General features: G+C 45.1%; 2 protein-coding genes across 2 annotated transcripts; one reads left to right on the forward strand and one right to left on the reverse strand.

Moving 5' to 3' along the window:
- The first annotated feature begins 2,143 nt into the window (after positions 1 to 2,143).
- Positions 2,144 to 74,974, forward strand: CHSY1 (chondroitin sulfate synthase 1). Its single transcript, XM_041753134.1, has 3 exons — positions 2,144 to 2,535; positions 18,109 to 18,604; positions 72,038 to 74,974. The coding sequence occupies exons 1-3, from the start codon at positions 2,213 to 2,215 to the stop codon at positions 73,625 to 73,627; spliced, it is 2,409 nt and encodes an 802-aa protein (XP_041609068.1). The 5' UTR covers positions 2,144 to 2,212; the 3' UTR covers positions 73,628 to 74,974.
- On the reverse strand, positions 34,457 to 34,983 carry LOC121489785 (proteasome maturation protein-like). Its single transcript, XM_041753135.1, has one exon. The coding sequence runs from the start codon at positions 34,966 to 34,968 to the stop codon at positions 34,543 to 34,545; it is 426 nt and encodes a 141-aa protein (XP_041609069.1). The 5' UTR covers positions 34,969 to 34,983; the 3' UTR covers positions 34,457 to 34,542.
- Positions 74,975 to 138,237: the final 63,263 nt, after the last annotated feature.

A 138,237-nucleotide genomic window follows, 5' to 3' on the forward strand; every position in this document is an offset into this window, starting at 1 on the left:
TTTGGGGCATCTGGTGACTACTTGGCATTTGTGGCTTATGGTCTTACTGGAAACCCCTTTGGATGGTTTTCGAGCCTGTAATTCATGGTTATATGTTCTGTATTTTTCCCAAGACTACTGCTGGAGTCCTGTGTTCACTGTATAATGAGTATTTTATTTTTAGATGTGGATCACCTCTTAGGGAGGGAGTCTGTGGGGAAGGCGGGTAATGGACTATTTTCGACATAAATAATAAGTGCCAAAGAAAGTGGTTAATACCCAAAGAATAAAACAACAGTGACCACCATTCAATTGCAGAGAACGTGTCTGTATCTCCCACAACTTGTCGCTTTCCATCGTGTAATATTTCAAACATTTGGTCGTGTGAACAATGAAGAAAGATCCAAAGGATTATCTCAAACACGCTTACTCTCTAATTCTTGGGTTCATTTGATGAAATGAAGCAAACCTGTTAGGCCCAGGAAAACGCTTTGCTCTCCAGGAGTTTAATTAGAAAAATCCCAACATATTGGCGACTAAGTAACAAGACTAATATTCACTCTATACAAACATTTGTTGTATGGACACTTTGTTGGCTTTTGTCACCTTAGCTGAGTCTTTCTTTCGTTTTTTCCCCCGTTCCTTTCTTTCCTTTGTTTCTTCCTTTTTTCTTTCCTTCTGTTTTTTCTCCCTTCCTCCCCCCCCCCTTTTTTTTGAAGTCTCCTTCTTTTTTTGAAGAGGAAATGTATAGCATTTAAAATCCATCCCGGAGAATCCGTCATTCAAAACCTGTCTTTAGAACTCCACGGCACTTTTATGGATGAGCTATGTGGAAATATTGACAAGGATTCAGGTAGGCTGGGGTCCCAACCGACTATCTGCCCACAAAAAAATGTAAAGAAAAGTGGTGTTTACCATCCAGAGTATTAACATCACGTACCATTTCTGCAACATCCATGAAATGCTAGCACTGTTAGGAGCGTGGATGTTAAATATGGACTTTTTTTTTTTTTTTTTTTTTTAGCGCAGAGACCAGGGACAGGGAACCAGGTCCGCGAATTCACGGCTCACCCTGCCCGCAGGCACGTCCCAAACGGCTCCCGAGCCGTTGGCTCCCCACGCGCCCGCTCCTGCCCGCAGAGCGGCGGGAACAAAGGTACAGTGTGCGGCGGGGGACGCGGGGAGGCCGCGCGGCGGCCGGCCGGCTGGAGGCAGGGCGTGCGCTCCCGGGTTATCCCAGGACAGATTCAGCGGAGGCGGCGAGCGCTTCGCGCACGGCTCGGGGACCCCGAAGCCCCCTCTTCAGACGCAGGCCAGCGGTGCCCCGTGCAGGACGCGGCCGCCCGGCGCGCACGGTCCGGGAGGGGACGCCGTCGGAGCGCGGCCGGCCAGGGGCGTGGCCGCCGGGCGGATAACGGGCGGCGGGGCGCCGCGGTCCGGGACCCCGCCGGCGCCGAGCCCGGGCCCACGCCCCCTCCGCCCCGGCGGCCCAGCCGCAGACCGCGCGGGCGGGGCGGGGCGGGGCGGGGCGGGCGCCGCGAGCGCCGGGAGGGCTTTTTTTTTTTTTTTTTTGCCAAACTTTGGCCACGTGAACCGCCCCCCATTCACTTTTGCGCCAATCGGGCGGCGCGGACGGATCCCGAGAGGGGCCAGGCTCCGCTGCCGCCCGGGCCCCTTCATAACGCGCCGTGCGTGACGTGAGGGGCTCCTGTTGCAATGGCGAGCTGAGCCGGAGGATGTGCAGCTGCTGCGGCTGCGGCGCCGGCCACGAAGAGGACGGGGGCGGGCGCAGCGCGAGCCGAGCCGAGCCAGCCGGGAGACGCGGGCGGGGCGGGACGCGGGTGCGGGCTCCGTGGCCTCTACCGTCGCTGTCGCCGTCGCGCTGGCCCCGCGCCCCCGCGCGCGAGCGGGAAGAGCCGCCGCCGCCGCCGCCGCCGCCGCGTCGCGCTCGAGCCGCTGCCGGCGCGCGCCGGGCATGGTCCCGTCTTAAAGGCGCAGGCCGCGGCGGTGGGGGCGGGCGTGCGGAACAAAGCGGCGGCGCGGGGCCTACGGGCGGCTCGGGGGCCGCAATGGGCGCGGCGGGCCCGCGGCGGCCGCGGCGCTGCCCGGGCCGAGCCTCGCGGCGCTAGGGCGGGCTGGCCTCCGCGGGCGGGGGCGGCTGGCTGAGGGCGCGCGGAGCCTGCGGCGGCGGCGGCGGCGGCGGCGGCGGCCCGGCGGGCGGAGCGGCACGGGCATGGCCGCGCGCGGCCGGCGCGCCTGGCTCAGTGTGCTGCTCGGGCTCGTGCTGGGCTTCGTGCTGGCCTCGCGGCTCGTCCTGCCCCGCGCCTCCGAGCTGAAGCGAGCGGGCCCGCGGCGCCGCGCCAGCCCCGAGGGCTGCCGGCCGGGGCAGGCTGCGGCGGCTTCGCAGGCCGGCGGGGCGCGCGGCGATGCGCGCGGGGCGCAGCTCTGGCCGCACGGCCCGGCCTCGGATGGGGGCCCGCGCGACAAGAACTTTCTCTTCGTGGGAGTCATGACCGCCCAGAAATACCTGCAGACCCGCGCCGTGGCCGCCTACAGGTGAGTCCCTGCTGCCGGGGCGCAGACTCGCGTGTCCAGCATCCCAGCGGGCGGCCCCACCGGGACTCCTGTGGCTTGAGCCGTTGCCCGTTTTCCAGACCTGAAGCTCCCGGGGCTCCTGGGGGATCGGGGTGCCCTTGGGCTACGGATGTCGGACGCGGGAAGCAAAGGTCAGAGACGGATGGTGAATGCAGTGCCCAAGACCGTGGGCTTTGGGGTCGGGGGGGGCCAGCTTGGCCTCCGTGGGTGTGGTCCTCAGCCTGACTGCGTAGGGCACTTGAGCTTTCCACGTCCAAGCCCTCCTCTTTGTTAAATGGGTCTGACCCAACATCTATCTCCCTCGTAAGGTGGATGGGAAAATTCTTAGCTAAAATACCTGTGATAGTAGTGGCAGTGATGGTTATCGTTTGATCCTCTGAAATACGCACCTTTGCTGTTGCAGAGCCGAGTTAAGTTAATCTGGGCAGAGCCCTTCCGAGGCGTACTTGTAGAGTTCGCTGGTGGAGGCCCTCTTGTGCGTGAAAGAGGCCGCCCGCTGTTCGCTCGACCCCACCGGTCTGGGGAGTTGATGGAAAGAGAACCTCGGGGCAAGTATTTCCTGGCCCATGGTACATTCAGGGTTAACTAGCTCAGTTTAGGGATGTGTGTGTGTTATCCAGTATCTGGGTCCTAGTTGGCCATATGAGTCATAAAAGTGGTTGGAATCATGTTCAGGATTAACTGAGGGATTAAAGTAATCTTTAGAAGGGCGATGATTTTGGAATGGCAGATTTGTGTTGGAGTGAATTTGAGGTAGAAGTGTGGATTTGATAAAGGGATTTAATGGAGCCATATACACATGGAGTCCAGAAACACTTACCGTGTGGGTAAGATTTGAGATTCATCCAGCAACAGAGCAAACCAATGCAGGGAGGTCCTCTGATAAGGAACTTTTAAGAGCAGTCCGTGATGAGCAAGGCCAAGCTGGTTGCTGTTGGTTCTTAATTTATAACCAATACCTTTGAAACTTCGGCTTTTATGTTTAGTCCTGGTCTCAATGTTCAGGCATTAGATAGGAGGGAAAACAGGTATGAATCCTTGTTCCTCTAAGGGAAGAAGTACAGGATTGAGAAACAAGATGAAAGAGCCACAGAGAATGTGAGCACTTTCAGTTCATTGATCCCGCATCCACACGTTTCCATGAGGATCTTTTTTATTAAGTCCAGAGCCCAGGTTCTGCCAGGAAGGATCCTGAGGGCCTGAAAAGCTTAGAATGTAGCCACTTAGTATACATTTAGGCTGTAGTAGTGATTCAGGAATCCCCAGCTGAAGATTTTCTCCCAGATCTCTCATGAATTACCTGGAATTTTATGCAGATTGTGCTTTTTCCAAGAGAAATGGCCACATATGAAATTGAGGATGAGCTGTGTAAATTGTTTTCAGAATGGTTTTGACACTAAGTCCACATGACTGCCACTGGGTGACAAGCCCCGTGAAATCACAACTTTGGAGACAATTACCAAAATATTTTGTTCAGATACTAGATTGCCCACCAAACAGATATATTTTCATGGATTCAGAATCAGTCTATACTAACCAGTAGGGGTCCTGGGACACCAGCTGCAATCAGAAAATGTAATGCAAACCGGACCCACTCTTTTACGCGTGGAGATGATCTTTTTCCTAAGCTCATGCTTGACACTCTTACTTTTGGTCTCTTTTTCCAAATCTCCTGCCTCATCTGTCTTGGATGTAGGGTTTTTATCTCATTGTTTATTTTCTTTTAGACACTTCATGGAAGGTAGAAACGCAGTTTGCCCTCTGGCCTCAGTTCTTCTCTGTGACAACACTGCTTTTCTAATAAAGGGAAAACCCTTACGTGGAAACCGTGTATTCCATTCAGGGATTCTGTCAGCTTTCCTGGAGCTCTTTTCCTTTTATTTCTTTGACCTTTTTAAAAAAAATATTTATTTTGTGCTGGAGAGAGAGAACACACATCAGCGAGCATGGCGGGCAGGAGCAGGGGTAGGGCAGAGGAAGAAGCAGGGAGCCCGATATGGACTTGATCCCAGGACCCTGGGATCATGGTCCGAGCAGAAGGTAGATGCCTAACCGACTGAGCCACCCGGGTGCCTTTTATCTCCTTGATCTTAAGAAGTCCCATTGCTTGAAGTTGGGGATGAACTTCCATTTTCCATTAAGTGGACTTAGCTTGTTCCATGAGCCTCTGTTTAGGCCAGTTGCAGGAGATGATACAGGACGGTTTTAGTCTTGAGGAACTTTAGGGGAAGGCCTGAACTGGGATGGAGGTTACAGTGTGTAACTTATGATTATGGCCCTGCTGTGCTTTGCAGTCCCAGCTGAAACTCCACACTCAGCTCTTAAAATGGAAATTGCGTGCCGTTTGGCCTACGAGTCGACTTGAATCTTACAGTGCTAGGTAGAACTCTATCTAGTTGGGCACTGGGTGTGCTCAGTTTTACTTCTCCTCTAAAAGAGAAATTCATTCTTTACCTTAAGAAAAACTTTTTTGTTTTTTGTTTTTTTTTTTAGTTGTTGTTTAAATGAAATTACTATTTGGCTTATGGGCTTAAGGAGATGTTAGCATTCCCCCCCGCCTTTTTTTTAAATTGGAGTTGAATTTGCCAACATATAGTATAACACCCAGTGCTCATCCCGTCTGTTGCCCCCCTCAGTGCCCGTCACCCAGTCACCCCCACCCCCCACCCACCTCCCCTTCCACTACTCCTTGTTCATTTCCCAGAGTTAAGTGTCTCTCATGTTCTGTGACCCTCACTGATATTTCCCACTCATTTTCTCTCCTTTCCCTTATAATCACTTTCACTACTTCTTAAATTCCTCGTATGAGTGAAACCGTATGATGATTGTCCTCTGACTGACTGACTTTACTCGGCATAATATCCTCCAGTTCCATCCACATCGAAGCAAATGGTGGGTATTCGTCGTGTCTAATGGCTGAGTAATATTCCATTGTATACAAATACCACATCTTCTTTATTCATTCATCTGTCAATGGACACCGAGGCTCCTTCCACAGTTTGGAGATGCCAGCATTTTTAATTAAGATAGCAGTACGGTGTACTTTTATGCTAAGATACTGAAATGTCAGAATTTAAGTCTGGGGACCAGGAATTGTCTGAGATCTAGAAAGGAGCTAAAAAAAAGCCTTTGGGAAATGCAGTGACATATGCCTGTCTGCACTAAAGTTAGTGCACTTTAATGATGGAACAGCCCCATTACAGATTTTTACTTTCCAGCCTGCCAAATGCATGTAGTGGGGGGAGAGGGGCCACCAAGGAATGTTAGTGCAGCAACAGCTGATAGCGTGCAGGAAACAGATTTTAAGAAGCAGGCAAAATAAATCTCCCAAGTGTAGCTGATAAGAGACCGACCAGGGCTAACTTCTTCCATGGGCCCCAAGCGACACCATAGCTGTTAGGTTCATAGGAGTGATCTTGGTTCATAAAAATACTCAGTTAAGATTCATCCTTTTTTTCAGCCAGTACATACATGGCTCCTGTGGGTCCAGACTCTGAGTGTGGAGGACTCAGAGTGAAGATGCTTGTTCTCATGGCTCTTCTCTTCTAGTGAGAGGCAAGGCACTGAAAAGAGTTAATGATGGGTACTATGGAGAAAATAAAACAGGGTAAGGAAAGGGTGGGGTGGCATTCTAGAGAACTTGGTATTTAGGCTGCAATGGGTTGGTGAGGAATTGGTTGGGTGAATATTCTTGATGAGCAAGGGAGCAGAGGGAAGAGCTGGTAAGTTACAAGCAGAAACCAACTTGGAAGGGAATAAAAGAAGGCCAGTAAAAGAAACTGGACGAGGCCTGATAACGTCTGGTCTTGTGGAATTTTGTTCTAGGTGAATTAGAAAGCCTTTGGAGGGTTTAGACTGGAAAGGGAGGTGATGGCATTATGTCCTAAAAGTTGATTCTGCCAATCGTGTGGAGAATGGATGGTAGGGAAGCAAGATTTTAGGAGGTGGTCTGGGCAGCGAGGACTGGTGTGGTAGCAGTGGTCATGGAGAGAAGTGGAGAGTTCTGGGGTAGGTGCTGCAGCTGAGGTATGCAGGTGAGTGGTAAGGCAAAGGAAAGTCAATAGTGCCTTCTAGGATCTTGCCTGAAAAGACAAGTGTGAGTGGTTGTATTTATTGAGATATGGAGAAGGATGTGAGTCAACAGGTCTGGTTTTGTACAGGGAAAGTTTGAAGGTGGCGTTTAGACACACAGGTGGCTGTATCATTTAGCTTCATAAATGTAATGAACGTACAAAGAAATTGAGAAAAGATTTACATCTGAGGTGGTTACAGTGCTGGAGCTCTGATGCTGTCTTAAACTAAATTGCCTGAGGGTTCTGGGTACCTGGGGTTCTACAAATATATAAAGAAATTTGTTTTGACTCCTCTACAGAGTATTTGTATTCTTGGTAATTTCACTTCAAAATGGTCCCTTGATTCCTCCAAAGGGATTTATTATGCCAGTTAGTAACAGGTCATCAGAACCCCTGTGTTCCTTGTGTCTTTTATTACTAGCTACAGTTTGTATTATTTCCTTATTTTTTTTCTTTGTTTTTAGTTTTATATATAGAAATTCCTGTAGTTCAGTCTTTTCTGATTTTAGGGTTGCCCCTGCCCCCTTATCCCAAGCTCAGAAAGTTACTGCCCTGGAGAGATTTTGAAAAGCAACTTTTAAAAAATTTTTAATCTAATTCTAGAAGGGGTAGAAATCATCTCAATCTCATCCCCCCCCCCCAATAGTACATTGTCTTAGCACCATCTGTTGAATAAGCTCCCATTTCCCTACCAATATGAAATGCCATCTTCATAATACTCAAAATTCCTGGGTATGTTTTTGGACTTCTTATTCTGTTCCACTGATCTTTTTCTCTGTTCTTGTGCCAGTACCACCCATTGAAATTATTGGAAGTTGAATAATTTTTTAATATCCGGTAGACAAATTCCTCTGTGTTCCTCTTCTGTTTCAAACATTTCTTGGCTACACTTACCTGTTCATGCTGGGAGCATTTTGATACCGTTTGGATTTTCTTTTTAATTAATAGTTTGACAAAAACAAAAAACAAAACAAAACAAAAAACCATACATACTTGGCTTTTTAATCCTTTCTTATGCCCAGGATGCTCAGCTAATCCAACACTTTCTTTTTGTCTTGTTTCTTACCTCCCCTGGGCTGAAGATGGGGAACCGTTTTTGTTCTTTCTTTACTTTCTCAGAAGAAAGAGCTGGATGGTTTCCCTTCTTTGCCCCAGGAGTGATAAAGGGCACCATTAAAGATTAGCATCAGTCTGTAGGGAACTGTGGGAAGAAAGTTTCAGAAACACTAGCTGTAGATAGAGGAATCTTGTTGCAAGATGTTGTTGTAGCAGCTAATGGCCTCTTCCGAAAGCTTTCAGTGAAGGCACACTGCTCTTTTACCAGCCTTAATGAGCAAATCTCAGGGTTCCTTTCCTTATTCTTGAACTCAGTAAACCATACTTATCTTGAAACTGTTTAGAGCAGTACTTTCTTTCTCAATAGAATTCAGTTTGGCAAAAACTTACTGACTGCCTTCTATAATCTGGATAATTGACCTGTAAATTAACTTTTTGGAGCACAACCCGTTTCATGTTCTGAATTCCCTGTATAAGATGACTGGTGGAGTATGCCGTCCTCAATATGAGTTTAGTTTTCTGTGTCATGGTTCCGGATATTGATGCCCTCAAATAGTTAGAATATTCCAAGGATAGCTGTGGTTTTTGTTTTTCATCACATGGCTAGTTTCACTTCCCTTGTCTATTCATTAGGCTGCTCTCTATTGAAAACGGATTAATCTATCCTTGCAGGATTCGTCATCTAGGGAGGAAAAGAAATGGTAATACTGGTGATGAGGGCTCACAGGGTGCCTAGACTAACTGCTCTGGGACACAGGAAAAGGAGGCCTGCACTCATTTATGAAGAGGATCGGGAAAGGCCTCACCCACACCCCTGTCCCCTTTCCCTCACTTAGTCTCAAAGGATGAATAGGAATTTTGAGGCAGAGACAACACATTCGTAGAAACATGGGAAGTAGTGAAGGAACAATGGGATTGTGCATTTTGAGTCTGAGATCTGAAATCTAGCATTTCCTCTGGAGTTTTTCAGAGGGATTTAAAGATGTGCTCAAAGATGTAGGTACAAAGTGGAAATTCCAAGTAGGTTATCTTTCATGTCCTGCTTTAGGAACTGTGGACCATAATTGATTTCACTGATTCGTCCATACTGCAGTCTGCTTCTCTAGACACAAAAAAATGATGCAACTGAAATACGTTTACTGAAATGAAGAGAGATTCACAATATATTTAAATTAAGTAAAATTGTATGCCTGGTATGAGGTCACTTTTGTTTAAAGTGAACAAAATAATCTCATTTGTTTGTGTAGCATAGAAAAGAAAGTGTGAAAGAATATACACACGCTGAATGATTTTTCATATTCTTGGCCCTTTTCTATACTTTTGAATTATTTTGCAGCGAACAATTGTTTTCTAATAAAGCTACAGAGCTACAGTTTAAAAAAAAAAAGGAGGAGAGGACAGCGCTTGGAAGGAAATGGGAGTGCAGTTTTGAGCACTTAGGTTCTTGCAACACTGCTGGGCACGGATGGCATCCTGGGGCTTCTGTTTCAGTAAGTAACAGTTAATCCTGTCCTGATAAAGTATTTGGTTACTGTAAATGTATTTTCCTCAGTTACTGTAACTTCACAATTCCAGGTAGTACTTGGGAGAATTAGGTGACAGCATTTTTAATGTGAAGACCCTAGCTTCCACATGCTAATGTAAATATTCAGTGTCTCCATCTGTTGCACCCTGGGATGGAATTAGGGGGAACAAGAAACTTGGTTACGATTTAAAAGTAGCAAAGCTGTTCATCTGCTCACCTTACTTCAGTGCCCTTTCTGAAACATGTATAGCTATGGTTTTGGCTCTCTAACTGATGACCTTGGTTTGTGGATGATTACAAAGAAGAAAGTGTTCGGGTGCCTGGGTGGCTCAGTCAGTTAAGCATCTGCCTTCGGCTCAAGTCATTGATCCCAGGTCCTGAGACCTACCCCTCCACCTCCCTGTGAAGCCTGCTTCTCTTTCTCTCTTTGCCCTTTCCCCTGCTCATGATCTCTCTCTCTCTCTCTCTCTCTCTCTCCCTCTCCTTTCTCTCTCTCTCTCTCTCAGGTAAATAAAATCTTAAAACAAAACAAAAGGTGTATTCTGCTCTGATTTGATAGCCACCCTGGGCTTGCAAAACCTGAGGATTATTGAAAACAGTTAATTAGTGCCATTAAAACAATTGCTTTGTAAGTTGAGCCCAGGTGTGAAGGCTGCTTTTTTGTTGGGATTTTCTTCTGTGTATTTCCCAGCCTATTGCTGGAAAATAATCAGGCAGGATTTACAGAAACCGAAGGACCCAAAGGGAATGAGGGTTTCAGAAGCTACCTTTTCAATAGTCTTCTGACCTTCAATTAAATCCGGCTTTGACTCTGAAGAGGTGTCCTCAACAGGCAGGTTTCTGCCAGGCGAGACAGTGGAAGTGGCTGAAGTGGGTTGGGTGTAAGGCTACTCTCCTTTTCTGGGATCTATTTTCTCAGCTTTTTTAGTGGAGGAAGGACTGCAAAGGAAATGTGGGTGATAACCTAGAAATAAGTGTGCGGGATGGAGAAGCCAGTTAGCTGGCCAGCAGAAGCTTTAGAAGTCAGACCTCGTTTGCATTCTGACTTCTGCGTTTATTAGCTTTATGACCTTGGGAAATTATTTACCTGGCCGGTGCCTCAGTCTCCTCATCTGTAAAATGTGGGTAACTATACTTCACGCACTGCATAGGACTGTCACAGGCTGAGTTTCTAATGCCCTCAGCCTAGTACTCCACACCGGGTGACTGCTTTATTGAAGGGTGGCTGTGGAGAGCTGCTAAGCGGGTCTGTACCAGGAAGTACCTTGACACAGGAAGACTGACTTTGCAAAAGGGGTCGGCCAGAATAGGCTCAGGGTGGTTTTATTGTTTGCATTAAACAACACTTTTTTGTTGCTGTTTGTGTGTGTGTGTGTGCATGTGTTTTGTTTTGCCTAAAATTAAATTTGAAAACAAATTTTGTTTATGTACAATTAAGAATTAGTTGAATGTTTACACTTTTAGGTGTACAGCAGCAAAATAGAAACCATATGAGGTAGCTCTCCAAGATCTGAAGCTTCGGAAATGTATCACGAGACCAGAAATTGCCTTCTGTTTTTAACAGTCCAAATTTTAATTCTTAGGTTTCAAAAAGGGCGTTTTTGTGGTCTGTACTGATGAGTATTTCCATTGTTTGCTGTGAACCTGGGCTCAAAGGGCAAGTTGCTATTAGCCCTTAATACCTTGGAACTGCCTCCTGGGCTAGTGCCCAGGCCATTGTTGAGGTGGGAAGCTGTAATCCATCCACCAACAGCTTTATTCAGGAGAAAAAAAGTCTTAATGCTTGCTTTCACCTTAAGTCTACTTTTTAGGATTAATGGTAAGGAATATAATTTGATTTCTCTTGAAAAAATTTTCCCCCATGATTTGTGATTTCTGTTCTATTCCCCCCACCTACTTCCAGAAAGAATTGAGATTGCTCACATCATAAGGTTACCCAGTAAGACAGTTAAAGATTTTAGAAGAAGAAACTGGTATCCGGAAACCACGTAAGAGGAAGGGTAACCAGCTAAGTACACTTGTTCCTCATACCCACACAGGACAGAGATAATGGATTGAATAATGCTTATAGCATCCTGACAAAGGGCATTCCTTCAGCTCCAGGAGAGGCCTTGAGTCATCATCACTTGAGAGCCTTGGAAGACCTCGGAGTTTTCCCAAGGCCTGATGAAGTTCCAGTGCATGGCTGCTCTGACTGGGAGCAAAGAATTGTCCTCTGTACTTTTTTGGGAGGATGAGCTAAGATTGCTGCTCCATCAGACTCCTGTAAGGAAACTCACTGTATTTGCCCTGCTTTCCGTCCCATGGGCCCCAGGGGCAGAAATTTCTGTCAGGTCTTAGTATCTAGAATCCTCCTTTCACTCCACCCCGAGCAGTGGGAAACACAGCCCTGCAGCATCTCGTGGCTGCCTGCTGATCGGGTCTCACTGCTAGCAGACAGACAGACAGACCACGTGATGGCGGCTGGTCTCACCATGTGGCTCCCTTGGTCAGGGTGGCGTCTTTGCAGAGATCTCTGGTTGGTTCCGTGTTTCCTGTGAGCACAGAGCTGAGCAGGCAGCTCCTACCAGGATTTCACCTGCCCTGGTACAGGTACCACTGTCCTGCCTTGCTCTGACTTTCTTACTTTTGTTTTACTTTGGCCTAATTTTCTTGCTCACATTTTCATTCTATATGCCTTTTGGTTACGTTATCTTAAATATTTTCTATTATAGGGAAGAATACAAATATATATATATGTATACACACACACACACACACACACACACACATTCTTATTACCTGTCAGTTCTACAAGGGGGAAAAATGATAGTCTCCCTTCCTTCCATGACTCCAAATTCTGAGGATATTGGATCCTATGAGTCCTTTCAGACTTCTCACTATAACTGTCTGACTATATATTTAACTGTGATTTGGGGGGAAAATCACAAAAGATCTCTCTCTCTTACTTATAAAAATCACTGTATTAAAAATTAGAAAATGTAAAAGAAAGTACTCAATCTTACTCTATTTTTCTTTAGTTTTTGTCCATTGGATAGAATAAAAATTATCACAGAAGTAGAATTTTCTGATGTCAAATCTTTTCATTTCTTTGGATCCTTTTTAGCTTAAAGTTTTTACTAGATTAAGAAAAAAAATTTTTTTTTCCATTCTAAATATACCTATCTGTTGCAGAAAATTCAGAAAATGTAGAAAATATGAAGAAAATTAAATGTTTTCTGGTCCTCCATCCAAAAATAATCATAGTAAACACTTCGGGTTAAAGTTGTACGATATTTTTGTATGTGTACTTTTGTTCCTTTAATAGTACACATCACAAGGATGTACTCTTGCCTGCTTATTAAATTTGTCCATGTATTATGAATGTGTCCTTCAGACAGGAGTCATGCTATAGATGCAATTTTGTACAGAAGTGTATTTTACATAGTTTTTCTGAAAACAATAACCAAACAGAAAGGGAGACTATGAGAAGTCCTGAGTCAGCAAAGGCATTCCTTAGCGAAGCTAATACTGTCCAGCTGCATCACTTAACTGTGATTTAACTTGGTGTAGGGATAGCATTTAGAGGCCAGGAGGAAAAGATGATAGCTTGCTTGGCTCTCTCCAATTTCAGTTGTCTTATCTGTGCTTTAGCAAGAGTTGGTTATCAGTGCATTGAAAATTGAGCTTGCTGGCAAGGGCCTCTGCAAATGTTCTGTGGTTTCAATTAAGGGAGAACTCTTTGCTCCCGGTAACAAATGTGTCGATGGCAAAGTTGACATTTGCTTATGAAAATAAGGAGCTTGACCTGTTTCTGTCACGGAAAGAAGGCCGGTCTTGCTTCTTCTGCAGTGTCTCCTTTACTTCTTTCCCATTATTAAGGCACTCCCCCAAGTCCCCCAGGATGGTGAATCATGATTTCTGTTCCAGAATACTCTAACTTTCCAGAGCTCCTGAAGCCAAAGGTACCGTAAATGAAAAGATCATAATTTCTTAAGATTGGAGGATTTGCAGAAACTTCATTTTGAGAGATTTCCCTCAAACTACCAGTCATTTAGAACAGAAGAGGCCAGCTTGAGGTTTTTCCCTGGGTTACCTAAAAAGGAAAAGATAATAATTGGGTGGAGTTACCATAAAACTGCAGAGAGGCTTTTAAGGATGATTTGAGGTTAGATTGTCTGTTTTTAAAATTAATTGGTTTCTCTTCTTAGACAAATTACATGATTTCAAGTCACAGTTAAGGCATTAATCGCTTCAGTGATGGTTGTTCTGTTAGCACTTCCTTTGAGTGTCTGCTGGGGCATTTCGGAACCCAGACGAAAATGCATTTTGATGCTCAGGCTGAGATGAAGGATTCCAGTGTTTAGAAGTGAAAACAGTTTTAAAAGTTAAGGTCTTACTAGACTTCCACCCTAACATTGTCTAAGATTGACAGTAAATCGGAATTCTTGCAGATAGCTTGAGTGTCAGGTTTTTAGCCAGAAATGTGAGAAGTGACGTTTTCTGTAATGCCTCCACAGTGATGTGTGATCCTGTGACCGATTGCTTCAGGTTCAGCCCACACTTTCTCTTTCACTGTCTTATTTGCACATTCCTGTCTTCCCTAATAAGTTACACTGACATAATGTTTACTGCGTGCTGGGCTGATGTCTGAGCACAGTAGATTTTGAATCCAACTGACCCTCCCAGCAACCCTGTAAGGCAGGTAGCATGATTGTCCCCAGCTGACAGACAAGGAGCGGGAGGCACACAGAGGCTTACCCCGAGTGAAGCCAGGGCTCTTACCCCAAAAGCCTGATTCCAGAACCCATGCTCTTACCATCGTACTGTGCCGTCTCTTGAATAGGTGGTTCCTTTGAAGGCAGACATTGGCTTACCCACCTCACATCTCAGGGAATGTCATGGTGTTTTAGGATCTTAACAGCTTCTGGGGGTTGGCTACTTCCATACTTTTTTGAACTTAGTCTTTTGTATTAATCACATTTTAGTTCAGAAGCAATTGGGTAGAAGCTAAAGTTTAGTTGATTTTATTCACTATCCATGTGTAATCAGTTATGAGATAATACAGACTATTTAGCTTTAAATTACATTTCAGAAGTACTGTGAATGGTAGTATATTTTAACTCCATCAGGCCTGTGAATTTTACCTCTTAGTAATTGTTTTCTGGTTGTGGTTTGATTAAATCAGGTTCTTTCTGCATGTAGGAATGGTAGGAAATGGTAGTGTGTCTTATGGAAAGTGATAAACTCACTTGGAAATGTCTCAGAAATGATTTCTGCAGATTTCTGTGCACGCGCACATACACACACACACACACACAACACTTTAAGTCACTTTTTTCATTTAAGTGAGCAGGATGTGTTGACTTCACTTATGTGCCAACTACTGAAATTATTTACTTTTTCAAATAATTGTTGTGACCACCAAACAAAAATTTCTACTGAAGGAAGGAATCGGGCTCCTTGACCTGAATGGGGGTCCTCTTAGTATGTCTTCAACACCTTTGTTGTCACCAACTTCCTGGGGGTGGGAGGTTGTCTCCCCTCTAGATTAGCATGCTAGAAGGGGGTCTTTAGGTTATATTATATATTCTGTGTAGGTTGTAGTTCATTCTCATCTTTAAAAAGACTTGTCTCAATGCAAAGGGTGGTTTCTCTTTAATTGTCCTGTTCCTGCCACATTTACTTTCCAACCTTTTCTTCAGGAGCTTATGCTTTCTGAAAATGAAGTATATAGTACCTGGTACAGCATCTGGAGTCCCATCAGGTTCCATATATACCGAATTCTTGGTTAAAAAGTTTTGTACATGGGGATCCCTGGGTGGCGCAGCGGTTTGGCGCCTGCCTTTGGCCCAGGGCGCGATCCTGGAGACCCGGGATCGAATCCCACATCGGGCTCCCGGTGCATGGAGCCTGCTTCTCCCGCCGCCTGTGTCTCTGCCTCTCTCTCTCTCTCTGACTATCATAAATAAATAAAAATTAAAAAAAAAAATTTAAAAAAAAAAGTTTTGTACATGGCATAAGACTCCATAGGCCCATTTAAAATCCATAGGCATTAAGGGGAAAACATTACTGCTGCTGTCTTCCATCATTTGAAGATGCACATTTTTACCCCCACATTTTAACATCTCAAATCAGGATACATTTTACAGTTGCTGGCATCATGTGGTTATGATTGGCACTGTTTTTTTCTATCTTATTGGTACAAAAAACAATGGTGTATCTTACAGTTAACATTCTAGTTTTGATGAAAAATGATGTATATTTAGTCCTTGGTTTTTCAAGAAGAAGCATGTTTGACAAAAAGTTCACTGAATTCTTCCTCTGCTTAATTAGAGGTTTTTTTTTTTTCTTTTTAAGATTTTTATGTATTTATTAGAGAGAGAACATGGAATGGAGGGGCAGAGAGAAAGAGGGAGAAGCAGACTCCCTGGCTGAGTAGGCAGGGGATGGATCCCAGGACCCTGAGATCATGACCTGTGCCCAAGGCAGACAGGCACATGCTTAACCAACAGAGCCACCCAGGTGCCCCATTGAATGAGAAAAGTTTGAAGTCATTTTGTATTCCTAATATTTGGGCTAGGAAGAGAATTAAAAGCCAATAATTGCTTTTTAAGTGCTTTATTGTAGATTGTTTATGGAATTAGAAAATAATGCCTTGCAGTAGAAATTTAGTTTTGCAGATGTAAAGGTTCTGGAGATGGAGGAAGGTGTTGATGTTGAAGAACAATGTGAATGTGCTTAATTGCACTGAACATTATGCTTAAAAACATGGTTAAGGATCGGATCCCTGGGTGGTGCAGCGGTTCGGCGCCTGCCTTTGGCCCAGGGCGCGATCCTGGAGACCCGGGATCGAATCCCACATCGGGCTCCCGGTGCATGGAGCCTGCTTCTCCCTCTGCCTGTGTCTCTGCCTCTCTCTCTCTCTCTGTGTGTGACTATCATAAACAAATAAAAATTTTAAAAAAATGGTTAAAATGATAAATTTCTTTTTTAAAAAAATTTTTTTATTATTATTTATTTATGATAGTCACAGAGAGAGAGAGAGAGGCAGAGACACAGGCAGAGGGAGAAGCAGGCTCCATGCACCGGGAGCCCGATGTGGGATTCGATCCCGGGTCTCCAGGATCGCGCCCTGGGCCAAAGGCAGGCGCCGAACCGCTGCACCACCCAGGGATCCCTAAAATGATAAATTTCAAGTTAAATTTTCTTTTCCAAAAAAGTAATATATTGTGTTTATAAAAATTTTCTCAATTTAGAGACACTTAGAATAAAGAGATCAAGTTCTCTTTATCCCCTCCCCCGCCCTTCTCATTTCCCTACTTCTGTACCCCTTCACCAGAGGTTTGGTGTGTATCTTTTTCTCTTCCTGAGACTTTACATTTAAGATGTGTGTGGTTTTCATTCACACTTCAAGGTCACTTTTCACCACAATATATTTGTGACAGATAAGTAAAACCAAAATATATTGGGGGAGAATAGCACCTGGGAAGCGTTCTTTTTTATAATATTAGGGCTGAATTGACTGCTTCATTTTATATTCTGTGATCAATTTATCCTAGAAGTCATCTGTGTAAATGCGTTTTTTAGATGAACTACTATGAGTATGAAGAAAACATAAGAAAAGATAACCCAATGGCCTTCAATCAGGTGTTCAGCAGCAGGATTGCTTACTGTTTCTTTCTCATTCATCACCAGTTTCTCCTCCAGCAGTGGGAGGAGCAGCACCCCCTGAAGACACTTGTCACCTGGGCTGTCAAAGCAGTTCTCACCTGTGGCCTCATCCCTCTCCTCCACGGCCCCCTGGAGGGCTGCAGAAAGCACGCCTCTCATCTACTTCTACCCCATTCCTTCCATAGCTTGTATAGTGCGAAGGGTGTCTGCTCCCCTCATGCAGCCTGACAGTCACCTCTGTCTCGGCGAAGCATTCTCTGCGCTGTGTGTCTAGTTTGCGTTCTTTCTGTATGCTCTTTAAGTCAGTCTGGGTGCCTTTCTTTCAGAGTGCGTGTTTTAGTTCTACCATTATGTACACTTGTGTGTGACATGTGACTGCTTTGATAAACCTCTGTCTCTCCCAATGACAGCTCCATGAATCGGTGTCTATGTTTTGCATGCATCCCCCTGGCCTTGCACATACTTGGCACTTGATGTGAGGTCAGAGAAACTTCATTGAAGAATTTGATTTTTTAAAAAATAATTTTATTTTTTATTTGAATTCAGTTAGTTAACATATAGTGTATTACTAGTTTTCGAGGTAGAGTGCAGTGATTCATCAGTTGTGTATCACACTCAATGCTCATGACATCAAGTGTCCTCCTTAATGCCCATCCCAGTTACCTGCCCTCCAGCAACCCTGTTTGTTTCCTAGAGTTAAGAGCTCTTACGGTTTGTGTCTCTCTCTAATTTTGTCTTGTTTTATTATGCTGAGTGAAATCAGTCAATCAGAAAGACAATTATATGATTTTACTCATATGTGGAATTTAAGAAACAAAGCAGGATCATAGGGAAGGGAGGCCAAAATAAAAGAATTTGATTTTTTAATTGTCTTATTGAGTGGAGGAGTTTGTGGGTAGGGACTTGATAGTATCAGAAAATTGACCTGGAGATTCAGACCTTGGTACCCTGCCAATTTGGTTTTCAGCCACAGCTGAAACTTAGTTATCCTGGAAAAATTTTAACACTTCATCATTCTTTTTTGTTGGGGTTCTTTTGAAAGTGAATTTGGGCTTTGCAGTACCTCCTAGCCTGGGCTGCCGTTAAAGGAAAGGAAGCAGGTCAAGTAGCTTTTTTTTATCATTCCTATTGAACATACAGTGATTTAACATGAGTAGATACATGAATTTCTGGAAATGAGAAGCTTGAAATAAACTGTTCTCTCACTGGTACTTATTTTAATTCCAGAACATGGTCCAAGACAATTCCTGGGAAAGTCGAATTCTTCTCTAGTGAGGGTTCAGACACATCGATACCAATTCCAATAGTGCCACTACGGGGCGTGGACGACTCCTACCCACCCCAGAAGAAGTCTTTCATGATGCTCAAGTACATGCATGACCACTACTTGGACAAGTATGAATGGTTTATGAGAGCAGACGATGACGTGTATATCAAAGGAGACCGTCTGGAGAATTTTCTGAGGAGTTTGAATAGCAGTGAGCCCCTCTTTCTTGGGCAGACAGGACTGGGCACTACGGAAGAAATGGGGAAACTGGCCCTGGAACCTGGTGAGAACTTCTGCATGGGGGGACCCGGTGTGATCATGAGCCGGGAGGTTCTCCGGAGAATGGTACCACACATTGGAAAGTGTCTCCGAGAAATGTACACTACTCATGAGGACGTGGAGGTGGGAAGATGTGTCCGGAGGTTTGCGGGGGTGCAGTGTGTCTGGTCTTATGAGGTAAGAACAGAAAAAAAAAAATTTGTTAATTTCATCATTAGTTGCTAACCAATCATAGGAAACCACTGATAATATAAGCCTTCTTTAAGGCTTGAAGTTGGTAATGAAGTTATTGCACATTTTTACCTTAGTTTTTATAATTTGAATTCCTTTAGCACCTTTTATCCTTCATTTTTAGGACATACCTTCTGTACTTGTGTCCTGAAAGCTTAGTTAGTAATGGTATTTGGAGCCCAAAGAAACGCTATAGTTCACTGTAGGTAACAGTGATATTTTCATAATTATCCAGAAAATTCATCTAATCTGACTTTTGCTGATTCTGCAGATGTGATTGCAAGTGTGTCAACATTCCCTGTCCCTCTTCTCCCAAAGGCCTGACTTTTCTTATCTGGTCATGTTGACCCACACAGTTTTAAAACTTGACATGTTTAGAATTCATAAAATGAGTAATGATATTTTTTAAAAAGCCAATAGCATTTGACTTTGCATTTATTTTAAATCTTGACTTTTTAGACAGTTATTTGTAATTGGTAAGTTGCAATATGGTTGTTCTTTATTGAATAGTTGGTAGGCAATCTGAGTTATCTTGACAGATGAGTGCAGTTTTTGGTAGGAAGTTGACTTGTAGATGCTTTCTCTTTAAATGTTCTCCAGAACATGAGTTAGCTTTTGACTTTTCTCTGTTTTTATTGGCAGATGTGCCTGCAGTTACAGGATCTGATACTAGTCAGAGTAGAAAACATTATTTAGGTTGTGTTGTGTTTAGATCGATAAACTACTGATAGCTATAAGGAACAGAGGGAATTTCTAGACCTTTGCCCGAGAAAAAGAAACATACTTTCTGATGTAAACTATTAGCTTTTGTTGGGATTTAATTTTCTAAAGGGCCTGAGTGAAGAAAGAGTATTCTTGCCAGTACTTGCCCTCACCACACCCCCCAGACTTGCTTTTAAAGGTTTCCTAATAACTGTTTTTTTCGTTGGAACTCTTAGGGAACTGAATATTTTCAAGAATACAGGAAGTAGTTTTCATGTTCCTTTCTAATTATAAAAGATACATTTTTAAATCCCAAATATAATTTGAGTGAAACCTCTGATTTCTGTGGGTCTCTTCCCCCTCCACACCCCCACCCCTGCCCCTGCAGGGAGGATTGGTCACTGGATTGGGGGAGGGGGCATCGGGAGGATCTCTGTCGTCATGGATTGCAGGGAGGAAAGCTCTTTGGGGATGTCATGCGGTTTCAAGCAGAATACAAAAGGCAGTGTTTCTGCATTTTCCCCATTTTTAATTTAGCAGTTACAACCTTAGTATGTTTCATTATGGTTAAAACATGTAGTGCCTTGTGTATTTTGGAATGTTTTATGCTACCTCTGATCTCTGAAGCTAGCCCTCCTGCTGGAATTGTAGCAGATAGGCCAACCTTCTGAGAGAATTTTTAAAATACGTGCCTCGGTGTTGTATCTTAAATACTGCTAGATAGATAGCAATAGAGACAATTTCTTGTTTATCAAGAACTCTGACCTAGCAGTAGTGCCAAGATGTTGTTAGAAAGTATTGTCCTGGGGCTGCAGGGGTTGGGAGATAGTTTTAGGGCTGTTTTCCCCCTGTTATTTTGTAATAGCCGAAATTCTCTAAGGCTTGAAGTTGGGATGCTGGAAATCATCCTTTCTGGACACCAGGAGCCATTTCTTTGACCAGAGGCACCTGGTAAATTACCTTATTAAATAAGTAAAGGGATCTGGTGGATGAGGAAGCTCCCTGAGTGGTTCCCTGTCCCTGCCTAGGCTCTCCCAAGAAGTGTGGGCAGTGTGGGGGTGGTCAGCTTTGGGTGGTGTCCCCACTGCTTCTCATGTGTGTAAATGCCTCACGGTGACAGCTTTTCCTAGGTACTGCCCTTTTGCGAGCTCCCTTTGTGAGAGATTATTTTCTCCCCAAAGTGGCTTGTCTTTTCACTTTAAATGTGGTATTCACATGCAAATTGTGAATTTTAAGTGTGGTTTAAAATTTCTTTCTTTTCCTCTCTGGTTTGTGCTTGTGAATTTATTTATTTATTTATTTATTTATTTTTAATTTTTTTTTTTAATTTTTATTTATTTATGATAGTCACAGAGAGAGAGAGAGAGAGGCAGAGACACAGGCAGAGGAAGAAGCAGGCTCCACGCACCGGGAGCCCGATGTGGGATTCGATCCAGGGTCTTCCGGATCGCGCCCTGGGCCAAAGGCAGGCGCCAAACCGCTGCGCCACCCAGGGATCCCAAGTTTAAAGTGTAGTCTTAAATTTCTTTCTTTTCCTCTCTGGGTTGTGCTTTGTGTGTCTTGGATAAGAAATTCTCCCCTTTCTTGGGTGACAGGAATGATCTTCCAGATATTTTTCTGCATATTTAAAATTTTGTCTTTCATACACAGTTCTTCATCTTTCTCATTTTTAAGAATTACCTCTATGGGGACATGTGCCATTTTATTAGACCTTTGATTTCTTTTGCTTTTTTTGGTAGGGCTTTCAGTGCTCTTAACCTAAGTTGTTATTAGGATTTATCATTGTGTTCACCACTCAGGCAAGATGAATCCCTCCAGTGGATGAGAACTTCCTGTAAATCTAGTTTCCCCATTAAGGCTCACATTATGAGAAATGATTGAGGTGGAGTCTTATGTTAAAGACACTTATGTTAATAAGCTTTGGGTCTCAGAAGGTGCTTATTTAGCTCTTATAAATCTAGCTGGAAGGTGTAAATTTTTTTTTCAAGTTGAAATAATGCCTTGGGATTACACTTACATAATTAAAATGGCTCAAAAGAAACAACTGTCATAATCAAAATCCGGATTCATTTCTAAGCTTGACTTATTATTGGTGGCTATTTACTAATATATGGCTTTTAAAAAAGATTTTATTTATTTATTCATGAGAGACACACAGGGAGAGAGGCAGAGACAGGCAGAGGGAGAAGCAGACTCCATGCAAGGAGCCCGATGTGGGACTTGATCCCGGACCCCGGGATCACGCCCTGGGCCTAAAGGCTGGTACTCAACTGCTGAGCCACCCAGGCGTCCCAATATATGGCTTTTAAAAAAACTTTATTTGGAAATAATTTTAATTTCACAGAAAAAAAATTGCATAAAGGATCCATATACCCTACACTCAAATTAACTTGTTAACATTTTATACCATTATCTTTTTCCACTGTTCCTGAGTGTCTTCCCCCATCCCTGCGTACAGGGACATAGACCTGCCCCTCATTTAAGACTATCTTACCATTGTAGCCCTTTACTTTAACTAACATCAATGTGTTTTGACTAAGAATAGGGAAATTCTCTTATATAACCACAGTAGAGTTTAAATTCAACATGGAAACTTTAACCTACCATTTATATTCTGATTTTTCCCTGTTGACGCAGTCCAGTCCCATGTAACAGTGTTCCCTTCTCCCTTCTCCATCTCAGGACCCAGCCTAGAGATTGCATTTGGTTGTCATGCCTCCAAAGCCACCTGCAGGCTGGACCATTTGCACAAGCCTCTTTGTCTTTTGTTACCTTGGCATTTTGGCTTAGTGGCTTTAAATACTTCATTTTCATACTAAGAAGTTGTGGTTGCAATATAGAAGACTAAACTATAAGATGATTTTAGTAATGCTCCTCAATGCTTACTGAGTCCTCCCAGCCCAGATAAATACAGCCTTACAAGTAGGGTCTTCTAGGAAACCACTAGGCAAGAATATGGGCCTTGAGGCTGTTAATACTGTTGGAAAGGTGGAGCATGCAAACCCGGCTCCCCCTTTTCACAGGAGTTTTGCCTTATAAGTCAAAGGCACACAAGATTTTTTTGAGAAACATTATTGAAAAGTTTGAAACAATTTATTTAGGCAAACAAATGAAATACTATACCACTCTTTTAATAAGGGAACATAAAGACAGTTGACCTAATCTTTTCATTTTATTTTTGACTTTTTACTGAAGTATATTATACCTATGGAAAAGTGCACAGATTAATCAGTCAGTGTAGAGCTCGGTGGATTTTCACAAACAGAACACAGCTGGGTGACCAGCAACCAGATCTTGCTTTTCTTATTTTAACTGAACATTTGACTAGTAATGAAGGCATTTCGAGTAGAAAATTATCATTACCAATGAAAGCAAGAAAGGGTTTCTTTCTTTTTTTTAAAGATTTTATTTATTTATTCATAGAGACACAGAAAGAGAGAGAGAGAGAGAGAGAGGCAGAGACGCAGGCAGAGGGAGAAGTGGGCTCCATGCAGGGAACCTGACATGGGACTCGATCCTGGGTCTCCAGGATGACATCCCGGACTGCAGGCAGCACTAAACAGCTGCACCACTGGGGCTGCCCTTGTGATAGTAATCTTAAAGATAAAACCGTACAGGGAAGGGGTAAGATCAGTGATGTTCTTTGTGAGGAAGGTATATCATCAATGGAATTTGGGAATTTAAAGCAAAATATGAAAAAAGAGAAGATTTTTCCTTGTTCGTCTGACTGGCTTATAAAGGAATGTGGAACATTTTTCTGTGAGAAGCCTGGGAATTTTTTTCTTTAATAATGGAAGACATAATGTTTCTTAATGCTGGTTGTCATAGAGCTGACTTGTGTCTAGGGGTTTCTTCCTCATGCCTTTGAGTTGTTAACCTTACCTGGCCGAGGACCTGGCAGGCCCCTAATTGGCCAGAATAAGGTGCTCCAAACACTGATCACTAACGCTGTTTCTCCAAGGTAGAGCCCTGCGTGGTTTTATATGGAGCTTTTTGTTCTGCTTTGATGGCTCAGTCTCCAAGCTCCTAACAGATCATAAGGGCAATGATCATCCACAAAAGGGCACTACTATATAAAGACTGTATCAACAGTGAGTGGGAAGGACACAAAGAAGTGAAAAATAAGATAAAATGAGACTGTGAACAGACAGAAGTCTAAGACCCACCACTGTGTTATTGATTTTTAATTTCATTCCATATGGTTGGAGAACGTATTTTGTTTTATTTCAGTTCTTTTAAATTTGTTGAGACTTTTTTTTATGACCTAACATATGGTTGGTTACGCTGGAGAGTGTTGTTTATGCACTTGAGAGGAACATTTGTTCTGCTGTGGAGTGTTCTGTGGATCCCTTAGGTCTAGTTGATTGTATGTTGACCATGGTCTTTTTCCATGTTTGTCTGTCTAGTTGTTCTACCCATTATTGAAAGTGGGACATTGAAGTCTCTGATATTGTTGGGTTGTCAGTTTCTCCCTTTATTTGTGTTGGTTATTGCTTCATGTATTTTTGGGCTCTGTTAGATGCATTTATGCTTATAACTGTTATATCTGCACTCATGGATGGATGAACCCTTTTATCATAAATTTCCTTCTTTGTCTTTAGTGACAATTTTTGTCTTGAAATCTATTTTGTCTGATAGTATAACCATTCCAGGACTCTTGTGGTTACTGTCTCATGGTGTATCTTTTTCATACATTTGCTTTCAGCCTGTTTTTTCTTTTTCTTAAGAGTTTATTTCACTGAGAGAGGGGTGTGTGCCCTGAGGGAGGGGTGGAGGGAGAGGGAGAGGGAGAAAGAAAATCCCAGGCAGAATCCACACTGAGCGAGGAGCCCAACATGGGGCTCTACCTCACAACCCTGAGATCATGACCTGAGCTGAAATCAAGAGTCAGATGCTTAACCTACTGAGCCACTCAGACACCCCTGTTTGTGTCTTTGAATCTAAAATGTCTCTTATAGATAGCATGTAGTTGGATCAGTTTTTAATTGGGATGTTTAATCCATTTACATTTAATGTCATTACTGATATTGTGTCTGTCATTTTGCTGTTTGTTTCCTAGATCATGTCTCTTTTGTTTCTTTGTTCTTGCAGTGCTACCTTCTTTTGTGTTACATAGGTTTTTTTTATACGTTTTTACTCTCTTGTCACTTTTATTTTTTTTTTGAGTTATTTTTGAAGAAGCTACCCTGAGTGTTACAGTTAACACCTTAACTGATAACAACATAGGTTGCATTAATACCAACTTAATAATTAGAGCATACAAAAATCTTTGCTTTGATAAAAGCTCCATTTTCTTCTTATTCCTTCCTATTATTGTCACACAAATTATATCCTTATACAGGATAGGCCCATCAACACAGATTTATAATTATTGCTTTGCATAGTCTTTTAAATCAGATTAGAGAAAAAGTGTTACAAACAGTATATTTATATTGCCCCCCCCTCTTTTTAAGATTTTATTCATTTATTCATGACAGACAGAGAGAGAGAGAGAGAGAGGCAGAGACACAGGCAGAGGGAGAAGCAGGCTCCATGCAGGGAGCCTGACGTGGGACTCGATGCCGTGGGACTCAATGCCGGGTCTCCAGGATCATACCCTGGGCTGAAGGCGATGCCAAACTGCTGGGCCATCAGGGCTGCCCTCCTTTTATGGAGTAAATGGGTAACCTATGCAGTTACCCATATTCCCTTTATTCATGTATATTTGAGTTAATGTCTAGTGTCCTTTCCCTTCAGGCTGAAAGGCCTCCTTTTCTATTTCTCATAGGATATATTTGCTAGCAACAGATTCTCTCAGCTTTTGTGTATCTGTGAATGCCTGAATTTCTCCTTCACTTTTGAAAGATGGTTTTGTTGGTAGAGAATTCTTGGTTGACAGTCTTTTTCTTTGAGCACTTTGATTGGAGGCTTTCTGGCATCCATGGTTTCTGGTGAGAAATCCGTTGTTAATCTTTCCATGGATCCCTTATAGGCAATGAGTCTCTTTTCTTGCTGCTTTTGAGGCTCTGGCTTTCAGTAGTTGGATGATGACATGTCTAGGTGTGGCTCTCTGAGTTTATTGTACTTGGAGTTCGTTGAGCTTCTTGGGTGTGTGGATTGTTTTTCATCAAACCTGGTAAGTTTTCAGCTGTTATTTCTTCAAATATTTTTGTTCTTTTTCTTGTTCTCCTTCTTTGCCTTGTGCATATGCTTAGGTTTTCTCTATTTTTCTTTATTCCTTTTCCTTTCTATTCCTCAGACTGGGTAATCTCAGTTGACCTGTCTTCAGGTTTACTGATCTTTTTTTCTATCTGTTCAAATTTGTTGTGATTTTTTTTGTTGTTGTTGTTCCAGTTATCATGACTTTCAACTCCAGAATTTTCACATAGCTCTTTTTTTTTAAAAAATAATTTCTATCTCCTTATTGGCTGCTACTACTACCCCCCCACCCCCCGCATTATCTGATAATTTCTTCTTGGAAATGGGATACTTAAAATAATATATCAACTCTGGTAGTCAGATTCTGTCCCCTCCCCAGGGTTTGATGATGTTGCTGTTGTTTGTTTAGTGACTTTTTGTAAAGTCTGTATTTTTTGTTTGTGTATAGCTACTAAAATCTGCTTGGTTTGCTTAGGGGTCAGCTAATGATTGGAAAAGATTTCCTTTGATGCTTGGAACTGTGAAGTCTCCCAGTCTTGGCTTAGGGGCTCTGTGTACTCAATGTTTGCCTTCAACACTTACCATGTAGTTTTCAGCTCTTCCTTAGCCTCACTTCCTGCTTGTACAGAGCCTCAAGGTCAACCAGAGATGAAAGCTTAGGGCCTTCTCTGGTCTTCCCTGGACATGAGCACATTTCCATGCATGTTCATGGCCTTATAGGTTCCCACAAATACATTAAAACTTTTCAAAACCCCTTATGGACAAATCATACTTCAACTTTTCTTTTTAAGCTTTTTGGTTAGCCTGTGTGTTTGCCCATGCTGTTAGCCACCTCCTCAGGCAACATGATATTCAACAATTGCCTGTGATTGTTGTTGACAAATATTTTCTTCCTTCCCTGCCAAGAGGCTTTTTGTAATAGGAGGGCTCTGAGTCAGGTCAAATAAATACAGCCTTACAAGTAGGGTCTTCTAGGAAACCACTAGGCAGGTCAGATAATGACAGTTCTCTGGGAATGGGGCTTTGAAGGAGCTCCAGTCCTGCTCCGTCCCCTTCCAGTGGCTGCTAGGCTGCTGGTTTTCACCATGATTGTGGACTGTTGGTTTTCAAGGTTACCACATTGCTGGGGAAAGGGAGTAGGAATTGGCAAGTTAAAATGACACAAAATTCACTATTGCTACTAAAATTTCACTGTTTTTCTTGTAAAAATATTTCCTGGGCTATTCTAGGCCTTTGGCTAATATCCAGAGTCCTGAAAAGGTTGCCGGAAGCTGTTTTGTTCATGTTCTCTTTGCTTTTATGAAGGAGAGAATTTTTGGACATCTTTATCATTTTCCTTGATGTCAGCTAAGACTGTCAATAATGGAAACTTAGCTTCACAGCTTAAAATTTTGCCTTTTCTAGTGATATAGATCACTCTGAATATCCTCTTATCTTCTGCTTAAGGAGTCAGGGAGTTGTGCTCTAAAAATTAGAAAAACTTTCAACCAATCGGTCAACAATATTCATAAAAAAAGTTATTTTTCAAATAACTTCAGGACATCTGCTATGATCAGGACAGTTTTCTAGTTGGGGACACAGCAATGTAGAAAGTAGAGGCCCTGCTCTCTCCTATTCTATTGGGGCTGGGCTGGGGTGCAGAGAGATGGATAGTAAAGAGTAACACATGAGATGTTTAAGATGTGGCAAGGGGACAAATGTTGGAATGGGGTGAGAAAAAGGGAGACATAAAATGAGGCCAAATGGCACAAATGTCAAGGGAAGCAGGGGAATGAGTATTGAGGACATGCTCTAGGACGCACTACGCCTGGGCTTGAATCTCTATAGTTCATTCTCCACTCTTTACCAGCTTTGTGATCCTCCTGGGCAGCAAGTTGCCCAACTTCTCTGGGCCTTTATCTCCTTAAAAAATGGCATAAGAAATTGGCTACCTTGTAGGATTGTTTCAAGGATAAATTGAGATGCTGCATATTATACCTGGCTAGTGCTTGGCACAGAGCTAGGGCTTATGAAATATTTCAAGTATCTGAATGAAAAGCTAAGCCATGTAGAACTCATTCCCTAAGGACTTTGCATAGGTTTTGACCTGTATAAACAAGTACTTGAATATGACTTGTAGGAACACTGGTGTTGGACTCCTTGGTTTTTGCTTTTAAATATTAGAGAAAACTATTCTGACAGAACAAATCAAAGTTGACCTAAAATGGAGAAGTTAGTTGGTTTGGACCTGTAATTATTTTACTGGCACAACAGAACCTTCTATAAGTACATAAACATCTCTGAAATGGTTTCACCACTTTGGTATATTGGAATCTTGTGCTTGTGAGGGAGGCAGTATGGATCTAAAAGCAAAGGGCTTTTGTCTTCACCATGTTCAAGTTTGGTTTGAATGTGTTAAAGATAGTTCTAGGCCTTCTTATTAATCACTTTTCTTATTATAAGGTCACTACTAGACATACTTAACTTAGGTTGAGTTTACAGGAAAGGGCTCCTTAGCCACATAATCAGGAGGTGGAATCAGTATATCATTTTCTTTATCTTAAGCTATTAGCTGAATAGTATTTTCTTTGTAGTTGAAAAGATTGAGATCACACATGTCATCAACTCATTTCCTGTAATAAACTGACAGCCTACCTTTTCGATTACATTAGTATTCAAAGTGCTGTATGAGCCATTTTGAGGTAATAAGAGTAAAATGGGCTCTAAGGACTTACTATTAATATGTGAAAATGGGCAGATGTATATGAAGAATACCTCACTACCTAATAATAGTAAACTAACAATAAACCAGGGAAAAATTGTGTGAGCAACACAGGAAAGTGTGTAGGGCTGTGGAACCACTAGAATGGAGTGGGATAGATTGAGAGGACAGTGCGGAGTCACTCTAAAAGTGACTAGATTTTTGGACTGTTCTGCACAGTAAGGATGGTATCTTTTCACATTTGTAAGAGGTCTAGGGATGGCAATAGCAAAGCTTTGTAAAGTTTGTAATTCCAATATTTAATGGTCTTTGTTGAACTGAACTGTTAAGATTATCTGTGAAGGAACAGAGGCAAGAATGGACCTGATGGTAACGTAATGTTTGGGTCAGAAGAGACAGTCAGAGGTAAAGCTTTGTAAGGCAGAAGAAGACATGTTGTACATCAGTTTTCCAAACTCTGTGACATGGGGACCTTTTTCAGTGGGAATATTTGTGTGTGTGTGTGTGTGTGTGTGTGTTTGTACATCAAGTATTAGCATTGTCCATAGGTCTTACACTAGATTGCCTTCTCAAAGAGAACCTGTTTATGAGAGAATCACTTGAGGTGTTTGTTTTAGAGCGAATTTCCAAGCCCAAACCCAGAACCAGACTCTTGGCAGGTGGAGTCCAATGATCTGCAGTTTCTAGGCTTCTCTGATAGTTCTTCTTGCTTATGTGGTAAGAACCATCGATGCCATGAATACTTGGCAACATTTCTTATGATCCAGTGATATTTTGGAACTATGTAGAGACCAAAGTTATGTTTTGGTTAATTGGCATTTCATTTGATTCCTGTTCTATGCAAAGCATTGTCCTGGTAGTAGAGAAGACAAAAGGGAGTTTGGTCTTTCCAGTAAGAGACTTAACAGTTCAGTTGTCAGGGAAGCGAACTTGGCATACAGTGTCTGCTCATCATATATGTTTGACAGACTAATGCTTTATAATCTTTTTTCCTTTCTTCTCTCCCCTAAGCCATGTTAATTGCAGTGAGTTGTGTAGCCGGATGAAAGTCAGTGAGGATGAGTGCTGGTCAGCAATAAATCTTGAGTAATGACAAGGAAAGAAGTCCTATTTGATGTGATGATGAAAAGAAAGAACTTTTGGCCAGAGATTAAACTGACAAACAGTTTAAAGCTAAAACCAAATGATATTTTTAAAGATCTATTTGTCTCTGCAATTGATGATTTTACAAATGTCTGTTTTTGTGGTCTGGTTATAAATCTGAGCCTTAGCTTGCCTTTTTTTTCTTTTCCTTGCTTCAGCTTTTGTTGCCATGAATCATAACTTGAGATTTGTTTAATCAAAAAAATTTCAGTTAAAAAAAACAAAAGGAAAGAGGGAGTTATAAAGTCTTTATTAATTACTATGGTAATTCACGGATTTTTTTGAATAATTTTCTCTCCTGGTGATGGAGCTTAATTTCCCTCCCCTTAACTGTGGGCTACCATCATTTTTTGAATGGGGTAGGGAATAGGAAAAATAGTTATTTCACAGTGGAAAACTTGGCAGACACCCCCTTAACATTAGAAGTATTAAGCCGATATTTATATCATGTACTCAGATGTGATGGGATTAGATGGCTTTTCACCTGTGCCTTAGTCCTCCCAAAGCTGTAACTCCAGTGTGGTCCTGAGAAAACATACCCAAGTTGAAGGACATACAAAATACCTGACCATTGTCCTTCTAAGTTGCAAGATCATAACAAGTGAGGAAAGCCTAAGGGACTTTCACAGATGGGCAGAGACTGAGGAGACATGACAGGCAAATGCATTAGGGTCCTGGATGGGAAGAGAAGAGATATTAGTGGAAAAACCGATGAAATTTGAATAAAGCCTATGGTTTCATTAATAGTGTTATGTGAACGTCAAGTTTTTAGTTTTATTATGTGTAGTGTCGAGTGGAGTTACATAAGTTGTCCGACATTAGAGGAAGCGGGGTCAGGAGATGGGATCTCTTTCTATTGTCTTTACAGCTCTGCTATAAACCTGAAATTATTTCAAAATAAAAGGTAGTTAAACCCCAGAGATGATCAAATTGGACACACAGAAGTGGAGTGTATGGTGCTGACCGCTCAGTGCCCTGGGGAACTGGGGTGAAGCCACAGAAGACTGGATCTTCTGTGAGTTTAAGTGGATATTGTGCAGGATGTGATTTTTAGCTTATTGACTTCTAGGAAATTGAAGACAGAGAGGTCTTTGTTTGGGAGGGCTGCAGATTTCTAGCCCTCATAAAGAGCTTATCATTTGAGCAGGCTTATAATGCACCGTGTTATTACTGTAAGAAATTTGTAATGGTACCATTACAGCAAAACTTTTCCCTGGCTAAAAAGAATCTTTCAGCATTCACTTAGCAATTTAATGCTAGTGCTCTAACGTCATCATGGTTAACCCTATAATGTTTTTTCCTGGGTTTTCTCTCAGTAAGCCCTTGTGAGGATAAAGAAATTGGTCCAAAGTTATTTTCTTTCCTGTCTGGCACTTATTTTCAAGGATTTTTCTATTGAAAAATACTGTAGGTACTACTTTTCCTTTTGTATACGTTAATACCTGTGCATTCCCCTTCAACAGGAATATTCAATTTTAAGAAAGAAGATTTGTTTTTATTTATAATTATGTGGTTTACTTAAGGCAGAAAAAGGAGTTCATTTTTTTTTTTTTAAACCAACCTGAGGAATGCCTGTTGGCTTTTTATATTGTTATGAGTTGATTCTGCAATAATTTGGAATTCTAGTTATTTCATTAGGAGAAGATGGGTATGGAAATTGAAATATCCCAGATGATATAAATACACTTATATTTTTTAAATTTTTTTTTTAATTTTTATTTATTTATGATAGTCACAGAGAGATAGAGAGAGAGGCAGAGACACAGGCAGAGGGAGAAGCAGGCTCCATGCACCGGGAGCCCGACGTGGGATTCGATCCCGGGTCTCCAGGATCGCGCCCCGGGCCAAAGGCAGGCGCCAAACCGCTGCGCCACCCAGGGATCCCACACTTATATTTTTTAAATGGTTAGCTCCTTAAATAAGTTATCCTGTATGCCTGCTCTCTGACAGGCCCTGCTCTGGACACTGTGGCTGCAGCAGTGAGCAGAGCAACGCTTGCTCTCATGATGCATTTACTTCTTTATGGAGACATCAGAGGAGACAAATATATACTGGCAGATGGTGCTAAACTCTGAAGAAATACAGCATGGTGAGGAGATAGAGTGATAGAGGGGTCAGGGAATGCCAGCCCACCTGAGAAAGTGAACCTTGTTTATATCCAGAGAGGACCATCTCTAGGAGAGGGAATGGGGCATGCAAAGGCCTGGAGGCAGGAAGTGTATACATGATTAGGACAGCAAGGAATGTGGGTGGCTGGGGCACATGAGTAGAAGGGGCCAGATCCTATAAAGCCTGTCCCTGATAAAGACTCTATGTCCCTGTGGACTCTATGCTAAGTGAGCTGGGCAGGCCACTGGGGGCTTGGGACAGAGGAGTATAGGGAGCTGTTTCAAAGCGACTCTGGTTGGTCTGTGGAGAAGAAACTGCTGGGAAGCAAGAAGGGGAACAGGGAGATTGGAGAGCAAGCACTTCTGGTAACTCAGAGGGAAAGGTAGCTTAGTGCAGGCGGCAGCAGTGGGAGTGGTGAGAAGTGGGTAGCTTGTTGATGAATTTTGAAGGTAGAACTGATAGGACTTGCTGAGGTATGAGATGTGGGAGAGAGAAAAGTTGCCTGAGCAGTTGGAAGAAGAGGAAGATGAGGAAGTTCAGGCTATAGATACACGAGTGTGAGTCATCAGCATTTCCAGTGTTTAAAGTCAGAGAACCAGTGACATCACCGAAGGAGTTAGTAGAGATAAAGTCTATGGCTGAGCCCAGGGGCTTCCAGTGGCTAGAAATCAGAGATGAGAAGGATCCAGCAAAGGAGACTGAGCTGGGGGAAGACCTCATCTTTGATTTGCATTTGCTCAGTGTGAACTTGAAGGATCTGAACACTCACCGTTCGGACTTTTAAATCTACTGATGACTGATGCACAGGATTACTTCTTAAAACTGATAAACCTCGGGAGGCAGCTGACGACTGGTGGACCAAGATGGCTGATGGTCAACCACCATCACCTTCTGGGCAGAAGCTAGAATATTGTTTGCTTGGTGTAAGAAGTGATGGGGCTTGTGTCCCTGTGATACAGAGATCTTATTTATCATGGAATTTGATATTCAGGTACATTTGTTTTTGCTTATTTTAAAAAAGATAAGCCACTCCATAGAGTTGCATGCACCATTATGAAGTTGCTTCACATCTTTAATTAATTGATACAGAAATGTACCAAGGGCGTAGACTGTTATCATCTTTGGGCCTATAAAACTCCTAATGGACGAAGAGCTTGCTGATCACCAAGTGATCTACTTCACTTTGTAATGGTTGCAGTAAGTAGATCAATAAGGTTTCCAAGTGGGCATTTGCCATGGAAGGGAGAAATCACTATTAATTCCTGGAGAAAGTTATAATCGAGTATTGATTCAGTTAAGCCTTTATAGTAAATTTGTTTTTGATAGGATGAGTTTTAAAGGACATCCTACACTTTTGCTATGGTGAGAAAAAGTGTTTAAACTGTGCTCTCCCAAGCCTTGCTACCCTATTCTCTGAAATGGGGTTTTTGAACACATCCTGGATGTACAGATGGTAAAGTGCCCAATTCAGAATTTGAATCCAGGCATTCTAGCTGCAGAGCCTACAGTCTAACCCCAATGAAGTGGCATATCATACTGTGCTGCACTCTACCTTTTTATTTTAACTGTTGTCAGTCGTCATTTGAAAAGAACCAGTAAAGTTCAGTTGTTGACAATTTTAGACAAAGGGAAAATTTTCATGCTTCATACATTTCTTTGGTGGGATATTTTCAGTATACTTATGTGTTTAAGGTGATATTCAGCTGGTAGCAGTTGGATCTCATAGTACTCTGTAAGTTTTGTTAGACGCTTATCAAGCTAGTGTAAATGTCTAGCTGAAAAAGTGGCTTAAAATGGGTTTAAGGTGGTGGACCTCAACCCAAGAACCAACAAGAAGTGTGTGATCAAATTCCTAAGTTTTTAATGCAAAAGAGAGCAGCAGAACAAATATTCCCGGATCAGTTTCTCAAGAAATCTTTAAGCTAGTCTTAAAATTTCTCAAAAGTCAATTGAAAGATGCTGGCTAGTCACCATCTTCTAAAAAAAGAGTCCTCTGAATTCTTGAATCTTGATGAAGGTATTTATTTACTGTATGATTGAATTTTAGGTAGTTTAGAAGATGATAATATTCTACACTCAGAGTTGATTTTCTGTGGTAGTCTATGGTCAACCCTGTAGGAAGAAAAAAACTTGCCAGATCCTTGTTCAGAAGTCTTCATTCTCTGCTATAATTTTATAGGAGAAATCCATTGATGTCATCTTGACTTATAGTATGTGTAATAAGTTGTTGTAATGACCACCCAAAGATATTAAGTCCTAATCCCTTAAATTGGTTAACATCATCTTATTTGGAAAAGAGGTCTTTGCGATGTATTTAAAAATTTTAAGATGAGGAGATGACCCTGCATTATCTATTTGGGTCCTGAATGCCATGGCAAGAGTCCTTATGAGAGAGAAGCAAAGAGAAATAATACCAACACCAAGGAGAAGACAGGCAGAGACTAGAGCGATGTGGCCGTAAGCCCAGAATGCCAGCAGCCAGCCATCAGAAGCCAGAAGACAGGAGAGCAGAATCTTCTCTGGAGGGACCACTGGCCTGTTGGATTTCAGACTTCTGAGAGAGTAAATCCCTGTTGTTCTAAACCACCCAGTTCGTGGTAGTTTGTTACACCTGCCTCAGGAGATGAATAGGGTCTGTTACCCAGAAATGCAGCCCCTCAAGAGAACAGGGCACAGGCTCCACAGTCCCATCATGTGGCTGTGGCCTGAGAAAAACCACTCTCTTTTCTCTAACGTGGGAATGTTTCTTATGGTCACGATGTGGTAAGCACCTCACAGATGGTAAGCATTAGCTAATGGCTATTGTTAGTGCCCGCTTGGTCTGAAGCAGTGATTCTCAAAGAGTGGTGCACAGACCAGCAGCTTGAGCATCACCTGGTTCCACAGTCCCACCCATGTACCATATGAGGAATCAGGTCCTCTGTGCGTGTAAACGTTACCATGTGTCAGAGTCATCTGAGGGGCTTTTTATTTTTTTATTTTTATTTTTTCTCATGTGTCAGTACTTTTAATGTTGTATACATCAAATTATAGAAAAAGGATGACTATAAACAACATGCAGACCCTCTATTTTCATGAACAGCACAACAGATTACAGTAAACCGAGTTTATATTCCACCATCAAGTGTGGTTCTCCCATTAGTTCACTTTGTGACAGGTCATTAAGAATATCTTCAAATCCAATAGTCTCATCATTACCCCTTAAAATATCCAATGAAAGGTTTGAGCTTGGAAGAAATGGAAGACGCTGAACCTGCTGCACTGCCTTGAATTCCATTTGTAATTTTAGTGGAGCAAACAGACCCTGGATGTTTCTTAGTGTAGAAAAATTCATTTTATATTGGTTGAACTGGAAATTTTTTTCTGATAATTCAGGAGGATGACTGGGCAAAAGTTCATTTTTCACACAAGGCAGACCTTTTTGAAGAAGATCATGCTGTTCAAAAGGTCCACTTGCTGAAAGTTTAGTAACTGGAATACTGTCCTTCAGCTGAGATCCAAGTCCTCTGGCATTCATCTTCACTTGCTCTGTGAACAGCCGCTTGGCCCTCCTGAGGGGCTTTTTAAAACAGACTGCTGAACCCCATCCCTGGACCTGAAAATTGACATTTATAACAAGTTGCCAGGTGCTTCTGATGCTGCTGGTCTGGGGACCACACTTTAAGGATCACTGGTCTAAGGTTTGGTGGTTTACAGAACAGTGAGTAGAAACAGATTTTGATTTGCTTGTGTTTTTTTTTTTTTTTTAAATAAACTTTTGGCTTTACAAGAGTTTTGGATTTACAGAAAAATTACGAAGATAAAGGCCATATTCTACTCAGATGTTCTTAGTTTTTACCTACTGTCTTTTTTTTTTTTTTTTTTTTTTAAATCATGTCTCCTTAGGCCCCTCTGGTCTGTGACAGTTTCTTTAGCTTTCCTTGTTTTTGATGGCCTTGATCGTTTTGAGAAATCCTGGTTAGGTATTTTGTAAAATGTCCCTCTTCAGGATTTTTCTGATGTTTTTCTCATGCTTAGACTGGGGTTATGGGATTTGAGAGGAAGACCACAGAAGTGAAGTGCTGTTCTCTGCACATCATGTCATAATACTGTCAGCATGATTTAGCACCACTGATATTGGGACACCTGGTTGAGGGAGTGTTAGGTGTCTCCTCTGTGAAAACTCTTTGCTCTCCTTTCCAGAATATGCTTTTTGGAAGGTAGGCACAGTCCACACTTAAGGAGTGAGGAGTTATGCTCCCACAGCCTGACGTCATATTGTCTATGTATATTATATGGAATTCCGGAGAGGAGGTTTGTCTGTTCTCTCCCATTCATTTACTCAATTGTTAATTTATATCAGTATGGACTCGTAGGTATTTATTTTATATTTCAGTTTGTATGCTACTTTATTTGGTTGCTACAATTGTTCCAGCTCTGACCATTTGTTCAGTTCTGAATTTGTTCAGTTGGATTCCCCCCCCCCCCACCTCCTTCCCCTTCTCCTCCCCCTTCCCATCCTTTCTCTTGAGCACTTCCCTTACTTTTTGGCATTAGAAGATACTGCAGGCTTATCTTGTAAATTTTCTGCCAAAGTCCTAGAATCAGCTGTATTTTCAAGGAGCCCACACTCCTATTGGAAAAGGGCATTTGGAGACCAAGATCTGGGTGCTAGGTGTGCTGGTTGCTATTGGGGTGTCCATTGCTTCTAGGTCCACTCAGATGACATAGAGCAAGGAAATCTAGGTGTGTATGCTAGCTCATGTGTATACAAGATCTCTAACTATTTGCGTATAACCACCTATATCTATAGGAGACTAGACATGCATTGGTAATGATGTCTCCAGGTCAAATCATCAGCACATGGGTCATTCGAGCCTCTTCCTTTTGTTGGATTGTACCCTCCCACTTGAGCAGTGAGAAACCTGTTGCCATCCATCATCCCTTTAGTTAATTGTTCAGTTCCAGTGTCTGTGTGTAGCGGTTTCTGAATCTTGAACATGTGAGAAACTTTGTCAATTAGAGTACAGTGCTCTTGTACAGTTTCATTTGGCTTTAATCTTAATTTTTCTTCATTTCCATACTTGGGTCAGCAACCTTCTCCCCCATTCTCCTTGGTGTGATTGTTTCATATATTTGTAAAACTGTTTGTTTTGTTATTGGCTACATTCCATCCTGGAGTCCCCTGAACTCTTAGGTGACTTAAAAAAAATTGTATACATTAAGGTTCACTCTTTGTGCTATAAAATTCCATGGGTTTTGATAAATATCTATCATTACAGTATCACACACCATCATTTTAATGCATACTGTATGTAGTATAATGTATCTATCACTGTATCCGTACAATGTCATGTATCCATCATTTCAGTATCATACAGAATAGTTTCACTGCCCTAAAAAAATCCCTGTGTTCCACCTATTCAGTGCTCCTCCTGTACACCTTGCACCCTTTAAGTCCTTGGCAGCTGCTGATCTTTTTATTGTTTCTAGAGTTTTGCCTTTTCTAGAATGTCATGAAATTGAAATCAAACAGTATATAGTTTTTTCAGACTGGCTTCTTTAGTAAGGAACAGGCATTTAGGGTTTATCCTCATTTGTGGTTTGATAACTCATTTCTTTTCATTCCCAAATAATACTCCATTGTCTGGATGTCTATGGTGCATTCTTCTGTTGCAGGATGTTTTGATTGCTTTTAGTTTTTTTGTGATTATGAATAAAGCTGCTATAAAAACATTGGCATTCATGATTTTGTGTAGACATATGTTGTTAAGTCAGTTGGGTAAATATGTAGAAGGGTGATTGCTGGATGTATGGTAATAGTGTGTTTAGCTTTATAAGAAACCGCCAAGCTGTCTTCCAGGGTGGCAGTAGCATGTTGTCTTCCCACCAGCAGTGAATGAGAGTTTCTATTGCTCTTACGCTCTTGAGCACTTGGTGTTGTCCACATTCTGGATTTTGGCTGTTTTAATAGGTGTGTAGTGTATTTCTTTGTTGTTTGAAGGAGGAGGTTTTTCATATCCTATTTATGGTTTAGTCCAGGCTGATGTGCTTTTATTTGGTGCTGTTTTAACTGTTTATAATTTGGGCAGGTGGCTCTTTCAATTTTTGTATTTTAATATTAAGCTTGGACAGGTTTGTGCTTGACTATAATGAGGATGTGGAAAATTGTTGAATTGATCTCTGAGGTTAGGTTTGATTCTTTTTTTCCCCTCCCTTTTTTTTTTTTGGTTGTTCATGTGCCTTAGGCATCTAGAATATTAATGCAGAGCACTTTAACGGTAATGGCAGAAGTTTTCTGAACAAGTCTGAACAACTTACAGAAGATGATTACATTCAGTGTTTCATACTGAGGTAAATATTAACAAAAGCTGAGAGTGATTTTGAAGACAGGTACGTGAATGGTTCATTCACCGGTAGTTAATAAAATAAATGCCTTCCATGAGATGGTGATGTTGTATGGCAGGGGTATGAAGTTGAGTAAACTTGTACCCATCCTTGCCATTGTGGAATTTTTCTAAAGGGAGAGACAGGATATATAAACTTCTGTGATTTATTCAGTACTCAGCAAAATCAACACTCAGCAAAAAGTTGTGTGCTTGCTATGTGCCTGGCACTGAGGAGTCAGGGGTGAGCAATGGGGAAGCCCTGAGCTCTGAGCATACATTTATGCAAAGGCACTATATCATTCTTTACAACATGGGTTCTCCATCTTTCGAAGACAAAGTACAGAGAGCTGTTGGCATGTGGAGCAGGAATGCTTGACCTCAGCTGGTGAGCAGGACAGCCTCTGTGAGGGAGTGTTTAAAGGATGAGTTATGAATTCAGTAGGTTCAGGTGGGAAGGGGTGAGATGAGAAGGGTAAGGAGTAGATGGAGCCAAGTTGAGGGTAGTCAGATAGTAACACCTGGGAATATTTTAAAGTCAACTTGCTTTCGTTCTGATGATTTCCCACAGCAAAGGCTGTTATAGTGCTTCAAGCCCCAACTCCTTCCCCTTTATAGGTAGATAAAGTGCCAGTGGTAGAATTCAAAATACTTCTTGCAAAGACTGGATTTTTTTTTTATAGGACCTTTTTACCATCTAACAGAAGTAGTACAGACTAATGTAAGAGTAAAAAGCATTCCTCTTCTTTCAGCCAGGCAGAAGATCAAAGATGGATAAGACAAGAACCTTACTTTCAAGGAGCTTGTAGTCCTACAGGCTATACATGTACAGAGATCATGTATAATCACACATCTCAGAGAGAAATGGTACTAATAACAGAGCTAGGAATAGGGTGTTCTAGGAAACCAGAAACAGACTGCTTGGGGTAGAGGAGTGGGTGGCAGGGAGAAGTCCACATGGACAGGACTCTTCCCAGAGCCTTGTTGACTGACCCAAGAAGATGTTCCCAGTCTTACAAGGATGGGCATCCTGTCAAAGGGAACAGTAAGTATGAAGTCACAGGGATATGGTACAATCCAACCTGCCTGCGTGGAAACTACATGTGGCTTTAGTATGACTGGAGCAGTGAAAAATTAGACTGCAAAGATGGATGGACAAAAGTGGGTAGTTTTTACTTTAGGAGCTGAGGGCATCCACCATGCAGCCTGCTGTATGTGGACTTCCTTGATGTATTAACAAAATTTTTTTCACCTAATTTCTTTAACACATAAACCAACAGGCCTTTGTATGGAAAAACTGTGGAAGAACTGAGCCTTCTGTAACCTGCAATAAGATCATTACAATGAAGACATTAAAGATTCCCACTGTTTATTTGTACAAGGGAGGTATATATACCCAGCTTACATTGCCTGATCCATCCAAGTGAACTTGTAATAAAAATCATTCCTTGGTGTGGTAGAAGAAATAGGGACTGTATATTTTCTTCAAGATCTCAAGTTACAAAACTAGGTGGAAAAAAGTGGATGCAGAATGAAGTATATTTTAGTGGAGTTGAAAAGCTATGTCAGTCATGCTCTTATGGAAGTTGCTACTTCTGCTGAAAGAGGACCCTAAAATCTACGTCTTATCTCCCTGAAATGCATGGTCACAGAATTATTGTTTCACCTGAACTCAAAATTTGAAAAAGCCATGGAAAGGAAGCAGACTTATGATTTGTTTAGCAAAGGACAAGAATTCAGATTTGGTCAGAGCAAATAAATCAAGCGTTTGGCACCTGAGAGTGGAACTTCGCCATATTTCATTGATTCTCAGATGCCTTCCATCGTAGGACACACCACTGTTCTGTGGACCATTGGAAGGAAGATACTGCCACCTAATAACTGTGCCAGAGTGCTTTCTTACTAAGTCACACCGCAGCTTTTAAGAGGTGCCGAAATATGAGAAACTTGAGGTGGGGGAAGTTGTGGATTTCCTACTGCTTACCAACCTGTTGGATTGTGAGAGTGCTTGACTGTAGAATGAGAGTAGTCTCTGAATACCAAGTTTTGTTCCCATGTTCTCAGTTCTTGGTACAGTCCCTGGCATGTAGCAGGCGTCCGATAACTGAGTAAATACAAATGGAGGGAAGGATAGATGGATGGACAGATAGACGGATATACAAAAGTGAGGTAAGGGTTGAAGGTGGTGGTTAGCTAGGGAAGATGTGTGAGGGAAGGGTTCCAGACAGTTTGAATTCTTAGGAAAATTAATAAAGTGGCAAATTTGACAGAAACTAGTGTTACTTATGTTATGGTGTTAATAATCACAAGGATTTATTTAATACTTAAATGAGTGCTTGACCCCTATAACTTTACACGTACAAATTCATTTTGTCCTCATAATAATTCAAGGAGGTAGGTGCTGTTATCCCCATTTTACAGATAAGAAAACTGAGGTCCAAGGTCATAGAGCAGTGATTAGAAGCATGTAGTAAGAATGCTGGCATGAGAATACTCTAAATCTATTTACAGTTGGAGATTATTTTGATGTAAACAATTGTTTTGGAAGAATTTACTTATCTCTATATTTTAAAATTATGTGAGCGTCCATGCCCTTGCAGCTCCTTGAAGAGTTTACTCAGTAGCTTCTAAACATTGCATACTTTCCCCTCCATTGCCCTGACATTGTAGGCTTATATTGATAGTATACTCCAGAAAACCTTAAATTACTGGCTCCATGAGTTATAGTCTTCTCCTAGGATTTTCAGCTCTTTGTACATCATCTAATGTACCAAAGTGTATAAAAATTTATTAAAATTACAGAGGATGTACCCGATTGCAAGTCATTTTTTTTTTTTAAAGATGTTGGAGGGAGACACAGTTTGTGGGGTGAGGCTGATGCAGACCTGGGCACGGTCTGTGTCTCCTGGAAAAGGGAAGGTAAAAACTATAGTGCTTATATGATGTGCACAGGCCCTGGTAAGTTTGTGTTGGATGCATGTGGGGATGGGAGAAACAGGAGGTGCTCAGTGACCTGAAGTCGCCACTCTCCACTACACCTCTGCACTTGAGATGCAGTATTCGCTTGCCCCTCCCCTGCAGTCTTCTTAATTATTATATTATTATAACTTTGACCCCAGTTTCTCTTGACTGACAGGAACTATTTTTGATTTTAAAGATAACAGGACCTGAGATTCTAAGCAGTGCTTTTCCGACACCTATGTTGTAGGTATCTTGGTATCAACTGCCAGATTGTTACTTACATCAGGGTGTATTTTTCTGTCAAATGCACTGTTGTAGTGACAAGAGTATGGGCTGATATAAAGAGCCTGATGTTGAGATGTGCTAGAGCCTTTGGCCTGTTTTTCTTCTGAGTGGTTCTGCCGTGTGTGCTGTGCAAAATTACCGCTATAGTATGCCTGTAGCCACATGTTCAAAAGACCTGACCCATAAAAGGTACTGTCTAATCACAAACTATTTAATGAGTAATTATAGTCAAATCTTATACCAACTTTAAAAACAGAGCTTGTATTTGAGCTTTTTTTTCCCCCTCTCCTTTTTTTCCTTCCCATGCTTCTTACTAGAAGCCTTCAGAAAGTTTTACCAGGGCTAGTGGGTAGATGGAGGAAGAGAAATATTAGACTAGAAGTTAAAGGCAAGTACTTGGAGAAGCTTGATCAGTATTTTTAACAGCTCTAACCTGTTAGGAATCTTAAAGAGTTGAAATTACAAAGCTGAAGGCACTTTTTATATTTTCTATCTTGATCTTGCCATCTAAATTGTCTTTCAGTGCAAATTAATCACATACCATTAGATTCGTCTGTAACATAACCCTTTATCTGCCCACACCTTCCAATAAGCTGAAGTGTGCCACTGTGTACGTTCTAAACAAATCTGTCTGCATATTGGAGCCGTTTCTTATTTGTATATAGCTGATCCTGGAAATTTAGCCTAGAAAAGATTTCTTTTCACTCCTTTTCTCCTTCTTTGTTGACTTCATGCAAACATATTTCATTATTGTTGCATAGCAACTGACTTTGTGTTTATGATTTTTGTTTAGCAGGTTTTTTTTCCTATGGAACATTGAATTTGTATAACAATTTCCAGTCTTGAAGCATCCGTGATGAAGATTCTTAACTTAACCCTTTTTCCTTAAACAGAAAAAGCTACATGGCATTCCAGGTACATATCCCTTTGTCATTTTTCTAAAATCGTATGAATTGAAATTCTGTGAAAATGGATGGCATTTTCAATGCTCTGGGTGTTCTCTTTGATCACCTGCAATCTGAAATAGTTCCCCAGTCTTTCTTTCCTTGATTTTTAGACCTTGACACTTTGGGGGGATTACAGGCCTGTGGAGGGTTTAGCCATTTGGATTTGCTTATTGTTTCCCCATGATTAGATCCAAGTTGTGCATTTGGGGCAGGAATACTACCAAAGTGATGCTGTGTTCTTCTTTTATTCTAGCAATTTGTGATTTTGATTTGTTCTGTGTTTGGTGCTGTTTTAACACTGACCTCTCGATTGAGGTGGTATCTGCTGGCTTTCTTCACTGTAAAGTAACTTTCTTTTTCTAATTAAGAAGCGTCATTGTGGAGAGATGCTTTAAGGCTGTGTAAAGATCCTGTTCCTCATCAAACTCACTGCTGCTAGTTTTAGCAACCATTAGTGTCTCTTGGCTGAATGCAGTATTACTGTAATGATTGCCAAATGGTGCTGTTCTAATTCCATTCTTTCTTTTATTAGTTGAAAGTAAGGAAAAGCTTGTTTTTCCCATATATCTATTTGTGTGAGTGTATATTCTTGTGTTCCTATTTTACTCGATGGGTTATAATCCTTTTTTTTTTTTTTTTCTTTTTTCCTATTTTACCTCCCTTTTCACTCACCTTCCCTCTGGTAACCACCAATTTGATCTATTTAAGAATCTGATGTTTTATTTACCCCCTTTTTTTCTTTGTTTTCTTTTTCAAATGTCACATGAGTGAAATCATATGGTATTTGTCTTTCTCTGGCTAACTTATTTCTTTCAGTATAACTCTGGCTTCATCCATGTTGCAAATGACAAGTTCTCATTCTTTTTTATGGCTGAGTAATATTCCATTGGACATGTAAACCACATCTTTATCCATTCATCAAATCAGTGGACACTTGGGTTGCTTCCATATCTTGGCTATTGGGTTGTAATCTTTTACTCTTATTTTTCTATGTTTAAATCATCCCAAATTCAAGAATGGCAGACTTTTTCATGCTGGTTTCTGTGGCTTTCTGACCTGTCTCTGTCATTCTTGGGACGATTTCTTGCTCTCTGGCACAACAGAATATTTCAGACTCTTATATTTTTCTCTGCCATAGATCTGCAGTCTGCCATTTCTCTAAGGCACCCTGGTTCCTTTTAAGGAAAAATATCTAGAAGCCAAGATCTAGGCTCTAGGTGTGTTCACTGCCGTTGGAGTATCGCTGTTCCCAGCCCTGTTCAGTGAACTAGAGTGCCTGTGTGTGTGTCTATCTATATCAGTGAGTTCACACTGATACCCTAAATCTCATTTCAACACTAAAAAAATTATTCTTGTTATCTCCCTTTTCATATTTTCATCTCTTTTCTTTGACATTTGAGGCATCTAACTCTCATTATTCTCAGATATATTTACTCGTTGGATAAATTTCCATTGTATGTAATCAGTCTTCTGTTTCTGTGATACCAGCGTACAGACAGGTGCCTTACCTTCAGGCTCCAACACCCTGTGTTGGGTGACTGCTCCTGGCAAGCGCCCCCCCCCCCCCCCCCCCCCCCCCCCGCCTTTTGGGCCCTGTCTTACTTGATCTTTTTACTTTTACTTCAAGGAAAAGGTGGAAGGAGGGCAGGAGGCCTAATTCTATTTTGAAATAGGCTTGTATAATTGTACCTATAATTCTAGGTATCTGGCCATGTCACCTAGTAACATAGTCCCCTCTGTAAGAGGATTTCTACAACCAGTTGGTAAATTCAGCAAAACGGTATTCTTGTTTTGATATATGTTCTCTGAAGATCGATTTTCTTTGAGTGTTTCTTTGCACCACATGTTTGACTTGGTTTTTTTCCTAGTTGATTGGGTCTTGCCTTAACCATTTCTGCCTTCCTCTTAGAGGCTTCTATATGACGCAGTTAATTGATAAATGAGCATAGACAGGGAAGATGATAGAAGTACTTTAAGGTTTAAGAAAAGTATTTTGTTAACATTTGAAATGAAATATTGTATAAAGTACTAATGGGTATAGCTGTTGACAGCCAGCCAGCATCATGAGTTGTACTCTCAAAATTGGAATGAATAATTTTTAAAATACTGTTGTTAGTTGGCAGAATTGAGAAGCACTTGGTACTAATTCTTCCCATTCTGAAGTTTTATGTGGGTGTAACTCTTTCCTCCTCTTTTAGCCAACGATTTTTTGTTTCCAAAAAATGAGGTATAGAAGAAAAACCTTTTATTCCCATTTTAGGTAGTGAGTGGTTTCTTTTTCTTTTTGACTGTAAATGCTATGTTAATATAAAAAACATTTGTCAGGAGTGGGCTGTTTCTAAGAAATGGACTAGATAAGATTTGTTTCAAATAGTCAATTAAGATTTCACACACACACACCCCCCCCCACTCCCCAAATTTTGTCTCTTTGCTTTTGGTTTTGTTATGTCTGATCTTGTTGCTTTGGGCATAAGATTTTAATTTTCAAGCCAGGTTTCTCCAAAAGGGGATCTAGGTGTATGCTGATACGCTACAGAGGTAGTGAGTAGCCAGAGGATAAATGTGGCTTAAGTCCCCAGAACACTAATGGTACATCAAGTTTGGGAGATGGAGAGATGTTGTTACAGTGACACAGACATGGATATCATAGACTATAATGCAAACTTGTATGAATTTTTTTTAAAGATTTTATTTGTTTATTAGAGAAAGAGAGAGGCAGAGGGAGAAGCAGGCTCCATGCAGGGAGCCCGATGTGGGACTCGATCTGGAGTCTCCAGGATCAGGCCCTGGGCTGAAGGTGACACTAAACTGCTGAGCCACCGGGGCTGCCCTTGTATGAATTTTTAAGAGTAAAAATGAGAAATGTAATATTTATTGGAGGACTGCTTTAGGCTATGCTCCCGAACTGTGGGAATATTCATTCATTCTTCCTTGCTTTTAGGGTCCTTCTGTGTGCAAAGAAAAATGAAAAAACTGTTTCTTTTCTCATAGGTCGTATAGTATATTTTAATCCTTGATGCTTTTCTGTAGGCAGTTTATTGATGTGGTCTAACATCACTCTCTTTCCTAGCTCCCATAGTACACTAATTTATATAGGGCACCATATTCTTTCAGTGAACAGTGTGATAGCTATTGGTTTATTTTCTGAAGTGTTACTTGTATGCAGTTAGCCCACATAAATGCTTCTGTTCGAAACCATTTTCATAGGACACATCACAATTGTGACCACAGCACTTAATATCCCTCCATCATCAGGGCCCAGTGAATTAATAAACCAGCTGATGAAGAGCTGCTTACTCACTGTCCAGCATGTTGTGAGGTACCCTCCACCCCATTCCCATCCGCCACTCCGTCTCCAAGGCTTATTGGCTTCCTTTCATGGACCTTAAGACTTTTTAAAAACAAACACCCAGGAATTGGTGCTCTGCTGCTTTGAGATCTGTCAAGTGTTCCATGGTCTCGCTAATCTCATGCCCGGCACGTCAGCCTGACCATGCCCGTGTGGCCCTTAGTCTGTTTCCTGGATTGTACCTCTTTGCTCAGAGACTGCCTGTAGACGAGAAAGGAGGGCATGTTGGATTTGGGTTTGAAATTAAACTTCTTGTTTAGTCATGCAAACACTACGTAACATCCATTAAGAATCAGTGCCCTTGAATACTGTTATTTTAAGAGTGGAACATATTAGCTGTTGGCACTTGAAATAGAAAACAGAACTGTAAAAAAAAAAAAAAAAAAGAAAACAGAACTGTACCAGGGGCATGGGAGATAGTACAAATTATCATGGAACTATCTTCAAAATTAAACTTCTCCGCTTTGAGCAGAGTAAGTGTATGTGGATTTGTGTATCTCAGTATTAGAGTGGCGGATAACTAATAGTCTTCAGTAGAAATGCCAGATACTTAGCATTTTGTTATCACAGTTCCCTTTAAGTTTGAATATTTATCTTTCAGTGTGTAGCTAAAATAGTATTTGGTAGAGCTATATATAAATATATTTTTAGTTATCAGGAAGCTCTGTAGAATCCATGTAGATTGATGGCTACTTTATATTAAGGGGAAATATAAGAACCAATCTTTTTCTTGCTGCTGAGTATGCTGGTTCTAGTAGTACATACTGGGTTTTTCCCCCTCTGAATCATCAGTATGTATGGTGGCAATTTGGTGACTAGGAGGCACTGTAAATTATTAGTTATAATAAATTGATGTCATGCTCACTACACAGCAGGCAAAAAAGGATGAATTAGAGACAGAGATAGTAACAGGTTTTTGTCCGGGAAATCTCAAAGAATATAATGAAGTATTGCCATGTTGATTATTTAAAAAAAAAAAAAAGAAAGAAAAGACAAAGGGAAAAAAATCCAAAAGATTAAATATTGAAACCTTAGATTTAATAAAACAGATTATAGATCAAAAGCTTTTTGCTTTACACTGCTGAAAATTTCTTTGAACTGCTAAAGAAGGTTTGAGACATCTCTTAACCGTAGTGGATGATTTATTTGTGGGCGGATGGAGTATGTAGTATTGCAAAAAACCATCACTATCATTTTTGACCTCTCTTTTTGGTAATTATTTTAGATTTTGAAATAATTTTAGACTTAGAACAATTACAAGAATAGTACAAAGAGGGGGATCCCTGGGTCGCTGAGCGGTTTGGCGCCTGCCTTGGGCCCAGGGCGTGATCCTGGAGTTTCCAGATGGAGTCCCACATCGGGCTCCCTGCATGGAGCCTGCTTCTCCCTCTGCCTGTGTCTCTGCCTCTCTCTCTTTGTGTCTCTCATGAGTGAATAAATAAAATCTTAAAAAAAAATGTTTAAAAAAAATTAGCAAACCGGAGCTATAAGAAAGCATTCTTAAAAAAAAGAATAGTACAAAGAACTCCCATATGCCCTTCACCCAGATTCCCTGATGGTTAACATTTTCTACATCAGCCTTACCATTTTTCTCCATCTGTATATATTATTCTTTCTTGAACCATTTGAAAGTAATTTGTAGACATAATACTCTTTTTTTTGCCCATAAATACTTCATTGTGTATTTCTTAAGAAGGACATTTAATTATGTAAACACGGTGTAATCATCAAAACTGGGAAATTAACATCAACATAATATTGTTATATCACCAGTGTCCTAATAACATCTTTGATAGCAAAAACAAACTAAAACCAAACAAAAAAATACCATCCAGAGTGCAGTTCAGGGTCACGTGCAGCACTTACTCTTAAGTGTCTTTTAATTTTGACCTTGTCTTTGCCATTCATGACCTTGACATTGTCAAAAAGTACTGGCCAATTATCCTGCAGCGTCCCTCAGTTTGGGTTTATTTGCTGGGTCCCTGGCTAAGTGACATGTGTCCCCCTTGGCGCATCATGTCAGGAGGCACACCATGTCATTGTGGCTCCAGCTGGCAAAATTAACTGATCTCTTGCTAAGTCTCTGTTGTAAGACTACTGTTTTCCCCTTTTAATTCGTATTTTATAGGGAGATCTTTTGAGACCTATCCTATTTCTCCTCTAGCTGCCATCCACTAATTTTAGCATGCATTACCTGAATTGATTACTCTATTTTTCTAGTGATGATATTCTTTACTCCACCAGGTGGTAGTTTTTATGCCCAGCCTCTCTATAGTGGGGGTTTGGGGAATTGTTTACTTTCTCAGCAGTCATTTGAGTGACTAGAAATTTGGGAAGCCTTTGTATTGAGATTAAGTGGTGTCTCCCTTGTGCTCTGTTGTCCTATTCTCTTGGGTGTATATCCTCCACCTGTGGAATGGGTGGAGGTGGTGTGTGGCTTGGGAGGACTGTGCACAGGATCTGCCAAGTGCCCCCTGGGTGCCTGCCCTTCTGTATTCTGCACCCCGCCACTTCTCTCTTTCGGGGGCTTATGGCTCTATGGAACCCAGCACATTCCATTGTCAAGCTTGGTTTTAGGTGTACAGTCCTCAGTATCAGTAGAGTTGATCTGTAGTTGTTTCTTTGTTTCCTTTATCTGAAAATAGCTGTTACTGAATCCTGTTATCACATTTTTTATTTTCATATGGTAGGTGATACTATTAATGGTTTTCTTCTGGAAACAAGTGGCCTTTCTATGTAGTGCAAAAATAGAGTTGGGGGAAAAAAAAGAAAAAGGAATCTAGGTCTATGTAGAAGATAAACCCAGACCATGGCACTTCCCAACGAATTATAGCTCCTTTGTGCTGGTAGGGGAAAAAACCATCTAAGATGCAAAAACAACCTGTTGTCTCATCAATACTGTGTATTTTTTTTTCCTTATTTGATTTCTACTTAATAGCTTCCTTTTAAGTTTTGGTCCTCCTCTTACTATTTTTATCCTTAAGCCTTAAACCTCTCCAAAATTCCTAAGCAGGGGATCCCTGGGTGGCGCAGCGGTTTGGCGCCTGCCTTTGGCCCAGGGCGCGATCCTGAAGACCCGGGATCGAATCCCACATCAGGCTCCCAGTGCATGGAGCCTGCTTCTCCCTCTGCCTGTGTCTCTGCCTCTCTCTCTCTTTCTGTGACTATCATAAATAAATAAAAATTAAAAAAAAAATTAAAAAAAAATTAAAAAAAAATTCCTAAGCATGCAAAATACTATTTATGAATCAGCCTTTTTAAAGTAAAAAAAAAAAAAAAAAAAAAGCCAACACCGTAGATTGGTGTCACCTTGTTCCATCTATACCAATGAGTGCTGCCAGTGGTCACTGATGCCCTGGTCCTTCACTGCAGATTGAACCCCTAAGCCTCAGGCCTCACTGCCCCCTTTTAGATCTCTGCCTTCTTCCTCCCTGGCAGACTGGGTAGGAGGAGAACTTTTCAGAAGCAGTGTCTGAAGTTGCTAAAGCTCATGGAATGCAGCCTGACCCATTGTATTAGCTCAGATTGAAAGCTCCAGTGTAAGCAGGGGTCTGAGCATTGTCCTCCCCTGTGGTGATGGCCCTCTTTGGCTTGCTGCTAACTTGAGATCATGTCTAAGCCCTCCTATACACTGTCAGGCAGGCATAAAGACAGCCTCCTGCTCTCTTGGGCTCAGCTCAGGAAAGGTGGAAGGTGACAATCTTCCTTTCCTTCCTTTCCATCTGGTTAGCCTGTTCTCCTGAGAATATCTCCCTCAAATGAAAAGGGCAGTCCCTACCAGCTGGCCACCAGCACTGCCAGGGAACGCCTGTCTGCATTTCTTCCTTGCTGTTGGTACTCTTAACCTCTTGTAATCACTCCATCTCGTGACTCACAGCTGTAACCTTCAGCTGAGATTTGCTTCCTTTGACTCAGTGCCTTCCTGCCTGCCCTCCCCACTTGCCCTGTCATCTGCTGGAAAGGAGCCCCACTTCTCCACTCATTAATTAAATGGAACAGGCTGGCCCCAGAAGGACATTAAGAATTGAGGCTGGGATTGCTAGCCAACCTTGTACCCATTCTTAAGCATCTTTCTTAGGTAGTGCTTTCCAGTCTATCCATTTGTCCCCCACTTTGTTACATAGGATCTGAGAGGTGGTCCTTCCCGCCAGAGCGCCTCCATGTTGATGTTCATGGAAGAGGTGAGGGGAGGTGTAGGCAACTCTGCCTGAGGTCCATTTGTCCAAACACCAACCTCGTTATATTCTTTATATGGTGGGTTTTGCCAGGGATGTGCATCAGAATCCCAGATGGTGGAAAATTGGTGCTCTCTAAGAAGAATAAAGGAGATTGATCTCTCCTCATAGTCTCTCCCAAGACACACACACACACACATACACCCTCATGGGCACACCTGGGGTATTATGTGACAAAGTACACAGTCCCTTTGGGGCCCACAGACCTGGACTCAGGGAAGGCCTGAGTCCAGGAGGCTGACCATGCCTGCACATCGACATGTATGGAGAGTGAGAACCTGCTGGCTCAGCCATAGAGCTGCCATGGAATTGGGCCTGGTGGTGGTGGCTGGAATGTGAAGGGAACCCAGGGACCACACAGAGCAGTTCTTTCAGTGGATTGAAATATTCCCAGCAAGCCAGCAACATGACCAGGGTTCTGTATTTGAGAGCACCCCAGCAGGCTTGGAGGAAGGTAAGGCTGGAGGTGGGGAAGACAAGCAGATTTGTGCTGCAGCCAGGTGAGGAAGGAGGAGGACCTGAACGAACTAAGAGCCTGCCTGGTAGCTGTGGGAGGGTGGTTGCTTCGGAAAGATGCAGGGCTGCCTTGCCCAGAGTCTGGTCACTGACTAAGGGTGCCGGTGGGAGGCAGAGAGCAGCCAGTTGTCCTTATCCATGCCTATTTTTTGTACTGCAGAATCATCTTCAAATGATCCTTCAAGTTTTATCCATATTGTTAGTGTACCCTAGTTTGGAACCCTGAAAGGGACTTTCCTGTTTAGCTCCTTTATCTGACAGTTAAACTGAGACTTGCCTAAGGTCAGACAGCCTGTGACAGAGTGAGAGCAGGCTCTGGCTTCCCAGTGCCTTCCACATCATACTTACCAGGTACATTCCATATTATAGCACAGCAGACCCTAATAATCTTATTTATAGCCAGTCTTCCTTTTTTGTTCAAATGTCTTATTTTGTTTTACGTTGAAACTCATAAAAATCAAAAAAGAACTCGAAGTATGCTGGCTCATGAAATGACTCCACGTGGTGAAAATACTGTGTCTTACTCAATCTAGGTTGTCACCTGAGTTATAATGAATATTTGGAATTAAAAATATTTACTTCAGGGGCACCTGGGTGGCTCAGTGGATTAAACGTCTGCCTTTGGCTCAGATCATGATCTCAGGGTCCTGGGATCCAGCCCCATGTTGGGCTCCCTGCTCATTGGGGAGTCTGCTTTTCCCTCTCCCTCTGCCCCTCCCCCTGCTTGTGCTTGCTCACTCTTTCTCTCTCTCTCTCAAATAAATCTTTAAAAAAAAAAAAAAGTATTTATTTCATGCTATAGAGAACTGGACAGCTGTGCCTGGTGTGTAGTGAAGTGAATTGTGTGTATGAAGTCACTTTTTCTCGTCCCTTATTCACAGTGGTGCTTCTGAGAGCTGCTGTGATTCATTCATATATAGTTGCTGATGCAGCTAGAAAGCTGGTTAGAAACAGGGATAAAATGAATGTACCCTGCTGGTCCATGGTCTTGGAGGGTTCTATTTTGAGGAGTGCTGCGTCTGTTTTTAGTTTCTTGAAACTGCCTCTTATGCCCAAAACCGAAGTAGAACGATTGTATGCCACAAAGTATAAGTCATGTGGAATTCGATTCATTGTGTATTCTGCTTCTGGTGTTCATAGTTTCAGGTTTTTAATTTAGCTTGAATCAAATATGTTGGTTTTTGAACAACTTGCATAGAATTTTAACTTTGAAATTCCTTTTTTGGGGGAAGGAGTTCTGTTAGCACTGAAAAGGTAGGAAACTGGAAGTGTTGACTTCGATAGACATGATGTGGTGCATCAGGGAGACACAACCTGACACAGGTCAAGACTGGTGGTAGGTCTGGATGGAGTCAGGGAGCAGAAAGCAAGGACATATCAGCTGTACATGGGAAGGTGAACTTCGTGGGAAGAACACCACAGTGAGAAACGCGTTTTGTGTAGACAAGAGTCTGCACGTGCCTGGCCTTCATCCATTGGTGGAGGCACCTGTGATGGTGAATGTCCCCAGTTCAGGGGTCAGTGAGCTCTTTCTGTCAAGGGCCAGACAGGAAATATTTTAGGCTTTGGTAGGACATAGGGTCCCTGACTTAAGGAAAGCAGCCAGAGACAACAGCAAGCCATGGCGCACAGCTGTGTCCTGATAGAACTTTTAACAAATAGCAGGCCAAGTTCAGATTTTGGCCTGGGGACCCGACCTCCACTCTAGATGCAGATGTGGGTGTTTGGGTTCCTTACTCTGCTATTACTCTCTGTTTCCGTGTCAGTTTAGCTAGTTCCTCAAAGCTCTTTTTCACGTCTGTAAAATGGGGATAATATATTTGACCCTTGAACATTGTAGGGGTTGGGGGCGCCCTGACAGTCCATTGCATGCAGTCGAAAACCCACGTATAACTTTTAATTCCCCCAGAACTTACCTGTCAATACCCTACTCTTGGTCATAAACCTTACCAATAACAAATAGTTGATTAACACTTATTTTGTGTGTTCTGTGTGTTATTTACTGTATTTTTACAATAAAGGAAGCTAGAGGGCAGAAAACATTAAAATTCTCAGGAAGAGAAAATGCATTTACTTGGACTATTCAGTATTTATTGAAAAAAATCTGCGTGTAAGTGGCCCCTCACAGTTCGAAGCTGTGTTCGTGGGTCACTTGTACCTAGGGCCAGCATGAGTTACTTGAAATAATATGTAAAATACTACTCAGAGGGTAGTAGTATTAGTTGCCTTGTGTTTTTTGTGAGATGTCATCCTGTAAAGTTGCATCTAAATCATAGTTTGTTCATTGGCTCATGCATTGAATAGGGAGGCACATTTACATCTTGTATGACTCACTAAAGGGCTAACCATTATGTCAGACACCTGGGGGATGCAGCTGAGAGAGACATGAACTTCTTTTTTGGGTAACAGTGGGGGGTAGGTATTCCAGGATATAAGGGACTCTGTTCCTTACAGTTAGGCACCGACTTTTCCTGCTTCTCTGGTCGCCTGTGGCATCATCCTCAACTGCCTAGTTAGAGGGCTCCAATTTCCTCCGGTTTCTGGTTTCCAATGGCTGGTTTCCAATAGCTGACAGCCACAGGAGGAGGGGACAAGAGCCTGGGGAGATAGAGCCAGGAGGAGGAGGGCACTGGCTGAAAGGGGGAGCACATCGCTTCCATTCACATTGCGGAAGAGAACCTGGGTCATACCTAACTATGTGGGGCCAGCTGCTGGAGCCAGGCCATGCAGCCTGTCACCAGGTGGAAGGGAGCCTATATCCTGGCAGGCAGGTCACAGTCGGTTGCCACAAGATTGAAAGCAGCCTTTACATCCTGTCATGAACCTGTACATCCAGAGTTGCCTTTCCTCCCTCTTGTGGAGTTGTGGATTAAGTTTCTTTCACTCAGCTTGCAAGTGCAAAGTGTTACAGTATCACCGGTGGAAATCATGGCAGGCAGACCGAGGTCAGACATTGAAGAGATACAATTGTGCAGTACAGTTTAATTTTTTACCTTTTATGTTAAAAAGCTCCTAGTATGAGATCCAAATACAAAATAGGCTTTCTCTCCAGCATTTCCATTGGCAAGAATCACTGCCTGTCAGGAACTGGCCATCAGGTGTATTTCATTTGTAGTTCTGGTTTTATGTTTGTTGTGCTGTGTGATGCTCTTATAATTTAACTTTGTATAAATGCCATCATTTGGGGTGTCTTTAGATATTTTACCTAAGTTTTGCTCTCCTGGAAAAGTATTCTGGCTCTAATGGTTAAGGGTGTAAGGACCTGGGGGAATATTCTCAAAATACAGTATGAAACTAGCAAATCCATCTGAATGGGAAGGTTTCCTTTAGGGTGTCTCCTTTTAAATTTATGTTATGTCACTTTTAGCTTTGCCCCTACCATAGCATGGAGACTGGGAAAGTGTTTACGATTAAATTTGCATTTGGGGAATTGGAAATAAATGCCTTACTGGTAGCTATCAAAGTTGGACCTGATATTTAAAGAAGGAATATAATTAATGGGCTTGCAGTCAAATTTATCAATAAATAAGGAAAATCTTTAATTGGATTAACACAACCCTTTGTGGGAAGAAATAGAGCAAAGTTTGTGATTCTTCAGTTATTTGCTTAGTTACAAACTTTGTGAGTAAGGTAAAACAGAGAGTAAAATGATTAAAAGTAAACATGCACCGCTCCTTTGTATTCTAGGAATAGGCCTGTTGTTCATTGTGAATTGCTAGGCTTACACCCAGTGCAACATTTTAGCATGTTAGACTAATGCATTTGAAAAGAAACCAGAGCATTCACATTTAAATTATTTTTGACATCAGTTGGACCCTAAGATAGTAACAGTGGTTATAGCTGGGTATTAAGAATAGAATTCTTGTTTCATTTTACCTTGCAGAGTTTTCCTGGTTTTGACCAGTGAACATGGGCTGTGTAATAAACCTCACCCCTCTCCTTTTTTTTTTGCAATGGCACAGTATACTGTATACTGTCTGACACCTGCACTTAACGTCAATATGGGGACTCCAGAAATACCTGACTGAGAGGCTGGGAAAGAAAGAGGTTTTTATTTCTTGCAGTGCAGTTACATATTTATGAGGTTTGAGGAGGGATACATTGTTTAACTAGAGTATGCTTATGTCACATACACATCTACTTTGTATATTTATAGATAATTTGTTGACTAACTTGGGTCAAGATAATATGCAACTTGAAGTTGATTCTATGTGCAATTGTCTTGTTACCCACTCTGCCTTTTAAAAAAAAATTATACTTCTACCCTTTGGTCAACATATAATTTATTCCTTTAAGTTTTCTCACTTTTGTGAAATGTTTGCTTTTCTTGTAGCTTATAATTTTAGTGTCCTTTCTTCTTCGGTTAAAAAGTTCTGATTGACAAATAGTAGGATAGCTTTATTTTGTTTTATTTTTTAAATATTTTATTTATTTCAGAGAGAGAGAAAGTGGGAGAGAGTAGTGGGAGGGAGAGGGAGAGAATCTCCAGCAGACTCCCCACTGAGCACGGAGCCTTGACACAAGGCTCCATCTCATAATGACCTTGAGATCATGACCTGAGCTGAAATAAGAGTCTGACACTCAACCCACTGAGCAATGCAAGCGCCCCAGTGAAGCTTGATTTTAGTTAGCAGTTAATGTTGTTAACTATTTCAGAAAAATAAGATAGAAGTAGAATTATTAGTCAGATGAGATATAAGTATATACATACTACATAGCTTAAAGAGTACATTTGGTTTTGTTACCTTCTATAAATGTGCATTGGAACAAATATTTTTCACATATCCCCAGAGTAGGTTTATAAGTGATTCTCCCTCTTTTCAGTATTTTATAATGAATGCATACTGCTTTATAATAGTTTAAAAAAAAAGATGTAAAAATCGAAATCATAGGTGATTTAAGTATTTCTATAAAATGGCATTTTAAGAATCACATGTCTTATGGTGCCAACAAGAGATGCTGTATGTAAGACTACACTTCATCTGTGAAATCCCCCTTTATGTCCTTGTACTTGATCTTTATTCTAAGGTACATATTGTGGAATCTGATAGAAACTTTGGACAAAGAAGTAGATGATATCTTTTTGGCATCCTTTTCAGAAGTGTACTTTTGAAAATAGAATTTTGACTTTCAAAGCCCCCAGTGTTTATCCCTTTACCTCCACCCATCACAGTTCTCACTGCTTCTCCTTTTCCCAACCAAACACAGGTACACACAGGGACAGGGGTTGCAATTCTATTTAGAAATAGAGGCAAGATTTGAAAGTGGGGAGTGCAAGGACTTGGGGACTGGGCATGTGCTGTGGCTCTAGCAGGAGTAGAAAGTTCTGGGTGTGACTGATTAAATACTGTTGCCTTTGGTGTATAGAATTAAATCTCTCCTCTTTCTAGAATTGGATTATTAATTATTTAGTGGTGCAGGATATTAAATAGGAAGCAAGGACTCAGAGGTCAAGAATGACAGCTAGATGTGTTGGCCACAGAATTCAAAGCAAAGTTAACTTAGATATTATAATTTAAAATGCAGTAGTGAGGGGCATCTGGGTGGCTCAGTCTGTTAAGTGGCTGCCTTTGGCTCAAGTCATGATCCCGGAGTCCTGGGATTGAACCCCACATCGGGCTCCCTGCTTAGCTGGCAGTCTGCTGCTCCCTCTGCCCCTCATCCCTGCTCATTCTTTCTCTCAAATAAGTAAATAAGTAAATAAAAAAATAAATAAAATGCAGTACTGAGAATATATTGTTTTAAAATACTTTGAAGTGTTACCTGCCCTGCTTGACTGGTCTTAAGGTACGCCAGTAAATGGGATCCCTGGGTGGCGCAGCGGTTTAGCGCCTGCCTTTGGCCCAGGGCGCGATCCTGGAGACCCGGGATCGAATCCCACATCAGGCTCCCGGTGCATGGAGCCTGCTTCTCCCTCTGCCTGTGTTTCTGCCTCTCTCTCTCTCTCTGTCTCTCTCTCTGTGCAACTATCATAAATAAATAAATAAAAATTTAAAAAAATAAACAGTAAAAAAAAAAAGGTACCCCAGTAAAATGTGTCCATCCATATGAATGGGGCAAGAAAGAAGCAGAGGAGTAAAGCATTTGAATTAGTTGAGGTAGGGTTACCTTGCATGAACTTTTTCATCATGTTCCCTTTCAGCTTAGAGTGCTGGAGGCCCATGTGTAAATAAATGTCAATAGTAAAATCAGTTAGCCATTCTTATTTTTAGGAATGGTTTTATTTTCATTTTTCTAAGTTAAGGATCAGTTAACGACTGTTACTAGTAATGGCTTACTGCTGGAGACTCAGTAGCTACGTCCAGAGGGGTGGAGGGTTGTTGAGTGGTGAGGAGCTGCTTAGTCCATTTGAGGCACTTCCACTTTAAAAGACAAGCTGGGCTGGCATTTGGATCACTTTGTTCTGGTGCGTGGCCAGGGCAGGGCTGCAAGTGGCTGCCGGTAAGTAAGGGAGGAAGTGGGTGGAGAGAGAAATATGGAAATCTCTGCTGAATACGAGTGACACTGTCCCTGGAATGGTTCTTCCTTCCCTGGCACCCCCTCCCCAATTGTTGAGACTCAGTATCTCCATCCACTCACAGAGTGAAAATGTTCCTCTCTGCTTTCCTTTGTCAAGAGTAGGTTTCTTAGAAAGTGAAGGTTCTTGAAGGTTCACTTCATCTTGTTGTAGGAGATTGGCACTGTCACCAGATCTTCCTTAGCATCAGGAATGTTTGTGTTGTATGCCCATTAAGTAGGGGATTTTCCACTCTTGTTTACTGCTTCAGCTGACCAAAATCTGGTTCCATGGAGTTTACATACTTGTTCAGAAAGTTTGGGGTACCTTTTCAGCCTTACTGATGACACTGTTAAAATGCTTCCCCTTCTGCCCAACACACACTCTCTAACCTAACCCCAGGCTTATAATGAGCCCACCACTCACATGAATGAGCCTTGCCATGGGCTGGTATGTAAAAGCTGGCATAGAATGCATAGTTTGGGAGAGGACCTGCCATTATGGCCGGAACGTTCTAGGGTGGATGAATAGGTCGCATGGCTCAGCCATGGTTCCTGCTGTTTGCTCCCGGATGTGGCCCTTGCACAGAGTAAGTGAGTCATATTTGCTGAAGAAATGAATGTTCTAGAGGGAGTGTCCTGTATTCCCTAGTTTTGGATGCACCATGCCCTCAGAAGTGCTTCCCTCCCCCTCTGCTCTGATTTCCCCCTGCCAGATAGGGCCTCTCCTACCCATGCCTAGGAAATCGTCCCTGCCCCTTCCCCTGCCTCCCCCTCTCTCTGCCCTATAGGTTTCATCAGGGCTCTGGTCTCAGTGTCACAAGTTACCTGCCTGTCCTATCCCTGGCAGTGAGCTGCAGGAGAAGGGGGCCCACTGCCCCCCAACCTCTGTGGGTGCCCTGTGCCCAGAGTGGGGCCTGCAGGAGGGCAACTGTGCTTGCCAAGAACTAGCCCTCCAGGAGCTAGTGACAGTGGGGCACTGGGCATGTTGAGTCTCCTGGCTTGAATGTTGGGACAGTAATAGCACCACTACGTAGGCTTTAGTGAGTGAATGCATGTTAAGTGCTGGAGAACTTCCAAGAGATGTTGCTTGTCAATGCTATAAATCATAAACTGTTTAGCTTCTCTTAGGGATTGGGGATAATGAGGATTTAAAAACATTAAGTGCCTCTGAAGGGTTAAAGGATGAGTTTTCAGTACAAACATGTTGCCTAACATTTAACTAACAGCAAGGTTATGTTGACAGTTGTGTAAGTCGGGTAGGTTATTTTGGAAGTATAGGATGATTATCTGTCCAGTACACTAAAATTCTCTGTTATTAACATTTTATCCTTTGAGTAAATGTTTATTGAGGGATTCTGTTGCGTGCCAGGCTGTGCAGCATGCTGGAGCTGCAGAAATATAGGTGAGGTCTTCTTTAAGGACCCTTGGTCTAGTGGAGTAACTAGGGATAGTAAGTGAAATTTTTGAGAATTCTAGATGATTCTCTTTGAAGGATGCTTTTCCTGTTTCCTGTCTCTGAGGATAAAATCCATATTTTAATGGCCTGTTTTCTGAGATCTGTTGGGAGTTGGGGAAATGAGGGTGGAGGTTGACAGGGGGTGTGTCTTTCTGTGGCTGGTCTGCCTGCCAGACCCCTGATAGTTTGCCTTGGAGTCTGAGGGGCAGGGTTGGGTGGGGACGAAGGTTAGCTTTGCTTGGCAGGCAGTTGTGGTACAGTGTGCTCTCTTTTCTAAAGTGTTAGCTCTTCTGGGGAGTATGGTGCTTCTCTTTCATTGTAATGTTTAAATATTGTCTGGAGCCACTTACAGTGTTAAGTGATTAATCTTTTTGTCCTCACTCGTAGAATGGGAGAAATAATATTCATTCATTTATTCAGCAAGTACTTATTGGGCAATTACTGACGTTGGGCACCTAGAACAAAAGTAGGTTTTAGGGATCCCTGGGTGGCGCAGCGGTTTGGCGCCTGCCTTTGGCCCAGGGCGCGATCCTGGAGATCCGGGATCGAATCCCACATCGGGCTCCCGGTGCATGGAGCCTGCTTCTCCCTCTGCCTGTGTCTCTGCCTCTCTCTCTCTCTCTCTCTCTGTGACTATCATAAATAAATAAAAATTAAAAAAAAAAAGTAGGTTTTATCCTAAGGGATTTAAAATTGTGAGGATTGAATGAATGTGTGCATTGGGGGACAGAAGGGAGAGGGAGGGAGGGAGGGAGGGAAATGGATGAGGATGGTCTCACAGTAGATGCTCAAATACTAAAAAAAAAAAAGGCCTTCTCCTTTTTATATGTGGCTTTTTATTGTCTTAAAGACTAAAAAATCTTACTCATTGTGAATTGTTAATCACTTGCACTTTGTTCCTACCCATCTCTTTCCACAAAGGGTCTGAAGTTTACAGTGTTTTATATATTCCTCTAAAGGTTTTGTTTTGCTTACAGCAGGGAGTGGATAGATGAGTGAAGGGAAGAACAAAAGAATTGATTGTAAATAACAAGTCAGAGAGAAAGGATTGATGGTTTTCCCCTAGAATTGACTTTAACATAAATAATTAGATTATTTTTTTCCTAATAGATTGCCTATGGGTTTTTAAAAATTAATTGTTTTTTTGAGAGCAGTTTAGGTTTGAAGCAAGACTGAACAGAATGTACCATGTTTTCATATACACTCCCTCCCTTCCACGATCACCCCATCTTCGTCCCAACAGAGTGGTGCATTTGTTACAGTTGATGGCCCTACACTGACACATTAGTGTCACCCAGAGTCCCTAGTTTACAAATTTATAATGTCATGTATCCACCATTATAGTATATTGAGTTGTTCCACTGCTCTAAACATCCTCTGGGCTCCACTTGTTTATCCCCGTCTCTCCCCTAACCCTTGACAACCACTGATATTTTTACTGGCTCCATAGTTTTGCGTTTTTCAGAGTATCATATAGTTGGGAGTCATACAGTATATGTAGCCTTTTCAGAAAGATTGGCTTTTTTCACTTAGTAATAGACATGTGAGGTTCCTCTGTGTCTTTGCATGGCTTGATAGCTCATTTCATTTTATTGCTGAATAATTTTCTGTTGTCTGGATATACCACAGTTTATCCATTCACCTACCAAAAGGACATACTGGTTGGTTCCAAGTTTTGGAGCTTTATGAATAAAGCTCCTATAAACTATCTGTATGCAGGTTTTTGTGTAGACAGAGGTTTTCAGTTCAGTTGGGTAAATACCAAGGAATACAACTGCTAAATCCTACAGTAAAAGTATATTTAGTTCTGTAAAAAGTAAGAAACTGCTAAACTGTCTTTAGAGGCTGTGTCATTTTGCATTCCCACCATCCATGAATGAGAGGTCCTATTGATCCATATCCTTGCCAGCAGTTGGTGTTGTCAGTATTTTAGATTTTGACTATTTTTTACAGGTATATAGTGGTATCTCATTTAATTTACATTTCCCTAATGTCCAGTGATGTTGAACATCCTTACATGTGCTTATTGGCCATCTGTGTATCTTCTCTGGTGAGCTGTCTGTTAGTCTCTCAGGTCTTTTGCCCATGTTTTAAATCAAGTTGCTTATTTTCTTATTGCTGAGTGAGTTCTTTGTGTATTTTGGACAACAGTCCTTTATCAGCTATGTCTTCTGCAAACATGTTCTCCCAGTCTGTGGGTTTTCTTCTCATTCTCCTGACAGTGCCCTGCAGAGCAGAAGTTTTTATTTTAACAAAGTTGGCTTCAGTGATTTCTTTCATGGATCATTTCTTTGATGTTGTATCTCAAAAGTCCTCTTTCTACCCACGGTCATCTAGGTGTCTCCTGTTATCTTCCGAGGACTTTTCTAGTTTTGTTTTTTACATTTAGGTCTGTAATCCATCTTGAGTTAATTTGTGTGAAGGGTTTAAAGTCAAGGTTCGGGTTGATTTCTGTTTGTCTTTGCACTTGAAGGTTCAGTTCCAGCAGCATTTGCTGAAAAGGCTCTTTGCTTCATTGTCTTGCCTTTGCTCCTCTGTTGGTGGTCTGTGTTTAGAAAATGTTTTATTTGTATCACTTCTCTAGAAATCTGATACCAGAGAGTTTAAAGTCTGAAAAGCCTACTCCTCCCTCAAAACACTCCCTTTCCTTCCCCCTTTTCTTAAAGGAAACTATAAGCACTCAAGCCTCTATGATGACTGTGGAGTGAAAGTCACTTCTCACTTACATGGGGCTGACTGAGGATTATTAAACCAGAGCATCCAGAACATGCTTTTTTTTTTTTTTTTTTAAGATTGATTGAATGATTGATTGATTCATGAGAGACAGAGGGAGAGAGAAAAAGAGAGAGAGAGAGAGAGAGGCAGGCAGAGACATAGGCAGAGGGAGAAGCAGGCTCCATGCAGGAAACCTGATGCAGGATTTGATCCCAGGCCTCCAGGATCAGGCCCTGGGCTGAAGGTGGCACTAAACCGCTGAGCCACGAGGGCTGCCCCCAGAACATGCTCTTTATCCTCCATCACCACACAGACTCCCTCACCGTCATGCAAAGACAGAAACACTGACTCGAATGAGTGACACAAAGCTGTGATACCTGCCATTGGGCTCTGTACTTTCAGAGGCTTGAGTGGACAGGGATTGTCCCCCCTACCCACTGACCTTGCTGCCCACTGGTGACAGCAACTTCACTGGGTAGCCCTAACTCAGTAGACCTTTGTCATTTAAAGCCTGAATCTTTAGGTGGTATGTGAGTGTAAAATATACTACTTGATAAATATGGTGAGTTAATGGTTTACAGTATCTTTGTTTAGAAAGAGATTCCATAACAATTCAGGAATCTTGACTAAAGAAACCTAGAAGGAAATGAACTTACAGGCCATATTTGGCCCACAGATTTATTTTGGCTTATATTTCTATCTCTCATTCTACAATTTCGATTAGTCACTAACAGTTAAAAATCAGGAGACTCTACACAAAAATAGCTGTATTTCTCACTTCTCTTTAAAAAATCAGACCTCACCCCGCTGGTTTGTTACTCCTTTATATGTGTGTGTGTGTGTGTGTGTGTGTGTGTGTGTGTGTGTGTATTATTTATATATTTTATTTATTCATGAGAGACACACAGAGAGAGGCAGAGACATAGGCAGAGGGAAAAGCAGACTTCCCGCTGGGAGCCCCATGTAGGACTGGATCCTAGGACCCCAGGATCACGCCTTGAGACAGAGGCAGTCGCTCAGCCTCTGAGCCAGTATTCCTATGTATCCCTCCCCAGCCTGGCACACTTCCCCCTACATTACCCCCCGTAAATTTGTTTTTAGTTTTAGTTTTGGTTTTTTTCACAATCCATGAGACTGCAGCTTACCTCGGTTCTCCTGTGGGTTTTTGCTCCAGGGTGAGAGCGGTATGTGGTGATGTTGACTAGCATTAGGAAGGAGCACCGTGAGGGGCCTTGTACGTGGTGGCCAGCGGTGACCACACCCAGGCACTTGCTGTTATCAGGTTTCAGGGGGACACCTTCAGAGAGCCCTTCCTACCCTTCCCTTGCAAGCAGGCCCAGGGCTGTGGTTGTAATGCTGCCCACTTGGTGCTTTCTCTTTGTGTGCAAGCTTATCTTTTCTTTGTACTTGACCTTTTATATTTTCTCTGCCTGGTAGAGTGCCTTTAATGTGCGTGTTCGGTGCCACATTTGCGTAAGACTTTTTTCATTTAAAACTAGCTGTGGGGATCCCTGGGTGGCGCAGCGGTTTGGCGCCTGCCTTTGGCCCAGGGCGCGATCTTGGAGACCCGGGATCGAATCCCACATCGGGCTCCCGGTGCATGGAGCCTGCTTCTCCCTCTGCCTATGTCTCTGCCTCTCTCTCTCTCTCTGTGACTATCATAAAATAAAAAATACCTATTTAAAAAAAAATAAATAAATAAAACTAGCTGTGCATATATTCATTCTTCCTAATGCTGCCACATTTGCTTCTTTATCTGCAGGGGCAGAAAGGCGATTCCTGGAAAGCTTAACTGACTCCCCCAAGGTCAATTGTTATTAGAGGGCAGAGATGAGAGTGCAGATAGTTTTCTGACTTCAGATAAGGGTGTTCTCTTTCCACGGTCACTGTTGCCCATTCAAACCACCAAGTGTCTACCTGCAGACTCTTGATTTCAGCTTAATCACTTTGCTTATTGTCTTACGTACAAGTGTTAAATTACTACCAACAGTTTTTGCCATGCTTTGCAAAGCTTAATTCTCAGTTCTTTTGAAATGAGTCCGACGTCTCAAAAAAGGTATTTAGATTTCAGAATTTGACACTCATGGTTCCAGACACAAACATATAGCTCTCATTTTTTTACTACTAGAGGCCCAGTGTAATTTCTGTGAAAAATCTGCTTTTTTGAATGGACTCTTTAAAATACAGAGCACCTAACCCTCAAATTTAATTGAATGAAAATTGGCAAAGCCTATACAAAACGAATTAGGAGAGAGACCTAATAGAGGAAAGTAGAGTGCCCATATGTCCTGAGAGCCAGGGCCAGGCTAATTTATGCTGGTGATCTTGGCCTAATTATTAACAGGTTTCCCCTTTCATCTCAAAGGTCCTGCTTCAGACCATGAGTTCTCTGGAAACCCTACCTCTAGGTATATGAGACTGTTAATTTACATACTTAAAACTTGTGAATAACATCATTTTAAAACTATTGCCAGTTATGATTTCTTGAAATTTAGGCAACCCATATTTTCTTTGAACCATTTTTCAGCACAAAAGGTTAGGAAAAAATCCTCTGCAAGGAATTGAAACACTGTACAAATAAAAATTAAGAAATAGTTACTGATCTGGAGCAGTGACTGTCAGTGTGTCTGAAATGCATATTTAATGATGGACATTAATGTAAACAGTTACTGGGAAGAACCCTGAATGTTGGCCTTCATTGCAGAGGACGCCAAGGACATTTGCTCATGACTGGAGACCGTATTCATTAATGAAGATTAGATGTGGGTAGTTGATGGTTATTCCCAGCTGGGCTGGAAGTTCCTGGGAATAGTGTGACCTTGATATTTATTAGCCCCTCTCAGATTTACCATAGAATGAGTCACAGTCCTGAAAGCCTGTCACAGTACAGGAGATGGCTTTTTTGGAGTCCAATATTATGGGGGTACTTTTTAGAACAAAAGATTAGGGGCTGTTTTATGGACACTGGAAATTAAACAAAACCACCAGGGGTACTATAATGCATCTTAAAAAGGCTTCCTCGGTGTTTTTTAGGCAAGGAGTGACCTTGTGATTATGAAGTATGCACCAGTTCGTGTTTTTTTCTGCAGTACTTTTTAACTTTCCATTTTATAACTTTATTTGAAAGAATGTGCCAAATTAGAGACTATTGAAATACTTTATTATTTAGAGGACTTTATTATTTTTAAAGTCCTCTTAATATTTAAATTTGATAGAGAAAACCTGCTTATTTGCCACACCATGAAATTACTTAAAATGAACTATTGTGAATGTCCTATCTTACTTTTATTTATAGCAGAATTGAAGGTTTGTTTTTATAAGATGGAAACAGTTAACTGGGTATGATGTGTTCTCTTTTAATGCTCCAAATGCAGTTTGACTCAAGGTAGAAGCCTGTAACATGAATACTATACCTTCAACCATATCAGGGTGGACGGGTAGAAGAGCATCAGGGCATGACTTCAGAATTCAGACTTCAGACTTCAGAATGTGACTGGTTATAAAACTAGCATGTAAGGTCACGTAAGATCTTAGAAGTCTTTATGTTGAAGGAACCTCTCATACATTATAGTCATTTGATAAACAAGAAAACTTAAAACCCAGCAAATTCAAGTGACTCCTCCAAGCTCTTAAAACTTACTAGTAGCATAAAGGTAATAAATGTCTATATAGTCTTATTTCTTTTTCTTTAATTAAATTAAAAATTTAAATTTAAATTCAATTTACCAAAATACAGTGTGACACCCAGTGCTTATCCCATCAAGTGCCCTCCTTAGTGCCTGTCACCCAGTTGTCCCATCCCTTCACCCACCTCCCCTTCCGTAACCCTGTTTGTTTCCCAGAGTCAAGAGTCTCTCAAGGTTTGTCTTCCTCTCTGATTTTTACCCACTCAGTTTTCCCTCCTTCCTTTATGGCCCCTTTTACTATTTCTTCTATTCCACATATGAGTGAGACCATATGATAATCTCTTTCTCTGATTGTATGATCTTATTTCTTAATGTTTATTTTACACTGTTACATTCTGTACTTTCAGAGAAATAACTGTTTTATTTCTATTACCTTTAACTTGCTAACACTTTAGTCATGTAATTATACCTCTTAAGGGTAGGGGACTTCATTCCTAATCAATCCAGGAAATTTGCCTGGACTCCAGAAATTAAATCTTACCTGCATGTTACCTGCTTAATGGGGAACAGTGTAGTGAACAGAAAATTGGTCATAATATGGGGAAGAGAGCAATAATAGAAGAAATAGATGTTCAGCGTAATGATCCAACTATTTCTCATTCAAGTACCCCAAGATTGGAATGGTCCAATTTCATCTCACCTAAAAAAAAAAAAAAAAAGGAGGCAAAATCCAAATAACAGTATGGAAAGTAGGAACTAGTCAAGATAAAAAAAAAATAATAATTTGAGAAGAACTTTCCTTGGGATTCCAAAAACAAAAGCAAATGCCTAATAAGCTATGAAGGCTGAAATGAGATCCAGAAGTACTAAGATCGCTTGATGTGAACAGGTGGAAAGTGATTTGGGGTAAAAATAGAGGGGGGTAGATGGAGTTTGGGGAAGGTGTTACGAGCTTATGCCTCGGGGGGCAGGCCTACTGGGTGGGGTGAGAAGAGGGCAATCTGATCACTGGGACCAGCACCCAGCCTTCCCTTCCGGCATCCCCTCCTCACCTCCGTTTCAGGAATCAAAGATGATTTCTGGATCATCTGTCCGTCCCTAACTTGGCCTTAATGTCTGTCTCATTGAAATTTTTGCTTTGAATTATACTTTATATTCCGTCTTCTTAATTCTGAAGGTGCTTTGTAACCCATATTCATGTCAAAGTTTCCCTGAAATCTGCTTTTCCTCCTTCCTCTCCTCTCCCACTGCATTGAGGGCAAAAAGAGAAAATTTCCTGACCCCTCCACCAAAGCCATTTGTAATGAGGCATTGTCTAGAAGTTGATAGGGATTGATCGGTAAGTGTGCTGAGTGACCTAAAGATGCCTGTAGAAGCCAATTTAGGCAGGGTCTTAGTTTCACCATTAATACCTTTATGTGAAGATGCACAGCCTCACCTGTAGACATTCTGGCTACTTGCTTGTAAAGTACTTATGTCCACATTTGCCCTTTTCGGAAAGGAGCTACTCACTGGCATTTATTTAGATTTTTCTTGGGATCGTAGCAGGTGTATATTCCATCTAGTCTGTCAGGTGTGTGGCTTCTTTGTCTAAAATGTTTATTTTGTAGTAATATTAGTATACTAAGTAATTCCTTTGGAGTGATGCAGGAGGGGAGGGCACCTGCTAGTCTGGACATAGACTGGGCCTTATTTTTAACAAAATAAGTGCTGTCCGCCAAACACACCATGTGCCTGCATACTCACTGCCCCCCTCGCAGCTTGCAAAAGATTTCTTCATTAAAAAAGAAAAGAGATGACACAATATTGCTTTCATTCAGCCTTATAGAGGTTAGCCAGAAGGTGCCTACAACAACTTTACCATAGTTTAAATTCTTGGTGTGTAATGGTTCCAGAGGATTTCAAGGCTTCCATAAAAGCCCATTAGTCAGTGTCCACAATTTTCTTTTCTTCATGTTACACCTTTAGCACACACCCACTGTGTTTCAGGTAAAACTGGCCCAGACGTTTGTCACTATGAAAGTCATGGTCACAGAGAGCCTCTACAGGATGTTGAGAAATGCAGTCCTGAGAAAATGATTGGGAATGTGGTGTCCTGGTGAGCATGTAAGAAGCACCAGTCATGCATGAAGACCGTGCACTCCTCAAAAGACTCCCTTTGGAGCTTACTTTCCATGTGTGGGGTGTTGATAGCCAACAGTAAAATGTACAGTTATGTATTAGCTTTTCTAGGGAGTAAAGGACCAAATAACTATATCCTTTGTCTGGAAAATATTTATTTTTCCTCAAAATACACTGCTGATTTTTACATTTTAGAGTCTATTCTAGCCAGAGGATTCCAGCCCTGTCCCTGTATGTTAGTTAGTCCCACCTATATCATATCTGTCAGCCCTCATCGGCTGTGTTCTACATAAAAGTCATGCAGCAGGGGCACCTGGGTGGTTCAGTCAGTTAAGCATCTGCCTTTAGCTCAGGTCATGATCTCAGGGTCCTGGGATCGAGTCCTGCATCAGGCTCTCTGCTCAGCAGGGAGTCTGCTTCTCCCTCTCCCCCATCCCCTCTCCACCGCTTGTGCTTTCACTTTCTCCCTCTCTTTCTCTCAAATAAATACAATCGTGCAGCAGTTTCTTGATATCTGTTGTGCATAAAGACTTTATCATAAATTCACCAAGTAACTGCTGAGTGTCTCGTGGCAGGCATGAGCTAGACTCTGAAGATAGAGGTAGTGAACATCTGCACATTGGTTCCCTCTCACCCTGCTCCAGAGTTCTTTGTCTCATTCTGTGTGGGCTGCCAGAACAAAAATACTGTAGACTGTGTGGTTTAAGCAGCAGAAACGCATTTCTCAGTTCTGGGGGTTGGAAGTCCGAGATGAAGGTGTCTTCACGGTCAGGTTCTGGTAGGGACCCTCTGCCTGGTATTTAGACCTGCTTTCTTGCTGTGTCCTGTCGTAGTGGGGAGAGAGGGCTTGCTCCTTTCATTGAAGCCCTTAAAGAGGCCTCATCCCACCAGGAGAGCCCCACCTCATGACTTGATCTCAACTCAGCCACCTCCCAAAGGCCCTACCTCCAGCCACCATCACATTGAGAGTGCTTCTGCATGTCGATTTGAGGGACACAGACATCAATGCACTGCATGCTTCTTGTGGGGCTTCCTTGCAGTGTCACTCTGGGGCTCTCTTCTCTTCTCTGTTTGTACCCGTTTCCAAGATGCTGTGTGATCATCTTTCCAGATATATTCCCTTGTTCTAGAAGGGCACATCTTTTCATAGCTGGAAGAGAATGGGTATGAGGTAAGGCAGTCCTCAACTGTCTGAAAATCTCTCTTCTGCCCTCCTACGTGATGGGTCATTTGGTTGCAAGGAGAACTGTGTGTTGAGAATAATTTTCACTCCCCCCTCTTTTGAAGGCATTGCTCTTTCACCTCCAGTTGGCTTGTCCATGTTCAATGCATTTCAGTTTCTGGTTATTTCCAGATGGTCCTTTTTTTTCCCCCCTCATCTTTGGAAATTTTCAGATTGCTTTCTCTGTGGTATTCCAAATTTGTACTCTTTGTACCAGGTGGCTGGGGTTTAATTCAAGCAGCCAGTCCTTTCATTCTGAACCCATTTTCTGTATTGTTATTTTCTGGTATGTGTTCTCTTTCTGGAATGAATATTTTCCTGTTCTGTTTTCTGATTTTGTTTTCATTTCTATTTTCTGGGATGTTCTTCAACTTTGATCCTCAAAGTCTACTCTCCTTTTTTGTGTTGCTCTTTGAGGTGTATTTTCAAGAGCTTTTTTGGTTTTCTGATTGTCTTTTTTTTGTAGTATTTAGTTTTTGTCGCAGGGATATATTATCTTCTGTGTGGATGCCTTACAGGTTTGCCTTTTTTTTCCTCTTGTTGAGCTTTCCTTCTGTTCAGGACATTGTTTTTCTTCCCAGCAAGCTTTGGTTTCTTTGTTTTGTCTTCATCTCTCCCACTGGAACCATCTTTGAACTGCCTGAAGGTCCCTGGCTGTTGACAGGAGGACTGGGGCATTGAAAAACCTGACTAGTGGCTCCATAGGCAAGATTTTTTAAACTAGTGTCTTGGCTATAGTGATCCAGCTGTTTGGATGATGCTTTCTGTATGGGGGACTGTAGGGACCTATGGGGACTGTTCAGTTGATCCCGTCTCCTTCTCTCCCAGAAGTATTCTGGGACCTGGTTGGAGAGAGGGCTGGGAGCCCTCCTCTTTAGACTTTGATTTCCTTCTAGTTGTCGGCCTTCATCTCGTCCTTACCCAGCTGTTCAGATTTCATTCCTGGAGAAATTGAACCTCAGGTTTATGTGCTTGTCGGTGAACTCTAACCATAGAGAGTGAAGGGAAAGAACCTGTAGACCTGTATTCAGGAATAGCTATTGTAAATGATGGACCCTGTTAAGAAACCAGTTTTTGCTACCTGCGTGTCCTGTTTTCATTACAACAATTGGGAGGCAGTTCTCTGTGAATTTTGGCAACACCTCATCATCTGAATGTCAGAATAACTCGGAGCATGTCTTTGAAGGTGCTGGACATCTGCCACCACCCACCTTCCCCCACTCCCGTGGTGGGGGGAGGGCACTGTCCCCTGGCCCTGTTGCGAGCGGACGAGAGGGTGTCACTGCACTACGTTCATCCCATCTCACTTGGTGCAGCCCTGGGCCTCACTCCTGTCTTTCACGGCACCCTTCCTTTCCTGGGATGCTGAAGGGTGATTTGGCCTACTGTTCAGAGCAGGCCGTTAGACGTCCTCTTCCTTCACGCAGGTTCATTTCCTCCCAGTTTGGGGGTGTCTCACCTGCTGTGCCTCCTCTCCCCTTCTCTTCTTGGTCCTTGTGAGTTTTTCCTTTCTTCTTTCTTCTCTATGAAGGACTATTGGGGAAGAGAGCATCACGTGGCCTCTACCACTTCATTTCTCACCATACATCTCTGATTTATATTTTAAGAAACTCCTTTTCATTTCTGTGTGGAAGGGCCCCCAAGGGGAGAAGAACATACTTGTGCAGGGAGCCTGGGCGGGGAGCCCTGCTGAGAAGAGCAAGCCCCGAGACCCCCGGGAGCACCTCCTGCTTCACGCCACACTGACCTAGTTCTGAAAAGCAGCCTGTTAGGCTTGGCGTGGTCGTGTTCTTGGAAACAGAGGGACCTTTGAAACGAGTCCTGGCTCTTCACTGTTAGACATTTGGAAATGATAAGTGGACAGAATGAAAAGAATATGTCATTATAACAAATATATATAAAATGACCATGTAGCCTGCCGTCGTCTTGCACATAGTAGTTTTACTCGTCCCAGTCACAGAGCCCTGGGCTGCTGCTGTGGTAGAAGGGGCACTGCTGTGGCCTATGCATCCCTGCATCCTCCCCCTACACCCAGGTGGCATCCTCAGGCGGAGTTGGGGATCAGATGGCACAGCAGTGAAGGCTGACCTTGCAAAAACTGGAAGAAGAGCCTCTGGGCCCCTGTTGGGGGAGATGGTGGGACCAGCTGTAGTTGTTTCACGTCCTTAGCACCTGCACACAGGTTTCATTTGTCCTGGCTTTGTGTCCTCCCAGGACGATACCCGCTTGTCATCTTGTGGCTGTGCACTTGGCACCCAGGACGCAGCCCAGCTAGAGGATGGCCGAGAACGTGCTGGGCAGGAAGTCAGCCTATATGAAAAGAAAGGCAAATGACCAGGGTCCTTGTCCAGTGTCTGCCACGTGGCATTCCAGTTGATGGAGTTTTCGTCTGGTCTCACCCTGTGGCCCTGCATCCAGGCCTTGGAGGAGATTGGGCATCCCTCGCTTCTCGCTTTCCCTGACAGGCAAACCCCAGACTGCTCCTCTGCTCCCAGCCTCCTTGCCGTTTACAGTAGATCCCAAGATGGGTACATAAAGGTGCACTGAGCAACCATGGCCTGTGCTGGGAGCGACACCATGAGCAGCCCCTGCACATGGGCTGCAGAGCACCCCACATGCACCCCGTGCCTCCTGGTGCAGGAGAATGGTGGGGGTGCTTTCCAGGGCTAGATGTGCTCTGCTTCTGTTCTTGCTTTTAAACTTTGCCTTTTCTAATTAATCGCAAAACTGGGAAATTATTTCAGTAGCTAATTCTGTGTCCCCACGTCCTGTGTTGATCACAGACCACATGGGGAGCAAAGTTGGAAACTATGATATGAGGCCCTTCCAAGAGTTTGTCATTTTCTGCTAAGTCCTGCTCTGTGAACAGACCTCACAGGTGTCCAGGAGAGGAGAGGGCTGAGTTTAGGGAGGTCAGCATTTGCCAGACTGGGGCTCCCTGGGAATTAAGTGAGCAAGTGAATGTGGGTGGGGGCCTGCATTCTTCACCCCCCCTTCCCTCCCTCACCATTATTTGGAAGTATTTCCCTTCTTTTTACTCTTACTGGCTTGATTTATTGGTAGCTTGTAGTATTGTACAGAAGAAGAAACTGGGATGTAAAAGTGCCAATCTGTGTATCTGTTATGGTGATTGCCTTGTGCTGGGAAAGAAGTAGAAATTCCTACTTTCCAAAGGCAAATAAAACTGCTTAGTTCAAATACATAGCGCCCTATCAAGAGATAATATTTAGCAATAGGAACAAAACCCAAAAATGAACCACAAGTGAAACAGGACTCCCTGATCACATACCAACTTCTAGTGTTACTAAATGTTTTTTGTGGGTTTTTATTCTTTGTTCCAGGAGGCCTTGTAGACACTCATCATCTCGTCACTTGGACATACGGGGGAATTAAGTCCATTCTCTAACTTGAGAGCCCCTGGCCCATCTGGGCTGATGGACCTCCAGCCTCTGTCCTCCCTACCCCCAAGCCTGTATGATAGGACAGGGGGTGAGTTGGTGGAAAAAAGATCTCCTTGGCATTACCTGCCTCTAAGCTTAACAGTCTGAGCCTGCCATGTGCTAGAGATCTGGTGCTGAGCAAGCTGACCCTCTCCTCGCACGGAAGCGTGGGGAGGCACACTTGACACAAGGAACAAGCAGACTTTTAAAGGATTTTCAGTATGCTCACTCCTGGGAACCTTGCAGAATATCGATCTCATCTATAGCCTGCCCTTCCAGATGGCCGGCCTCTTCCTCTTTCCTTCTCTCTTGCTCTCTAGAAGCAGCCATTGGGTCATACTCCTGGCATTCTCCTTTGACTCCATCGATGCAGTTTATTCCTAGGTAGCTGCACAGACTGCTGTTTCAGAAAGGCAGCAGCTTCCACTGGGTGCCAGTCTTCAATGGGGGGGACCTTGGTTGGCTCTTGGGTTCCTTAGTGGGCTTGGTGGGGACCCAGGGTGGTATTCTCTTCCAGGTATGCTGACTTGGTGCACCATGATCTCAAGATTACACTTTTTCTGTGTGAAAACTTTCTCATAATTCTCTTTGCAGAATTATATTGGCCAACCCTGATTATCAAGGAGTCTTCTTTCTTGAAGCAGTTTATATTTCTTCTTCTAATCTCATTGGACTGCTGGAGATTGGGCTTTACCTAAGGCCTCTGGTATCCTGTGGCCCATTTGGAAGGATTTCTAATATTTAAGGGTTTTTTTTTTTTTTTAAAGACTATGCAGGTATGTAAGGAAAGCAAGAAGAGAGGGATAGAGTCACGTAATGCTAAAGTAGCCATCTTTTTTTTTCTTAACAGATGCAGCAACTTTTTTATGAGAATTATGAACAGAACAAGAAGGGGTACATTAGAGATCTCCATAACAGTAAAATTCATCGAGCCATCACCCTGCACCCCAACAAAAACCCACCCTACCAGTACCGGCTGCATAGTTACATGCTCAGCCGTAGAATAGCCGAGCTTCGCCACCGCACCATCCAGCTGCACCGGGAGATAGTCCTGATGGGCAAGTACAGCAACACAGAGATTCACCCTGAAGACCTCCAGTTGGGAATCCCTCCTTCCTTCATGCGGTTTCAGCCCCGCCAGCGGGAGGAGATTCTGGAGTGGGAGTTCTTGACCGGGAAGTACTTGTATTCAGCGGCTGAGGGCCAGCCCCCTCGGAGAGGGATGGACTCGGCCCAGCGGGAGGCCCTGGATGACATCGTCATGCAGGTTATGGAGATGATCAATGCCAACGCCAAGACCCGAGGGCGCATCATTGACTTCAAGGAGATACAGTACGGTTACCGCCGAGTGAACCCCATGTATGGCGCCGAGTATATCCTGGACCTGCTGCTCCTGTACAAAAAGCACAAAGGGAAGAAAATGACTGTCCCTGTGCGGAGACATGCGTACTTACAGCAGACCTTCAGCAAGATCCAATTTGTGGAGCATGAGGAACTGGACGCCAAGGAGTTGGCCAACAAGATCAATCAGGAATCCGGATCCCTATCCTTTCTCTCAAATTCCCTGAAGAAGCTCGTTCCCTTTCAGCTCCCTGGGTCAAAGAACGAGCACAAAGAACCCAAAGAGAAAAAGATAAATATATTGATTCCATTGTCTGGGCGTTTCGACATGTTTGTGAGGTTTATGGGAAACTTCGAGAAGACGTGTCTCATTCCCAGTCAGAATGTAAAGCTTGTGGTTCTGCTTTTCAATTCTGACTCCAACCCCGACAAGGCCAAACAAGTGGAGCTCATGAGAGATTATCGCATTAAGTACCCCAAGGCTGACATGCAGATTCTGCCTGTGTCTGGAGAGTTCTCAAGAGCCCTGGCCCTCGAAGTGGGATCTTCCCAGTTCAACAATGAATCTTTGCTCTTTTTCTGTGATGTTGACCTGGTGTTTACGACAGACTTCCTTCAGCGATGTCGAGCAAATACGGTTCTGGGCCAACAGATCTACTTTCCAATCATTTTTAGCCAGTACGATCCAAAGATTGTTTATAGCGGGAAAGTTCCCAGCGATAACCATTTTGCCTTCACTCAGAAAACTGGCTTCTGGAGAAACTATGGGTTTGGCATTACCTGCATCTACAAGGGAGATCTTGTGCGGGTAGGTGGCTTTGATGTTTCCATCCAGGGCTGGGGGCTCGAGGACGTGGACCTTTTCAACAAGGTTGTCCAGGCAGGTTTGAAGACATTCAGGAGCCAAGAAGTGGGGGTGGTGCACGTCCACCATCCTGTCTTCTGCGATCCCAATCTCGATCCCAAACAATACAAAATGTGCTTGGGATCCAAAGCATCCACATACGGGTCCACACAGCAGCTGGCTGAAATGTGGCTGGAAAAACACGACCCAAGCTACAGTAAAAGCAGCAATAATGGCTCAGTGAGGACAGCCTAACGTCCAGCTCTGCTGGAAGAGACATTTTTAATTATCTAATTTATTTTTCAAAAATTTTTGTATGATCGGTTTTTGAAGTCCGTACAAGGATATATTTTACACATGATTTTCTTACAAAGGACTCCTTGATGATTGAGCTTTTTGAACAAAAATGTGATCATGTTTGCCTTTGAACACACTTTGTTGCTGAACGTTGTGTAGCAGACCTGCTTAATGATGACTTGAAATGTACCGATGAACAAAACTCTGTTGTTTGGTTTTGTTTTTTTACACATTTCCTTTTCAGACCCCACCCCCCTTGCTACAGTCCTTTGTCAGAAAACACAAACGTTCCTGCAAAGTATTATTGTAAGAAAACACTGTAACTCTGGTAAATGTTTTGTAACTGTTAACATTGCACAAATTCTACCTTTTGTCTTTTTTTTTTTTTTTACAACGATTTTCTTTCTTTTTAAGCCATTTCGTGGTCCAGTTGTAAAATAAGGACATTTGACTGTAGCTGTATCATCCTCGTCGGGAGAGCTTTCCAGAGTTGATTCTTTCCCCCCAAAATGCTGCTTGCGGTCACATAGTTGTTTCAGAAGCAAGGGGAGAAGGAGAGGCAGAGTGAGATGCACGGCTGTTCTTGTGACTCATGTGGCTTAATGGACCTGGCGTTAAATTCCAAGATGGATTTGGTACTTTTTTCTTCTCTCTTCTTGACCCTTCTCTTTAGAGGGTAAACTATTATTAATATTTAGAACGGCAAAGAGGAATTACTGTAATAAATCTAATGTACACAAGGTAAAACAAAAGCCCACCCTAATGACAGCATGGGGGGAAACGTATTTCGGTTTTGTTCACTTCATCCTGTCTGTGTTATCGGTGGAGGCGATTGTTTTCATTCTTTAATGACTGTTTTGTTTTTGTATCTGAAATACCTTTAATTTATTTAATATCCATGTTTAGAGCTCTGCCATTTCTCAAGTACCCACTAGTCATTAGTATTTATATGTGTATCAAGAGTGTGTTTAGTGTCCTTTGATTTGCAGTAAACTGATCTCCAAAGATTTCCTTTTGAAAACGCTTTTCCCTCCTCAATTTCTACATTCCTTACTGTTTTACTAAATATTAAGTGTTCTTTGACAATTTTGGTGCTCATGTGTTTGGGGGACAAAAGTAAAATGAAGTGTGTCGTTCCACCGGAAAGTTTGTTTTCAACTCACAGATCAAATGTGCCTTAATAAATTTTTTTTTCATTTAGATCTCAGTCAGTAACAGATTTGCCATTTTAATATGCATCGTTGGAGATCTGCTTGTTTGTAAATAGTCTGTTGCTCATTTGGGAAAATAAACCAGTGAACAGTATTTTTCTATTGTACTTTTCAGGACCATTTTGTCTCATTACTCTCATTTTAGCTAAAAAGTTGTATTATGTTTGGAGAGTAAAAAACTGAAACACTGATTTCTAAAAGTTTTTAAAGTTATTCGAAGGGAATATTTGTGTAGACTGCCGCTTGGGAGAAAAATGAAACTTTCAAGTGCCTCTTCTTCTGCTTTCTCCCAGAATGAACTTGCCCTTTGTTCCTCATTGGCTGGTGTCAAGTCTGTGTTCCCTAGAACAAGGGTCTTCAAACCCATTTCAAACCCTTTCTGGCTTCTTGGCACAAATGCACCTTCCTGGCCCACAGTGGGTTCAGCTGGGCCCATTAGAACCTGTTTTAACAAGTGCCCACATGATGCTGCATGCACGAACACCCTCGGGGTTTTAGGACAGATCTAACTACAGGATAAATTGTGTACAGTTGCTATATAATCCAAGAATCAAAAAAAGTAAGACCTTTGATACCAAGGTAGTAAGCTTTGTGGAAGCCAGTCCTGCTCCCAGGACAGGTATTTACCGTGTAATGACAGTTAAGACCCAGCATAATAACATTGTGCTTTCAGGAGGAATTGCTGTCATTCAGCCTAATTGTCATTTACTTTGTGGGGATGTTTAGTTTTCCTTTGGAAAAAAAGCCCAGACATTTTTATTTCTCAGTAAGGAAGAGTACAGTATCCACCTCGCTGACAAAGGAAATTCTCTAGCATAATAGTGAACAATGGGGATTTAGGACCGGGTATGAGCAGTGTCCTTCCAGAGCTTGAATATCTGTCCAGCATCGCGGTGACGTTTTGTCAAAGTTCACATTTCCTTCCTGCTCCCGCTCTTGCTGGGATCTGTTCCTCTTCCTGATGCCTGTGTGGATGTATATGGAGGGGCTGGCCTCCCTTCCTGAAGATGCTGCCTTTAGAAGGGCAGGTCCCCTGTCCTGGTCGGGCTAGACCTCTGTGCCCACTGACCTCCTGCTTCACTCTCCTTCTGGCCTCTCCTCATCTGGCTGGACCAGGGTCCCTCTCACTAAAGCACTCTTCCAGATCAACAGCTCAGGTGCCCTCCTGCCTCAAGAGTGCGCTCTATAGGCCCCCTCCTCAGGAGCCTTCTCAGACCAAACTGGGGTCCAAGTTTGTGGGGACAGAAGCCTCTTTCCTGCTCGGACCTCTCTGTCTGGAACTTTCTCTGCACACCACTCTGCTGGCCAACCAGACTGATCCTCCCGCCCCCCCGCCCCCCCAGAGCCAACTAAAACTCTCCCATTGTCCACATGGGTATCCTCCTGGGCCCTTCCAGTGTAGATGTGACACTGCTGAATTTAATTTTGTGTTCCTGTGATAACGTTGTCCTCATGGGACCCTGCCAGTGGTACCCGGGCACATTGAGCCCTCTTGTCTAGAATGACAGTGTCCTGCACTGTCCCCAGCCTTGCCATTAGCACACAGTTCCCCATCTTGTGTATTCCCGCCACTGCCTTTGCTGTGGTTCCGTGGCCCACCCACACTCATGACCTGGAAATAATTGCTGCTTCTCTTAAAACTCTGAAGGCTTTCTGGTTATACTGTTTCACTTGTTACTTTACACTTCCTGTGTATCACTGTATTTAAAAATACAGAAAAGTACTGAAATGACCCATAGCCCCACAAACTGCCTGCAGTACTTAGAAATGGAAGCCTCGTAGTGAAGCTGGTTGGAAGGGGGAAGTCACAGTGCTGCACAGAGGCTGGAAATGGAGCCTTCCTCTCCACTCTGGCCATCCAGCCCTGGGGGCCCTCCCACGAAGAACCGCCAGGTCTGTGTGGCCTAGTGGGGAAGGGGCGGGTGTGAACCATGTATGAACTAGCTTGGTAGTGTTTTAAACAATTCATTTACACAAATGAGAACCACATGTTTGCTTGGGTACGCGGGCCTGTGTGACTCTCCTCCGGTTGCCAAAGGACATAGGTGGGCCTGGTGCTCTGATGACTTACCAGACCTATTTCTGGAGGGCAGGGCGGGGCCAATGGGCTTCCCCAGGGTTGTAGGTGCACGTGTGGGAGCCCTGCCCAAGTAGAAGTAGGGGAGCCTTGTCTCGTGGGGCAGACGATTGTATCTCGCCTCTGAGAAAGGGAGCTAACATGCTTCTTCACTCCTAGCAGGCTAGGGATGCTTATCGTTTGTCCTGTGTGATTTAGCAGAATGACAGTCTGCCTCAATCCCGTGCCCTTGGAGGATCACCTAGAGGAGGACAACAGTTAAGGGGAATGGTGGATTTTCAGAGGAATTCTGATGCCAGGTCTCTTGCCTTTTAATAAAAGATCTGTCCTGCAAGAAGGTGAACACCTGCGGGACTGCCTGCCCGCTGGGACTCTCAGCTGCTCAGGGGCTCTCCCCTGGCCCCAGATTTTAGGCTATTTACTTGTCCTTTCTTGTCATGAAGGGAAATAAGTGCCAGCCCTCCTGCACCTGCGCTGGCGCCTGCCCTGGGGGATTAGGCTGTGTTACTGAGTATAAATTGCTGTAATCTCTGCTGCAAAGGAGCTTACGTGCCACAGTGACTGGGGGCCAGCCAGGAGGGGATCTGTCTGCTGAAGTGGCTGCACAGGGCTGTACCTACCTCAGTGGGTCCCACTGTGCTCTTTCAAGCCCTCGAAGTATGGATTTCTGTTCCACTTGAAGGAAAAGGCTGCTCATACCAAATCTGCTTAGTCAAACTTGTTATAAATGTTGCAATGCATCAGATCAGGTTACAGCAACTCATTTTGTATGACTTTCAGTAAAAAAAACAAAAAAAAACAAAACCAAGAAAACAAAACACCAAAAACCTCGTGTTAGTTTTTGCTATGCTTCACAATTTTTGGCTTTTTGCAGGGATGTAGGGGAATGGTAGAAGGAGGAGGAGGTGAGGATAGAAAAATCTTCAACCAGAAACCATAGGTGCAATCAGATTTGGAGCTGGTTTGTCATCAGGGCAGTTAAAACCACTTAGGTACCTGTTGTCAGATACTTTCTCAGTGCATTTATTCATCATTTATTATATTCCAGGTATCAGGGTTTTCTTGTCTCACTATAGACAGAACCAACATTTTGTCCTTTAAAGAACGTTTTAGCTGCATCTTTTTTAAAATAATAAGCATTGTTATGCCCGACTGATTTCTAATGAAAAATATAACAAATTGGTCAGGTCATTTAATGATGCAAATTAGGCCAGCTCTGGAATCTGCTTACATGGAGCTGATGCACTGTAATGAATTTCTCTCCATCCAGCAGCTCGTCAAAATTAAGCCAGCAATGCAGTGCGTGTGAGTTGCCACTTTTTTCTCCTGCGGAAACTCAACCTTGCCGCAACTCAACACCCAGGTTGGGCCGCATCCTACCACATGCCTTGTTCAATGCTACCTACATGTTCCCAATGGACAAAGGAAAACACTTTCAGCCAAATCTCAAGGTGACCTTCAAATTGATCAATCCTGAGTAAAGTTCAGGTCTTTCTTTAGGCAAAGGCTCACTTCCTGTTACAAAACTAAAAGGGAAAAATCTCCGTCATAGGCTCGAAATGCCACCCCTCACCCCACTGCCGGAAAGCTAGAAATTTCCTAAAATTTTCCTAAAATGCACATTCAAGGAGCTGTGAAGGAAGCATTTTGGATTTTTAAGTCTGTCTCCCCTTGTGCATAACAATGTAATTCATCACGATATGGAAAATATGTGTACTAGGAAGTAGGAAAAGCCTGTTCCCACTTTGGCAAATTCCCATGGGGTTTTTGAAACATATAGTTTGATGCAAATGGTGTGTGTACAGTGCAGCAGTCAGCTCCTTGCGCCTCCACCACACACACACTTAAAACCCCTTTTTGTCCTTTGGAATCATCATTCAGGGCTGCCTTTTCCGGTAGAGTTGAGAACATGCCCAGTGTTGGCCACCTCGAGCGCCCCGTATTGTATCCGGAATGACCCTGCAGTGAGCGCTGTTCCGCACACAACACAGTTTGTACCTGGACCATCAGATTTCCCGAAGCGAGGGGCCCATTTACATCTAGGGCTGAGGGACTTGGTGTTTGGCTATTTCTGACTTCACACTAAGTCATTTGGTATTTCACATGGTCAACGTTGACATTTTATACCTACTAGCAATTCTAGTAAAACCTTTGAAAAATAAACTTGAACTCAGCTAAATGACCTTTGAGAAAAATTATGGCAATTTTGCACACGGTACTTTGGTTACACTATCCCGTGAGAACAGCAACTCCACAGACCCAACACTGTTACTGCACCACTGAGTCACTTACAAAGTGAGAAAAAAGGCAGACAGATTTATTGATGAGTCAGGGAGTGAAGAGAGGCGAGTTCCAGACAGATGGCCTATTTGGAAACAAGGTACAGTTCTCCACTCCTGGGCCACAGGCATTTGTCCCAGGAGGCGCCAGGGCAGGGGTTGGTGTGGCTGGCTTGAGATAAGAATGGCTCTTTCCAGACTTCACAATGCAGTGAGGGTGCTAGGCGAGGTGTGGACGTGACCAGAAGCACCAGGCCTCCCTCTGTGTGGCCAGAAGGGCGTCTGCATTTTTGGGGTGGGCAGCGTATACATTTGAACACCAATGGGAATAAATTTCAATACTCAAAGGTGAAACTATCGATCACTTTCCTATGTTCTCAGCAAGTTTTGAGGATTTATTATATTATAACAGAATTATAATGTATCGTCATTTGGCATCTGTCCTGCTTGAAAGCCAAAGCGCATGGCGAGATTCACAGGTGGTATTGGCTGTGGGCTGGTGTAGGGCCTGGGCCTTGGAGACTGAATGAATGGTCATTGTAGGGGCAGGCATTGAAGGGACATGTGGGGCGTCTCATGGTAGCAGAGGACAGCTGGGGATCCCCGTTCGGCCCCAGTGACCTGGAGACCTCTGAGAGATGGTCTTGGGCTCAGGGAAGGCTAGTAATGATTCCATGTACCTTCACAGCTTTTCCAGGGGCTGGAGCAGGTGGACGGCTGAGCTGGCTTATCACGCAGTCATTGGTAACAGGCCTTGTTTAGAATTAGATTTGGGGATGGGCCTTTCCTTCTCCCTAAAGGATGTGCCTTCCAGCAAAAACTTGTCAGGCCCTGCCTCTCTGAGGCGGACTGTCAGGGCAGTCCTTGGCTGGGCCACATCCTCGAGAGGATGTGACGTTTAACGTCCCGCCAGCTTGGAGGGGTAGAGAACCCCTGTCTGGCTCCAGATGGTAGCCCGTGGGCCTATGGGGAGTTGCTGGGCAGTGTTGGTCGCTGTGCCTGCCCAGGAGCTGGATTGTGGCTGCCAGGTCTTCCCTGAGCTAAGAGGATGCTTGGCTTCCATTACCCACCCCACTGGGGGTCCTCCAGTTAGCTAATGCCCTACAAGGGCCTCCCTCACCCGGCTAAGGGCCTGACGCTGCCCTTTCCTCCACAGTCATTCTGCAGCAAATAGCTGCCCCTGTTTTGCTTTGGGAGGTGAGTGTATCACAGAATCACTCTATTTCAACCCAAAGCCTATCTCCTTCCACCCATAGAAGCATATGGTAGGGAGGGTGGGGGTTGGAGGATTCGGCTTACCCTGTTTCTGGCCTCCCTGCCCCCTCTCCGTAATTGCCTTTTTCTGCCTCCACAAAGTCCCAAATTAGGAGGTGAATGTCCACACACTGCAAGACTGGGGAGAAAATGTGGCACGTATGGACTTTCATAGGCTTGGCACTCACCATGCCACAGATCCATATCTTAAAATGAATTGTCTGAGAAGGTGTGGAGTTGCCAATTTGGAAGACAGATGCTGTGCAAACTGAACCCATCTTCAGGCCAGGACGCCAGCATCACGACTCCTACTGTGGAGAGAAATCGCTGTGTCGGGGTTCTGAAGGGCGAGTAGCTCCCCATCCTGCTGATGTAGGGGTGCTGCCAAGTGCGGCTCCTTGGGCAATGTGAGAAGCAGATTCGAGAGGTGTGCTTCAGTACAGCCTGTGCCCTCTCAGCAGAAATGTCTCTGTGGGAGCTAGACTTGCTGCTTGGATACAGCTCCAGAAGAACCCTCGGACCTGGGCATCCTGAACTAGCAGGGCCTGTGGTGGGGACAGGTGGGGAGCAGTAATCCTGTTCCTTACAACCCAGTTTGATGCACCAGCCTGTGGTTATTCAAACCCTGGAGAGTTTGGGATGAAGGGCAGGGAATAAACACACACAGAATTAGGTTCATTGTGGGGTGTTTGGTTCATCAAGGGGTGAGAGCAGCGGCCCGGGAACCAGGCAGACCTGGGTTTACATCAGTGATGGGCTGGAGCGGGCTGGTTACTGGTTAACAATGGGGAATTGTGTGCGGTCGCTCCAACCCCATGTTGGGTGGCCTCAGGCCGAGCCGGTGGCCCTCACCTGGCCGAGGTGGAAGTATTTATGCTACTGGAGGTGGCGAATGCTTCAAGCCAGGACTTCTTTTCCTTCCTGGTGTTTGAAGTTGGCCTTCCCAGCCCAGCAACTGGCTCGCACTGGTTGGGATCCAGCCTGCAGACAACGGCCCAGGCCCTGTGTGAGTCTGCCGGGCACTGGGTGACCTGCGACAGGTCACCTACCTGTGCCAGAGCTCAGCTTCCTCCTCTAGAATGGGCAGTTATGATCTCCTCGTGAGCCTGCTGAGAGAATTCATAGATCCTGGTTCAGCTCCTGTCACTCTGTTTCAGTGACTGTGTCACCCTCACACTGTGTCCCAACCTCGAAATTGCAGTTGCTCAAAACTCCTTCCAGACCCATATCCGGTGACTCATCCAATCCCACAATCCCTCTGGGACATAAAGTCACCAGGGTAGCCCCTCCTCCCACCCCGGCATCTCCCCACAAAGCTGCCTGTATCTGCCCATTTCCTGCTCCTCTGGTCCAGCTGCTTCTTGGCCATCAGACTCTTCCTAAAAAATATAAACCTTATCTGTCCTCTCCTGATTAGACGTGACCTGGGTTCCAGTCCAGGCATCGAGGCCTGACTGCCCCGTGCCCACTCCGCTCGGCTCGCCTCCGCTCTGACTTTCCAGCCTCATCTGAGCCCAGAACCCCTGCTCCCAACACCACACCTCCCTACCCAGTTGGAGACAGGAAATCCCTCTTAAAACTGCAAGCTCTGGCCCAGATGGCATTCTCTGCTTGGAATGCCCGCCTCCTCTCTCCAGGGCAAATTTGCAGAATCCATCGCAATGTGACCCTCTCGCCCAGATCAGCCTGGGCACCTCAGATGGAGCTTCATCATGCAGCCTCACCCATCCTGGACCCCCTTGCCGCTCACCTTCGGAGGCCCTAGCTCCTAGCTGGCGGCTTCTTGTCTCCAGCTGCTGCTTGTCTGGCTGCCACACCAGACTGGCCGAGACTGAGGCTCACTCACCTTTGTGACTCACCAGGGGCCTGGCAGGTTGTGCAGGCAGCATTCGTTTCCCTTTACTTCTATTCTAGGCTCTTGGCTGCGTTATTTGCCAAGGGGAAATAGCAACCAAGATGAAATATTTCTATACAGACAGCCTGGGACATTCAGTTTTTAGGTGAAAACAATCAACCCGCTTTCAGTAAGAGCTGTAAGAACAAGAACCTTACTTCAGAGACGTGGAATGCTTTCCCTCTTGAATCATGAAGCTAACATTTTGGGAACAGTTACTAAGTGCCAGGCACTTTATATGTTACTTCATTTGCTGTTTCCTAATCCCTGTGAGATCAGTATTCTGACCTCGGTTTATAAGAGAGGAATGGAAGCTCAGAGAGTTTAGGTGACATGCCCGGGGTCACAGAGCTCATAAATGGCAGATCCAAAATTCACACCAGATCTTTTTTTTCAAAACCCATGTCTCAGGCTGCGGGGGGGGCGGTTGGGGGGGGTGAGGTGGGGTGGGGGGGTGGGGGTAGGGGTGGGGGGGTGGCGGGTGGAGGAGGGAGTGCTGGGATGGGGTAGGGAAGGGAGGAAGTGGTGTATCTACTTGTCAGGGAATTTACGGTCCTCAATTTAGAGCACTCACAGAGTACCAGGATGTGGGAACCCACTGAATGGAGTGTTTTCAGAAACAGCCTTTTAAGAAAAGGGCAGAATGCATACACACTTTATCTTTTACTTTTTCTCTACCTTTCTGAATGCTTAATTTTTTTAAGATCCCCCAAACCTACAATTCAATATAGATACAGTAAAAACTTTTTTCTCCAAAATATATAGTATTTAGAAGAGTTAAAGTTCGGGTAATGTTGGAATACCTTGTATCAGACTCACTCTCCCATTGATAGTCATGATAAACTACGGACAAAGTAACACACACACACAGAAAAAAATATTTAAAGATTTGAAAGCACTAGAGAGTGACAAAATTCAGGCAGATACCAGAGAGATCTGATCCTTGAATGATGGCAACTGTGTATTGTTATAATCACACGTGTTATTTGTCCTGCTCATCCCTGGAGGGCACCCTCCTGGCCACAGAGCACAGGAGGATAGGGGCTCAGAAAGTTCCACTATTATCGGCTTGAAGTGTCAGAGGATGGAGTGTAGAGTTGACAGCGCAGCTGGCAGTGGAGGAAGGACATCCCAGGAAGCAGGGACATGGAGGAGGGAAGCCCAAAATCTGCATATTGACTGTTCTCAGAGCCAGTTAATCCTACACTGTGCTTGCAAAGGGGAGACTCCAAGAATCACAGCAGTAAGCAATAGCTGTAAGGCAGGAAAAGCTAATTGAAAATTTCAGCTGCTTTCCATTACAGTGGAGTCAGTCTTAGGAGTTGGAATCCCACGTAGTTGGAGGACATTCACAAACACCGGTGGATTTCCATTGAAACTCCAAAGGGGCTGCGTGTTCGGAACAAAGACTATGTCTCAGATTTGTCCTAAGACAGATGGCAAAATCAAAACAAACTTCTCCCAATAAAGACTTGTGTAAAAAACAAGTCTCCACAAAATTGAGATAATCTGTCAGGAATTTAACAGTCAGGTATTCACAAAAATCAACACTCTTCAGAGAGAGGTAACAGAATCCAGAGTTTGTACAACTTCATTTATGAGGTCTAGAATTTTCCTCTCAGTCAAATCTTTCTCTGCCTTAGGCAGTGTTAGTCATGGCTCCTCATTGCCATCATGGACCCCCTTTGTACCATACCCTGGTAGGTTCTCATACATTCCTGGGGGCTTCTTGTCAAGATCTGCTGAGTGTCTGGCTGCCACACCAGTCTGGTAACTTCTGATTAGTAGACATGTGTGAAAAAACAGAGAAATGTGATCTATGGTCAAGAGAAAATTCAGGCCATAGAAACAGACCTGAGATGAGCCAGGTTTTCATATTATCAGATAAATCTTTACTACAGCAAGTATAAAATATTCAAGGGGTGACTATATGGGGAATCTTAATTGAGAAAAGAATAGAAAAAGGGATTTCATGGATATTCTGAAAACTACAATATCTGAATGAATGAAAAGTTCCCTGGATAGATTTAACAGCATATAAAAAATTACAGAAAGTTTTTTTTTAAGATTAAAGAAATTAGCAAACCACTGCAAAACTGATCAAGAAAATGAGAACAAAATGCAATTTACCAATATCAGAAATGGAACAGAGGATATTACTACAGATGCTGCAGCTATTAAAAGAGTAATGAGAATATTACATCCAATAACAAAGATGAAATGGACACATCTTTAAAAACACAAGTTGCCCAAGTTGACATGAGATGAAGTAGATAATCTGAATAGTCTTTCATATGAGAAGAGATTTGTAATTAAAAACCTGGCAAAAGGGACGCCTGAGTGGCTCAGCAGTTGAGCATCTGCCTTTGGCTCAGGGCATGATCCCGGGGTCCTGGGATCGAGTCCCACATTAGGCTCCCTGCAGGGAGCCTGCTTCTCCCCCCTGCCTGTGTCTCTGCCTCTCTCTCTGTGTCTCTCATGAGTAAATAAATAAAATCTTTAAAAAACAACACCTGGCAAGAGAAAAAACTCCAGGCCAGATGGCATCACTGGTGAATAATATCAATATTTTATAAAGAAATGATAACCAATCTTACAAAAATTGTTAGGAGGTAGAATAGGAAGGAACATGTCCCAATTTCATTTTTAAGGCCGGTGTAGCCTCAATACCAAAATACAAAGATACTGGAGGCTTTGTAGAGTGGAGTATCTGCCGAGTTGTCCTGGCCACTGAGCTCTGTCTGTGGGCCCCACTATCATGTCTTTTACTGTGAGGTCTTTCTTCATGGGACACCCTTTCTTCTTCTTTTTAAAAAGATTTTATTTATTTATTTATTTGAGAGAGAGAGTAGAAAGGAAGAGTAAGAGGGAGAAGCAGACTCCTTGCTGAGCAGAGGCTTCGATGCAGTGCTGTATCCCAGGATCCTGAGATCATGCCTTGAGCTGAAGGCAGATGCTTAACCAACTGAGCCACCCAGGCTCCCCCACTGAACATCTTTTCTCCATTTCAGTAATTCCACTTGCCACATTCAGGAAACATTTGTCACTTTTTGGGTCTCTTCTGCTTCACTGTCCCAACATTGCCAGACACCAGGATAAATGTGGGGGTCTTGCTAATATCCCCAGTCCTACTCAGGATGGGGGCACCAGTTCCCTCTGCTATTAGATTCCCAAGAAACTAAGAGTTCAAGAGAGATGGACCAGAGACAGGGAGCCCACCCCAAGCTCTGCTCTGCCCCTTGCCTCTCCTCCTCCTCATCTAAGGGATCTTTATATCATCTCATATGCATGAGACACTGGCTCTGACTTATCCGTATCCTTTTGAAATTCAGAAGTCAAGAACCTTGACAATTTATCATCTATGTTCTACTGCAACAACCATCCGTTGAGGAAGCGGATGTCTCATAGGCCTGCATGTTTGAATGAGGGAATGATGTGGGGTAACAGGAAATAGCAGTGTGGAGGAAACACTTGTCTTCAGAACATGATTCAGCCACATTTTTCTGTAATAGGGACTGTTTAAATAAATCCTGGGTAGACAGATAGATTGATGGGACAGACCAGAGAGCTCAGAAGCAGGTCTGCACACACATAGACATGAAATGTTATAGGGTGACCTGCAGATCTGCAGGAGAAGACTGACTTCTCAACAAATAGTGCCGGGACATTTGAGTAGAATGAGACCCCAACCTTATGCTATAGGCAGGATGGATTAAAAACCTGAATGTGAAAAGCAAGACCATGAAACTTTTAGAAAATAATACAGGAGAAGATCTTCTTGATCTTGGGATTTGGAAGGGTTTCTTAAACAAGATCCCAAAAATGTGCTGACCATAAAGGCAAAGATTAATACATTCATTCACATCAAAAGGCATCATAAAAGGAACAAAAGGGTAAGCCATGGATCGGGAAAGGATATTTACAGCACATATAAATGACAAAATATTTATATTTGGAAAACATAAAGCACTCCTATAAGCCAATAAGAGCAAGACAGACAACCCAGAGAGAACAGGCAAAAGATCTCAACAAGAATTCCATGATGAAGGAAATTCAAAGGGCCAATAAATATGAATAGTATTCAGTATTAGCAATCAGGAGCATGCAAACTAAAGCCAGAATGAGATACTCTCATACACTATTAGAGGAATAAAACATTTTCAAGTCTAATGAGTGATCCTGGTGTTGGTGAACACAGAGAGCTCATCCAAGAGAGATGAAGGTATGTTGGGATAGACATATTAGAAACACATTTGGTGTTATCTAGTCAAATTGATGACACACATAATTGTCTGAGGAGCAATTCTCCTTGTAGTTCATACCCAGCAGAAATGCATGTGCACTAGGATTCATGTACAAGAATGTTCATAATGACATTCATTGCTCGTGGTAGTCAAGTATTGGAAACAACTCAAAGGTTTCCAAACAATAAAAGTGGATGAAGAGAGTAAGTATATATTGAGATAAGGAATACAATATAGCAGTGAAAGCTAATAAACTATTGCTACATGCACACTAGATGAATCCACAAATGAATGAAAAAAGTCAGCAGAAGGACATTACTGTATGTTTCCATTCACATAAAATTTAAAAAACAGCCAAATTAAACAATGTTTCCTAGAGATGAATCCAAAAATGGTAAAACTGCTAAGAACAGAAGGGTAAGAATTATCAGAGATAGGCTGGTTGTAGAATCTGTCAAGAAAAGGGTTTCTGGGGGCGCTTGGGTGGTTTAGTCGGTTAAGCATCTGTCTTCGGCCCAGGTCATGATCTTAGGGTCCTGGGATAGAGCCTCACATCCAGTTCCCTGCTCAGTGGGGAGTCTGCTGCTCTCTCCCTCTGCCACTTCCCTTGCTTATACCCTCTCCTTCTCTCTCAAATAAATAAATAAAATCTTTAAAAAAAAAAAAAAAAGAAAAGGGCTTTTGAGGTACAGTAAAAATTCTGTTTCTTTACCCAAGTAAAGATATTTTAATATCATAATTATTATTTAATTATAATTATTTTTTATTTTAATTTTATTTATAATATTATAGTTACTATTTAAACTGCCCATATGCGAATGTCCTCTTTTTTATTTATTAGCCATTTCACAAAAGAAATGAATTAAAAGAGGAAATTAACTATATATGCTGTATCCACTAAAACTCATCTTCCTGAAGACACTTCTACAATATATGACATTGTTCATGGATTCATAAGAATAGAAAGCAAGTTACAAAACCATATGCACAACATGAATGCAGCTTAGAGGGGAATGTATACATTTGCAGAGAAAAGATCTAATGAGAAAACCTCAAAAAATGTTTATTTATTTATTTTTTAAAATTTTTATTTATTTATGATTGTCACAGGGAGAGAGAGAGAGAGAGAGAGGCAGAGACATAGACAGAGGGAGAAGCAGGCTCCATGCACCGGGAGCCCGATGTGGGATTCGATCCTGGGTCTCCAGGATCGCGCCCTGGGCCAAAGGCAGGCACCAAACCGCTGTGCCACCCAGGGATCCCAACCTCAAAAAATGTTAACAGGGATTCTTTTCCTTTGTATACTCTTAAATGATACCCAAATTTTCACACTGAACAGGTGTTAATTTCTAGGTTTAAAAAATTATTTATTTATTCATGAGAGACACAGAGAGAGGCAGAGACATAGGCAGAGGGAGAAGCAGGCTCCCTGCGGGGAGCCTGAAGCGTGACTTGATCCCAGGACCCCAGGATCACGACCTAAGCCGAAGGCAGATGCTCAACCGCTGAGCCACCCAGGCATCCCAGCACTGTGGCTTTGATTCAAAAATCATTACTGCCCAGGCCACTGGGGCCACACACAAGTCTCACACCCATGGACCATCTCAAGATGCAGTAGTAAGGTTGCAGTAGGCCACAGACAGCTACAGCCTTGTGGCTGCCAGCTGCAGGAGCAGCCACAAGCTGGCCCCCACCGCAGTGCCGCCTTGTAGAGCACATGAGTGTCTCTCACCCATGAACCTAACACATACACGGAACCCAGGTGTAGGAGTCTGGTGCACGGGGGTTAGAGCATCATGGCCCCTGCACAGCATCCCTGGAGGTTCCACATGAGGGGAATTGGAAAGGAGGTGGCCTAGAGGGCCAGCTTTCCCTTCGTACGTTGTACCCTTGTGGATGTAAGGCTAGGGCTACTGTAAGAGACCACTATAGCCTGGGGGGCTTACCCAACAGCCTCACAGGACTGAAGGCTGGACATCCAAGATCAAGGCGTCTTGGCAGTGTTGATCCTTTCTGAGGGCTGTAGGGAGAATCTGCTCCAGGCCTCTCTCATCAGATGATAGATAAGCCTGTGTCTTCACCTGGTCTCCCCACTGTGTGTGTCTCTGTGTCCAAACTTTCTGGTTTATAAGGACATTGGTCAAATATGATCAGGTGCCACCCACTCGAGTGGGACTTCATCTTAGCTGATGGCACCTACAATGACCCTGTTTCCAAATCAAGTTGCATTTTGACAGACTGGGGATTTGGGCATATGAATCTGGGAGGGGGACGCAGTTCGGCCCATAACAACACGTTCAAACTTCTTACAAAAGCATGTATAATGAAGGGAAAAAGGAAACCCTAGATTCTCTGCAGATAAATCATGGAGACTTTGACAATGGGTTGTGCTGGGAAGGGTTTTGTAGAGGTTGGGAGCTGGAGAAACGCGCAAGGCCAAAGGTCCCCAGCAAGAGCACAGAAGTCAACCTTCTGAGAATATTCCTGCAGGTGATCACTTTGTTGGCAGCAGAACCCAAGGACGCACGTAGAAACCCATCTGCCTTCTGCACTGTGAGGGGTTTTATTTTGTGGGGGAGCACCCCCTGCCCTGCCTGTCCCATCTCTTTTTACCTTCTCTGGTAGAATCCAGCTGCCATCTGGCTTTGACCCACCTTGAGGGGGAGAGGGGGACCAGTCCCTGGGGCCCTTTATTATCCTGGCTCTGGCTTTGAGCCTAGGAAAGCTTTGGGAGGACAGGCGGAGGCCCTGCAAGAAGCCCCTGCCTTGATCTGATCTGGCAAAGCCCCGGCTTCAGGGTGGGGACACCTGTCGGCCTTCCACACGAGGCTGCCACGGGATCTCTGGACACAAATGGTCTCTGGCTCCAGTGGCTGCGGGAACAGCCCCCAAGAGGCCAGCGTCGGGAGGGCCAGGGCTCCCTGCCCCCTGCGGAGGCTCCCCCGGAAGGATAAGCGGTCATCGGAGGGTCGGAGCAGAGCCTGGGGGCTCCCAGCGAGAGTTTCGTGTGTCCCTTCCAGCGGGTGTTGGCTGGGACTTGCATAGATGCCTTTGTCCCTGCTGGTGCCTCTGAAGCTTGGATTCCATCCCTGGCCAGGCCCCAGAGACGCCGGCTGCTTTTCTCCAGCGGAAGAAGCTGTTCTTTTTGTGTCTGCAGATGGTCCTGTTGCGAGTAGCTCGGTCAGGGTGGTTCTGGAAGAACAAGCTAAGACAAGCAGACGTTCCCCTTGCCTTTGAGGGGGTGCTGCCGGCTGTGGTGGAGATGGCCTTGGAGTTAGTGGGGATCATTTACCCTGTTGTGGAGGCTGTTCACCCTGGCCCCTCCATGCTTGCTGTTCTCTCTTCCTCCCCTTCCTGCTCTTGGCCATATGGATAGGAAGGCTCCACAGCCTCTTTCTGCACACTGTCACACAGCCCTCCATTTGCCTCCTGCACAACCCGGCTCCAAAACCTTTTATGGCTCCCTAGTCCCTAAAGTGGTATTTCCCAAACTGCGTGCCTCAGACTCATTTGTACCTCATGAAAGACCAGGCCCTCCCAGATCCCATCCCAGACCCAGCAATCAGATATCTCCAGTGCGGGAGCCCAGGGACTTTAATTCACTTCTTAGTCAACTTTTTTATTTATTTAAAAACTTGTATATGTGGGGCTCCTGGGTGGCTCAGCGGTTGAGCATCTGCCTTCGGCTTAGGTCGTGATCCTGGGGTCCTGGGATTGAGTCATGCATCAGGCTCCCCGCAGGGAGCCTGCTTCTCCCTCTGCCTATGTCTCTGTCTCTCTCTGTGTCTCTCATGAATAAATAAATAACTTATTTAAAAAGAAACAAACTTGTATATGTATATTTTTAAAATATTGTCGTAAAATACACATAAAATTTACCATGTTAACCATTTCTTTTCTTTTTTCTTTTTATGTTAGTCATTTCTAAGTGCAGAGTTCAATGGATTTAAGTACTATTATGGATTGAATGTGTGTGTCCTCCTCAAATCGATATGTTGAAGACCCATCTGCTGTAGCGATGATATTTGGAGGTGGGATCCTTGGGAGGTTCTTAGGTTTAGATGAGGTCAGGAGCGTAGGGATCTCATGATGAGATTAGTGTCCTTCTAAGAAGAGAAGAGAGGATCTCTCTTTCTCTGTGAGCACCCACCAAAGAAAGGCCATGTGAATGCACAGCATTCAAAGACAACTCTCACAAGATCCTGACCACACTGGCACCTGCTCTCGGACTTCCATCCTCCTGAGCTGAGAAACCAGGTGTGTGACGTTTACATCACCCAGTCTGGAATGGCAGCCTGAGCAGCCTGGGGCAAGTACATTCACACTGTTGCGCAGCCACCATGACCAGCCATCCCCTGAATTTTCCATCTTCCCCATCTGAAACTCTGCCAAGTAAACACTAACTCCCCTGTTCCTCCCTCTGCCCCTTCCACTTTGTCTCTAGGAATTTGACAACTTGAGGGACCTCATATAAGTAGAACCATCTAATATTTGTCCTCTGTGACTGGCTGATTTCACTTATCATAATGTTCTCCTGGTTCCTCCATGTTGTAGCCTACATCTGAATTATCTTTCTTTTTAAAGCTGAAGACCATTCCCTTGTTTGTAGAGACTACAATTTGTTTATCCAGTCATCAGACGATGACACTTGGGTTGCTTACACATTTTGGCTACTGTGAATAATGCTGCTGTAAACACGAGGATACAAACAGCTACTCCAGACCCTGCCTTCAGTTCTTTTTTGGGTATATATCCGGAGGTGGAATTGCTGACTCTTATGGTAATTCTTAGTATTGCCAATGAGCTGCCATACCACAGTAGCTGTGCCACTTTGCATTCCTACCCACCGGGCATGAGGGTTCCAGTGTCCGCACATCCTCACTGATATTGTTATTTTCTGATTAATTTGTTTGTTTGGTTAGTTGACTAGTTTTGGGGGGGTTGGTAGTAGCCATCCTAATGGATATAAGGTGATATCTCATCGTAGTTTTGATTTACATTTCCCTGCTGATGGGTGATGCTGAGAACCTTTTCATGGGCTTACTATTCATTTGTGTATTTTCTTTGGAGAAATGTCTATGCAAGTTTCTTGCCCATTTTTAAAACTGGATTTTGTTGTTATTGAGCTATATCTATAGCTGATATTTGATATACACATATATATTTATTTATATATATAAAATATAGAGAGAGTGCATGAGCAGGGGCAGAGGTGACGGCAGGGGGGAGAGAGAGAGAGAAAGAAAATCCCAAACAGGCTTCACACTGAGTGTGTGGAACCCAACGCGGGGTTTGATCTCATGACCTTGAGATATGACCTGAGCCAAAATCAAGAGTTGGACACTCAACTGACTGAGCCACCCAGACACCCCAAGTTATATCTATAGGTAATTTTGATGGAGAGTGAAGTGAGAGACCACTGGTGAGCAAATGAGCTCTTTGTAGGGCATTCAAAGCCCTCTGCAGTGGGGGCCTGCCCTGCCTTCCATCTCATTTCCTGCTGGCCCTCATTTATACCATTCCAACAACGTGGACCTCTGTAGCAGACAGACCTTTTTCGTCTACACAAGAACCACTCTTTACCATCTCCTATTGAGATAGTTCTCATGAGATCATGGGTCATACTGTCCTTTTGCCCCCTGGCCACATCAATGGCACATGACCCAGGCTTGGCTGACCCTAGGGCTCCCAACACCTTGGTTTAAGGGGGCTGGCCCAAGGGGTGGACATTCAATCCAAGCCAGTCAGGCTTCTACGGAGCTATTAGAGAACTGTCTTTTTCTGCTTGGCTTGCCACACCAGGATGATATAAGCCTGGGTACCCTTGTGGCTTCTCTGCAGGAAGAAAGAAAAGGTCAACACACAATGTAGGATGAGTCAAAACAAGGAAAACAAAGAGAATGTGAGTAAGAGGGAGAGTGATATTATTCCAGTCCCTGGATCCAGCCATGCCTGAAACTAGCATTCACTGATATTTTAAATACATAAGCCAATGGATTCCCTTTTTGCCTAAGCTGGTCTGAATGCAATTTTTGTCACTAGCAATAAAAAGTTCTGAAGAATGCGGAGCCCCCTCCCCAGATCTTCCATCTGTTCCATAATGTGGCCACCTAACCACATCCCCACCCAGCTTAGATCCACACTCTTCTCTTTTATTTTCTAGGTGAAGGGCTGCTCCCCTAGGCATCTCCAGCAGTCAAGGGGTAAGGAGATGGCTTTGCAGGTGTTCCTATTTTCAATTCTCTGCCTGCCCTGACCCTTAGAGATCTTCTGTATTGTATACTTGCCGTCTGTACTTTGTGTAATAGGGTGAGTCTTTACGATAAAAAATGATCCTTGTGGTGGCTGGTGTGAACTTGGGAGGGAGACATCCAGCATCTCCACATTCCCCACCCACACCTTGGGGCAGTCTTGGGCCAAGGTCCAGCCACAGGCAAGGAACATGTCCTCTGTGGGGACTTATGGAAAGAGGGTGTGAAAAGGTGAGTAATTGTGGAAAACATGAGCTGGTGTCTCCTTGTTGTGGGTTTCAAGTATGTGGCTTTTTCCTCTCGCAGCTGTGCTCTCCCTAGAGGGTTTCCCACCCCCAGCCCAGGAAGGGGAAGCCACCCCCGGGTGTCAGAAAGGGCTGGGCGGCTCCCATGGGGAACCACTGGTCTCTATGGTTCAGTGCCTTGGAGGGCGGTTGCAGCATCCCTGGAACAGGATGGAGGGTGGTGTCTTGGGTCAGAGGTTTTGGGGAATGTCCTGGCCACCCTGAGAGAGAGGAAGGAGATAGATGTTGGAGTCTTGCTCAGTGTTGAGTCCAGCACCCTGACTTTCCTCTGGGGGGTGATATATAGGTTGAAACATTGGATAAAGGTGAGTCACCTTCCAAAGAATTCTCGTCCAACTAGATATGGGCAAGACAGCTATGAAAGATCAGGAAAACCCATTCACAAAAACATCGGGATCCTCTGAGTATCAACTGTTGATGAAATAATGGCTCTACTTAAAGGGAAACCAAGTTGAAAATTGTAGTAGCAAGTTATGATTTATGCAAAAAACTAAAAGCTGACATGGAATTCTGAGTGGCTTGTTGTCAAAAGGAAGGACTAGTACCTATATCAAAGTGCAGCTACTAAATGTGTTTTAAGTTAGAAGCTTTATGTTGTAAAGAGTGGTTTTATGATTCCCCATTTTAACCATCTTTTGAAATTAGCCCACCGACGGCTGGTCAGAGGATTTGGCTACAAGTATGTGTGATCAAGCTGTGCCAGGGCGGCAGGGACAAACTAGAATGGGGACAAAAAGTTGTTTGATTTTTTTCAGAGCAAGAGCAGGCAAAGACAAGCAAATGAAAATATGTTTTCGTCTTTTCCATATTTTCTATGAAAAAGAGGAAGTCATGGCACATGGCCTTTTCTACACCTTAGTTTTATTTATCCTATTTTGCAATATATCCCAGAGATCTTTCACGCAGAGATCCTGCTTTGGGGGATTGCTAGAAAGCCCAGTGACACATGGGAATCGATCTATTGAACCAGTCCCGGCCAGTGGACATGAGCTGTTTCAGTCTTGTGCTATTACAAACAATAGCGCAGTGAGTCACACTGTGTAAACCTCATTTTAGGTACTATAGTAAAATAAACACCGAGGCTGTTAGTGCCCTCGTCTATGTGCATCTCAAATTAATGCATTGGATAGTTTTCTTTGGTTTTGTGCTTTATAGAAATAAGATCCAATTAAATATGTTATTTAAAAAAAAATATGTTATTTTTAAATACTGTGACTTTCTCCCCATTTCTACCCAAAATGTTTTTGAGATTTAGCCATGTAATGAGTGTTGGAGGCCATTGAGTGAATGTGCTACATTTAAAAAATAATTCAGTCTGCATTTGGGTTTGATCTGCATCGTTGTCAGTGTTCTGAGCTTTGGACAATGGGGTGTGAACATTCCCTGGTCTCTAGTGTGCTGTGCGTGTGCTTTCCGTACCGCTTGCACCCTCACAGGGCAGGTTTGTATTCCCTCATTAGATGCTGCCAGACTGTCCTCCAGAACCCTTGTGCTGAATCACACTCCCATGTAACAGATTCCCATCACCCTACCTTCTTACCTTGGCTTTCTTTTCCATTTGAGGTTAAACCACTTTTCCTTTCTTTGTGATTTGAGTGCCTGCATTGGCAAATGCCTCTTTGTGGCTTTTGCTCATTTTTCCATTGGACTAATATCTTTTCCATGTTGGATCAAAGGAGTTCTTTCTGCACTTTGCATAGGACCTCTCCGTTGGTTACAATCGCTGCAGACACCGTCAGTTTGTGACTTGCGTTTACCCTCTCCATTATGTCTTTTGATAAGATGTTTCATTGCCATGTGCTCAAATAAATCTTTCCTTTGTGGTTGGTGTTCCTTTGTTTCCTGCTTGAGAAGCCTTCCCAGGCTGCAGGATACAATCCAGGACCCATCTATGTGACTTCCATGTGGTGTGTTCCAGGAGTGATCTCCCTGGGGCTGGAGTCTCTGAAAATATGGATTTATCAGGGCAAATGTGGTTTAGTGTGGTTCTGGCTTTGATGACAACAGCAGCAGTGATGAGGACGCTATTTTGTTGTTTGGACTGCACATGGGCTGAGAGGTACAGCAAGAAATTCCCCCTCTCTTTACCGGCTGGGAGGTACCCATCCTGTGAGCTCTGGTCTCTGCATCTTGAGGACAGGTGGAAAACCCAATGGCCTCCTTTAAAGGCAGAATGAGGGAGTGGAAGAAAAAAAAGGAAGGAAGGATCTCCTGCAATCCCAACATCCCAACACACAACCTCCTTCTAGGCTACGTGTGGCGGGCACACATCATGTCTGTTACACCCTGTGCAATTTTGTGTTTGTCCTTGTGAAAGGGACGTAATTTTTTTAAGGTTTTGTTTGTTCATGAGAGACACAGATGGAGAGAGAGGCAGAGACACAGGCAGAGAGAGAAGCAGGTGCCATGCAGGGAGCTCAACGTGGGATTTGATCCCAAATCCTGGGATCAGGACCTGAGCCGAAGGCAGATGCTCAATCGCTGAGCCATCCAGGCGTCCTGAAATGGATGTAATTTTTAATAGCTATACAGGATGCCATTGAGTTGAGAGACACACACTAATACAGCCATCCTCATGGTGTTGGACAGGGCCATCTCCAAGGTCACCTTAGATGTGTTAGTCAAAGCCACCTGCAGTGGGTGGCTTTGTCTATTACTTTTTTCTTCCTCTTAATTATTCCCTTAAGCTACATTCTCAGAAAATGAGATTTCTGGGTAAAAGGGGATGGATTTTTTTTTTTTATGGCCTTTTAAAGATAGTAGCAAATTTCTTCTCAAAGATGCTGTGCTAATTTGCAAAACCCCAAATAAGTTTCTAATAATTTTTTAAAGATAGAGTACGTCAGGAAAAGCTCACTTGGATGTCTCTCTGGCACCCCAGAGGGCTCTGGCCTTACTGCTTGTGGAAGGTCCTAATCAGTGGCACTATTTTTGTGTAGCCAGGCTGCAGCAGACAGGAAGGCTTTGTGGCTATCTGGACTGATAAGATTATTTAAGGACTGTTTCTGGCCAGTGTAAATGCCTGCTGTGCAGGCCTCCAGTCTGGGGACCTGGTAAGGGGCTCTGTCTTCCCAGAGCCTGCATTTTAAATGAGAGGTGAAGCCACCAGGAAGGTTGCCAGCCAGGATCAGGGAGCCTTTTTGTTTTGTTTTTTAAATTGTATTTATTTATTCATGAAAGACACACAGAGAGAGGCAGAGACACAGGCAGAGGGAGGAGCAGACTCCCTGCTGGGAATCCCATGTGAAACTTGATCCCAGGACCCGGGATCACTACCTGAGCCTTAGGCAGACACTCAATCACTGAGCCACCCAGTGCCCCTGGGTCAGGGAGCTTTGCTTACTCGGTGCTCTCGTGTGGGCCTTTCAGCAGGCCTGGGAGGTGATGGCCAGGGCCAAGGGGACCCTGAGAGGGTCTCAGCTCTCTCCACGTGGCCCAGCTGTGGGGGGTTAGAGACGTGGTGGGTCCAGCTCAGGAGAAGCAGGGCCCTCAGGGAAAACAGCAAGGTCCAGGTAGCACTAAAGCCCAGAAGGCAGACAAGTGGTGCAGGGGTGGTGCAGGGGTGGTGCAGGGGTGGCAAAGGTCCAGAACCTTTGCCTTTGGTGACTGAGCCTTCCCAGGACAGACAGGGACCCATGGCTTGAGGATGAAGGGCAGGCGTCCCCACACTGGCCTGTGTCACAGACCCCCATGCATCCTCCATCAGAAGCCGCTGATCTTTTTGCACCTGTCTGGTGTGAACCCAAGTCCACTCTTCTGGCCACCCCAGAGGGAGGCCAGAGCGTCTGTGGGGGCCTGCCCAGGACAAAACTAAGGCCACAATTCACTTCCCCCTGGGGAGCAGGGTGGGAGGCTCTGTGAGAATGGGAACCCGAGAGGTCTGAACCCTCAGAACAAACGTCATGCAAAACCAAACCACTTCCTGGGTGAGGGTGAGAGGCGGTGTAGCGCCTGGAGTGTCAGGGCACAGCTCACCGCACTCTGCACTTGCCACTGCCTAAGGGGGCTTCTGGGGCTTCCAGAGTTGGCCAATTTCAGGACGCCTTCCCCTGTTACCACCCCAGCCACACGGTTTCCTGAGCTTCTCCACCCTCTTTGACATTATCAGCAACAATACAAATACAGTAAAAGCAGATACTTGCCCCACCTGCCAGCCACAGCTCTGAGCGCTTTACGTGGTCTAGGTGTGTGTGAGATGCTACTCTCATTACCCCCATCCTACAGATGGGGGTATTGAAACACAGAGAGGTTAAGAAACTTGCCCTGGGTCACTCAGCCGGTGAGTATCAGAACTGGGAACCGCACTGAGGCTGTCTGTCTCCAGGGTCTGTGAGTTTACTCACCTTTGGTATTGTAAGATGACAAGCAACTCACAGGTGCCCGCAACTGGATGCAGGGGCACGGTGTGGCTCCCCACCCTGAGCTGGGACTGCATCCCAGACCCGCTGCACACCAGCCAGGCAACGTCGCTAATGACTCTGTTTCTCTTAGCCAGCTACTTTATCACACGAGGCTGTTGGAAGAGGCAAATGCACTCAGCACCAAAAGACTCCACTGTGCAAGGCTGGTGCCTTCTGGGGTTCTCTAAGGAGCTGGCGGGGGGCGGGAAGGATAATGCTTTTCTGGCCCTTCTCTGCTGGCCAGAGGGACCTATGGTCTAGCTGCCTGATGTCCTGCTCTCTGTCATCCTTTCACCAGATGGCCCCTAGGGACTAGCCAGCTTGTAAGCGTGGGGCACATGGCCCCATGCGGTAACCAGTTTCTCCTTCCAGATTCACCTCTGAATTCCCAAAAGGGCCACTGGGGAATTTACACAGTTTGCTGACCTCCCTATTCCACAGGAAAGTCAGCCTGCCTGGCCAAAGCAAGAGTGAAATATTTATGAATGCCATAAAAATTTAATGCTGATTTAGATTTCAGTTTGATTTTTCAGTTCCACTTAAACAGATGGGGAGGATTGCAAGGGTGTAGCTTAGCGCTCTGTGAATGCAATGGTGGATGGCATTGTTCCTGTTTCAGGTAATGGCTGGTGTTAGAAAATGCTTGGCAAGGCCATTTACTCCCCTGGGCTGCACTGTCCCTTGCCCTCCTTGGCCTTGTCCTGTCTGTTCCCACAGTGCTGCATGCTGCTCTCCTAGCACTTCCTGCCTTGGTTCCTTGAGAGTGGGGTCATATCTGAGCCTCTTGGCAAGCTTGCTGTCCCACTTGCCACCATGTCGCTCCTCTCTCCCCTAACCTCCCACATCTCTCTGGCTCCCTCACACTGGTCGATGACCTCCCTTCACGCCACGTCATCACAAGATGGCTGCTGCATCACCGGCGTCACGTCTCCTTTCTATGTGGGAAGAGGAGGAAGGAGGGAGAGGCAAAGGAACAAAGGTAGTCCTTCTTCCAGCAAAGCTTTGACTTTCAATGACCAGACCTGCAGCAGTGGCCACCTCTCACTGAGAAGATGAGTAGTTCACAAGAGCACATTTGTACTTCCTTCTGAACCAGGACTGTTGGCAGGAAGAAAGTGGGGATGGACACTGGCTAGACAGCCAGCAGGAACCGCCACCCAGCGGTCCCTTTGCAGCCAACACCTGTCGTACTCTTTCCTCCAACACGGAAAACACACCTGTGTCCTGGGGCAGCCAGACAGGGTGTCATCCTGCTTCACCCGGGCAGGCTTCTCCATAAAGCAACCTGTGGGCCTCTGACTTTTAAACTATAAGACAAGTAGTCTGCTCCAACAACCTCAGTATTAGCTGTTGGCTAGACATGGGAAGACGGTGGAGACAGCTTCCATTCAGAAAAAGGGAGAATGGGAAGCAGGTGAAGTCCTGTTCCCCACGGCCACGCTGCTCCTTGGGTGGCCACACGGCACCTGCTCTGCTCCTGGGTGGCTCTGCCATTGCCATGGTCCCCTGTGGACTTGGCTCTGCCCTCCAGAGGGGTCCTTCTTGTCCATTATTCTCCATGGCCACATGAGAGACAGGACTTATGGGGCATGCCATCTCTGGGGGCCACACAGCTTCCGGGTGGTATGACTTTGGGGTCCTGGGGTTGCTTCAGGGATTGGCTGTTACCATGCGCCTTGGGTTGATTATTTTAGGTAATTCATTTTACTCAAAAACTTGGTTGGCTTCTGGTCTTTTGGAAGGAGGTCAGTTCCACTGGAGAGTGACCACAGCCGAGAGCTGCTCTAGCCTAAGCCTTACACATGACAACTCCAGTTATTTACCCGCTGGGCTCTGCTGTGTCCTCAATCTAATGGAATGGTCACTGTAATTACATGACTCAAAACCGTGACCTTGGTGGGAGACATCCCCAAGGACTCACATGCTTTTTTCCAGGGGCCCCTCTGTTAGATGGAATTCTTAAACGAAGGTTCTGGAAAAAGACCTTGTGTCTTAATTTTATCTCCTGCTATGGCTGTTATTTGCAGGCAAGAACTTGATTTACTCTGTGGTAAAGAAACTCTGCGTGTGTGTGTGTGTAATCCTGCAAGACTTTGGGACTTTCCATCCATTCTGATGGCAGGCCGCTGGGAGCAGGTACCTCTCTCAGAGCTGCCACTTTCCCTTCTGTTACTGCTCCACCTCTGTCACTGATCTCAGTCCCTCCTCTCTTGTAGAACATTACCCGACGTAGTGAATAACAGCATTCTGGATGTTTCCTTATGTTTCCCCAATTCTGGATGTTTTCTTACGTTTCCCCAATTCTATAGCCTCGGTTGGCATTTGGTCTCATCATGGAGCAGGTGACGCTGTGGCCAAATGTCATGCTGCTGCAAAGCAGATGTCCCCAAGATTCCATCCTGCACGTTGGGGTTCTGCATGTCCGCCCCTTCCTGCTCTCTCAGCCCATTCCCACTCCTCTGCTGGCTACCAGACTTGACTTAGGAGTGCATTTGCCTTTAAGAAAACCTGAACAGCAGGGAAGGATTTCTTGGCCTCACACAACAGGAAGTCTGGGGCAGCCCTGGGCTGGCCTGGCATGGAGCAGGGGCGGAGGTGGGGTGCTCAGGCTCCTCCTTGCTTTCTGCTCTGCTCCTTCTAGCCTTCTCAATCAGGCATGATTCTTAGTTTGTGCAACAGAAGCTGAGTTAAGATGATTCAACCAAACAGGGGTTTATTTTTATTTTTAAAAAGATTTTATTTATTTATTTTAGAGAGAGAGAGAGAGAGAGATCGTGAGCTGGGGCAGGAACAGAGGAAGAGGGACCAGCATACTCCGTGCTCAGTGCAGAGCCTGATGCAGAGCTCCATCTCACAACCCCGAGAGCATGACCTGAGTTGAAATCAAGAGTTGGATGCTTAACTGACTGAGCCACTCAGGCAGCCCAAAATAGTTTATTAAGAGAAATTTTGAAGAAGGCTGGAGTAGCAGGCTGGAAACTAAGCCCCAAGGATCAACTCCCTATACTTGAACACCAGCAGAGCTAGAGAGGAAACCACTGCCACTGCTCCATGCAGCGCCAGATGCCACAGTGGGTCCACTGCCTGGAGCGCGACCTTACCACAACTGGCCCTGCTGCCACCACTAGCATCTTTTTGATGCTTGGAGCTCAACCCCTGCTGTCCTCTGGACCTTCCTCCTGGACTGATGTCAATAAACGTGAATCTGATTGGTGGAGCTGGGTCACATACCTGTGCCCTGCAGAGGAGGCTAGGAAGAGAGCTGGACAGACTCTCGAAGTTGAGTCTGGCTGGTGGAGCCAGGTCCTGTTATTGCGCCTGGGTGCACAGGAGACCGGGAAGAGAATTTTCTCCACTCTACCTCAGGGACTCAGGACCCTCAAGGTGAGAAAGTCCTCCAAACAGAGCCTGAGTGTTCTCAAAGTGTGGGGCAGGTGTCACCCCAGGTGCCATGCTCACGTCCTCACCTCTCCACCACTCTTCTCTCCACCCCCATCTGCCTCCTGTCCCACAGCCACCATGGAGCTGCTGTGGCCAGTCACCGGCGGCGCCCTGTGACATGCCCAGGCGCGTCTCTGGGCTCCTCTAACTTCTCAGCCCAAGGTGACATGCTAACAACGCCCCCCCCACCCCACCGCTGCCCCAGGAATGCTTATCTCAGGTGCCTTCCACAGCACCCAGCTCCTGGTTTCCTCTTCCTCCTCTGGCCACTGTTTTGCCTCTTCTTCCTCCTCACAATTATATCTGAGGGGTCCCACTCCACCGGTGAGTGGATGGCCCCGCATCCCTATCTCTAGGCCAGACCCTCCCCTGAGTTCCTAAAGCCCTTACATCCCTTGTGTTTGCTGGTTCTGCAGGCATCTCTAAACTTCCTGTGTGCACCACAGAGCTCCTGATTCCCTTTATAACCTGTCTCTCCACCCTCAGTGGATGGACCTACCCTGTCTCAGCCACCGGTGCCACCGTGTTAAAGCCGGCAGGTCATGAGGTCCTTGATTCTCCTTTCCTTCCAACCTCAGATCTACCTCAGCAGATAGAGCCTGGGGCTCTGTGTTCAAAACTATCCTGCTTCTCCCCACTTCCCTCTGTCCTGCTACCATCGCCGTCATCCAGGTAAGCCTCAGTTTTCACCTGGAAGGCTCCAAAGTCCTCCAAATGGGTCTCTCTGTTCCACTTGTGTTTCTTCCAGTCCATTCTTCACACAGCAGCAGAGGAGTGGCATTCCTCAAGCCGCATGGGAGCACGTGGGTCCTCTGCCTCAAACCTTCCAACAGCTTCTTCCTGTAACCAACAATGGCTTATGTGGCCTCAGCTGCCTGTTCCTGCTTTTCTTTTCCTTCTCCAGCTGCCTCAGTCTTTCAGGGGGTTGAGCATGGCAACCTCTTCCCTACCTCAGGGCCTTTGCCCATGCTAGTTGCTGTCTGTCATGTTTTCCCCTGCATTCTTCCCATGACTGACTGGTTCACTCTCCATCCTTTCTCAGTTTATTTTAATTAAAAAAAAATATTTAAAAGATTTTATTTATTCATGAGAGACACACAGAGAGAGGCAGAGACACAGAGGGAGAAGCAGGCTTCCTGCAGGGAGCCCAATACAGGATTTGATCCCAGGACCCTGGGGTCGTGACCTGAACTGAAGGCAGATGCTTAACCGCTGAGCCACCCAGGTGCCCTTCCTATCTCAAGTTAAATGGCATGCTGTCAAAGAGGACACCGATCACCTGTTATTATCATCTCAGTCTGTTTATTTTCTTTGCAATACTCGAACACATACTGGTTCATAATCATCTTATTTATTTGATTGTCTCCTTATCTGATCCTCAAATTGAATTCCAGGCCCATGAGGGTGAGATCATCCCTGTCTTATTCACTGACCGGCAGAGTCCCTGGAAGAGTAGGCACTCCGTAAATTAATATTGTTTGGATATTATCTGTCTGTCCGTCAAACGTAGCCCGGCACCCAGTGCTCCAGAAATCTTTATCGACTATCCGGCCTGAACGGTTGGGCAAATGTTGCCTATAGGATATGCTCTTGTGGGAGAGAAGAGGTTTGGCAAACCCTGTGGCCCACTCAGCCCTCAAACTGCATTTACAATGAACGCATCCAATCTTGAACCTTTTAAAAACCAGCAGCGAAGTGCGGCCAATCAGCTCACCGTCAGGTGTGCACAGGCCCTGTCTGGCGCCCACCGTGAATCGAGGCTCCGTGGCTGTTCACACGCTTGTAAAAGGTGGCGGCTCCCTGGAGGCCTCAGACCTCCTGGCTGCCTGGCACATTGACATATGTGATGAAAATTCTCCAAAGACTCAGGTGAAGTGTGTGGGAGAGCAGATCTCCCAGGCAAGTCAAAGGTGTTTTGATTTATGACGTGTTGCCCTTTCCTGTTGAGTACGGGCTGGAGACCACGTACAGGACGGTTTTGTTCAGGCTTGTGAAGTTATAGGAGTGATCCCTTGGGCCTCAAATCTCTAGTTTATAGCATTGGAATATGTGAGAGTGGAAAGGGCCTGCTTGTCGAGTGGTAACCTCGTGTAGCATTTGTTAGATACCGGCTGTATGCTGGTCCCCAAATAGGCCTTTGTCCACATCATATGCCACCTTGACACAGCTCTGCAAGGCACGTGGGTTTGCTTCTTATAGTTGGAGCCTCTGAAGCTCTGAGCAGCCCTCTGGCTCAAGAGTGGAAGAGCTGGGACTGTGGCCAGGCCCACCTTTTCCAAATCCTCTCAAGGGAAGCTGAAGCCAAAAAGGCAGCCTTGCCAGGCTCGTCTGCAGGTGAGGTCACCCCTTGGGGGTTCCTGGGTTTGTTCCTCTTGTGGGGGTGGAGGCTTGGCAGCCTGGGAGTGGGAGCCACAGGGCAGGTGGGTGGGAGGCTAGCCTGAGCCCCTACTTTGGCTGAGTGGCCTGGCCAGAACGGGTCCTGGGAGGTCACTCAGCCTCCCACAAACCTCCTTTAGGGCATGGAGGCCAGTCCCAGCATATGGATCGACTGCCTCAGCCCACCTTGGGGAGTACCGTCTCCTAGGGGAGGAGGGGCCCTGGGCGGGCTCCTTGGCGCTCATCAGTATTTACCCTGTCTCCCTGTGGCATTCATTCTATACTTATCAGAGCACTTATTCCACCACTGTGACAACTGCTATACCAGTTGTCATAAAATGATAAAATAATAACATAAAATAGTAACAACCATTTTGCTAGTTGTCTTTGTATTGAGGTGGAAGTCTGGCTCATTTGTTTTTGTACCCACAAGCTTAGAAGGTGGGAATATGGAACAGATGGATAGATGGATACATGGATGGATGAATGGACAGGTGGATGGGTAGGTGGATGGATAGGTGAATGAGTGGATGGGTGAGTGGGTGGGTGAATGGGTTAATAGATGGGTGTGTGGGTGGATGGGTGGGTGGGTAGATGTATGAGTGGATGGGTGGCAGGTGGATGGATAAGTGTATGGGTGAGTAGATGAATGGATGGTTGGATAGATCCATGGTTGGAAGGGTGGATAGAGTGGAAGGGTAGGTGGGTGGATGAGTGGGGGGTGGGTGGATGAGTGGATGGGCAGATGACTGGGTGAGTGGATGGGTTAGTAGATGGTTATGTGGGTGGGTGAGGAAGTTGAGAGCAGAGAGGGGATTTACTTCCATTTGCCCAGTCAGCCATCACAGAGGCCAGCAGTGCCTTGATCCTCCTCAACTGTCTTCCTTTTGTCCCTGTTGGTCTCTCCCTCTTTGCACCCCAGCATCAGACAGACTATCCATCTCATTGGTTGGAGTGATGGGGCCAGGGTGTGGCTCTGGTCACCAGAAGCAGGGATTGTGGTGAGGGAAGAACATGAGCACTGAAGGGGCCCACTGCTGTAGTTCCCCAAGCGGAAACTTGAGGATTCTGGACCATCATTCCTTTGGGGCAGTGCTGCAGATAGAACTTTCTTTAGTGATGGACTCTTCTATGTCTGTGCTTTTGGTATGGTAGCTACCAGCCCCGTGAGGCTACTGAACACTTAAAATGTTGAAATACTAGTGTGATAGAGGAGCTGACTTTTTAAGTTTATTTAAGTTTTTCTGAGTTATAATTACATAACATGATATTAGTTTCAAGTGTATAACATAATGATTCAATATTGGTATAAATTGTGAAATGATCACCACAGTGCATCTAATTAATATCCATCACCATGTGTACTTACAAATACTGTTTTCTCATGATGAAAAGTTCTAAGATTGGCTGTCACAGCAACTTTCAATATGCAATGCAGCATTATTAATTATAGCCACCATGCTGTGCATGACATCCCCAGGACTTCTTTTATAACTGTAAATTTGCCTCTTCTGACCACATTCCCCCATTTCACTCCCATCCTCCACCCCAGCAACCACCTATCTATTCTCCATATCTATGGATTTGGTTTGTTTGTTTTTTTAGATTTCACATATAAATGAGAGCGTATGGTATTTGTCTTTCTCTAGTGGACTCCTCTCACTTAGCAGAATGTCCTCAAGGTCTACCCACATTGTCAAAAATGGCAAGATTTCCTTCTTTTTATGGCTGAATAATATTCCAATATTCCAAGGTGCATGTGTGTGTGTGTGTGTGTGTGTGTGTGTATGTGTATGTGCCACATTTTATTTATCCATTCATCTCTTGATGGACACTTAGGTCACTTCCATGTCTTGACTTTTGTAAATAATGTTGCAATAAACATGGGGCTGCAGATATTTTTTTGAGTTAATGTTTTCTCTTCCTTCAGGTAAATATCCAGAAGTGGAATTGCTGGATCATGTGGTAATTCTCTCTTTAATTGTTCAAGGAGCCTCTGCACTGCCTTCCATAGTGGTGGCACCAATTTGCATTCCCACCAAGAGTGCACAAGGATTTCTTTTTCTTCACCCCCTCATCAACACTGGTTATCTCCTGTCATTTTCATGATAGTCATTTCTCACATATGAGAACTGACATCTCATTGTGGTTTGGGTTTGCATATTCCTGATGACTAGTGATTTTGAGCACCAAAATTTATTTGATTTCAATTAATTTCAATTTCAATTTCAACAGCTACAGACGAGTAGAGGCTAACCATTTGAGGAAGCACAGCTCTGGTGCTCGGGGTCAGCTCTTATTTGTAAAATGGCCTCATTCAAGGAAGAGTCCCAGGATGGAGGGGCCCCTGACTCCTAAGCTTGAGAATTCAAGATGGAGCAGGGGGAAAGATGTCACTACAGCAGAGAGGTTGGCAGGCACAGCCTTGGGGGCTCACATGCCCTTTACTCTGTTGCAGTGGCTGGGACCTTGCAGGACCGGCTCAGAGCATCTCCTACTGGTTCCTGGCCTCGTGAAATAAGACCACATGTTTTGTTCAGCCTCCCTGACACTTGGGACATCTGAGTGATATCAGGCAGTGGTCGAGGAATCTCTCAAAGACATGTCTGTGGGGTGGCCTTGGCTCACCTTCCCCTTTTCTTCATCTGCTATTTGGAGCATGGATGTGATGGCTAGACCTCCATCTCTTGTGATGAGGACCAGGGTCCTCCCTTTCCCCCAGGGATGATGGAGGAGAAAGCAGAGGTGGCCTGGGCCCTATGTTTAAGCATACTAACTAGTTCACCTGCTATGGTGGGAAATCCTGGCGGGAGGAGGCTCACCAGGCTTCACTTTCTTCCATCCTCTCTGGACTCCATGAAGCTCTAGCCATTTGTCTCCATCACATGCACCATCTGGACCTGGGTGTGGGGTCAGAGTGGCTACCCCTTCTGCTTATCTCTCCCCAACTCCTGCCCTCCTGGACAGGCTTCTTCTAGGGGCAGCACTGGCTTTGCATGCATTCTTCCTTTTTTCTGGTCTAACCCTTGTCCTCTGGGCCTTTTAGGACCAAAGCCAAAACACAAAACCAAAACTTTCTCTCTCAAAAGAGCTGGGCTCTTCCACCATGAAGCTCTCTCTCCTACTGTTCCTCTTCCTGGAGTCTCAGCAGCTTACCGTGGACGTTGAGACCTACCCGTTGGGACTCCTGGGTGGCTCAGCGGTTGAGCATCTGCCTTCGGCTCAGGATGTGATCCTATGGTTCCAGGATTGAGTCCCACATTGGGCTCCCTGTAGGGAGCCTGCTTCTCCCTCTCTCTGTGTCTCTCATGAATAAATACATGAAATCTTTAAAAAATAAAAAAAACAAAAAATCAACAAAAAACCTGCCTGTGCATGCCCTGCTGTGTGGCCCCCACCCTGAGGAACTCCAGTTGAAAATAACCTGCTGTCCTGAATGGGCTAAATGATTGGGTAGGATGATGTACCAAAAAACCCAAAAACAAACAAAAAACAAAACAAAACAAAAACCCAAACAGAAAATAAAGCTCTTTGATTAGTATGTCAAACTAGTATCCTGTCACAAACAGAAACAGCTCTGTGTGCATTGAAAACAACTGTTTTTCATTCTGTTAATGAGCAAGAACCTTCAAGGCCTGAAATGTATTTGGACCCCACAGGGAACAGGTGGGAAGGGCAGAGTGGACAGGTGGGGTGAGCCCATCTTAAATATCATAGACCCTTTAAGACCTCTGGGGCCTACTCCTCAAAGCAGCCTGAGTCAGGCCCCCCCAACACTCCCCCTACACACATGCACATATGTGCATGTTTGCACACGTGCATACACACACACATGCATTCACACTCCACCTACACGACTCTTGGCTGGCTTGGTGTTTTCACTCCCTGCCTGTCAACTCTGTCAAAGATTTATATTTCCAGGTTGTGGTACTTTGGTAGGCCCCGGAGACTAAGGGGTTAACAGGGAAAAGGAAACACATGGATTTCTTCATTGACCATCATGAGCTCAATGTCCTGCAGCCATAAAGGGCGTCTGTGCCCCAGCAGAAGCCGGGGTTCTGCATCTAGCCCCACGAGCCCTGTGGGGGTCTTACAGGTTGCCGGGGGTGAGGTAGTTTTTTCCTAGAGCGGTGGGTAGGCAGGGGCTGGGGCTTCCAGGTTGTGACACATGTCTATGAAGTGGTGCCCAGACCCAGACAGTCCCCAAAGTCTGTCTGTCTCTCCAGGCTCCTCCCCAAGGCAGACTGGCCCCTCTTTCCAACCTCGGGGCTCAGGCACCCCAGGATTGTCTGCCTCATCGGTAACGTCTGCTCTTGGGAACACCACAGGGAGGTGGTACTTTAACAGGGATCTGCTCCACAGTTAGGAGTGAATGGGGGGAATTTCAGGCATCAGCTCATGGGCAGGCAGCTCTATCTCGGTGTCTGGCCTTTTCTGGTGCCCTTGAAATTACTCATCGTCTGGGTTTAAAGCCCTGACTAAAGGGCTGAGACTGAGTTTATGAGAAGGACCCTCCTGAGACCTCCCTTGGGAGGACCAGGAGCTGCAGGGAACTGTGTGCCTGGAACTGACCGACCCAGCAACCTCTCCCCACCCTAGAGCATCTGTGGAGGGTCGGGAGGCTGGCAGCTTAGTCCTCACTCTGCCCCAGCTGCTGGGGGAACTGGTGGTCCCCAGCCCTGCTGGGGCAGAAGCAGCATAAGGCAGGCCTGGGACATCTTGTGCCAGAAAGCAAGCAAGCAAGTGATCAAAGATTTCTAGGGTAATTGGGACATCGAAAAGCATAATGGCCATAATTGAGCACAAAGAACAATACATATAAATCATAGGCCCATTGTGATCATCAAAGAGAAAAAAGAAAAAGACAAGGAAGGCAGGAGAAAAGGGAAGGGGTGAGGGAAGCCTACTTCCTCTGTAGGAAGGGAGGCCTACTTCTCACTGTTGGAGGGGAGCATGACACCATTTTCGGAGAATCACCTGTTCATCCCCAGGGGTTAGGGATGCTCTTCTTCACAGAAGAATGTTGGATAATGCAGAAGGAAGGAGAGAATCAGAAAGTCACTGACCTGCAACCCTCAGTGAGCAACTGATTCAGGCCAGGACCATCAGTAGAGGCTGAAACCATTTAGTGAGAGATTACTGGGGACTGGGGTACACCTGCCGATACCCCGGCAATCATAAAAGTACGAAAGCCCTTTGGGAAAGAGATTGAGGCCTCTTTGAGCTGACAAAGAGCTTCCCTGGGTGAGGGTCCCTGGCCCAGCTTCCCAGACCCCTCTGTTGGTCCTCGGGAATGGAGGGCAATGAGCCTGGTCGTGTGTGTGACCCAGGGGCCTTGGGGGCCAATCCAGTGTCGGGGACTGCATTTCTGAGAGAGGCCTTCCTCTGAGCAGAGATGCTTCCTTTGAGGGTGGTGGGCAGGACCCTGGGAGTCTGCCCCTGCCTCTGAGGGGGTGGCCTTGGTGTGGCCTCGGACCTCTTATTCTCCTAACCTGGAAAAACATTCCTGCCAGCTCTGGGCAGTTTATGAAGTAAAGATACTACAGAAATCCGTCATTGTTTCTTGGTCTTTCTTTGTCCTGAGTGAGGTCTGAGGTAACCCAAACACTGCTCAGTGGCTGCACGGCTCTGTGAAAACTGGCACCTTCCTACAGAGGATGTTCTGATGGCCTGTCAGAGCAAGGTCCCAAGTTGTGATGTTAAGTGACAAAAGCGATTTGGAGCAACACACATGCTAAGAACCAATCTCACACACACACACACTCCTTACTTGGGGGACCTAAGCATATGGGTACTGAGTATAGAAGAACAGGCCCCAGCCCACTCTGCTACTGATGGGGGCAAGGAAGCAAGGGTTTGGGGTATGTGTGTGTGTGTGTGTACATGCACACGTGCACGTGCAAGTGCCTGGATTGGTCCTTATATGTTACTTGTGGAATCAGAAACATAAAACAGGAGGTCTGGCAATCTGGAATGTATGTGGAGTAAGGAATCCTATGAAGGAAGTACTGCATGTGCCAGGGGGTTCGGTGTCTCTGTTCATGTGAGTCCCCATCACATCCCTACTCAGGGAGCCCTGCAGCCACCTTGGTGCTACCACATTCCCTAGTGAAGCAGGGGGGACTTTCTGCGTCCTACTCCCTCCCGGCTCACACAGCAAGTAGCTGTGGGCCACTTGACTCCCAGCTCTCCCCAGAGGCAGGCTGACTTGTGAGTCCCACTTCACAGAGGAGAAAAGCAAGGCTTAGAGAGCCTGCGGAATTTGTTCAAGTCCCACAGCTGGGAGCAGCTTCTCCTAAACCCATTTTCTTTCCACCCCCCACCCCAGGCCCCACAGCACCCCTCCACCCCACTCTTGCACTGCTGCCCAGCTATCTGCTCATGTCATTGGCCCAGAGCGAGACCCCAGTCCTCTGCTTAGAGGTACAGCCGTGCCCTGAGTACCCTCTCTCCCGAGCGTGTTGCTATCCACACTGCCTGGTGCCAGCTAAGTCGGCTGCCCCCTACTTCCTGAGTGCCCAGGTCTCTGCCCTGCATTCACTATCCACAGACACCACTGCTTGGGAGATACTGGGCCTAGGAGTTCAGAGGAACGACAGTATCCTCTTCCTGGAAGATGTATCTGGTGCATCTGGGATGAGGGGTTCCTCCTGAAGGGACAGACGTGTGAGGCCAGTCTGTGTGTGTGGGAGAGGGAGGACTTCCTGAGGCCAGAAGAGGATGAATGGCAGCAAGTAACCCCAAAAGAAACCCTCAGAGTCCTGCTGCAGGGGTGGGGTCACATCCAGCAGGTAGGACGTGGTTAGCTGAGCCCAGCTTTGCAGAGACAGGCAGGTCTAGGGGGGCCTAGGACACCTGGAGGACCCCCTCCCAGCCTTGGTCTCTAACCTGGGCACCTGGACTTCAGGTTCAATCCTGAATCACTAGATAATAATAATAGTGATAAAAGTTGACACTTAATGAGCACTTGCAGTTTGCTCGGTGCTGACTAAATGCTTTATGTGTATGCCCTAATACATCTTTTTTTTTTTTTTTTTAAAGATTATTTGAGAGAGAGAGAGACAGAGAGAGTGAGCAGAGAGAGAGGAGAGGGAGAGGGAGAGAGAGGCTCAAGCAGATTCTCTGTTGAGCACAGAGCCTGTTGTGGGTCCTGATCCCCAAGATCACGACCTGAGCCGAAACCAAGAGTCAGACGCCTAATGGACTGAGCCACCTGGGTGCCCCCTGTTCGAACTCATCTTTATGATACTATTATTTTACTTTTTCAGGAAATTCTGCATTTCTCCCCCTTTGGGCCCCTGTGGGCATTGCCCACCAGAAGGGCAGGACCAGGGCCAGGGCACGGCCTGTAGCAGGCTCTCACTTTATTGCGGCCTGTGAGGTGAGTCTGGGGGTCAGGAGAGAATGTGACATGGGGACACTCACAGCTCTGAGCTGAGAGCCCCTGTTGAATAAACAGGCCCTTCTCTGGCCAGCGTTCAGAGCTGTGTTCATGATACAAGTGTGCTAATTTCCCCAAATGCTAGGGAGCTCTTTTGACAGTTTTATAAGCCTTTTAAAGAGTGGGGTACAGGGGTGGGGGGAACGATTTGAACAGATACTTCATCAAGGAAGATACAAAGAGAGCCAATCAGCACATGGAAAGGTGGAATGTCATTGTCAGGGAAACGCAAAATAAATCCATGATGAAATGTCACCATACACCTGTTGGAACAGCTAAAATGAAAACACACCCCTCAGTGCTGGTGGGAACGTAAAGCAGTAAAACCACTCTAGAAAACGGTCCTGCTGTTTCCTACAAAGGTAAACATATACCTTTGACCATATGACCAGGAATCCTCCCCCCAGGTAGTCACCCAGGAGTTGAAAACACATGTCCTCACACAAACCGTATACGTGATTGTTCACAGCAGCAGTATTCGCCACGGCCAAGAAGCAGCAAAACACAAATGTCCTCAGCTGGTGGATGGATGAACAAAACATAGTGTGTCCACACGGGCGAACTACCCAGCATTAAGAGAAGGGAGTTCCAAAGCATGCAGGGATATGGATAAAACTCAAAAACATTAAGTGAAAGAAACTAGATGTTTTATGATTTAGGATTCCAATTCCATGACAATGTTTGATGATTCTAGTGATATGACGCTCCGGAAAGCGTCATAGGGAGGGATGCTAGGGATGGAAAGAGATCAGCAGTTGCCAGGTTTGCGAGTGGGGGAAGGATATTGACCGCAAAGGGACACAGGAAACCTTTTGAGCAGATGGAGATATTCCTTCTTAGACTGTGGTGGTGGTTACAGGACTGTGCACTTGTCAAAAAGAATCAAATGGGGGCACCTGGGTGGCTCAGTGGTTGAGCCTCTGCCCTTGGCTCAGGTTGTGATCCCGGGGTCCTGGGATCGAGTTCTGCATCAAGTTCCCCGCAGGGAGCCTGCTTCTTCCTCTGCCTGTGTCTCTGCCTCTCTCTCTGTGTTTCTCATGAATAAATAAAATCTTTTTTTAAAAAAAGCATCAAGTTGTATACCTAAAAATGCTGAATTCTACTGTGTATAAAGTACACCTCAAGAAATTTGATTTAAAAATAGTTCAATCTGGGGGCCACCAGGGTGGCTCAGTTGGTTGAGTGTCGACTCTTGGTTTCAGCTCAGGTCATGATCTCAGGGTTGTTGGGCTCTGGGCTCAGCGGGGAGTCTGCCTGGGGTTCTTTCCCTCTCCCTCAGCCCCCAACCCTGCTCACATACACATGTGCACACACTCTCTCTCTCAAATAAATAAAATCGTAAAAAGAATAGTTCAACCTGAAGGGCTGCATCTCACCATGTGGTCAGTGAGTAACCACGTCCCCTGCAGATGTCCAGGATTGAGGAGGCCACAGGGAGAGCTGAGAAGAAAGAATCACATTCACAAAAACGCCCCGGCTCTGCCTCCCAGGCTCTGAGGAAATGGCCTGGTCGTCTTGCTTCTCTTAAAGGAACACTGGGCAGGCCCACCTCTGGGGAGGGATTCTGTTGGGACCGTTCAAGGCTAGATTCTAGAAACATCTGGCCTGGGAAAGGCCCGTTTCGGCCCCCACCCTGCCGGGGCCACTCCTTGCTCTGACTCCTTGTTCCCCTGGTAGCTCTGGGCACCCTGGCAGGGGCTCCCTGGGGGCAGGCCAGGCCCGAGGGGGCCTCCCCTCCCCGTTCCTACCCCCTTTTCCCCCCCAGGTGGCCTGGGAGCCCGCAGGTGCCAGGCATGAGCTGCCCCCTCCCACCTCATGGCCCGGGCTTTGGAAATTAGAAACATGTGGCTGAGAGGCCCCGCGAGAAGGGGGAGGTGTCAGAGGCACCCATCAGCTGTGGCCTGGCAGGACCCAGACCCTGGGACCTGGGGGCCTGTCAAGCAGCGGCACGAGGTGGGGCGGGAGGGGTCAGAGGGGTAAGGTCAGTGAGCACAGGGACTTGTGAAAGAGCAAATGGAGAATATTTCATAAATCAAGGAAGAGCTGCTGCTGGTCGAGCCAGGCCTTTGTGGTGCTGGGTGGGGTTGGGCCGGGCTGGCCAGCCTGGCTGCTTTCTGCTGGGGCTGGCCAGAGCCTTCTTCTAGGACATAGTGACCAAGTTTGGGGTGTAGAGAGGCACCTAGGTGTGGGGGTCTGTGGCCTCCCCCCAAGTCACTTGGACCGATGGCCCTTATCTTTAGGGTTCCTATCCTTGACCTCAGGGCTGCCGTGAGGACTGAGCCAGGCAAGGCGGTGGGAGGTGAGGGACAGTGAGGGTGGGGGTCTGAGATCAGCCGAGACCTGGAAGCTGTGACTAACTTTGCTCCTATCTCAGCCAGCGTGCTTAGGTGAGAGGCTGTGGGGGGCCTGGGCTCCATCCCCCTTATGCGTGGCCTTGGCTGAAGTCTCACAGGCGTTTCCCTGATGGACAAGGCACGGTCTTAACACCCACCCTCGGAGAGGAGCTGTCGTGGAGTGACGTGGCTCGATGAGGGGGAAAGGATCAGAGCCCACAAGCCTCCTGGAATGGGCCCGGCGAGGACATTGCATCTGTCCCCTGCCTGCCTGCTCCCAGGACTCACTTCCCTTCACCCTCCAGGCAGCTACAGGAGCTCCGGAGCAGGGGGAGCTCCTGGCTGGGCGTGGAGTGAGGACCCCAAGGGAAGGAGGACAGGCTCCATGTGGGGAAGGACGGGAGGAGGGGAAGGGAGGCCGTGGCCGCGGCTGCAGCCAGGTCGGCCTCCCTAACCTGGCCCAGCAAGGCCAGCCAAGGGCATCTCCCTACAGGCTTCAGAGAGACCTGCACACTCCCGAGGCTGAACAAGCCTTTACATTTTTATGATGTTTCATCACAGGCGCGCCGCCAAGCAGCTGTGGTGGAAGGTGAGGAATAGCAGTGGTCAGTATTAATGAGCTGTTCTGTGCAGCCCCGATCCATCCCTTCCATGGGCTGTGTCCCTCCAGTCCCCACAGCACTGTTTGGTAGGGACCAGGCTTGTCCCTCGGGCCAAGGTTGGGTCAGGCACAGGTAGTGAGGGATGGGCCGAGACGCAAGCCTCGCAGGGGCTCCATAGCCCACATTTGCTCCACACTCTTACTGACCAGGAGGCCCACTGGCCTGAGTGTCCTCCCCCATGTGGAGGTCAGAAGCGGCCTTCCTGCAGATGCCTGCGGAGGGCATTTTATAAAGGAGTCTGGTTTGGGGTCCAATCTGGGCTCCCCTGCATGAGCATCTGAACCCCTGCCTCGCTTAGGAAGAGAGCCCATGTCACACCTGTGTTTGTGCAGACATGCATAGGTTATGTGTGTCCCCCAGGCTGGGCGGTCACACATGGAGACAGGATGCCACGGGGAGGAGTGACTCTCTCAAGGTCAGAGCAGACCACAGGCCCCCGAGTGCCACCAAGTCCAGCGTTAATTCCCATAGAAAAGCAGGCATGTAGGGGAGTGCTCTGATTCTTTCAGCCCAACCTCTGCTCTCCCCTGGCTAAACACCACATTCTCATGGCCAGTGCATTATATTTCTACAACCATTTTTTAAAATAAAAAAACAGTATTTCTGAATTGGCAATAGTTGTTCATTGGTAGGAAATTCAAAATGCATCAGATGGCATATGGTAAAAAATCTCCTTTCCCATCCCTCCTTCCAGCTCCTCTCCCCCGGAGGCAATCCTTGTCTTGGACTCATTTTCTTGGGTATCTTTCTAGAGATAATTTTAGTTAGTTAAGTAAATACATTTATAGATTCCTTTGACCACTTTTATTTAACCTGAGTGGCAGCGTGCTATATGCGTAATGATTTATACCTTCCATTTTTCCATTTAACATACTATGGAGATTCTTCTTTATGCTTATAGAACTGCCTCTTTCATTTTAATGGTTGCATAGTATTTCAATGTAGGAGTCAGTATTGCTGTTTGCACAACTCCAGGGAGGTTCCTTTCCCATGGTATTCAATGTGGCCCTGGATAGATCCACTATGATATATTTGACCAATTCCCTATTTTTTAAGATTTTATTTATTCATGAGAGAGACAGAGAGGCAGAGACCTAGGCAGAGGGAGAAGCAGGCTTCCTGTGGGGAGCATGATGTGGGACTCGATCCCAGGACCCTGGGATCACAACCTGAGCCAAAGGTAGATGCTCAACCACTGAGCCACCCAGGTGTCCCTCAATTGCCTCTTTAAAGGTCTCATCTCCAAATACAGTCATATTGGGGATTAAGACTTTAATATATGAGTTTGGAGGAGGAATGCAATTTAGTACATATAGCTTGTTTCTGTACTTAGCTACAAGCAAATAAAAAACAAAGCCAAGGATTAGGCAACCTGCACGTTCAATGTCTTGGAACTGGAAGGTTGTGCTGGCCAAGGAGACAAAGCAGGACCTGATTACTTGGTTGTCCGGTCTGACCTCTGCTTGACGTGCTTGCTGCCTCCTCCGGGCTGACTGGCCCTCATCCAGCTCCTCTGGGCCATGCAACTGTGCAGACTTTGTGTCTAATTAACAGCCACAGATGTTGGGTGTCTTGGATTTGTGTCTTGTTTCTGACAAACAGCTAGTCTCTCCAGAAATGGCCTCTGAGATGATTGTGCCTGGAATCTCATTGGTTGCAGCTGATACAGAAGTACCGAGTGAACAGTCATGGTAAATGAAACCGTAATCTTGCCCTCATTAGCTGCTGCTTTTCCTTATAAGCTGCTTATGCAAGCCTTCTTTCCCTGCTGTAGATACAGGCCAACGATTTCCAAACCCTACCTGAACCACCACACTATTTTCTCTCCTTGCCAGTTCCCTTGCTGGGGGTGGGGGTGGGGGGTGGGTGGGAGGCTAATATGCTTTGACCTGTGCTCAAGAGCCGTTTGTGCTAAGAAGTTTTGCTTCAACACAATTGAAGCAAACATCATGAGTCCTATGTCATTCTGCATGTGGGCAAGTTTATTAAAAGGATGCATTCTTGGAAGCGAGGGTGATGGGGGGTGGCTGGGCAGTGAGCATCCTTTCCCCCTTCCCTTCAGTGTTTTTTCAAAGCCTAAGAAAGTGAACAGCTGCATTTCCTGCTTCCCTTGCAGCTAGAGTGATGTGCTGATAAATACTTAACAATCAGCTCTCAAAAAATAAAAAAGATAAAAATTACACTCTGGCTTGTTGCAGTGCTTGCTGATTTTCGTGGTGTAAACACTCCATGGCCAATTTCGATTCAGCTATTCATACAGTGCTGCTGAATGTGAAGTGGGATTGCTGTGTACCACTGACTCTTGCTGGGGTGAGCTGGCTCCAGCACATGCCCAGTTCTGCCACTTAGCTTCAATCTACTACAGTTCAAGGCCAAGAGCATCCCCCTGCTGCTTTTGGCTGCTCCTGCTGGCAAGCAGAGTTGTGGTGGTTGTTTCTGCTGCAGAGGCATTCCGGTGCCCCTTTAGTCCTTTCGTGGGGTCAAGAGGCAGGTGTAGGGGCAGCAGCACTGGGGCCAGCTGGTCCCCAGGCATTGTTCCAGGCATCTCTCCAATAGGCCTGGCCCACACCCGCTCCTCCAGCCCTTTCAATAAAATTGTAAGCCCATAATTTCCTGTCTAAACCCCTTTTTGCTCAAAATTGTTGGAGTGGTTTCTATTTCCTGTAAGTAAACCCTGGATGATATAAAGTGGAATCTGAAACCTTTTTTTTTTTTTTTTAATTTTTTAAACAGATATACATTTCTCTCAAACCTGTTCCCTAATCTGTCTGGGTGGAAGGATTCGAATGAGCTGTGAGGTCTTGGAAGACAATAATAAAGAAAATGGCACTTTACTAAGCTTGGCAAATCTGGCAATGCTGCAGGGAAGCCTCTGAGGGTGCTGAGAAGGACAGGACCCACTTCCAGAGTGAGTCTCCAGGCCCTGCTGAGGCTGTCTGTGCTCGAGAGGCAGACACTAAGCTGTTTGGGGAGAGGCTAGATTTTCCTGGCTCCACACAGCCAGACACATGAGAATGTGTCACATAATCGTTACTCTAAGTACACTTTGAGTCTGAGTTGATTTTGGGGTCCCTCTTTCGATTTATCCTTAGGCAGAATTCATGTTTGGGAAGCAAAACCACTCCTGATACTAAGGTGGGGAAGAGAGATGCCTATATAGATGGTTCTGGCAGCCCAGGGGAGGCATTCTTTTGGCTACTTAGGAAGTACTCCCTTTCTTAAAGGCAAGTAGTTCCTGAGAATGGGGCCTGTGATCAGCTCTGGGCACCCTACAGTGAAGGAATTTCCGGGTTCCATCCAGACCGATAGCAGACACTGAGCTGAGCGGTTTCCTGGGAACATGGCCCAGCCTGGAAGAGTGTGACTGGCAGAACTGTGGCAGCAACGAGAGAGGCCAGTCTGGGTGGGGGTGCCACAGGTAGGGGGCTAGGCCCCAGACAAAAGTGGCTGAGAGCTAGGGTCCAGCAGACCTGGCTTTAGGCTCTGATCACCTCCTGGCCCCTGCACAACCACTCACCTCTCTGGGCCTGTCTTCCCTCATTTGTAAAATGGGGATTGTAATATCTAACTCATAAGTTTCTCCTGAGGGTTGGCTAAAATGAAAACTATAAGGCATTGGGGAACAGAGAATATAGGTGATAAGCCAAGGGCAGAGTGATGGGAACTGCTCGAGTGTGGTTGTATTTAGTCAATAAAGTGGGGGAGGTCATCTGTAGAAAACTGGACAATAATGAAATCCACCAAGTCGGACTCTTTGTTTTTTTTTTAATTACCCAGTATGATAAAATACTCCTCCCAGGGAAAATATTTTATTGATTGAATTCTAAATAATTGCTGGTTACCGTGAGTGTATATATATATATATATATATATATATATATATATATATATATATATGCTACATGTTAGCATGATTTTATTTCTTATCTTTTCATGAATTTTGTGTTCTACATGAAAGTTCATTTGGAAGGGGCACCTGGGAGGCTCAGTTGGCTAAGGATCTACCTTCAACTCAGGTCATGATCTCAGGGTCCTGGGATTGAGCCCTACATCAGGCTAGTTGCTCAGCAGGAAGTCTGCTTCACCCTCTCTCTCTGCCTACCGCTCCCCCTGCTTGTGCTCTCATTCTTTCTGTCAAATAAATAAATCTTTAAAAAATATAAAGTTCTTGGGATCCCTGGGTGGCTCAGTGGTTGAGCACCTCCCTTCAGCCCAGGGCATGATCCTGGAGTTCCAGGATTGTGTCCCACATAGCGCTCCCTGCGTGGAGCCTGCTTCTCTCTCTGCCTATGTCTCTGCTTCTTTCTCTGTGGGTCTCATGAATAAATAAATAACATCTTTAAAAAATATATAAATTTCATTTGGAAAATTCTTACATATACAGTTGGCCCAGAAATGTGCTTTATAAAGTAAGCTGTGAGAGGGAAAAGGCCATTGTGGGCATGTCTCTAACCCTGGGATATCATGAATTCCTTCATTAATAGCAGATTTGACAAAATAATGATAGTACGGTGATTGGAAAGATGAAGATACAGAATTTGAGTTACTTTCATTCTGCCATTCCGTGTGACCACTAAAGTTTTTATTTATATTTAAAATTCAAAACAGTATAACAGTATAACATCTTACAAACTGCAAGATGAGGGCAAGTTTTGGTTCATATATGAACTGTTTTTGCTACATTGGAATAATATCTTTAAAATTAAAACATCTTTTAAAATTACTGATTTAAAACCAATGAGCAGGGTTCCAAATGTAAGGAGTTTGTAAATTGCCACTCTGTCCTCACAAGTAAAAAGTTGAACAAAGAGAAAAATCAACAACTTTTCTTGGATCCCCAGGAGAGGGGAGGGCATAAGGCCAATTGCTGCCCCCCAAAATTGGAGAGACAGAGGTGAGTACATGGAGTGACAGCTTCCTGGGGCATAGGCTTGTTACTGGAAACACAGTTGGAACCCGGGCTGGGGCAGGAAAATGTGAACCATAATTGATGAACTGCTGGAGGCCCAGTGTGGACAAGTCTGAGAATTAAAAACTCCAAGGGATCCAGTCACAGAGGGACCCCCACAGTTTTGACCTGAGATTGACCTCCAGGAGCTTGACCAGGTTCCCACAATAAGTATCAGAGTAAAAATCTCCTTGTAACACTGGCAGGTGGAGGGGAAAAAGGAATCATTTTGAACTATGCCAGAGCACTCTATACTTAGCAAGGCCTGCTTCTGGAAAAACTAGTTAGCAGAGCCTGTGCTGTTGGGGCATTATCAGAGCCTACTGATCTGGGGGGAATGGAAACAATCAACTCCAGGAAACTATAGCCATCATGTCTCAACCTAAGGGGGAGAAAAAAACCTGAGACACTCTGTGAAGTTCACAGTCTAGAGAGACTGGCTCACTAAAAGATTGAGACCCAATCCTAGGACTGCAGAATACTTCCCCTCCTCACACACCTCACCATATTACTAAGGTTTATTTATGGCAGGTTCTTTTACCTGGTGCATCATATCCAACTACTAAGGAAAATTACAAGGCATGCTAAAAGGCAAAAAATACAATTTGACGAGACCTAGCAAACAGTAGAGCCAGACATCACAAGGATGTTAGAATCATCCGTCTGGAAATTTAAAACACCTATGATTAATATGCTAGGAGCTCTAACAGACGAAGTAGACAGTCAAAGTAGATTGTCAGAGTGGATCAAAAAACAAGACCCAACTATATGTCATCTACAATTGATTTCTTTTTAAAGATTTTATTTATTTATTTATTTGACAGAGAGAGAGAGAACATAGGTAGGTGGAGCAGCAGGCAGAGGGAGAGGGAGAAGCAGGCTTCCTGCTGAGCAGAGAGCCTGACTCAGGGCTTGATCCCAAGACCTGAGATCATGACCTGAGCCTAAGGCAGATGCTTACCTGACTGAGCCATCCAGGCTCCTCTGTCACCTACAATTTACATACAATTTAGATGATGTCATAAATTGCATCTCAATTTAAATATAAAAAACACATTTTAAATATAAAAACACCTTTAGATTAAAAGTAAATGAGGGGCACGTAGGTGGCTTGGTTGGTTGGGCATCTGACTCTTGATTTTGGCTCAGGTCATGATTTCAGGGTCATGAGATTGAGCCCTACATCAGGTTCCATGCTCAGTGGGGAGTCTGCTTCTCTTTCTCTCTCCCTCTCCCTTTGCCCCTCTTCCCACTCATACTCTCCCTCTCTCTCTAAAATAAATAAATAAATCTTGAAAATAATAAATAAGAGTAAAGGAATCAAGAAACACGTACCACACTAACACTAAATCAAAAGATAGAAGTAACTATATTAATTGCATACAGAGCAGATTTCAAAGCAAGAACAATTATCAAGGGTAGAGAAGGGCATCACGTAATGATAAAGGGGATCAATACTTCAAAAAGACATCACAATCCTTAATGTGTATGCTCCTAACCACAATGCATCAAGTCATGTGAAGCAAAGACAATAGAAATGCTAGGAAAGTAGATGAATCCACTATCCTCATCGCAGATTTTAACATCCTTCTATGAGATATGGACAGATCCACCAGACAGAAAATCAGGAAGGACATAGTGGAATTCAGCAATACCATTAATCAACCAGATATAATTGACATCCATAGGCTATTTCATCTGACAATAACAGAGTACACCTTCTTCTCAAACTCATATGGAATATTTAACAAGATGTACCTCATTCTGGGAAATAAAACACATCTTAACAAATTTAAAAGATTAGAAACCACCATTGAATTAAATTAGAAATCAATAACAGAAAGAAAACTGCAAACTCATGTCTCATGAACACAGATGCAAAGTCCTTAATAAACTATTAGCAAATTAAATCCAACAATATATAAAGAGGTGTGATTTATCCCAGGTAAGCAAGTTTGGTTCAACACTTGAAAATTAATTAATGTAATCCATCACACCAACAGGCTAAAAAAGGAAAATCACTTGATCATATGAAGAAAAAGCATTTGACAAAATCCAACATCTATTCATGATAAAACTTAAACTATAAGAGAAAGGAACTTCTTCAACTTGATAAAAATACTTACAAAAAACCTACAGCTAACATCATACTTAATGGTGGGAAACTAGAAGCTGTCCCACTAAGATCAGGAAAAAGACAAAAATGTCCCTTCTCACTACTCCTTTTCAGTATCATATTGGAAGTAATAGCTAATGCAATGAGACAAGAAAAAGAAATAAAGGGTGTATAGATTGGGAAGGAAGAAGTAAAACTAAAGAACAAATCAAGAAAATTAAATATCACAGAAAATGTAGTAGTTGCCTAAGTTTTATCTTGTTCAGATGTTTTATTTTTTTCTGCTGAAGTATAATTTACATACCATAAATCTCACCATACTGAAGTGTACAATTCAGTGGTTTTTAGTATTATTCACGAGGTTGTGTAATCATTACTATTATCTAATTCTAGAATATGTTTTAAAAGGTTTAATTTATTTATTTTGAGAGACAGAGTGCATAAGCAGGGGGAGGGGCAGAGGGAGAGAATCTCAAGCAGACTCCATGCTGAGAGTAGAGCCCAAAGTTGGGCTTAATCTCAGGACCCTGAGATCATGACTTGAGCCGAAATCAAGAGTTGGACACTTAACTGATTGAGCCATACAGGTGCCCCTAGAGCATTTTTATTACCTGAAAACTAAACCCTATTAGCAGTCACTCCTCATTCCTCTCCTCCCAAATCCCTGACAACTACTAATCTTTGTCTCTAAGGATTTGTGTATTCTGAGCATTTATTATAAATGGAATAATATAATATGTGACTTTTTGCATCTGACTTCTTTCACTTTGCATCATATTTTCAAGATTCATCTATATTGTAGCATGTAATAATACTTCCTTTTTATGGTAAAATAGTTGTCCATTTATGGATATGCCATATTTTGTTTATCCATTCATTAGTTGATGGACATTTGAATTGTTCCCATTTTTTGGCTGTGATGAGTAAAGCTGCTATGAAGATCTGTGTACAAGGTTTTGTGGGGACATGTTTTCATTTCTTTTGGGCATACACCCAGGAGTAGAATTGCTAGATTATATGATAACTGTATGTTTAACTTTTTGAGGAACCACTAAATTGTTTCCCAAAGTGGCTGCAACATTTCCCATTCCCATTAGAAATATAAGTGTTCCACTTTCTCTATATCCTTGGAACCACTTATTATCTGCCTCTTAAAATTTATTTATTTATTTTAAAAATATTTTACTTTGGGCAGCCCCAGTGGCGCAGCAGTTTAACACCTGCCTTTGGCCCAGGGTGCGATCCTGGAGACTCGGGATCAAGTCCCACGTTGGGCTCCCTGTGTGGGGCCTGCTTCTCCCTCTGCCGGTGTCTCTGCCTCTCTCTTTCTGTGTCTATCATGAATAAATAAATAAAATCTTTAAAAAAAAGAAATCCTATAAAAGTAAAAAATTTTTTTAAAGATTTTATTTATTTATTCATGATAGACACAGAAAGAGAGAGGCAGAGACACTGGCAGAGGGAGAAGCAGGCACCACGCAGGGAGCCCGACACAGGACTCAATCCCGGGTCTCCAGGATCGCGCCCTGGGCCAAAGGCAGGTGCTAAACTGCTGCGCCACCCAGGGATCCCAAAATATTTTATTTTTAAATAATCTCTATACCCAACATGGGGCTTGAATCTATGATCCCAAGATTGAGAGTTGCATGCTCCACTGACTGAGCCAGCCAGGCGCCCCTGCCTTTTTAAAATTATAGTAGTTCTAGTGTGTTTGGAGTGGAATCTCATTGTGGTTTTAATTTGTATTTCTCTAATAACTAATCATGTTGAGTATCTTTTTGTACATGTTTTTGTACAAATACTCATTAGCCAGTTGCATATCTTCTTTGGAGAAATGGCTACTCAAATTCTTTGCCATTTTGAAATCAAATTATTTGTCATATTACTGAGTTTTTAGAATTACATATTCCAGAAACAAGCCCCTTATCAGACATATAATTTGGAAATATTTTTTCCCATTCTTTGGGTTGTCTTTTCACTTTCTTGATAGTGTGCTTTAAAATATAAGTGTTTAATTCTGATGATGTCCAGTTGATTTATCTTTTTCTTTTGTTGCTTACGGTATCATAGCTAAGAAACTCTTGCCTAATACAGGATTAAGATTTATGTTTCTGTTTGCTTCCAAGAGTATTTCAGTTTTAACTCTCACATTTGGGTTTTTGATCCATTTTGAGCTATTTTTTTTTATGTGGTGGGGGTTGGAGGGGGTCTAATTTCATTTCTTTAGCTGGTGCATATACAGTTGTCCCAAAATTGTTTTTTGAAAAGACTTTTCCTTCCCTTATCAATTTGTCTGGGCATCCTTAGTGAAAAATCCACTGACCATAGATGTAGCTATTTGATGCCTTATTTCTTTTGGTCTCTCTCTTTTTATTTTGAAAAATGTAAGTTGCAAACCTTGACTCTTCCCTCTTGTTTCAGTTAGAAATTCTTCCCAAATGGGTCAACAGTTGGCCCCACTCACAACCCTGGTAGTTGGTTGGGCTGTTGGCTTGGTGCCTTGGTTCTCCTCCACATGCTGTCTGCAGTGGTCTGGCTGAGCCTTCCTCACAGGGGGTTCCAAATGAATGACAGTGGAAGCTGCAAGGTCCCTTGAGTTCTTGCTTGGTGTCACATGGCATCACTTGTGCCACACTCTACTGCTCAAAGCAAGTTTACAAGTTGGCATCTATCAGAATGGTGTGGAAATAGACTGCATTTTGATAGAAGCTGCAAAGAGGCTTCGAAGAATCCACGGCCACTTTTAATTCACAGCAATCTCTAACCACACCAGTGTGTATCTTCTAAGAACAAGGAAATCCTGGATTACACATGGATTACACATGGTTGCTGAGTAAGCTTTTCATGGGAGGGAACATTTGATAGAGGCCCAAATGAAGGGAATATGGCATAAGGAAGAGTATTTAAAACAAGAGGAAAATCATATATGTGCAAAGGTCCTGGGGCAGGAAAGCATTTGGTGTATTTAAAGAACAGCACAGAGACCAGTGTGACAGAAGAGAGGTGGGGCTGTTGTGAACATCAAATGGAATAATATATGTAAGCACGTTCTATTATGGGATGAAAGAGGTATACTATTTCCTATCACTGATTCTCTCAAGATCTTTTCAGAGAGTGAGAGAAGACAGAAGAGAAATGCCGTCAGTAATAACATCCAGCTAGATCAGGGCCAGGGGCAAGCACCAGGAATGCCATGTTCCCCTTAGCGTCCAACTCCTGCTACACAAACCAGGTTCTACATTGGGAACCTGGGCCAGCCCATTCAGGTGGGCTGAGCTCCTTTTTTGGCTCCTCTTTCTCCCCAGCTGGGGTGGACCTCTCATGTGCCATAGCCAGCCGGCTCCCCGGGCTCCCCTGCCTTTCAGAGTCCCTGATTCCAGTGACTTCTAAGGGGCAAGAGGGTTCAAAGGCCTTAGCATTGAGGGGTATAGGGCTTTCCCCAGGGCTGCCCTAGATCCTGGGGCCTGTGATGGGGTCCACAGGAAGCCTGCCATGCTCCCAGCTGGGGCACTTACAGAGCCGCATGAGCCTTCCAGGTGACCTAAGGTGGAGGCAAATCCTGGCCACTCTTGCTTTTGGAGGCTTTCAATATATTAAAAAAAGAAAAGAAAAGAAAAGGAAGGAAGGAAGGAAGGAAGGAAGGAAGGAAGGAAGGAAGGAAGGAAGGAAAGAGGGAGAGGGAGGGACGAAGGGAGGGACGGAGAGAGGGAGGGAGAAAGAAGCAATAGGATTCAGACAAAATAAGATTGCAAGCTTGTTCATACTCTCAGTGTGTAAACAAACTGATAGTTGTTTTAATTCACACAAATACAGTGGAAATCTTTTGTGCTACTCACAGCACAGTCATAGACTTACTGAAAACCTAATTTCATAGTGCAGCCCAAGGTTATAGATACCTGGTGGGCAGCAGCCTCCTTCCATCCCCTGTGTGACTCTAGATCCAACTTCATTTGGAGGAAAGGTCGCCCTGGAGGCCCTCCAGAGCGTGGTAAGCTGAGGGGAGTCGGGCCTCTGGAGTGGGGAGCTCTGCTCACACACAGGTGGGGGAGCCAGCCCAGAAGTTCTCCTGACTGAGAGTTAGGAGGTCTCTCTGTCTCTGTCTCTCATCTTTCTATCTCTATCTCTCTCTTCCTTGTGTGTCTTTCTTTTCTCTTGTCTCTGTTTCTCTCATTTCAGCTGCTGAAGCGGGGCCTTCCCACCCCCACCACCAGGCCTCCTGACAACAAAGCTGCATTTGGACATCCCAGCTCTGGAAAACAGGAGAAGGTTGCTGGCAGGGTAGGGACTTCCTTGTCTCTGGGTTGGCTTCCTCCCAGCTGGAGGGCCCAGCCGCCTTGCCCCTGGGAACCCCTGCCGTGTGTGGTTTCTGGCCAGGGCTGGGGCCAGGGCCTCCGTGTCTGGTGTGTTGGGGGGCCTGCTCGGCTGCAGCGAACCAGGGATGTGGTGGATGGTGAGGGGGTTTCTTGCAGGGCCGCCCACACTCCAGTGTGGCGACAAGGCTCTGAAGAGGCGTTTCCTCTTTTGGTCTCCTTCTTGACCTTCTTTCCTAACTAGTCACTGTTTTCCCCAGATGCTGGGAAATGTGGATGCATGGATATCACAGGGGTTGTCCTCTTTCTAGGCTGGGCCCGCCCCTCCGGAGCTGGAGCCGCGAGGGTGTCATCATCCCAGCCGGCTGAGGGTGACGGCCATGCCTCTGAGGTGCGGGTGGCCTGGCCCAGCCACACAGATGTGGTGTTTAAATATTTATTTTTAGTGGCCACTGGTTAAATACAGCCTTCGCTTTGATGGGGGCAATCATGAAGTAAAAATAAATGAGATCTTTGCCTCGTCAGGAAGTCCTACTAGCCCAGGCCCCAGATGTCCAGGGCAACCATCAACATCAAGGCTCGTGATTTGAGGGCCCCTCAGGGAGCCAGGCTGGTGGTGCCCACGGCCCCTCACCGGGAAGACCGCGGCCCTTCTCTCCCCAGCCTCCTGGCCTATGCCCAGCTCCACCAGCCTCACGCTGGGCCCTTCAGAGGCAGGGGGCTGTCGACCAGGACTGGGGGCTTGGGTCTCCTGAGGGTACTTCCTGACCTCTCTGACCTCAGCTTGGGTCAGAAGGTCCTACCTGCTTTGAGAGACACAGAAGAGTCTGTTGGCTTGAACGTTCTGGAGGTTCATCTCTGTGCCCTGACAGCACGGGCTCTCAGGGTTACCCTGCTGGAGCTCTTCTGCTTGTTCCAACCTAAGCTGGCTTTGGAGGTCAGGGGCGATAGCTTTTCTTGTGCTAAAGCACTGGAGGGTGTGGGTGAGGCTGAGTTCACTCTCTGGTTTGGATTTGAGAGTGTTGGGTGGTGGGTTCCTTGCCCCACAGCAGAAAGGGCAGCTGACCCTGGTAGGTCTTGGGGAACACTGCCTCAGAGCCCCCAGCCAAGCCTTCTGCTTGTCAGGGCCCTGGCATCCCCACTCGGACAGGGCTTTTCTTGGCTCAATGTGTTTCTTCAAGGGAGTCTGGGTGCAGCTGGTCTGCCTGGGAAGGGTGACACCCAGAGGTCAGGGCCCACCTAATCTTTACCAGTGTTCTGGGTTTCAGCTGTGACAACTGTCTCAGAGACACCAAGTCCCTTTTCCCAGGTCAGAGGTCATAAAGGAATGTGGGTTCAAACCCAAAGTTATCTCTGAGGTTTTGACCCTTCTCTGGGCCACCTTCCCATTGGCTTATTGTCCCTTGTCCTTTATGGGCTACTGACACCTCAGACGGGATTGATTATTCTATCACAGCGTTTCTTAAACCCAAATAACGTAGGACCTGCCCCTCCCCTGACTTTTCAGAGGAAAAAATTATCTTGATTCCTAGTATTGATCTAAATTATTTTCATTATAATGCTCCTTAAATACCTAAAAAAACCAAAACCAGTCATAACTCTCTTATGTTTGCAGCTGTTATGATTCATGCCCCCAAGACCATTCAAAAACTACAAACAGGGGCACATGGGCTGCTCAGTGGTTGAGGATCTGCCTTCAGCTCAGGTCATGATCCCGGGGTCCTGGGCTTGAGTCCTGCATTGGAATCCTCACAGGGAGCCTGCTTCTCTCTCTGCCTGTGTCTCTGCCTCTCTCTTAGATAGATAGATAGATAGATAGATAGATAGATAGATAGATAGATAGATAAATAAATAAATTCTATAAAAAACCCACCAAAAACAAAAATTACAAACAAAACGAGAAGGAGAAAGAGATTCCAGTGAACTATCCATCATCCTCATGAGGTAGGGCAGACACCATTTTGCAGAAGACAGTTCCCACTTGCTTTGAAGCCCACTAGGCCTGCAGCATCTCCCCCCAATGCCTGTGCTTAAGCTATGAAGCCCATTGGTGCACATGGTGGTGCACATGGTGGTGTCGTTTGGTCCTCTGCATGTTAATGACAGGAGCTTACTGACCCACTCTGACCTGGTCCGCGGGATGGAACACTGTGAGGTGAAGTTGGGGTCTGCGAACTGGTCACTGAGCAAAGCCCCAAAGACATGTGGCACTGGCCAGGGAAGTGGGGTAGGATTGGAACAAGGGACCTCGGTGCCAGTGTGGGCTGGGGGAGTCCTGCAGAGGAGAGACAGGGACATCTTTCAGCTAGAGTGAAGGTGGCAGGAAAATCTTGAGGCTTCCAACCTGCAGGTACATGTGAATGGGTGGAATCAGAATGACCTTCCTGTCCTTTGTCGCAGGGAAGAGCAATTCTAGAGCACTCCTCTGCAGGTCGCCTTGGGACTGCTGCCTGGCTTGGGCTCCCAGGAATGGGACAATTGGGCCACTGGTCACTACCAGTCTTGGAGGTCCTGCTGGGCCCTCATTGCCCCTGATCAGCGTGTCTCTGTGTGTCTGTGAGGATGAAGGGTTAGGGCAGTGTAGAGCCAGACCCCAGGAGAGGGTTGCCAGACAGGTAGGGATTCCTGTCCCCAACCTGAGAATGACTGGAAGGTCAGGAGAGGCTGACTGGCAGAGCTGAACCCCACACCGAAGGATGGAGCTTGTTCTATTTCGGCTCTTTGTTACTCTCCTCAGCCCCCAATCAGACTGAATGAGGCTGACAAGAAGTGTGAGACCTTTCATCTCTTGGGCCTTCTGTTTAAAGCCTCTCCACTTCCTAGCTGATTGCCCTTGGGTTTGTCAATTGATCTTTGACAGGGGGGCAGCAGTGTCCTAATCTGTGAAATGGGTCCGTGTGTGAATGCCACGGGGTAATGTGGATCTTGTGCATTGGACTCCAGATCACCTACATACACCTGTAATATATTTGTGTCTGTGCACATGTGTACAGATACAGATATTATTTTATAAGCAAGCTAAAAGCAACAAAAATAACCCCGAGCTTCCCTCCAGATGCCTGGGGCACCAGGATTTGCATCACTGGAAGACCTGAAGCTGTGCAACCCTGGGAGGAAGGAGCTGGAGCAAAATGGTAGGGCAGAGAGCCTCAGCAGCAGCACAGCAACACAGTCACAAACTGATTGTGTTTGTTCCTGGTTTCATCTGGGAGCATGGGAAGAAAAGCAACTGAACTTTAGTTGAACTTGGTCAGGTCATGGTGTGTGTCAGGGAGGAGGCCTTGCTACCTGGTGGCCCTTGGCCAGTCGTTCTACTTTTCTTGGCTTCGATTCCTCACTGTGGGCAACCAGGGGAAGCCCTTTGCAAGGATTACAAGCGAGCCAAAGCTACACGCTGGCCTTGGATCTCTTTTGGAAGGAGATGGTGCATAAATTATCACTAAAGGAGACGCAAAATATTATAGTAGGAGTTTTCGTGCCCAGAAACATCCCGGGGAGCACAGTGAGCTATATAGTCTTCCATACCTCCTGAACCTGATCCTTTAGATTTCAGCTTTACCAGACTTGCCATAGCTTTTACTTTCCCAGGAAAGAGCCTGCTTTCAAAGCCCCTGGACTGGATGGGGACAGAGCATTGACTTTGCTCAACCAGGGGGACAGAGAGGCTGTCGTTCCATGGGGGTGCTAAGCTGGCAGGATGTGCATTTCTAGCTCCCTTCATAGTGGAGAGGCCTGCTTGTGATAAGGCCAAGATGGAGAGATAAAGAGGGAGATCCTGGATCAAGCCATGCCTGAAGTCGTCTGCTCAGATATCTGTTATGTGAACCTCCCTTCCCACCAGCACCCCGTCCTCCCCAGTCTTTTCTTATAGAAGGTGGTTTTGAGCCAAAAGCATCTTGACCACCACAAGTACCATTGTGGAATAAGAAGTATGTGGACCGGCTCATCCACCCACTCACAGGCTACCCTCACCCCAGGCCCTGAGATAAGTACCAGGGTCACAAAGACGGGTTACCTCCTCCGCTAGCACCTTGGTCGGCTGAGGGGGCAAATGTGAGACAAATCCACGCTGTCCTGTGCTGAGTATGAGAAGAGGGAAGTGGCGCTGGGTGGAGGAACTGAATCCAAGAGGGCTTCCCGGAGGAGGTGACACGGGCCTCAAACTTGAGGGAAAGATAGGGTTTTGCTAGAGAGAGAAGAGGACATGTGGGCACAGACCAAGCAGCTGACAGAGTCCAGAGTGTGTGCAGAAACCACAGGCCAGGACCTGGCAGCCAGCGGTCCCAGAGCCGGGAAAGGAGGGGTGGGGGACACAGCTGCAGCCTCCGCCCGGCTCCTGCAGGGGCCCCCGGGCCAGCCCTCCCGCTCTGTCCCCGCCTGCAGTGTTGGCAGGAAGAGGCCGGGGGAAGCTGGGAAGACACGCATGGTTGAGAATAGCAGAGAAGGGGAGGGATGGAGCCGCTTTCTTTCCCGCTCCTTTTTTTTTTTTTTAATTTTATTTAAATTCAATTTGCCAACATACAGTATCACATCTTTCCAGCTCCTACTGGTAATGAAATGACTTTCCTCCTGCACAAATTGGACTTCCTGCAGCTGCAGAAAAGGTATTAATGCCGTGTTGGAGGACGCGCTGCTGGCGGGGCAGGGCTGGAGCAGCCTGGACCTGCTGCCCCTGCTGGCACGGCGACTGTCCCAGGCCAGGGGAACTTGGCTCCATGGTGACTCTCCGAAGACATGGTTTAGATTTCATGTGCACCAGGGAGGTTACAAAATAGAATTGGGGTTGCTGCTCCACATATTCCTTATGCCCCCCCCCTCCCTTCCCCGGAGCTGCTCACAAAAGGGTCTTTGTTCTCTGTCCGCTCAAAGTCAGCTTCTCCAATGGGAAACGGATCGGGGATTACAAGGAGGAGACTGAGTTTTACTGGCTGTCCGACCAGAAATATGGGATGCATCAGGGTTCTGGCAGCAGCCAGGGCGAGTGTGGTCTGCCGGCCACAGAAGCCAGTGTGAATGGCCTTCCAGTGTGAGCCCCAGGCAGGCGGTGGGGGGCAGCCCACATGTGCCTCCCATTCCTTGCTTTCCCCACCCATAGCGTGGGGGCCTTGTACCCTGGGCCAGAAGAAAATCAGAGGGTTGCATTCAGCTCCTTGGCTCTCCAGGGCTCTCGTGAGGGTCTCATGACAGGGTGGGCAGGGCTCGGGGCACCCATGGCCCCTACCACCCTTCTGATGTTTTGACTGAATGAATGAACGTCCAGGTCCAGCTTTAAGGAAGAAGCTTTTGCAAAGTCAGTTTGCCAAGGGCTGACCCGGGTGACCTTGAAGGCCTGGGAGATGCTGGGCTCCTGGAGATGTTGGGGGTAGGAGGCTCAGGGCCTGGGGATCCTGTGCAGCCTCGAATGGGGTGGTTGGTCTTTCTGGGCCTCATGTGTTCCTCTGGAAAGTGGAGTCATGCACCCTGATGGGAGTGGAGCACAGAGCCGCGGGGACTGCAGGCTCAGAGGTGCAGAGGCTTCAGACTACACCCACCTGAGCACCCACTGCTTGGTCAGAGCCAGCCTTTCTGAAGACTGGAGAGCCTGCCTGTGGTACCTGCACCTTATCCAGCACAGGCTCATTACCAAGGTGTGCCCCTCATCTGAGAGTGGGAGTAGGGGCTCAGTGCTGTAGGTACTGGGCTGAGATGCTGGCTCTCACCCAAAGGGGACACTTTCTATGCAGGGCATCCTGCAGCAGGGGGCTTGTCCCCAGCATCCTGGAGGAAACTGAGCAGAAGCATCTCCAGAACCTCAACTAAGCTGGGCCTCCCCTCACCACGGTGGTTCCAAGGGGGAGGCTAACCCACAGGGCCCTTGATTGCCAGCATCATGGGGGGCTTAGGACACAGTGGGCCCCCAGGAGCCCTTGGGGAGGATGCCGGTTTCCTTGGCCACAAAGCCAGCCCAGAACCCATGTGGGATCGGGAGTCTTCAAGGCAGTAGCCGTGGCCTAGATCACCCCCCTCTGACCCACTCTCTGGTGCCTGCCCCCCTTGTGGAAACTCACTTCCTTGCCATCCCCTCCTAACCCAGCCAGCAGACCTGGGCCTCATAGCTTTTACTCCAACGACAATAGCCTAGGAGTTTGGGGTGGGGTAGGGGAAGTGGTGTGTCCATACTGGCCATGGGGCTCTTCTCCATCCTGGGGTGGGGGCTGCTGGAGTGACGGCTCCATCAATGCTGGAGTCTTCCCTCTCCCAGGAGCCAGAGCTTCCCTTGGGAGGTCACCAGTGTGTTTCTGCAGCTCCAGGGCCTTGCTGGGACACAGCAGGGAACTGAGGGTGGGAATGGGAGTGGCTTTAGGAAAACAAAACCTCCCTCTGGCCCCCAGGGAGATGTTGAACTCCCTGTGTGCGCTTTATAGAACTTAGCAGGAGATGGAGGATCTCTCAGAGGTCCTCCCCCTACCCCCCACCTGGCTCCAGGTTGCCAGACCTCAGACCTCAGGGTATTTCAGAGCAGAAGCCAGATCCAGATGGAGGCTGATACAGAGGCCCCTCCCAAGGCTGGGGGCTTTGCAGAAATGCCACCTGTGGCTCTTAATCTGCCTCCCTGGGCGGCCCCACTCCCCCTGCCACTGCCAGCCGTTGAGTTCTCTGATAAACACTGGCTCTAGCAGTTGAGCCATCAGGGCCCAGGGGAACTTCTGGGCAGGCTAGAGGCACTCTGCTAAAACCACACCTCGGGGGTGGCCTCTCGGCGTGCAGAGAAGCAGGGTTTCACAGTAACGGCCTCCTCATCAATGGAGAGGCCACCAGCAGGGGGTGCGGGCAACCATGGGACCCTGGCCACCCCAGACACACCTCACTGTGGGAGGCAGGATGCTTGGGCAGGCTCGCCCTGGGAGGTGTGCCCATAGAGGACAGATTGTGATTCTCCCCATTCTATAGCCAGGGAAACCAAGGTTCACAAAGTCAGAAGGGCTTAGGATTGGGGTCTACTTGCTCCAACCTTGGGGTGCTCTAGGGTGGAGGCTCTATGCTCCATGTTTCCTCATCAATACTCACACCACACCTGAACTGTGGGTATTGACCCATTTTATAGATCAGAAACTGAGGGTCTGAGTGGTTAAGTAACTTGTGCTAAGTGAGCTAGGATCGAAACTCAGGCCTACTTGACCCTCAAAGGTCTCACCCATGCCACCCCTGCAGGGCTTTGCTATCATCAGGTGCTGCCTCCCCTAAAGCTCTCCTGAGCTATCCCCTGAGGAGCTCACAACAATGTCTGGACTCCAGCCCCAGAGATTCTAATCTACTGGCTGGGGTGTGGCCTGGGTGTCAGGGGTTCTTAGAGGTGCCAGGACCTTCTGCTGGGCTCAGGTCCCTGACTTGCACACCCTTAAGGACATTGGGTCTAGCCCACCTTAGTCTTGGCCTGCTTGGGTGTTCCCCCTTGGGTTGAGGGTGATTGCTCTGAGAGAGAAATCTCAACCTTCTTGGTAAACACCCTGAGTTTATTCCACCTCCTCTGGCCTCCTGACCATCCAGCCCGACAGTGAATACTCACTCCAGGAACCTGCGTTCCCGTTGGCCCGGTGCTTTTCCCACCACAAAGCATGATCTGCAGGGACTTTCTTGTTTACTTGTGTGCTGATTAATGTCAGTCTGTTATTGGAATAGATTCCCCTCGGCAGGAGGGACCTTGGCTGTCTCATCCATCACAGTGTCCTTGGGTCTAGTGCTCGGCCTCTGAAAGGTGCACAACCGGAGCGCATGGAACATGTGAATGAATGAGAAGAGATACATTCATCAGGGTTCAGACGTCCAACTGGGCTTGAGGCTGAGGCACGAAGACCCTTGGTGACTAAGCCAGGCGGGCTGAACAGGTAAACACAGGAGGACAAGCCCCTTGCAGGAGACTGGTGCCTGCGACCTCCACCCCCAGGGCCCTTGCCCTGTCTCTGATGACCCTGGAACCAGCCCAGGGAAAGGGTCAGGCCCTCTGAGAGCCTGGGGTCCTGTCCAGGACAAAGAGTGGCTGGCAGACCCCAGACTAGCACCGGGTCAGCCTGTGCTGGACCCCAGGAGCTGGGATGCCTTGCTCACTCTTATGCCCTCAAACTGCCCCAAGGTGGGTTCCCTGAGAGGCCCAGGAAGGGGTCTGATGTGCACATCCCTGGGTGAAATGAAAGCAGCTCAACCTGAACATGGAAGGCTTTGTTCTTTATTGTACTGTTGCAGCCGTGCAGGAGGGTGTCCCAGATGTCCTGCTCTGTCTAGCTCCCAGCATGGGGCTGCATACACCTCTGTTTGGAATGGGCAGCCCAGGTCCCCAGACGGGGAGCTGCATACCAGCAATCAGTAACCAGGGCTCTCTTGACTGTGGCCTGGGGCAGAGGGCTCGCCGAGGCCTAACCTAATGCCCTGGTTCCCCCTCTCACTCTCCCCGGCAGGTGCAGGGCTGGCTGAGGAGAAGACTCAGTCCCTGGGCCCCAGTTCCCGAGGCTCCCTGAACTCTGGCATTGGAGCTGCTGTGAACCCTTCAAAGGCCCGGTGGTTACCTGCATCTCTGCCAGGGAGGTCAGTCACTGCAGCGGGGAGCTGGCTTATGCGACTTCACGGGGAATGAGCTTTTCTCCAAGTAGCTGAGATGCTCTTGTTTCTGCTCCTGGCACATCTTCATTCTACTCTTACGGGTGTGATTGACTCGGTTAGCAGTTAGGTTAGCAAAGCCCTGCTATTTCTAAGATGTTTTGAGGACACATGGGGACACCAAGATAGAGTTTGTGATATCTGGATTATCTCAGGAAAGTTAGGGTATCTGGTGATTCCTCTGTGAATGAGGGGGAGGGAAGGAGGACCCCAAGGACAGGTGAGAGAGGTTTGGGGAGGCTGGAAGGTTCTGGAAGGGAGCAGACTGCATTCTAGGCAGGTGTAAAGGGCTAGTAAAAGCATAGAAGTCAGAGGCAGATGGTGCATCCTGGGAGAACCCCCAGAGGAGGTGGGACACATTAGGGAGCTGGGATTTTAGTTTGTGGGTTAAAGAGAACAGGAGCATCTACGCTCCCCACCCCCTCCCATGATTAAGACCCAGCGAATGACCTGGGTGACACTCAAATGTTAGAAAAAGTTGTTTTTTGTGAAGGAGTCATCTCCTTCAGCATCCTGTGGGGTAAGCTGCACCCACGTCCCCTGTTACCACCAATACTGTTTTCTTGGACTACAGCAAATAGTACCTCGACTCCTGACTTCCCTGGGCTGGATGCGATGCAGCAATGTTTTATTCCTGTTGCTGTTGTTCGCAGATTTCCGGCTCGATAAATAAACACCCCAAACGCCTCATGTGAATTGGCTTGGTTCCCCGGAACCCATAGAGACGGGACATCCACGTCCCTCCAGGTGTAGCTGGTGCCTCCTCACCGATCTCCTGCTCTGGGGGAAATAAAGAAGTTTCTTTCAGGTCCTGGTAGGGGAAAATCGTGCCCGGGTGCAGGCATACAGACCCTCCACCTACAAAGGTGGGAAGAAGGACAGTGCTGGGGCCAGGGCATCGGGGTGGGCTGGCAGGAGGAATCAAGGGAGGATGGGAGCCTAGGACAGATCTCAAGGTTGGGGGCCTCCATCCTGGAAGTACCCAGGGCCCCCAGAATCCCAGGATCTCTGCTCCCTTGTCCTCTATGGTTAGATCTGAGGGGCTTCCTCTGTGTTCTGAGCTTCCCAGGATGACTAAGGGGGTCAGGGCCTCCAGGATGGGTGTGAGCCTGTCTGAAGGATAAGGGAGGGGCATGGGGTTCATCCGTGTTGTAGCAGGTGCCAGAATATCCTCCCTTTTTAAGACTCAGTAATGTTCCATTGGATGGAGAGGCCAAATTTTGTTGATGCTTTCATCCATCAGTGAACACTTGAGTTTTTGCCACTTTTTGGCTAATATTGTGAATAACACTGCTGTGAACATGGATGTACTGCTTTTTTCTTTTTGGCATCAGGAATCCCTTGAGAAGGACAGGGAGGGATTGTGTGCTTGCCTTGGCAGGGATGCAGCATTTCCGAGGGGGACAGGGTCAGGAAAGACGGTTCGACAAACTCGTGGCTCCAGGTTATGGTCCTGGCACGAGTGTGAGGTGTGTCGAGGGGAAGGGAGTTCTGATGTCGAGATGTTAGACCGAGTGTCTGCAAATGATAATGACAATACCACTTGGCTAATATTGGTAGTAAGCAAATTAGCCAGTTGGCAATTGACATGAAACAATGAGACTGATTTTGAAAAACAGCCATTTGTGAGAATGTAGTCAGCCAAACAGAGAACGAGAGGTTTTGGTCCATGTTGAAGTGATGAACGGGTAAGAGTTGAAGGGTTGGGGGTGTAAGATCAGCCACCTTTGAGCAAGCACTTCCTGGGTGCCAGGAAATGTGAGGATTGCTTCTCAGACATATGGTGACAAAGGGGAGAAAGGGTGAATAGTGACTCCCCATTGGTGGTTGAATAGTGACTCCCCAAAGCATGTGTCCATGGCCAGATTCCTAGAAACCTGTGAAGGTTACCTTATTTAGAAAAAGGGTGTTTGCAAATGTAATTCAGTTACAGAGCTTAAGATGAGATCATTCTGCATTACCTGAGTGGGTCCTCACCCAGAGACAAGTGTCCTCAGAAGAGACAGAGGAGGAGATGCAGGCACTCAGAGGAGAAGCTTGTGTGGTCATGGAGGCTGAGACTAGGGTGACTGAGTCACCAGATCATCCCTAGAGCCTCTGGAGGTAAGCAGGACCCTGTGACATACAGAATATGTGGTGATTTTTTTAAAAGAATTTTTATTTATTGAGAGAGAGAGAGAGAGAGAGAGAGAGAGGAAGAGAGAGCAAGGGGAGGGGAAGAGGGAGAAATAGATTCCCCGATCAGCAGGGAGCCCCATGTGTGGCTTGATCCCAGGACCCCAAGATCATGCATGACCTGAGCCGAAGTCAGATGTGTAACCAACTGAGCCACCCAGGTGTCCCCAGAATATGTGTTAATCTATCATTTATATTATTGGTAAGACTTCTGGTCAACAGTAGGTTAATAGTAATTGTGTTTTAGGGGAGTCAATAGTTGTATGTGGATTTCTGACTGTGGGGCAAGAGAATGGTGTCCCTAACCCATGTTGTTCAAGGGTCAACCCCTGTATTTGTAAATTGTCTTAAAGATGTTTCCCTCCCTCCTTCTCTCCCTCCCTCCTTCTCTTCCTCTTCTTCACTTTCTCTCTCTCTCTCTCACACACACACACACACACTCAATCAGTGTGACCAACTAGTTACACACCAGTGCCCACCAACACATTGAGTGGTACTTATGGGTTCATTTCATTTGGTGCAAACCTTAAAATAAAGCTTTTGTCATCTCTTTGACAAACTTGTTAACAATGGTTATCATTTGCAACTAATTGTCTCTGTGAATCAGAATTTCCTTAAAACTCTATAGCCAGGAAAAAAAAAATGGAAAATAAGGCTGATAGGGAACCATCAATCATAACCTTCAATTTTTAATTGTATCCAGACCTGAAGCTGTGTCTCGTTCATACTTAAAGAAACACAACCCAGATAGTAATTTCCAACTTTATTTACATCTTCCAAAACATTTAAGAATTTGGTCCATATCCATAAAAAGTTTTACTAAAACCTCCATGTGCATTCCGGTTTTTTTAAAAAGGTTTTATTTATGTATGTATTTATGTATTTGTTTATTTATTTGATTGATTGAGAAGGTTCACATGCAAGTGAGTGGAGGGGCAGAGAGAGAAAGAGAGAGAGAGAGAGAGAGAGAGACACGCAGACTCCCTGCTGAGTGCAGAGCCTGATGTGGGGCTCAATGACCTGAGCCCAAATCAAGAGTCTCATGCTCAACAGACTGAGCCACCCAGACACACCTCCATGTGCATTTTTTAACATTCTTGAAATGCTAAGGAAACTTCTGCTTTGCTAGCTCATCATGCCCCATCTGGGTTCCTTTCCTACTTCGCTACTCACTATGAGCTCCAGCCACTCTAAGGTCCCCTGATGTGTGGCGTACTCTATGCGGCCTCTTCTCCCCTATCCTCACTGACTTCTTTTTCTTCTTTTTTTGAAAATCTACCTTCTGGGCTCTTGTCCCTTGTCTGAGAGTGGCAGAGCACAAAGTCCTTGCAACCTCCTGAGTTAATAATTTTTATCCTGTTCCATCATGGTTATACATTTGAATATGTAAAATACCTTTATACTTATAAACCATTTCTTTTGTCTATTGTATGTATGTTACTATGTATCGCATTTTTAAAATGGTTTTATTTTTTTAAGATTTTGTTATTTATTTGAGAGAGTGAGCACTTGTGCACAAGCAGGGGGAGGGACAGAAGGAGAGAGAGAGAGGATCTCAAGCAGACTCCCCACTGAATGTGAGCCCAATATGGGGCTCTATCCTATAACCCTGAGATCATGACCTAAGCCGAAACCAAGAGTCAGACGCTCAACCAACTGAGCCACCCAGGTGCCCCACTGTGTATCGTATTTTATTTAAAGAGGTGGTAGTCACTCCTAAACACACCTTGGAAAGAGGAAGCCATAGGAATGAGGGCTTGTTTGGGTTTATCCATCAATTGTGGAGGGTTGATGCTTGGTTGGGCCCCAACCATCACATGGCCTGCCTTGGTCTGAAGGCAGGGTCCCCCACAACTCCTCACCCCCGTGTACACTGAGCACATGCTCACCAGCACTGCCATTCTTATGACTTGGATTTCTGGAAATTCCAGCCAGAAATCCTTCTGGGACATCAATTAATTTCAACCCCTTGAAAAGAGCACCCCACTGGTGTGAATGATTATTTGGCAGTTCCGTTTAATCAAATGAGTTGGCTTCCCCAAGTCATCCAGTGGTGACACACAGACAAGAGCCTGGGCCAGCCAAGAACCATGGGATATCGGCATGTGGAATGCCACCCTGGGGTTTCCTGGTGAAAACCCCGGTCGTTGTCGCCCCTTATCAACTTTTGTCACAGTGGAATCAGATGATAAACAACATAAAGGTCAAGAGGGGGACATT

The sequence above is a fragment of the Vulpes lagopus genome, chromosome 4 (assembly GCF_018345385.1).
Source record: "Vulpes lagopus strain Blue_001 chromosome 4, ASM1834538v1, whole genome shotgun sequence".
NCBI lineage: Eukaryota > Metazoa > Chordata > Mammalia > Carnivora > Canidae > Vulpes > Vulpes lagopus.

Coding starts and splice junctions, on each gene's coding strand:
- LOC121489785 (XM_041753135.1), bottom strand. CDS start 34,968: ATGAATGCCAGAGGACTTGGATCTCAGCTGAAGGACAGTATTCCAGTT.
- CHSY1 (XM_041753134.1), top strand. CDS start 2,213: ATGGCCGCGCGCGGCCGGCGCGCCTGGCTCAGTGTGCTGCTCGGGCTC. Junction 2,536..18,108: donor CGCGCCGTGGCCGCCTACAG/GTGAGTCCCTGC, acceptor TTTTAATTCCAG/AACATGGTCCAAGACAATTC. Junction 18,605..72,037: donor AGTGTGTCTGGTCTTATGAG/GTAAGAACAGAA, acceptor TTTTCTTAACAG/ATGCAGCAACTTTTTTATGA.